This window comes from Lynx rufus, unplaced genomic scaffold (assembly GCF_022079265.1).
Source record: "Lynx rufus isolate CCGP_SWC_20201006 ecotype Redwood Valley unplaced genomic scaffold, mLynRuf1.p SCAF_7, whole genome shotgun sequence".
In the NCBI taxonomy this organism is placed as follows: domain Eukaryota; kingdom Metazoa; phylum Chordata; class Mammalia; order Carnivora; family Felidae; genus Lynx; species Lynx rufus.
In genome coordinates this window covers 122,436,085-122,580,263 of record NW_025814889.1, presented here as the reverse complement: position 1 = coordinate 122,580,263, position 144,179 = coordinate 122,436,085, and the positions used below count along the sequence as shown (strand labels likewise).

General features: G+C 35.6%; 3 protein-coding genes across 3 annotated transcripts; 2 read left to right on the top strand and 1 right to left on the bottom strand.

Annotated features, from left to right (window-relative positions):
• The first annotated feature begins 30,716 nt into the window (after positions 1 to 30,716).
• PMCH (pro-melanin concentrating hormone) lies at positions 30,717 to 31,952 on the top strand. The gene is made up of 3 exons (XM_047067294.1): positions 30,717 to 31,043; positions 31,377 to 31,575; positions 31,864 to 31,952. Exons 1-3 carry the CDS (start codon positions 30,795 to 30,797, stop codon positions 31,911 to 31,913), a joined length of 498 nt encoding a protein of 165 aa, XP_046923250.1. The 5' UTR covers positions 30,717 to 30,794; the 3' UTR covers positions 31,914 to 31,952.
• Positions 31,953 to 32,406: 454 nt separating this feature from the next.
• On the bottom strand, positions 32,407 to 98,288 carry PARPBP (PARP1 binding protein). The gene is made up of 11 exons (XM_047065852.1): positions 98,211 to 98,288; positions 93,946 to 94,101; positions 80,122 to 80,355; positions 73,950 to 74,054; positions 64,124 to 64,294; positions 62,884 to 63,038; positions 52,269 to 52,452; positions 48,793 to 48,971; positions 46,766 to 46,847; positions 33,334 to 33,469; positions 32,407 to 32,851 (listed from the first exon to the last, which is right to left on the bottom strand). The coding sequence occupies exons 1-11, from the start codon at positions 98,286 to 98,288 to the stop codon at positions 32,511 to 32,513; spliced, it is 1,821 nt and encodes a 606-aa protein (XP_046921808.1). The 3' UTR covers positions 32,407 to 32,510.
• Positions 98,289 to 98,355: 67 nt separating this feature from the next.
• Positions 98,356 to 140,387, top strand: NUP37 (nucleoporin 37). The gene is made up of 10 exons (XM_047066758.1): positions 98,356 to 98,424; positions 99,726 to 99,946; positions 108,711 to 108,835; positions 112,589 to 112,661; positions 114,392 to 114,486; positions 130,123 to 130,213; positions 136,946 to 137,127; positions 137,616 to 137,666; positions 139,516 to 139,609; positions 140,121 to 140,387. The coding sequence occupies exons 2-10, from the start codon at positions 99,791 to 99,793 to the stop codon at positions 140,232 to 140,234; spliced, it is 981 nt and encodes a 326-aa protein (XP_046922714.1). The 5' UTR covers positions 98,356 to 98,424; positions 99,726 to 99,790; the 3' UTR covers positions 140,235 to 140,387.
• The last annotated feature ends 3,792 nt before the right edge of the window (positions 140,388 to 144,179 follow it).

Here is a 144,179-nt window from a genome sequence, read left to right as displayed (position 1 = left end):
CTCTCTACTCTGTTCCATTGAGCTCTGGGTCTATTTTTGTGCCAGGACCATACTGTTTTGATTGCTACAGCTTTGTAGTATATCTTGACATCTGGGATTGATACCTCCAGGTTTTTTTCTTCTTTTTCAAGATTGTTTTGGCTACTTGGGGTCTTTTGTGGTTCCATACAAATTTTAAGATTATTTGTTTTAGTTCTGTGAAAAATACTGTTTTTATTTTGATAGATCTGTTCATCGCTTTGGGTAGTATGGACATTTTAACAATATTTGTTCTTCCAATCCATGAACATGGAATATATCTCCATATGTCTGTGTCATCTTCAATTTCTTTCATCAGTGTTTTTAGTTTTTATAGTACAGGTCTTTCACCTCCTTGGTTAAGTTTTATCCCAGGTGTTTTATTATTTTGGGTGGAGTTGCAAATAGGACTCTTTTCTTAATTTATTTCTGCTACTTATGACTGGATAGAAATGCAATAGATTTCTGTATATTGATTTTGTATCCTGTGAGCTTACTGAATTCATTTATTAGTTCTAGTAGTTTTTTGATGGAGTCTTTAGGGTTTTCTATATATACTATCATGTCATCTGCAAATAGTGAAAAGTTTTACTTCTTCCTTACCAATTTAGATGCCTTTTATTTTTTCTTGTCTGATTGCTGTGGCTAGGACTGCCAGTGCTATGTTAAATAAAAGTGGTGAGAGTGGACATCTTATCTTGTTCCTGACCTTAGGGGAAAAGCTCTCCGTTTTTTACCACTGACTTGGATATTAGCTGTGGTTTTGTCATATATGGCCTTTATTATGTTGAGGTGTGTTCCTAAACCTACTTTGTTGAGGAATTTTATCATGAATGGCTGCTATACTTTGTCAAATGCTTTATCTGCATACTTTGAAATTATCATATGGTTTTATCCTTTCTTTTGTTGAGGTGATGTATCACAGTGATTTATTTGAAAATACTGAACCACCCCTGCATTCTATGAATAAATGATTGCAGTGAATGATTTTTTTAAATATATTGTTGGATTCTGTTTGCTAATACTTTGTTGAGGATTTTTGCATCTATGATCATCAGACATACTGGTCTGAAGTTCCTTTTTTTTGTTGCAGCTTTGTCTGGTTTTGTTATCAAGGTAATAACCATTACCATTCTTAAAAGTCTTTCCTTTTTTTTTTTTTTTTGACTTGTCATTCTACCATATTCTGATTCTCTTCTCTGCCTTATGTCTCCTCCACTGTCTCCTCTCCAACTTTCATCACCTAAGTATGGATGTATCCTACAGCTCGTATATCAAGATAGTTGTTCTTCTATTCCTAAGCCCTTTGGTGATCTTTCAGGGATGAGAGAAGCAAAAAAACCTTCCATGCTGCTCCACCATCTTGGCCCCTCCCTAGCCCTTTGGTGATCTTATCTACTTCCCCAAGATCAATTCTTCAACCATTACTAACATAGATAATGCCCAAATCATTATTACTAGTCTTGCCTTTTACTTTCTCTAATAAAATTGAGTCCTGCATTTCCAACTGCTTTTAAAGGACATGTTATCACCTCAAGAGCAATTCACCTACAAGCAAACCTATATTCTCCCCTAATTCCAAGCTAATTAATTATATAGATTTTTCATTTATAATAATGCTCTGCAACCATTCTCCCTGATACATAGGTCCCAAATCATACATTAAACCAAAAGATGTCTCAAGTAGTTCCTCACTTCCCACATCTAACAACCTCAAATTATATTGATTCTCCATTCTCTTCCTACTTATTTTCTTTCCATTACTGTAGCCACTACTCTACACTAGACTTATTATCTTTTAGGTTAGTGAAAAAGTTTTCTAATTGGTTGTTCTGTTGTCAAACACTCCCCTTTCCATCTATCTATCCTACCAGTTACTACCAGTGTTATCATCCTAAACCATCACTTGACCACTTCATTCCCCATCTCAGAAACTTAGAACAGCTATTTATAACTATAGGATAAAGCTCAGACCCATTGGCTCAGTCTTCCAAAATGTGGTTTGATCCTACCTTTCAACTCTAATTCCCACTACTCTCCTACATTAACTCTCTATCCCCACACAATTTGTGCATTTACCAGTCTGATGCATTGATCTCTCACATCTCAAACAACTTGCTTATTCTTCTTCAAATCCATATACCCTTCAATGGTGAACACAAATATCACATCTCCCATGAATTCTCTGACCATCTCTATCTGGAAATTATTATTTTCCTGTTTGGAACTGACTGTTCCTGCCACTTAGTAGACATTTAACACTCAAGTTTATTTCATTTCCTCAACCATTAGTTCGCTCCCTAAATACAGGACTTTACAAAGATTATTAATTGGTTGTCCACTAATAGCTTTGATAAATATTCCACGAATCGAATTTTAAATTCCAAGTTATTGAAGAATGTTATACTCCTATATTTCGACTGTTAACTATAATCATTATGACATGAGTATTAGTTCAGAAAATAGTTCTAAGAGTCTCCAAATTTTGGAAAGTTAACTAGATATATTTACATTCTAAGAAACAAACTTGCTTCCTGTAGTTCTAAAGTACAAAGATAAAGAAGGAAAGGAGTTAGATATTGATGTCACTAAGACATAATATTAAACAATATTTTAATAGAAATGCAAAAAAAAATCTCAGGTTGCAACAAACATCATTAAACCGTTCACTGGCTTGTGATTCATTTGAGATTTCATGTGAATTCGTTCAGATTTCACAGCAACATGATTCCATGTAATAGCAGAAATAATCACTTAAAAGAATGGTGAACGTTTACTATAATCCAACTTAAATCACTAACTTCATATATTCTCAAGTAAGAAAAGCAGCCAGTTTGATAAAAATATGGATTCTCTGGGGGAATACTTATGCTTTTTGCTCACCAGAACCTTGTCAGTTAATCACTTCTATTATATCTCTACCTAAATAAGAAAATGCGTACTTTATTAAATTCTCAGTATCTCTGAGGCCCCAAATCTTTCCCAAATCCTTTGAGACTGTGTGTTTCAGAACTTCAGCAAGCCTCTATGACTCTTTGCCCCTTCAGGCTGTCTACCACATCTGCAGAGCCTGAGGCTTGACCTCATTTTGCTCTGCAGTATTTGATAAGTGAACAATTGTAAATTAGGTGAGATAATCTATTGGGTATGTTTAGAAATCAACTCAAGTTTTTTCTTAATTATTTCACAATGAATCCTTTTTGTATTTGTTTGGTTCTAATATGTTTCCATTGTTGATCACAGACTGGTCCGTAAGATCTTTGAGGAAAAAAATTTTTTTTTTCTATGTTGTATACCCCTGCCTGGAATATATTCTCCTGTGCCAGATATAATGAAGCCCATGAAGCCACTCAAGAAATAGTCATTAAATGGAATTCTTATCCCTGGAACAAATAAATAGTATCCAAGGAGGATAGGGTCTAAATTATTGGGCTCTCTTTGAAGTGGAAAAATTGTTTCAGAAGTCAACTAGGTAAAGAACTACAGTGGTTCTCCTGGGATGACTTTTGAAATGAAAGCTGACCATGAGGGAGATCACTATGACAGGCCTTAACCCTGTTGGATTTAATCACCTATGAAAGATCTTTCCCTGTTGTGCACATCAGGAGGCTTATAAATTGGATGCAGACAACTCAATTGCTTTCAAAAGTCAGCTCTCTCTGAAGGAATTGGAAAGAACGGTTTCATAATTCCTATAGTAAGAGGAGTTGCCACAGTAAAATAGCAGCAATTGGGGTTAGGTAGGCCCCCTTTCCCATGCAGATTCCCCAGTAAGTGTTTTTGTTTCTTGGTTTTGTTAAAATAAGATCCAAGTTATGGTTTCATAATTTCCCCGTCACTAGCCCTGAAATGAAGTTACTACAGCCCTTAAGCTGGAATGGCTCCACTAGCTGCATAGCAAACTTTTGTCCAAGATTCAAACCAAACTGAATGTTTGAGGGTTTGGGTTGTTTTGAGTTTTCTAAACTTCAAGCTTAAATTTTCATGAACCTTATTGCACTTCCTGATCTTTTCTGGGAGAGAGAGTGGAAAAACTGAACTCTTTGGTGCCAGTGTTAGAAGCAGCCCTCCAACTGTTGTAACTAACTGCATGGAGAAAAGATAGGCCTGGATAGGAATATTGTAAGATGGTCAACTCTGGAACTATTTTCTTCTTAATTCTCTCTGAAAACTTCTCTTAAATTCCATTCTCCTGATACCTACCACTTAATTAAAACGTTCAGTGGCAAAACTGGAGTGCAATGTCCCTAAAAACCATAGCACAATGATAAAAGCAAGCCAGCAATTTTAGTTCAGAAGTGAAATAAAATAGAAATTACATATTATAACAATAATAACTAAGTATTAAACAAACATACAACATACTACCTCAATGCCATCTTAGAAAAGGAACTGATTGGAAGAAAAAGGAATGTCCAGATATAAGTCTCTAGGCTTGGAAGATTCATTGAATCCTACAGACCCATGGGAACACAGTAGAATTGTAGGAGGAAAAGAATTTCAAGAAATAAAGGAACTAAGAGAAACAAAACTTCATAGCAGAGCTATTTGGTGCGGTAAGACAATGTAAGCCATGGATCAGACTTAAAATCAAGAACTGTGTCGTTCTCAATTAGTGTACTGCAGTCTATTCCTGGCTTAGGTGGATGCCAGTTCAGAAAACAACTCCATAAATGAGAGATTCAGAGTTCCATATTGATGGTCCATGTCAAAGAACCCTGATCTTCAAAATCAAAGATGAAAAGGGCAACTATAACCACTGCATCACCAGCACTGTCTCATTTTTTCATCACTGTGAGGGATAATTTGCTCATACAGAAATCCACAGTGGCTAAATATGAAGTGGCATCTGAAGTTGTTTGGCATGAACTTCTGCTTAATAAACAAACACCATATTGACCCAGCCGGAGCTTCTCTCTTAAGAAACATAAAGGGAATCATTTGTAAGCAAGCCAAATTCTGAATGGAATTCTTTACAAGCCCTGCTAAACATCCTTCTTGGAAGTACTAGGACATAGGCCTCCTCACTTCTGATAGAACCCCATAACCAAACATATCTGGACATTTCCCTAAAGAGCCTAACTAAAGCAAGGTTGGTATATACATTTCAGATTCTTAATCTCTCTCTCACCACCAATTTCTAGAGATAAAAAACACTTTTATTCAAATATTTATAAATATTATCCTCAGTATTCACAACTATCCATAAATAGTCTCTGAAAGAAAACATGTTCAAACAAAACTGACCACAGGGCAATCATCAGGTGTGGGGAGTTCTAGGGTCATGACAAAGGGAAACTGCTTGCTAGTCACAGACAAAACAGGAATGTTAAAAAATCAAGGATGTAGATCAAATTATGTATCGGTACGGGGTGGGGTGGGGGGATGGTCTCAATCTGGAGCTTTGAAATCAATAAGAATTAGTAACAGGATGGCCAGAAAAAAATTTAACTATGTGAGTTGCAAACCTTTTCTTTTAAAGCTACTCCTCCATCAAAATATATTCCCCATATGAATCCTGATATAATTAAAGCAGGTAGGGTGATTTGTTTTGTTTTTAGTTCACTATTTTTCCATAACAAAGTTTAATATGGAAAATTCAGAACACAGATAAACACAAAAGTGAATACGTGTATTTTAACTACCTATAATCCTCCTACCCAGAAATAACTATTGATACTTCACTGTATAATCTTTCACACACACACACACACACACACACACACACACACACACACACACAGTATTTTTAAAAGGTAACTAAAAATAGCTTTATAACCTTTCAAAAATAATATATTAATAACATCTTTGCATATACACAAACACATACCTACATCATCATTCTTAGTGACTACATAGTATAGCTGTATTGTAATTTGTTTAGCCAATTCCCTATTTACGGTCATTTAAACAGTTTCTAATTTTTTAAAAAATATTTTTGCATATACTTCTGGGCATTTCCTGATTATTCCCTTAAAAGGATTTCTAGATGTGGAATTGCTTGATAAAAGATACATATTCTGACATAGATTTCCAAATTACCACCCAGAAATATTGTATCAATATATTCTTTTACCAGCAGCATATGAGAGTCTTCATTTATGTACCTCTTCACCAATCCAAGCTTTTATCATTACTCTAAATCATTGCTAATCTAATAGGAAAACTGTAGGAACTTATTGGAGTTTAACTTGCATTTCTTTATTAGTGGAATGATTTGTGCTTGTTTTTGTTTTGTTTTTGTAGTTTTGCTGTTTTACCATACAGAAATCAGATTTAAATATTTACAAAGTTTAGATATATTCTGTAACAGTATACCTTTGGAATTACATACAGGCCTTTTCCTACCATAATATTATCTAACCATTTTCTTATGTTTTCTTCTAGTCCTTTTACAGTTCGGTTTTTCACAATTTAAATATATACTTACACCTGAAATGCGTTTTTCTTTAAGGACTATCAGAGTTCCAACTTTAGTTTTCTCCAAATGGTTAGCCCATTTTCTCAACATGACTCTTTGAGTAAACAACTTTTCCTCATTGATTTGAAGGCAGTCTTTATTCTAAATTCTAATAAATATTTGGATATATTTGTTTCCATTAAATTAATTTATCTATTCCTGGTTTTGTATATACCACACTATTTAGTTCTTATAACTTAAAAAAATTAATTTTATTTATTTTTTTATGTTTATTTAAAGAGAGAGAGCACTAGCGGCAGCGGGGGGGGGGGGTGGGGGAGGGGCAGAGAGGGCAGAGTGGGAGAGAGAATCCCAAGGAGGCTCCATGCTGTCAGCACAGAGCCAGTGCAGGGCTCAATCCCATGAACAGAGATCATGACCTGAGCCTAAATCAAGAGTTGGACACTTAACAATCAACCATCCAGGCGCCCTTTGAAAATAAATTTTATTATCTGAAGGTAAGGCCCTATTCAGAATTCTTTTCCTCAAAATGTACAGGCTATTTTCTTAGGTGATCATGTTTTTTAAAAACTTATGGTTTTAATTAGAACTATGTTAAAATTTTTAATAATCTAGGGAAAGTTGATATTTTTATAAGCCCTCTCTCTCCATTTGTTCAAGTCTTCCCTTGAATCTCAAAGTGAAATTTATCTTTTGTTTAAGTCTTTTCAAAATTGATTAGTCTTTACTTTTAAGCCTTCTTTTTTTTTTTTTTTTTTTCCAACGTTTATTTATTTTTGGGACAGAGAGAGACAGAGCATGAACGGGGGAGGGGCAGAGAGAGAGGGAGACACAGAAATTTTTGGGACAGAGAGAGACAGAGCATGAATGGGGGAGGGGCAGAGAGAGAGGGAGACACAGAATCGGAAACAGGCTCCAGGCTCCGAGCCATCAGCCCAGAGCCTGACGCGGGGCTCGAACTCACAGACCGCGAGATCGTGACCTGGCTGAAGTCGGACGCTTAACCGACTGCGCCACCCAGGCGCCCCTACTTTTAAGCCTTCTTAAAGTTTGAGTATTCTATAGGTAAAGTATATATTCTAAATATTCTATTTTATTACTCTGATAAATAGGGTCTTATTTTCTATAAAGATATTCACAGTATATAGATGTGTCAAGGGTCCCCAAGACCACCCTCAAGCCCCTTTATTTACTTTAGGACTCCTACATAGGACTGAGAAGTTGTTACACTCATGGTTATGGTTTATTACAGTAAAATAATAAAAAGGAGTAAAAGCAAAAACATAGAGGGCACGACCCAGAGGAAACCCAACTCAAGATTTCAATGTTCCCTCCCAGAGGAATCACATGGGACATACTTAACTCCTCTAGTGGCAATGTGTGACAACATATGCAAAGTGTTGCCAGCCTGGTAAGTTCTCCCAAGCTTGAATGCCCTGGGTTTTTTAATTTGGGGAGGGGGGGAAGGGGGGTCATTCATATAGATATATAGCACTTGCACGATAAACATCAGTTACCCAAGCTCCAGATCCAAGAAACAAACCTTAAATCACATTGTTAGCATAAACTATTTGGACAAACTGGTACAGCATGGCTCAAGGCCTCAGGCATAAAAAAAAAAAAAAAAAAAAAGAACACTCTTAATAGAAAGAACATTCCAAGAGCTCAGCTCCCAGGGGCCAGCCAAAGGCCGGCAGTCTTCAAAATGGGCATTTCTTGGGAATGTGCGGGGTTTGAACAACCCAAGCCTGCTGAGTTAATCCTTTCCTGCATAATAGGAGAGCTAATGATTTTGTTTATGGACATTGACTCTAGCTATCATAGTGAATATATTTGTTTCCAATTCTGTTTTGTTGATTTTTGTAGTCTTTCTAGCTAGACGCTCATATCATCTGTGAACAAAGGCAATTTTGTCTCCTCTACTCTGGTAAATACCAGAATATATTCTGTTTCTTGTTATTAATGCATTTGCTGGAATTTCCAGAACAATGATGAATAACAATGATAACAGTGAGCATTAGCTTTTGTTCCTGACAATAGTGGAAATGTTTTAAGGCTAATTATTTTATTGGTGTTAGTAAGTGACATATATTCTTTTTTATGTTATTTCTGATTTATTAAGAATTTTTTTTTTTCATGAACAGCTGTGGAATTGAATCAATGTTTTTGGGCATTAGTCAAAGCAACCATATCTAAGATACTCAAGAAAACAAATTGTGACCTAAAAATTTTATATCCAGCAAAATGTTCTTCACTGAGAAAGGGTACAAATGATTTTGCAACATGCAAAACCTCAGGAAATATTGTTCCTATGAGGCCTACTAAGGGGCATACCAGAGAATTAGCTTCATACAACCAAAATGACTATAGACATCAACCTAAGTCTAGTAATGAGCATTAAATATAAATGTATATTCATAAAATTAATACTAAAGGAGTGTTAAAAAAACAGAAAACAGTATGTAATGCTTATATGCTCATACAATGGTAAACTCTTGCACAACTTCAAAAATGGAGCAGACACATGCAAAAACCAAAAAAAAAAAAAAAACCCACCTTTTTAAAAACTTTCTTCATGATATTGGTAGTAGAAGTATTAACAGATTAATATTTTGAGATTATTTAATTTAGGACAAAATACATGAGTAATTATGAGATATTCTAATATCCTCTGTGTCCTTGAGAACTAGGATTTTCAGTGGGAGAGAAAAAGCAGATACAAATACAACACAAAGAGACTGAGTTACAAATTATTATAGTTGAATTTGAACTGGAAGCATTAATATGAGTTCATCAAACTATTTAACATAATGTGTTTATTTGCTCTATCCACTGGAGAGGCTTAGAAAAAAATGACGAACCCAATAGCAATGAGAGCTCTGTTACCCAGATTGTAGCATTGAAATTCCAACTCTCACTTCAAGACTTTTTGAAGAAATGACAAATTCAGGTCTAGCAAAAGAAATGTATAAGATGAACCGGGAACAATGGACCATACTAGATGGCAAGAAAGCTATCACAGACTCAGGAGCCCATGTAAAGAGGCTCCCCCTGGCCAAAGATGGCACAATTTGAGCTCTAAGTCGTGTAATAATTTCAGTGAATGAAACACAAAAAGTATGTTTAAATTCATGAGTTCATATTAATACTTAGAAAAACAAAAGTAAAAGATCACCTTTTAGGATGAGAGGGATGCCAATTCATTATCATCAACACTGAAAATAAAGGGGAAAACCAAGCATTTATCCTTCATTTCTTATATACAGTGTACCACCAAGAAACAAAATATTAGACAAGGGGAAACATCTCTTATAAAAGTATTTCAAATAATAAATGAAAAAAAATGATAAATTAGAATTTCACCACTTTTAAATCCCCAATTAATTGAGCATCAATACTTGATAATAACATGAATAATTATGTGCTTCTTGATTAAACAAAACAAAAACCTCACTTTTACTGAAGGGATCAAACGTGAGTTTTATTAAGTCTCTGGATCCTACTACCAATTTGCATGAAATAAGGAGGGCAAATAAGTAGGTTGAACTTCACCGTAAGTACATAATTAGTAAAATCCTGACTGTAGGAAATTCTACAGGTCAAATACCTTGGGCTAATCAACAGATAAATTGTGTAAAAAAGAAAAAGATGGAGGGGAAACCTATTTTCAAAAACAGACTTCTAAGACAAGTTTTGGGTTTTTTTTTAATGAGTAAGACTAAATTATGGTGTCTAGGTATGCACACTTGAGTATTCAAAGTACATAGAAATTCAAAGAATCCATTACTATAAAAAAATAATAATAATGGTTATTTTTGAGGTGTTAACTAGGAGGTTGAAAGAGAGATTGGGCACATAGAGGTTTGTGGAGTGTACAGAAAAGTTTCATTTCTTGAGTGGTTATTTTCTCTTGTAATAACCTATTAAGCTATACATTTGTGTAAAGTTTCCTTCTGTATTTTTGTGTGATTTTATAACAAAATGGCAAAAAAATCCACTAAATATTTGTTAAATGGTCAAATAGCCTTATTAAAATAAGTCCTTAGCAAATGTTGCTGCTGTATTTATTTAAGTTCTAGTTATTTATGTAAATTCTAGTGAGTTAACATATAGTGTAATATTGGTTTCAGGAGTAGAATTTAGTGATTCGTCATTTACATATAATACCCAGTGCTCACCACAAGTGCCCTCTATAATACCCAACACTTACTCCCCCACCCACCCCCCCTCCAGCAACCTTCTCTATAGTTGAGTCTCTTACAGTTTGCCTCCCTCTTTTTCTCCCCCTACTCCTATGTACATCTGTTTCGTTTCTTAAATTCCTACATGAGTGAAATAATATGGTATTTGTCTTTCTCTGACTTACTTCACTTAGCATAATACCCTCTAGCTCCATCCACATCATTGCAAGTGGCAAGATTTCATTCTTTTTCATGGCTGAATAATATTCCATTGTGTATATACACCACATCTTTATCCACTCATCAGTCAATGGACATTTGGGCTTTCTCCATAGTTGGGCTATTGTTGATAATGCCGCTATTAACATTCAGGGGCATGTGCCTCTTTGAATCTGTATTTTTGTATCCTTTAGGTAAATACCTAATAGTGCAATTGCTAACTTTTTGAGCAACTTCTGCACTGTTTTCCAGAGTGGCTGCACCAGTTTGTAAGAGGTTTCCCCTTTCTCCATATCCTCACCAACATCTGTTGTTTTCTGTGTTAATTTTAGCCATTCCGACAGGTGTGAGGTTGTATCTCATCGTGGTTTCTATTTTTATTTCCCTGATGATGAATGATGTTGATCATCTTTGCTAATGTCTGTTAGCCATCTGGATGTCATCTTTGGAAAAATGTCTATTCATGTCTTCTGCCCATTTCTTAACTGGATTATTTGTTTTTGGGTGTTGAGCTTGATAAGTTCTTTATAAATTTTGGATACTAACCCTTTATCAGATACATCATTTGCAAATATCTTCTCCCATTCCATAGGTTGCCTTTGATTTTTGTGGATTGTTTTCTTTGCTGTGCAGGTTTTTATCTTAATAAAATCCCAATAGTCATGTTTGCTTTTGTTTCCCTTGTCTCCAGCAACTTGTCTAGTAAGAAGTCGCTATGGCCGAGGTCAAAGAGGTTGCTGCCTATGTTCTTCTCTAGGATTTTGATGGTTTCCTGTATCACATTTAGGTCTTTCATCCATTTTGAATTTATTTTTGTGTTGGTGTAAGAAAGTGGCCCAGTTTCATTCTGCATGTCACTGCCCAGTTTTCCCAACACCATTTGTTGAAAAGGCTATTTTCCATTGGATATTCTTTCCCGCTTTGTTGAAGATTAGTTGACCATATAGGTGTGGGTCCATTTCTGGGTTTTCTATTCTGTTCCATTGATCTATGTGTCTGTTTTTGTGCCAGTAACATACTGTCTTGATGACTACAACTTTGTAATATATCTTTAAGTCCAGAATTGTGATGCCTCCAGCTTTGCTTTGCTTTTTCAAGATTGCTCTGGCTATTCAGAGTCTTTTGTGGTTCCATACAAATTTTAGGATTGTTTGTTCCAGCTCTGTGAAAAATGCTGGTAGAATTTTGATAGGGATTGCACTAAATCTGTAGATTGCTTTGAGTAGCATAAATATTTTAACAATATTTGTTCTTCCAATCCATGAGCATGGAATATTTTTCCATTTCTTTGTGTCATCTTCCATTTCTTTCATAAGTGTTCTTTAGTTTTCAGAGTACAGATCTTTTACCTCTTAGGTTAGCTTTATTCCTAGGCATCATGGTTTTTGGTATTGCTGTCATATTCTAAAATGAGAAAACTGAACAAATGAAGTAATTCGAGTTTTCATGATGTCATCCTTCATCAAGTGGCATTAATCATTCATGCTAGTGTAACATTACCCTGTATTAATAAGGAAACCACATAATGAACTTCTACCAAAGATAGGTAAATGTGATTAATTTCAGTAAGATTTATTGGGTGCCTACTACGTGCTTGATTTTTCTTTCCTGAGTGAACAATACTTCAGGTCATGGGAAATACTTGACTAGCCAGGGTCAAACAAAATGTACCAAAAATATTTCATTACCTCAACCAGTTTTTCCTTTATAAAAGTAGAAAGTGTATTTTTCTTGCTTTCCATATAGCTACATTTAAGTCATATTCATAAAGGTGGACTCATGAGCAATTTCACACTCTTAATGTAGTTTTTCCACCTGCCCACAGTTTACCAACAATAATATGTGCTAGACAGTGAGAAAGACTGTAAGCTATCAACATAATATCTATACTCCTAATTTTCTTTACTTTTAATACTATTTGGGGTGCCAACTAGATCTACCTAAAAATTACTTCCTGGCTTCCCTTGCAATAAGGAATGATTTTGTGAGAGGTAGATAGACATACCTTGTGTGACTTTAACTGATGTGTGCTATATTTTGCCTTCCCCCCCCCCACCTCTTTTCAGCCAGAAATACAGATATGATGACTAGAGTTGCAACAACTACCATAGTGATGTTGGAGATGGAAGCCGGTACTAGGTATGGCCAAGAACAAAGAGAGAACCTAGTTTCTGGTGACATCGTGGAGCCACCACACTGGCTGTGCTCTGATTATTCCCAAACTCCTCTTTGCATAGGAAAACTAATCTCCCAATTTATTTGCCTCTATTGTGAATCTGTTACTCCACTAATTATTAACCAATGCAATAATTCCTTTGATTATTATGGGTACCGGCAGTGTCAGTGTCTAACAATAAAAAGCACACACAGACATACCACCTAGAGAAGTCTAAAGGAGGTTACAAAAATCAACAACAAAAAGAAAATTCTCAGAGGTGTGAATTACACTTCATACCCCCTTCCATATTAAAGGAGAATTTCTAGGACTTAACAGCACAAGCAAGACTTGCTGATTTGAAGGGAAAAATGAAATTAAAATAATAAACAATGATAAAGTGCCAGTCTCCATGGCACTTCTAGAACTTTCTATGGAATGTTATTGGCAACAGCAGCGGCGGCAGCAGTACTGAAAACATTTATGAGGCATCTGTATAACTGCAAATTACACAGAGGTAAGCAGTGTTTGAATCAATTTGACTGCTTCCTAAGGAACAGTCATATATGTACATCACAATATATGAAGAGCTTCGAAGACACAATGATTGCCATCAACAAGAAAAATATACTTCTTGGCAACTACCAGGATACATCATTTCTTTCCATCATTGGCAAGATCTTGGCTGGAATTCTTTTGGATCAGCTACTGTTCAATGATGGCAACTGTGTACTCTCAGAATAACTGTGGCTTTAAACCACAGGGCAACTGACATAATCTTTGCTCTATGTCCGAAATAAAAAAAAATACAAAAGGCAGTCTGCATATTACTAAACTTATTAGCTGCACAGAAACTTTTGACACTACCTGTATACCTGAACTATACATTACTATGTAACTTTTTGTGCCTATTTTGTAAGGATCTAGGAAGTTGGTGAGACTGTACATATTCGTTAATTAACCAGTGGTTGTTTAAACAGCTACTTTATATCCAGCATTATGTAGATTATAGCTATTTGTATGATTGACTATTTAATGAGTATCTCTCCCATTAGAATATAAGCTTCATACAGAAGGGCCTGAGGCTATCCTGCCAACTACTGAATTCCTAATGGCTAGCACAGTGCCTGGCATGTATTATTAGATACACAGTAACCATCTGTTGAATGAATAAAAGCACAAGAGAACTACAAAACACAATCCTTATACTTTCCCTGGGGAGACAAAACATAAAATAACTGTTATCTTATTATCTAGATCAATCTTCACAGTTCCCACTGTCTAGGGCAGTGCTGTCCAGTAGAATTGTCTGCAATGATGAAACGTTCTATAATTGCACTGTTCAAAATGATAGTGACTAGCCATGTGTGACAACTAAGCACTTAAAATGTGGCTAGTGCAACTACACTATAGTACCCTTTATTCATCTTATGCTACATAGCCTCATTTGCTTTTTATCAAAATTTCAGTTAAGAATTTTCTTCGAGTTTTAGGGGCACCCGGGTGGCTCAGTTGGTTGAGCATCCGACTCTTGATTTCGGATCAGGTCACGATCTCAGGGTCATGGGATTGAGCTCCATATCAGGCTACATGCCGAGTGTGGAGCCTGCTTAAGATCCTCTCTCTCTCCTTCTGCTCCTCTCCCCCACTCACGTGCTGTCTCTAAAACTAAAAGTTAAAACATATATATTTTTTTAATTTGAAAAAAGAACTTATTGGAGTTTTAAGTAGAGAATGGGGAATCCTAACTTATGGTTTTCCATTAGTGTCTCTTTGCCACCACTACCACTGCCCCCAAAATATACACAACTAAAAGAAATCTAACAAGACGTTTAACAGGTTGTTTACCTGGGAATTTCACTCCACAAAGTTGTAAAGAAAGGGATTAGAGAGTTTAGCCATTTTTGACCACATGGAGAATTAACAGCATTTCAAGTACACAGTAGTAAATACTAAAATCAATCAGTCTAAACCAAGCATTTAGAATACAGAAAAATCCACAGAAATATTATCTCCACATAGTGTTAGATAGGCAGACCATATCTCAGCAATCTGGGTGGCTCACTGGACTGTCACATCGCAGAACATTCATTGAATTATTCAATATACATTTATTGAGTGCTTACTATGTGCCAAACACTATTTAAAGCCTTGGGGATATAGCAATGAACAAACTGATAATATCCCTGTCCTCATGGAATTTACATTTTGCTGGACAGAGAAAGCCAGTCAGCAAAGAAATAAGTAAAATAGCACGTCAGGTGATACTAAGTTCTAGGAGAAAATGAAAGTGAGGAAGAGGGGTAGGGCATAACAGGAAAGGGCTGTGTAGGGAAGACCTTACTAAAAAGATGACCTCTGAGACACAACTTAGAGGGTAAAGGGGCAAGCTGGCAGATACCTGAGGAAAGAGAGTTTCAGGCATGGAAACCACAAGTTTAAGAGACAGCAAATAGGCCAATGTGCCTGGAGCTGAGAGAGCAAGTTTAGAAGCGCAAAAGAAGACATCAGAAAATCAGAGAGACCATCAGATCAAGGAGAGGTTTGGACACCACTATGCAGCCTGAAGTTTTTCGACGTTTTTGAATTGACAAGTGAAGTCATTTGACTTGCATTTTCAAAGGTTTTGAAAAGACTGCTGGTGGGGGGCAGGGGGAAAAATGAAACAAAACAAATTCCCCTGTCCTCAGTTAGCTTACATTCTAATGACCAGAAGCAGGTATTTCTCAATCGCAGAAAATAACTTTTCTTAACTCAGTTATTTATATAACTGAATTTTGGAAGAAGAGGAAATAGCACAGTGAGCTTACATAACATGGTCACGTGTATGTAATACCTTATTTGGAAAAAAGGGTCTGTGCAGATGTGACTAAATTAAGGATCCTGAGATGAATAGATATTCCTATATTATCCATGTGGGCCCCAAATGCCATCACATGAACCCTTAGAGGTAAGGAGCAGAGGGATATTATGGACAGATACACAGAGGAAAGACACAGAGAAGACCTTATGAAGACAGAGACAGATGCAGCCAGCCACAATGCCAACAGCCACCAGAAGCTAGAAGAGGCAATGAAAGATCTTCCCTAGAGCCTCTGGAGGGACTATGGCCCTACATACAGCTTGATTTCAGATATCTGGCCTCCAGAACTGTGAGAAATAAATTTCTGTAGTTTCAAACCATCAAATTTATGGTAATTTGTTACAGCAGCCCGAGGAACCTATCATACTTTGTATTGTCTGTCATCTTGATTAACAAAAATGTATTCATACATTTACCTCTTATTTAATGAAAGTCTACTATATGCCAGATTCTGTTCCTAATACCAGGGTTAAGAAGGTAAATAAAACAAAGTCCTTACCCTCCTGGACACTGGGGAAAATGGGCAATAAACATATACACAAATAAGATAATTTTCGAAAATAAGAAGCACAGTAAAGAAAATGAAAAGATGAGATAGAATACAGAATGACTTAGAAGAGGGCTCCTTCAGGCAGTGGAATCAAGGAAGCATTCTCAGAAATCATGCCACGTGAGCTGAGCCTCAGGATGATGAGGGATAAGTGCCCATACAAATAATAGGAGGAAGATGCTCCTGACAGAGGGAACAGAGTAGGGCAAAGACCTAGAGCCAAAAATATTATCTTGGCATATCAGAGGAACAGAAAGAAGGCCAATATGGCTAGACAGTGATCAAAGACTGAGGGAGAGAATAGTAAAAAAACTTAGCAAGCAAGACAAAGGCCAGGCGACACAGAACATTTGTATCAATTATCTACTGCTATAATAATGCTGTGTAACAAACACACACAAAACTTTATGTTTATATAGCTTGTGCCTCTAGAATCAGCTGAAAGTCTGTTAGGCAGCTCTACTGACCTCAACTGGACTTGCTTTAACGTCTGATGTTTGAATGGGTATCTGCTGATCTAGGAAGGCCTCAGCTGTAGCAAGGGCTCTGTTCCATGTGGAACTCTCTCCAGTGGGCTAGCAGAGGAATGTTCTCCTGGTGATGGCAGAGGTTCAACAGAGAATCCTCAATGTGCAAGACTAGTTCAAGTCTCTTCTTGTGTAATATCTGCTAACTTCTCATTAGTTAAAGCAAGTCACCTGACTGAGGTCAAAGTCAAGGAGTGGGCAGGTCACCCTGCCCACAGTGGGAAGACAAAGTTACATGGTAGGGATACAGGGAATGATAAACAATTCAAGTCATCAAGACAAGTTTCTGCAGATACATAAGGCCTTGGTAAAGTAATGAATGTAAGAAACAATTATTTTCTAAATAATAATGTAATACAAATGTTGTAGGAGTTCAGAAAAAGGTATTTGACTATAATACTCAGAGAAAGCTACAAAAGAAGAGTCTTGAAAGGTATTTTAGTTTTAGATGGGCGAAGGGACAAGATGAGGGAATTTTAAGAGCAGAGAATAACATGAACAAAGTCATGATGGTAGAAAAGAGCACTGTATTTACACAGAATGAAGACTAGCATGCATACCAATATCAAGATGTTTCCATCTGATCCCATCTCTATCACAAACAGAAGAAAATGAAGTAGAACAAACGAATCTCATATGCATCCTACATAATAGAAACCAAAATGTTTTGAGAGTCTAGAGTTCTCAATGTGATAATCAAGAATGTCTGAGGGCTGAAGACAGCCATGAGAGTACAAACATAAGATTCCAAACATGTGCAACAATGAAGTCTCAATGCAGTATTTACCATAATGGTGAAGAAACCTGAAATTATGAATCAATGTATACAATACAACAATCCTTTTTGGTAACCCAATGTTGAAAGCTATCATCACATTGTTATTTTGGAAGCATGCTATCAGATGACTCCAAAATTGCCAAGAATCAAAACAATATCCAAGAATTTTCTTTGCAAGGCAACTGAAAAATTTGGCCACAAACATAATCTCAAGCATGTTCATGTAACTCTTGATGTTACTTATATCTTGATTCACGGCATTAAGGTTTTAAGGCAATTCTCAATAATTTTCTAAGCTCTAAAAACTGGTAATGTGTAATTCACTAGAACAGGCTCTTCATTTGACTCTTTAAACAATTTTATTAATTCTGCTTATATGACACTAATAGCAACATCATCATCCAGTAATGAGATCCTGGGAAACAGCCAGTCCACCAGTGTTCATAGACAGAGATGAATTAAAATCTTCATACATAAATAAAAAAGAGGAAACCTTATGCAAGGCAGCCCCATAATTCAAATACATATTATAGAGATATAAATATTTAAATCAATTAGCAGCCGTGACAGAACAAGGCTTGAGGATACCAATGTTTCTACTCACTTGGTCTCATATTCACTGGGCTAATTTCAGTAGAGCATCACCAACTCTCCCATCTTCCACCTACCATCCCACAAATCCATTACATTGAGCATGGTGACAAGATACCCTACCCACCCACACTGTATCTGCAAAACTGAAAAGCTTTATAGCCTCTACAACCCTCAGCTGGGCCCCATATCATGAAGAATCTCTAGGCCTGAGAATCTCTATGAGCCTGAGCCTGTGGGCTGGGAGCCTTGTATCTCTCCCAAGCCCTCAAATTACAGACAGACTCAAGCTGATTCTTGAAAAGCTTTATAGCCTTCACAGCCCTCAGCTGGGCCCCATATCATGAAGATCTCTAAGCCTAAGAATCTCTATGAGCCTGAGCCTGTGTGCTGGGAGCCTTGCATCTCTCCCAAGCCTTCAAATTACAGACTCAAGTTGATTCTTCACAGAAAAACTAGAATCAACTCATCAACTAAATTCAAACTCTTTGAGGTGTAACCTCTCAATTCCATTGCTGCATTCTGAGTGGCCTAAATGCCCACCCGGAGCTACCCTTTCCTGTCTACTACGTAAACACCACACACAGAAACACCATCCTCTTCTAAGAAGTGCTAGGACTAAATCTCTTGCCAGCCAAATCCACCTTGCCATATACCCTGCTGTCCTTGTTCTGCACCCAAATGTGAGCCCTTCAGTCATCCATCTTTCCCACACTGTCATCTCCAAACAGCTCTGTGCTTTCTCTTCTCTTCCTCTCCAATTTGTACTACACTTTCTGGGTAACAAACATACTTACACCCTCCTCCATTTCACTGATATTTTAACCACCATACATACTTAAGGGTTGGAAGGGGAATGAATGTCCTTTTTATTTCACACTGTCAATAACATGTGAAACCTTCTGTTATTTGAGTCCCACAGATTCAGCAATGACACTTCTTTCTCTTCATTATCGTCATGATATAATATCTTCCACCTTTAAATAGAAATATTCCCCTGGGCCACATCCTCTTCTATCCACAGCCCAATTTTTCTGCATTCCTCAGCATAAATTGTTGGCATTTTGTTTATATTTAACATCTCCACTTACTCTCTTCCAATTCTTTCTTAAATCTTCTCCTACCGGGGTTTGGTCTCTACCAGCATCATTGAAACTTCATGTAGGTCACCAAGGACTATCCACACGGCCAAATCAAAGATGAATTCTCAGTTCTTATCTTATCTCACCCAGTTGCATTTGGCACAGCTGATCACTGTGCTTTTCTGCATTTATTGAGATGATCATGTTTTTACTGCTTTATTAATTTAATGTGGTAAATCTGATTTTTTTTTTGAAAGTTAAACCAGTCTACTTTCCTGAAGTAAACCTCACCTGGTCAAGAATTATGATTCTTTCCACATAACTAGTTTCTACTAGATAATATTTTGTTTAGAATTTTTACATTTTTTTAAATTGTTTTTTTTTTACATTAATTTATTTTTGAGAAACAGAGTGAGACAAAGCATGAGTGGGGGGGGGGTGTGGCAGAGAGAGAAGAAGACATAGACTCCAAAGCAGGCTCCAGGTTCTGAGCGGTCAGCACAGAGCCTGACGTGGGGCTCGAACCCACGAACCGTGAGATCATGACCTGAGCTGAAATTGGACACTCAACTGACTGAGCCACCCAGGCACCCCTGGAATTTTTACATTTTTGTTTATGAGAAGGATTGGCTTACAATTTTTTCTTATTGTAATATCTTTGTCAGGTTTTAGTGCCAAGTTTATGCTAGACTCAAAGTAAGAGCTGGGGAAATAGCAGGATTCAGAGAAACAGAACCAAACATGTATACATACATACATACATACACACACACATATATAGGATTTGTTATAGGGACTTGGTCTCCTGCAATTGTGGAATCTAACTGGGCATTCTCCATAAGAGTGTAGCATCCAATACTGGAGTCCCCAGGGCAGACAGTTGGGAGGGAAGATAGATGTAAAGTAAGGAAGAACAGGAGAAGCTGGAACCCATATGCATAGTTGAAAACAGTGAAAACACACTGAAACTCATATCTGATCTTGCTGTATCTGATATGTCCTGTAGGAAAGCTAGTGCCCTTTATCACAGAACTACACACACACACACACACACACACACACACGCATGCACACGTCCCAGGAGTTAGAAAAACTGCTGCCTAAGCCAACCAGATGAGCCAGCAGGTAAGCAGCATAATGTGTAAGCTAAATGAATGCTGATTCACACTTCTGTCCTCTAAATCTCTTACAAAATGTCTCTTGTGGCCAACTCCAACTAGAAACATACAGATAAAGGGAAGGAAATTTTGGAAAATATAGTTCAGCCTAGGTAAGGTGATAGATTACAAAGCTACCACAGAAACTGTTTCCTCTTTTTCTATTGTCTGGTAGAATTTTTGTAAGATTGGTATTATTGCTTGGAAGAATATACCAATGAAGCCATTTGGGCCTGGAGTTTTCTTTGAGACAAAGGGTTTTAATTTATGGATTCAATTTATTTAGTAGATACAGAAATGTTTAGATTTCCTATTTCTTGTGGCAGTCTTAACGTCTTTTTTTCCTACAGCATTTGTCTGTCTCAGGAGTCAGCAAACTATGTCCCTCAGGCTATCTGTATTTGTACATAAAGTTTTATTGGGACACAGCCATACCCAGTTTTGAATCATTATGCACAGCTGCTTTCATGCTGCAAAGGCAGAGCTGAATAGATGTGACTATACAGTCCCCAAAGCCTAAACTATTTACTATCTGGCCTTTTGCAGAAGGAGTTTGCCAATCCCTCATTCATCTCATCTAAATTTATTGGCAAAAAGTTGTTTATAATATTCACTTATTATCTTTTGTAATATCTGTAAGATCTATAGCAATGTTCTCTTTTTACATTCCTGGTATTAGTAACTTGTGTTTTTTGTCTTTCTTAAATGGTCTTGCCAACAAGTCATTAGTTATTATTCTTTTAACTTTGTAAAATTTTTCTATTCTATGACTGCCTTCTATTTTATTGATCCCTATTCTTATATTTAGTAACCTCTCCCTTTTATTTTCATTGAGTCTACTTTGCTGTTCTTTTACTAATTCCTTAAGACATAAGCTTAGATAATTAATTTTTCAATTATTTTTATTTTCTAAAATACGCATTTAAAGCTATATATTTTCTATAAGCACTGCATAACTAAACCCCATCTTTTGCCATATTTTTGTTACCTTCAGTTCAAAGTATCTTCTAATTTCTATTGCATTTGCCTTCTTGAACCATACATTATTCAAAAGTGTGTTGCATAATATGTAAATATCTGTAGATAGCCTTAACTATTTTTCTATTAATAACTTCTGGTTTAATTCCAGAGCGATAAAAGAATGTACACTACAATTTTATAATTATAAACATGAAATAAAATATCCAAAGCAGTTTTGAAAGTGAACCAATTTGCGCCACTTATACTCTTGACTCCAATATTACTATAAAGCTATAGTAATCAACATAATATGGTACTGCAAAAAGAATAAACAATTGGATCAATGAACAAATTAGAGGATCCCAAAATAGGTATGTACTTTTGGTCACTTAGTTTTTAAAAACAGCACCAAAGCATCACAATGAGGGTAAGAAAATCTTTTCAACAAATGGTACCTAAACAGCGGTATATCCATATATAAAAAGGAAAATAAAACCCTACTTCATACTCACATCATACACAAAAACTAATTTGAGGTGGACCATAGACCTAAATGTAAAAGCTAAAACCATAAAGTTTTTAGAGGAAGTATAGGGGAATATCTTTGTGTCTTGAGGTAAGCAAAGGTTTCTTAGGACACAGAAAGTAATGATAAAGGAAAGAATTGATAAATTTTATCAAAATTAGAAACTTCTGTTCATCTAAACACCCAACTAAGAAAATGAATAGTCAAGAGAGAGAAAAAATACACACACACACACACACACAAAGCAAAAGATTCGAATTTAGGATATTTAAAAACTTGTTACAACTCAACAATTAAAAAAAAATCCCTCCCACAAAAAAGAGCAAAAGATTTAAACAGACACCTCACAAAACAAGTATGTGAATAGCTAATAAGCACATGAAAAGTGCTCAGCATCATTAACAGAGAAATGCACATTAAAACCACAATGAGATATCATGTTCATCTATTGAAATGACTAGAATTAAGAAGACTGACAACATCAAATGTTGGTGAGGATGTGGAGCAATTGAAGCTCTAATAAATTCTTGGTTGAAGTGTAATATGGTAGAATTACTTTAAAAAAACAATCTGATAATTTCTTATAATATCAAATATACATACCCTATGACCCAGCAATTCCATTCCTAGGTATTTACACAAGAAAATAAAAACATGTCCACAAATAGACTTGTATAAAAATGTTCATAGAAGCCTTATTTATAACAACAAAAACTAAAAACCAAACAACTCAAAAGTCTATCAAAAGGAGAATGGATAAACCAGCTGTGATTTATTCAAACAATGGTAATAAAATGGAAGGAACTATTAAATCACACATCATAGATGAATGTCAAACATGCTAAGTGAAAGAGGACTTACACAAAAGACTGCATACTGTGTGATTCCAGAAGAGGCAAAACTGATTCACAGTGCAAAAAATCAGAACAAAGATGGCCTCAGACACAGAATTGGGGTAAGGCATGGAGATGGGAGAGTGGTGGCAGTTAATGATGAAGAGGCAAGAGATAACTTTCCAGGGTGATGGCAATATCTTACCTTGAAAGGAGTTTGGGTTACATAGATATATAGATTTGTCAAAACTTACCAAATGCACAAATTGTACATTTTTTGTAAAATTTTAACTTAAAAATTTGTAAACAAATATTAAATTGTACTTAATGATATGCATACTGAAGTATTTAGTAGAAAATATATTGATACATGTATTTTGAAATGCATTAGAAGAATAAGATGATTAGGGTGCCTAGATGGCTCAGTCAGGTTAAGCATTTAACTCTTGATTTCCACTCAGGTCTTGATCTCAAGGTTTATGAGTTGAAGCCACACTAGCATCATGGAGCCTGCTTAGGATTCTCTCTGTCTCTCTCTCTCTGTCTCTCTGCCCCTCACCTGCTCATGCTCACTCGCTCACTCTCTCACTTTCTCTCAAAAATAAATAAATAAACCTAAAAAAAAAAGAATAAGATGATTAATGGAGAGATAGGAAGATAGGTAGATAATAAAACAGGTATAGTAAAATATTAATGGTAGAATCTAGGTAGAGGTATATGGGTTATTCACTGTATAAATTTGAGGAGGAATTTAAGTTTTCTTATATCTTTTGGTAATAACTGAGCAATCTTGGCTGTTAGACTCATAAAATTAGCCATTAAGAAATTCAGGGTTCTCAATAAAACAATAACCAATCCCTTCGGTTTGCACTGCACTTAACTGGCATCGTATGGGAAAGATCTGTTAACTGGAGAAAAGAAAAATTTGATAAAGCAACTTACAAATACATGGTGTTAGTAGTTCTTCAGAAAATGAAGACCACATTTGATATAAACCTTTTGCCTTTCCAAGGTTTTCTGAACCACCCAAGTCCATCTGGCAAGAGTTTTTCTTCTTCAAAGTTCCTTTCTACCACTTGGGGACACTTCATTTTCAGCATCAATGGAAAAGAAATCTACTATGCTCCACTGCACATCAGAGTAACCAATGTTTCAAAAAAAAGTTATCATTTAAGAAAATTGGAAACTATCTCCATAATTAAATGATTATGGGAAAACCTCATACTGTTCAGAGTCTAAGACAATTTAAACAAAATAAAGGAAAACATTAACTAACTTTTCTAAACTGTTAAAATGGTTTGAATTTGGTCCCAATTTTGGGTGAAGATCAGCCAAACCAATTCATGCAGTGAAAATTTAACACAAAATACATAATTATAAATATTTATTATACTTCTAGAATAGCAGCTAAAAAAAAATTACCATTAACAAGGACTTTTGTAGATTAAATAGCACCTCCAAAGCAGGTTCAAACCCTGGGGAAAATCAAGGCACAACTAACATTAAAAAGATAAAGAAAGCTCTAAGAACAAAGTCAGAGGAGTTCAGAGTCTTTTATTATAAATGCTCTCAGAAAACATATCCCTAATAAGATTTAAGTAGTCCCCAAAAGAATTAGCAGCTCTTTCCATCTCTAACAAAACATACTTACAGAAATCAGAATATTAAACAGTACCATTGAAGAACGTGAAATATAGCCCTATAACACAAAAGTTAAAAAGGATATAATTTAGCATGCATTATATATACATTTTGCACAAAGATTCCCTTGCAGAGAGAATTTTATACTAAAGTATGAAGTGATATATCCAACTCCAGTGATATGGCAGACTACTTATGTAGAGACCACCTCTCAGTAAAAAACACCTTGACAAAATGCTTGACAAAAACATCTTTTATAAAGTATGGCTGGACGGGTGGTAAAATAAGGGAAACCATACGAAGCTAGAAAAGAAAAAAAATTCCACAGGACTTAACAAGGGTTACAGACAACATTTGCTCTGAGAGATTCTGTGAATTCCTGGTGGCCTAGCACCTGGTTTTAATGACCCACATATGCTGGGACAGAAGACAAACCTTAGGACCCAAGTAAAATGAGAGCTCAGATCAGAAAATCCCACATAAAGCTGGGAACCCCATAAGGAAGTAAACGACCAAAAAAAAATCCAGCCTGTAGAAGGAAACAAGTCTATGTTGGGAATGGCTCTAAGAAAACAAGGGAGGGAGATGGGGCGGGTGGAGAAAAAATATATACTGTCCTGAGAATTCCTAATGACAAAGGCATACTGACTTAGTTTGGTATTTGTACTGATTCTGTGGCCTGAAAAGCCTCAAGCAGAAATTTTAAAGTGGCCCTGGGTTGCTAGTGCTCCAGGGGCCTGGCAGAAGCCAACACAAGAATTTCAAGAACTCCTTTGGATACAGTTCAATGAATATATACAAAAAATGAAAATTCACTAAACACATGAAGAAGACACCATGAACTAGGGATAAGCAGAAATAAGAAACTATAGAATCAAACAGACAAAGATAGCAGATACTAGAATAATTAAATACAAATATAAAATCAATGTTTAAGAATAGATTTAAAGCAATAAAAGATTTCAAATTTTTAAAAATGGAAAACCATTTTTAAACTGACCAGGCAGATATGAAAAGGAACCACAAAGAATTTTTAAAAATAAAAAATATAAGAAATTAAAAGTTCAACACAGATTAAACAGCAGATTAGATATAAGTGAAAATGCACTGGTAAGCTGGAATATAACTCTGAATAATTATTTAAAATGCACAGAGGCAGAAAGAAAAACTAGGAAAGAGAGGGTTACAAGAAATAGAGGACAGAGTAAGCACAGAGGACCAATATTATATTGGGAATTCCAGAAAAGGGAAAGGCAATATTCAAAGGAATAATAACTAATAATTTTCCAGAATTCATAAGAAACACTCAACCTCAGATTCAAGAATCTAAGCATAAATTAAAGGAAATCCAAACCCAGACACATCATGTGAAACTGCAGAACATCAAAGCCAAAGAGAAGATTTTAAAAGCAGACAGACAGAAAATAGAGATTACCTATAAAGACATCATGATTAAAACCGACAGCATTGATAGCTCACTAGTAACAATGAAAACCAGAAACTGAAATAATAACGTACTAAGAGAAAATAATAGTCAAATAAATGACTGTATAGACACTGACACCATTTTTTAAGAACAGCAAAATACATTTAACTAAAACAAAACAAAACTTAGTTCATAACTAACAGACCCTCACTAAGTTAGCATCTAACTCAGTATACTTCAGAAACTTGTATTTCAGAAGGAAGACAATTACCAAAGATCTCAGATGTAAAAAGGAATGGTGAGGAAAAAAAAGTAAGCTTGCAGGTAAATCTAAACAAGAGTTAACTGCATAAAACAACGGAATAGTCTCTATTTCATTAAAAAAATCAAGACAGAACTTAAATCTTAGAAAATAATAGCAATGGGGGGACTGGGTGGCTCAGATAGTTAAGCATCTGACTTCAGCCCAAGACATGACCTCACAGTTGGTGAGTTCGAGCCCCACATCAGACTCTCTGTGCTAACAGGTCAGAGCCTCAAGCCTACTTCGGATTCTGTGTGTCTCTCTCTGCCCCTCCTCCATGCGACTCTGTCTCTCCCTCAAAAATAAATAAACATTAACAAAAATAACATAATAGCATATAAATTAGGAATAATGGTAACTGGAGCTAAGGATTTGAAGGTGTTTACCTTATTTGGGAGAAACGCAGAAATACAGATTAACTAAAACATAAACAACTAAAGATGATATTAAAATGTCTAGGGTTGCCTCTAAAAGAACAAAAAATAGATTAAATTTAACCAGAAGGCAAGAAAGGGAGGGTGGGGTGAGGAAAACATATTAGAACAAATAAAAATCACAAAAGAAGACAGTGGTAATGAATCTCAGTAATTCAGTAAACAGAATAAATATAAATAGACTAAAGTCTCTAAGTAAAAGACAGAATTGTCAGACTAAAAATTCCAAACTTAGCTACATGGTATTTACAATAGGTATATCTAAAACATAAAGATACAGGAAAAATAACAGTAATAGACACATTATTAATGCTGCAGAGGGTCATGATACATGATTTGGCTTATAAGCAAGATGAAACAATTTCTAATTTGAGTGTCCTAATAACATAAGCTCAAAATAAATAAAGCAAAAATTGCAAACTACAAAAAGAATTAGATAAGTCCATTGCAGTGATTTGTGAATATCTCTTTCTATAATAGATAGTTCATGTGGACAAAAAATGAATAAAACATCTAAGATTTAAACAACATATTATCATGTTTCATCTTATGGAGACTTACAGAACCCTGATCTCAACAATAATGTATACATAGTCTTTTCAAGAATAGACAGAACTTTTATGTAAAGTGAAGATATTATAGGCCATAAGGCAAGTTTCTCTATGTTGAACTATATGAAATTTGTATTTGTATGTCAAAAACAGTTGAAAATCATTACATATTGTTGAATCTAGATTTCAAATACTCTAATAGACCAAGACTTCTGACACAACTTTGTGGAAAATTGGTAGCCCCTGCCCCCAAATTTCAATTCCCATATATTTGGAATGTTAAAAGTAGCTAAGTAACTGAGGGGTCAAAGAAGAAATAATGAAAATAATAAAAACTTAGAATTAAACACTGAATAGTCACTTATCAAAATTGTAGGAATTAGCAAAAATGATACATAAAAGGAAACATATAGCTTATTTTCTTAAAGTCAAAATATTAATGATTTATTCTTCTAATGTAAGAACTTATAAAAATTAAAAAATATCCCCCCAAAATAATAAACAGCAGAAATTAATAAAATAGAAAAATATAATAAAGAGCAACAAACCAAAAGTTTGTTTTTGAAAAGGCTAACAAAACTGATAAACTTCTAGGAAGTCTGATCAAAACAGAGGGATGAAAGAGAGACAGGCAGAGACTGTAAGACTACAAGTAAACATAATTAGAATAAAATATAACTACAGATGAAGCAAGAATTAAAATATTTAGAAGAAAATATTATTAATAACTTTATACTAGCAAATTTCAAAACTTTAGTGAAATGGACAAATTCTATAATAATACACATTCCTGAAACAAACTAAAAAAGAAACAGAGAAGCTGAATACTCCTACAGTCACTGAACAAAGTGAATTCATCGTTATAAAAAAAAAAATCCCAGCAAGAAAACACCATACTCAAATAGTTTTTACAGGAGAGAAAAGAAATGCAATAAACATATTCCCCAGTTCATTTTATGAGGCTAGCATAACCTTAAAGCCAGACAAAGGCAACATAAGAAAGAGAAAGTACATATCAATCTCACTCATGATAATAAACGTAAAATGTACTAAATCAAATACTACCATATTGACTCCAATTATATTTTTAAAAGGTTTGTTTCATGTACACATGGTTGATTTAACATGAGAAAAATCTGTTCATTTCATTTACTAAAGATCGAAGGAGAAAAATGATATGATCATCAGCAAAACATTAAAAGCATTCTCTCTAAAATCAGTCATACTGCAAAGATGTCTGTTCTCTCTATTCCCAACATTTACTGGAGGTTTTGGTCAGTATTAGTGTGCATGCTTACACAGACAGACACACAGAAGAAAGACACACACACACACACACACATACAAATATAGAAAGGCTTGGAAGGAGGTAATAAAATGCCATTATTTTATTTTTTATATCAATTGTCTTCATGGAGAACCCCAAAGAATTAATACATTTATAAACTATTTGGAATTAAAAAGAATTTAGAAAGTATTTTGTTTATAAGAGCACTACACAAAAGCCAACTGCATGTCTATAACCAACAATAACATTAGAAAAGGTAAATTTCTTAAAAATACCATTTATAATAACTAAAATAGTTTAAGTATAATTATAAAGAATTATAATCCTTTCGACAAAAACATGTAAGAACTTTATGAAGAAAATAGTAAATGTTATTAAAAGATTAAAGAAGATCTAAATAAATATGGAAAAGTACCATGTCCATGGATAGGAAAATGAATTATCCTGAAAGTGTCAATTACCCTCTAAAATTAATCCACAGAACTAATACTATTCCCTTCAAAATCCCACCAAAGTTTCTCACAGAACTTGAAAAGATGATGTTAAGATTTATATGAAAAAGAAATGGACAATAGCCAAGGAACTGCTGTAGAAGAAAAACTGGTGGGTGAGCAGGCAGCTAGGAAACTTGACCTACCAGATATCAAAAATTATTTTAGAATTATAATAATTAAGATTGTTGATTTGGCAGTGAAAGAAGAGTTCAGAAAGAGACACACATGTATACAGAAAGTTGATATACTGCAGAGACAGCAGTGCAGATTAGTAGACACAGAACAAATTATTCAAGAAATATGTAAAAACATTTGGAAAAAGTAAAATTTATCTCTATTCTAAATCATACACAAAATTTCAGATGAATTAAGAATCTAAATGTCAATGTCAAAACATTTCAGCTTTAGAATGTATAGAAATATGATAATGATCTCAGGGTTGGGAAAGATTTCTAAATAAAAACATGTTGAAAGTACTAATCATATTATGAGGGAAAAATTTTTAAACAATAAAATTTAGCAGTTTGGTGCACCAAAAGAACCATAAAGGGGTTGAGAAGACAAGTCACAAAATGAGAAAAAATATATAAAACACATGTAACTAACAATAACATCTAGGATATAAAGAACTCCCATAAATCACTATGAAAAAGACAACCCAAAGAAAAATGGACAAAGATTTTTTTTAAGGGGCATTTTACATAAGAGGAATGACAAATGGCTCATAAATATATGAAAAGACATTCAACTTCTTTGGTAATTAGAGAAATACAAGTTAAAAGGACAATAAGATACCCAAGTATTGGTTAGGACATGGAGCAATGGGAATTGTCAAACCCCTGCTGGTGGGCAGGTAATTGGCTACCACTATTCTGTAAACATTTTGGCATTAGTAAAGCTGAACACGTGTATTCCATGACTAATTCCATACCTAGGAATATACCCTAGAAAATTTTTGCACATATGTACCAAAAGACAAATACAAGAATGTATTCTCCTACTTGGAGGGGTCAAAATGAGAACTTAATTGCAAAATGTTTAATTAACCATTATACAACATATTCGCCCAAAATTAATATTTATAGAAGACATAAATACTCTTTTCATGGACTTCTTATTCATTGTTAAATTCATAATTAATATCCTCTTGTAAATGCAGAGATAAAACACAATGACAAGCCAATTTTTGATAGGGCATGAATGACTTTTTGTTCACAAAAAGGCAGGCATATATGACATATATATATATATGACAGGCATATATACTTTAATTACCAAAAACTAAACTGAGCATTTATGAAAGAAAATCCTTTTGGAAGACTACTTCAATTTAATCAGGATTAAAAGCAAATAAAACCTTTATCATCCTTAAATAAAATAACTTTAGCTTTAATACCATGCCTAATCAGAAAATATAGAGAAGAAAACAGTAAGAGTATGGAGAGCCTGGTGTCCCATGGTCTTCCTTAATAACAATCCACTTTCAAGAGACTGTAATCTATTCAACAGAAAGCATTCTACCAAGGATCTTAATCAGATTCTGAGAAAATACACACTCAAAATAAACAATATGACACTAAAACCAAAACAATGTAGGTATTAGCAGCTATACAAGAGGTTAGCCTCTATCTGATGAGTCATTTCTAGAATGATGAAAGTCTACGTCTTTGAAGTGCTTTCTATTCAAACTGGAAAATATATAAAGGTAGGAATCACTTTCAAAGCAGGTTGACTTGAGAAATTTTCCTTCACTTTACATACTTTTATTTGACTCTATGCAAACATCAAACTAAGAATGGCAAAAATGAGTCTCTCTTCCTACATATTAATACTAACTTTTTCTCTGTTTTCTCAAGGCATTTTACTTTCAGCATCCAAGTCCATAAGAAATTTAGAAGATGACATGGTATTTAATACATTCAGGCTGGGGAAAGCTTTTCAGAAGGATGATACTCCTCAAAAATCAGTCGTCGTTCCTTCTCTGGAACAATATAAAAATGATGAGAGCAGTTTCATGAACGATGAGGAAAACAAAAATTCAAAGGTAAGTGGCAATGGGACTTATCCTTTTTTCAGTGGAAATCTGAATGATGTTTACAATGCTTTTGAAAGTAAAATTTTATAAAAATATATGCAAGCAGTCACATTATGCTTTTGGACAACTGACGAAATTTCGTACATAGCAGGTGGTTTTTCCATTCTGGACAACACCTCTTATCCAAAAGGTTTTTCCCAAAAACCTGTATCTAATGTATTTTTAAAGAGTCAAAACAGTACAGAACCATCTTTGAAATGATCAGTGAGAATACTATACAACTATATTATAGTTCTATTCCCAATAAGACAGCTAAAACACAAATCAACCTTTTCTTTACAGAACACAGGCTCCAAACATAATTTCTTAAATCATGGTCTGCCACTGAATCTGGCTATAAAACCTTATCTGGCACTAAAAGGATCTGTAGCTTTTCCAGCTGAGAATGGAGTTCAGAATACTGAATCAACACAAGAAAAGAGAGAAATTGGGGATGAAGAAAACTCAGCTAAATTTCCTATAGGAAGGAGAGATTTTGACAGTGAGTAGTCTTTTTAAAATTCAATTCTTACATCTTAATACTATAAAAGAGAATTCTGACTTTAAGTGGATCTGGATCCAATCTTAACAAAATCAAGTAAGACCATGGTTCAATTACACTTGACATTAAGTGCCCCCTGCCACAGATGTGGGATTAAAAAGAATTTAAGAGTTATTGTAATACTGACTTACTCAGAATTAGCTGTATAAGATCCATTCTCTTATTTCTAATAAATTTTGTGTGATAATAATAGTCCTTTAGACAATTTAAACTTTTTTATTCCTTCAGTGCTCAGGTGCATGCTGGGAAGAGTCTATCGACCTTGTTGGCAAGTCTGAAACCTGCTGGACCACATCTTTCCTGAAGAAAACAAAATCATTTAATTGTCTGTCCAGGAAAAAGCCCTTAATGTTACTATGACTTGTATTATTTAAAATGTCTGTTTTAAAATAAAGTAAATAAATCTGTAACTTAAATGATATGCTTTATCTGTGCATTAAACTTTGTGAATATTCTGCATAATTATGATTTATGAGTATTTTTTAAATGCTTAACATACTAACCTTATATACACTCCAGACCAATATAATAAAGAATCATAACTTATACCTTGATCTCTTTTTTAATTTTTTTTAATGTTTATTTTTGAGAGAGAGAGAGACAGAGACAGAGCATGAGCGGTGGAGGATAGAAAGAAAGGGAGACACAGAATCCGAAGCAGGCTCCAGGCTCTGAGCTGTCAGCACAGAGCCCGTTGTGGGGCTCGAACCCATGGACCACGAGATCATGACCTGATCCATGAACCCATGGACCACGGACACTTAACCGACTGTGCCACCCACGCACCCCTATACCTTGATCTCTTAAAAATTAAGTAGATGCCTTTGGTGAATGGTTTAATATATACAGAAATCTAAAGCAAATAAAAAACAAATTCATAGTCTAAAATATTGAGTTAACTTTGTCTGGCCAGTAATCAATTTGTCCTTGCCTGTACAGTTTTTGCTTTTTGCTACTCTAGCTATTTTGCCACACAATTTATTCTGGAAATTGTTTGATGTCTTAGGTATTTTAACATTTTTATGTTGAGATGGTTCATTTCCACTATCACAAAGATTATTTTCATCATCTAAATCCACCTGTTTCCTCTTTGAGCTTTTATTTCCTGTCTGACTACTTGATTTCCTTGCAACTTTTTCACTTTTACTTCTGTCCAGATGAACATTTCCAGAACTCGTTCCAACTGTTGGTCTTCTAACAGATGAATTTACACCTTCTGTTATGCAAGATGAAAAGAGGAAAAAGATTACATAATATTTAGTATTATTACCTATGAAAATTTTACAATAAAGTTTAAAATTCACTAAAGAATATTCAAAAATTTGATTTGCAATCACATAACACCATAAATTACATGATTAGCAAATACAGCCATATTACTATCACATTAATTTTCATTTTCCCCATATCACTTTTTACCCATACAAACAAATATTTGCTTTGTTTGAATGCATGACACTTAACCCTTAAATACTACAAGTGATTTCTTAAATACATTTAGTTGAATCAAACTGTGTCCTATTCCTCCTAGATTTGTACATAGATATAACTTTTTAAATAAACTCAGGTCTTAAAAATATAAACCTTTACATTTCACATTTCATACTTTTCAAAACAAAATCTAGTTTTATTTAAGTTAAAACTAATTAATACACTAGAATTAAATTGTTATTTAATTACTCAAATAAGGTCAATTACCAGAAAGGTCATTTTCCATGCGAAGTACAAACAAAGGCTCCGATGCTGAATTAACATCATTCCATTTATCCTTGCTTATTATGCAGTCCTCTTTATAAGTACAAGCAAACTGGGATCTAATTAAGGTTTGCTTCATCTAGTAACAGAAAGAAGAAAGTATACAATTTATTTTGATTTATTTTGATTTATTTTTTCATCTAAATAGAAATATACTCTATATTAATCAAGAGATCATAAAAATTTCCCTTGGGGCACCTGAGTGGCTCAGTCAGTTGAGTGTCCTACTCCTGATTTTGGATCAGGTCATGATCCCAGAGTTGTGAGTTCGAGCCCCATGTCAGGCTCCGTGTTGAGTGCGGAGACTGCTTAAGATTCACTCTCTCCCTCTGCCCCTCTCCCCTGCTCACTCTCTTGCTAAAATATTTTTTTAGTTGCCCTTAAAAATTCCATTATTCACTGGGAACTTTTAACGCTTGATGTTTCATAATCTGCAAACTCATTCTTTGCTACAACTGGCATTTTTGTTCTTTTCAGTAATACCACCTTTATGCACATTTAAAAAATTTTTGTAACAGTTTAGAAAAATCAATTTGAGACTCCAGAATATGTGAATACTTAAATATTTAGGAAAATAAGAAAGATGATTCAAATATATCATTCTAGGAAGATGTGACCAAGAGATTTAATGGTCCAATATTCAAAATAAACGCTCACATTTATCTTCAAAGATCATAAGTAGGAGAAAATCAGAAAGCGAAATTTAATTCTCAACCACTAAAAAGGACGTCAAGGAAGTAGTTTTGGAAATGTACTCTGCAAACATAAAACCAGTGGCTGATTTAGGGAAAGAAATTAATTTCAGAACAAAGTAATCTATATGGACAATGCAAATTTCAGTAATTACAGTTGATATATAATGACATTTAGTTATAACTTGCAGATATCTCCAAATTGAGATGTCAAATCCCTTTCAGAAAAAGATGTTTAAATTTAAGATAAATGAGGGGCACTTGGGTGGCTCAGTCAGTTAAGCAGCCAACTTTAGCACAGGTCATGATCTCACAGTTTGTGGGTTCGAGCCCCACATCAGGCTCTGTTTTGACAGCTCAGAGCCTGGAGCCTGCTTCGGATTCTATGTCTCACTTTTTTTCTGTCCCTCCCTTCCTTGTGCGCGCGCTCTCTCTCTCTCTCTCTCTCTCTCTCTCTCTCAAAAATAAACATTAAAAAAAAATTTTAAGAAATTTCAGATGAGTAAATATTAAAGAGGACTTCAACAATTCAAAAATTTAATACTTCAAAAACTACATTATGTGGAACATTACTTACAAAATATTGATTGACACAGTTCATAGTCTAAAACAGCACAACTTTTTATTTCATATTCAGCAATTAAGTATTATACATTCAGAGAGATCACTGCATTAACTCAGTTAGATGTTTGCAAAGATAATGGCAGTGAAATACAGACTATGATTTAAAAGGAATTAGATTAATCCAGTTGCTTCATAAAAGCAAGTGTTCCTTTCGTAGACTCTAAGTCTAAAGTTCTTTCTTGGCCAGCAAGAAAGCGGGACGCAGGATTAAAAGCGAGAGATGGCTAATGTCCGGGAAAAGACAAGAGCCCCGAATAAGGGTCCTTGCTCCGTATTTATTAAAATCAGACGGCTTACAAATGTGATGGGCATGCACAAAGAGACAATGAATCTGTGAACATTAACTCACGGGCATGAGAGAAAAGGGGGTTTTGAAGATATATGGTATTTGGGGTTTGGGTCAATATAAAACAAAATCCTGGCGCCTGATAGATGGGCAGATGGTTAGATGGTTAGATGGTTGTTAACGGCAGGACAGGAGGCATCATGTCTGTTTATCTTAGCTAGCTTAAGAGATAAGACAGATGGGGCAAATAACTTCAGGGTTAACAAGACACCTTTTCTTTTGCTAATCAGCTCTGCTCTGGGTAGCTTCAGCCCTGGAATCTATAGCCCTATATACTATTTACCTAATTTGGTCCTTTTCTTCCTGTGAAAGCAGCTCTCTGCTATACTACTAAGTTGGGGGATGTTTTCGCCCTGAATGCTTAATCTTGATGACCTCATATACCTTTATATTGGGGGCCTTTGCCCCCCTCTCTATTCTGGGGCCTTTGCCCCTCCCTCTCTATCCTGGGGGACTTGGCCTCTCCCAACTTTAATCTGGGGTCCTTTGCCCCTCCCTACTCTATTCTAGGGTTCTTATTCAGTTTACCCAAGCTTGGGTGAGAGCAACCTAAGGCTTTGTAATTGGTGTAAGCCCAGGGAATTTCTAAGCTTATTCCCCACGTGTTCCCAGAGTGACATGTTTATGTCCTTCTAATGGTGTCTATGAGAGCTCCAGTTCCCATACCACTAAAAATTATGTTTAATTTGTTTAAAAAATTAAACAACTGGAGTTTGATATCTTCCATTTTAAGCATAAAAATTCACAAAATTGGAAAAGAAATGTGAAAATGTAAAAGATCAAACACTATTTGAAATAGTGTAAGAAAGTGGCTCTTGATTATGGATGATGGAACTATAATCCAATATCCTCCTGAATCCACATGAATACAACTACTATTATACATTTTCCATCATGAGATCCACTAAAATATAACTAGCCCTTTCTGGACTTTATTAATTCTATACATATAGAATTAAAGCAAATGATAAAGCCATTAACATACATTTTGTTAATAAAATGAACTTTGTAAAGTTTATATTGCACCACATCATTACTCTAGTAACATTATCAAAAACTTTTATTTCTATCTGCAAAACCAGTACTAACAATTGACATTATCTCTTTATACATTTTTCATTTCACCAGAACTATTGCTTATAAAGAATTATAAACTAATTGCCCATAATGAGTTGTAAAGAGTACAGCAAGACCATGAAGGCAAATGAATGCTAAGTGGCTGGCTAGGATCATTTCCATGGTACCCAGATAGTGATAGCCCCTGTGGGTGGCTTAGACCACTTTAGCGTCCCACACTCTGAAAAAATATACAATAATTATTTACTACAGACAACTGATGTTTTCTCAGTCTCACATTTAGCAAAAATAAACATTTCTTTAGAAAGCAGTGTCATTTTTTAAAATATTTATTTATTTTTGAGAGATAGAGACAGAGTTTGAGCAGGAGAGGGGAAGAGAGAGAGGGAGACACAGAATCTGAAGCAGGCTCTAGGCTCCGAGCTGTCAGCACAGAGCCCAACACAGGGCTCAAACTCACAAACTGCAAGATCATGACCTGAGCCAAAGTTGGACGCTTAACCAACTGAGCCACCCAGGGGCCCCAGAAAGCAGTGTCATTTTTATTGTTGACATACAACTAAGTAAAAACCTTTCCTTGTTATGTAAATACAGTTACAGAATAAGTGTCATAGCCCTTGTCACAACTACATTTCCTTTCTTTAGGCCCCCTATAGAGAAATTCTTGAAGCTTAGTGACAGTAGGATAATTTCAGAAGCCAGAATTATAAAGCAATGGATTCCTAAAATACTGAGAATAGATTCAGATGTGAAAGGAAATAGTTAACCACTTTATTCACCATAAAAAATATTATTTATAAAAATATCAAAACATGAGAACCACAACTGTTCTACAGTAATCTTGGAATACTTATGTCCAAAAGAAATAACTGAGTACTTACAATGAAGGTATTTTTTTTTCTTTCTGTAAAAGATTACACGTGGGTTTTCTTTCCCCACCCTGTACAAAAATCTCTTTTTTTTAAATCAATTATGACTTATTAAGTTCCAACTATGTAATAAACAGGCACACAGAATACTAAAGGGATTACTTAGATGGCTTCTATAATCACAAAGGTATTCTACTTATAAAACCTGCTGTTGACACACAGCTGGAAGAAATAATAAATAAATTGGATATCAGACTCAAGATTGAAAAGATGTCAGAACACTAGAACCATAAGTAGAAAATAATAAGATGAAAATGAATGAGGATAAACAAAGTCCTGTATTTAAGTTCAAAATATCAGTTACAGATGAGGATGACGAAAACCTGACTTAAATGCAATATATGAAAAAGACCTAGAGATTTTCATTGATCGTGAACTTGACTGGAGCCAACAATGTGATGTCCAGCTAAAAAAAAAAAAAAAGAAAGAAAAAAGCAAAACCAGCACAAAAAGACAGTGATGTGATTGGAAAGGCTCCAGATTTGCAGTTAAAAGACGTGCCTTCTAAAACTGGCCCTATCACTTATAAACTGGATATTTTGGGTAAACCTCTGAACCCCTCACTTATCCACACATAAATGGGAATAATATTAATCTTACAGAACTGTCAGAATTAAGTAAAGTTAAAAATAGGAAAGGACCATATAAGCTCTAGAGATCCATGTAGATGCCATGCAATTAATTAACGTAGTAACATATATGAAGACAGTTTCCTATACAGTAAGAAATCTGTTAAATTAGAGTTCTCACGACCAGGACAACTCTAAAATTATTCTAGGAATGCAACTCAAAAACTGAACTTACAATCAACATCTTCATTTCAGTTATCAAAACAATACAAGCTGCATTGGCTTGTATTTGTAACTTAAAAGAGATTGCTTTTGTTCATAAAAGTTGAATTTTTCTGCACAAGATTAGTGGCTACATAGAATTGAGATTACTTCCTGTTGCAAATCTTCCAAATCTCTCTGTGTATTTGATTTGGAATCACAAACAAGCAAAACAATTCCCTCTTGAAACTGCTTTTGAAATACTAAACAACTAAGAATAATGTCCAGATTCATACATGGCTGTTAAAATCATTTTATGTTCAAGTCACATGAGAGAAAAGGATTGAACATTTTCCTTTGTAGAGTGATTTCCCCCCTTTGGAAAGATTTCTATCCACAGTAAAATTGCAATGAACTTCAAACTTGCCAAGAATTGGAAAAGTCCTTTTGCCACAAGCTCTTTTTAAATTGGAATTATTAGTAAGTTCCCAGTTTGAGGAAAATAGTACTTCACATAGGAAAGCCTGACTCTAGCTAAATTAAGACAAATGAGTCAAAATACTGTAAAGTTGCAGTCACTCTCTGAGTTAGGTGTATTAAGATAATGAAAGCGCTAAGCCCCATTATGTTGATAAATAAATCAACAAGTTTGAAAGAGGAATTTATTCTCAACATACTCATTAAATATGCAACTGAAAATAAATATCCTGAAACTGAAAAATTATCTAAACTAAATAAACTGAAAAATTTGTCTTTTCATTCTTACATTACTGCCTTTTCAAAAAGACCACTTTTGTTATCGTTAATGGCATATGAATGTAAAATACATCAAATAATTCATTGCTTCATCAGTGAAATTCAATTTATTTCATTAAATAGCAGAAAGATATTTTTGACCTAAGTAGTAGCATTACTTTTTTATGGCTCTTGACTATAATTACTATGCCTTTATCTACTCTTTGGAAAGAGCATAAAGTCTTTGAAGTCTTATACCTGACTACAAACCCTTACTCTATTACTTACTAACTGTAAGGTCTAGAAAATGATGTCTTCTAGAATTGAACAAGGATTAACTGGGATGAAAGATATAAAATGTCTCATATAACACTTGACACTTAGTAGGTATGCAATAAATCCCAACCTCATTACTTCAGCCCAACGAATTCAACTTTAGTTCAGTCTAATACAAACATCCCATTTTCATTCTAATGAAAAATGCTGCTCTCTCTCTTAAATAAAGTCTTTGCTTAATGTCACCTTCTCAAAGAGATCTCTACTGGTCATCCTATTTAAAATCAAAACACACACAAAGGAACACACTCTCCTTATTCCCCTCCCTAGCTTTATTTCACTCCAGAGCACGAATAAACTTCTAATGTTCCACATAATTCACTTGTTTTGTTGTTTGCCTCTTCCAACTAAAATGTAAGCTCTGTGAACAAAACCCTTAATTTGGCAACTGGTGGCCAAACCCTTAGTTTGGCTCTGGCCTTCCTGTGGCCTCCCCAACCCCACAGGGTGAGGAGTCTATAGGGCCCACTTGGAGACTATGACTCCCTTTTTTATCCTATTCCAAGTACCTGGGACCCCAGAATTCCCTGCTCAAACTATCTTAGGTACTAGGCTGGTGCTGGCCTCTTTCTCTAGGTTCAAGGGCAGACTGTTTATGGCAAGGGTGATGGGGAGGAGAGTGCGTACACCTCTTGAAGGAATGTCCCTAAGAGTACAGAACAGAACAAAGATTGAAAGGGGCTCTGGAGGTGGGCCATGTATGGGCTTCCATTTATATTCTTGTACTCCAGCCCCACAAATATTTGGGGAAGACCTGTCCATGAGGGCAGGGGCTTTTGTCTGTTTTGTTCACTGATGTATCTCCAGTGCCTAGGACATAGCCTGGTACCCAGGAGGCATATAAAACATGTTTGTTGAACGAATCAAGTAAGTAAAATTATAAGACTATAATAACAGATATATGCAAGAGGAAGGTATGAGGGAACAGAAACATGAGTAAGCAAAGGCTTGGAGGTAGAAAAAAGATTTACAGAATGGATTCTACTCTTTAATACAGACAAAGGAAACCATGTGATACAGAAATGAGAGAAGTAGACTGGCAAAGAACAGCTAAATCACCCTAAGAACACAAGCTTTGAGATAGAAAAACACGTAAGACAAAGTAAGCCCCACTCTGTTCGGCAGAGTAATGAAACCGTTCGATAAAGAAACAAGAGAAAGGTATACATGCAGAGAAAACCTAAATCACATTTAAATACTGAAAACCATGCAGCTGAGTCCTTAAGCCCCATTATATCCACTGTTCCTTTAAAGTTCTTAAATAGTCCACCTTTTTCAGGCTCTCATGCACATATCCTCACAACAAGCCCTACAAAAAATAACCGTTCCTTAAAACCACAAAAGCCACACACACTTTCCTTAACCTTGCCCTACACTATTTACTCACTTATTTTGTACAGCTACCCAGTACACAGTCTATACTAGTGAGATAATCTAATACTTTCATCAGGTTATTTGCTCAGCTTAGAAGTCTCTCTTGCATTCTCTCTGCCTTTTTAAATCTTATTCTCATTTCTCAAGGTCAGGGCACCATTTTCTCTACTTATTGGTCTCTAGTTCTTCCTTTTGTGGGTATCTCTAATCCTTCAGAACTACAACTCCTCTAATATGCTAGCCACATGTAGCTAATTAATGAAAATTAAATAAAACTAAAAATCCAGTGCCTCAGTTGCAGTGGCCACATTCCAAGCGCTTGACAGCAACATGTGTTAGCATAGTTACAGAACATTTCCACAGAAAGTTCCACTGGAGAGCACTGTTCCAGAGCAACGCATTATCATCTACACCCTGTAGCACTTTCATGTGCTGCAAATGGATTCTCAAAGGAGTCTGGGACATGTTTTGTTTGCTGGGTCCATAATATTGAAACCCATATGCAACTTTATATTACTAAAGGAGAACTCGCATCTGTTCCCCACGTCTTCTAACTACTACCTGATGTAAAAGGATCAATTAAGCTTTGGAAAAAAATTATAATCATTTTGTCTTCTAAAAATACTATTTCTTTCCTATTTTCTCCACTCATTCTGGGACTCTAATTAGGCACATGTTAGACTTTTTCTCTGTGTCCTGCACTTTTCTATAGATTTTTAAATTCTTTACTCTCTCTTTGTTTTAGTTTGGATATTTTTCTAATGACCTATCTCCAAGTCTACTTTTGCCACCTAATGCTATGTCTGGTCTACTATTAAACTCATCTAATGAGTTCTTAATTTCAGATGATGTTTTTACAGTCCTGGAATGCCTCTTTGGTTCTGTTTTATAGATTTTAATTCTCTGCTGGAATTCCCCAATCATCATCCATTTTGCCCATCTTTTCCTATAATTACTTTTACATGTTGAAAAATTTTTAATTCCTTGTCAGTTAATTCTAGTATCTGGATTATTGGTAAATCTGCCACTATTGTTAGTTTTCTCTCTTAATTAAAGGAAAAATCTGCCTACCTCTTTTCTTTTTTTTTAATACGAAATTTATTGTCAAATTGGTTTCCATACAACACCCAGTGCTCATCCCAAAAGATGCCCTCCTCAATACCCATCACCACCCTTCCCCCCCCCACCCCCCTTCAACCCTCAGTTTGTTCTCAGTTTTTAAGAGTCTCTTATGCTTTTTTTTTTTAATTTTTTTTTCAACGTTTTTATTTATTTTTGGGACAGAGAGAGACAGAGCATGAATGGGGGAGGGGCAGAGAGAGAGGGAGACACAGAATCGGAAACAGGCTCCAGGCTCTGAGCCATCAGCCCAGAGCCTGATGCGGGGCTCGAACTCACAGACCGCGAGATCGTGACCTGGCTGAAGTCGGACGCTTAACCGAATGCGACACCCAGGCGCCCCTCTTATGCTTTTGCCTACCTCTTTTCATGTCCAGAATTATTTTATTTCATGTTGGATATTGTGTATAAAGACTGTAGACACTCCAGATGAAGTTTCCTCTATCTAGAAGGGTTTCCCTTGTCTCTGTTGAGCAGACACAGCAAAGGGCTGATAACCTACATGCAGTCAGGGACTAAGCTGATTAAGAGCTAGAGCTAGGTTCTACTTATCATAACTTACATTCGTCTTCTGGTTCTCATCTCTTCCTCAGGAATGTCCCTCTTAGGCTTTCAATCGAGAGCCTTGTGGATCTCTATTGTCTCTGACCTAAAAGTCTGGGGGATTCAATCTGTCTTTCAGAGGTTTTTCCACTGTGCTCTTTGGCCTCCTATCTTACTTACTCCATTTCAAATATGACAAATAAGTTGAAAAGGAGACAGCCATGTGTTGAAGGCAGTTCCCACTCCTCAAGCAGGGCCTTGTCTTCTAGCTACCTCAAGAGCATAGGTGATTTTAGTCTACTGAATTTTTTTTAATTTTTTTTAATGTTTATTTATTTTTGAGACAGAGAGAGACAGAGCATGAACGGGGGAGGGTCAGAGAGAGAGGGAGACACAGAATCTGAAGCAGGCTCCAGGCTCTGAGCTGTCAGCACAGAGCCTGACCAGGGCTCGAACTCACAGACCGTGAGATCATGAGCCAAAGTCAGACGCTTAACCAACTGAGCCACCCAGGCGCCCCTGGTCTACTGAATTTTAGCCACCCACTTGGCTTCAAAATTGAGCATATGTTGGCATGCCCGGGTGGCTTGGATGGTTGAGCATCCAACTCTTGATTTCAGCTCACATCATGATCCCAGGGTTGTGGGATTGAGCCCCACGGCAGGCTCCACACTGAGAACAGGGACTGCTTGGGATTCTCTCTCTCCCTCTGCCCTTCTCCCCTGCTGGCACTCTTTTCATCTCTCTCCCTTTCTCTAAAAACAAACAAACAAACAAACAAAAAATCTAGCATATGTGCACTAGGTAAAAATAACCAGGCATTCAGGGCTCCTAAAGTTTTCAAATTTTTGCCAACCACCCAAGACACCCAGTCTTTGTTAGTTACTCCTTCCCTCAGAAGAGTTCCTTTATGTGGGCTAACGTCAATCCTTGGCTCATACCTAAAACTGGCAAATAATCTCAGGGAACAAAACAGCTGATAATAAGCTGCTCACCTCACAAGGACTTTACTCTCCCCAGACTTTTAGTTTACTTAAATAGCTTTGCTTACATACCTTTCCTATGTCTTTAAAATATATCCTTCCCCATTTATCTGCTTTTTATTTTGTTATTGTAGCAGAAATGGTATTCTGTCATGGCCTACTATATCCTAGTTTGAAACAGAAGCAACCAAGTATGTGAGTGATTTCTTGATTCTGTTCGCTCCTTTTTTGAGAGCCTTTTATTTTCTCCTCAGTGACATTTTGAAGGCTGCATATTTTCTGTTTTTCCTCATTTTTCACTAGCCTAAGGAATGATAGAGGCAGAAGTAGTGTTCAGCCGAGGAGACAGTTTGAAAACATTTCTGGGTTCTACACTCTCTCCTAAGAGTTTATTATACATTGTATGTATTATAAGAAGATTCACTGCCTCTACTTAGACTATATCTCATTCAAATGGAGAGGGATCATTTAGATAATTTCCCCAGTTCACTATGTAGCACTAGAGGCTTCATTTGTGTGTGTATAAGTTCCAGGGTTATTTTTTACATTTTAACCAGATTACTATCTACTTGCCACTTCTACTATTCCTCTGAAAAGGAGGGAAAAAAATATTTTTCAGTTTGAGAAATATTAGTGATAATTCTCAGGATCTATCAACTGACTAGTATAATATCTGGGGACTGGGGCTATATTAAGTTGCTAAGTCATGCTGTGCATCTTCACTCTGAAATCTTCAGTTTCTTTCCTTGGCCATCGTTTTTTAAGTTATTATATCTAATTGCATTATTCTTTGTTGTTTGCTCTCGGTGAAGGTTTTTGCTAGTTGGTACTATTTTACAGTCATTTTGGGGGGAGAGAAATTCTATGAGTTAAACTCTACCATTTTAATTTGGATATACTCAGAGGTTTGTTAACACTCTAAAGTTTAAAGAGCCCTAATTTTCACTGCCCTGGCTACTCTATGTTTTAAAGATCCAACATTTTCCTGATCAGCTCACATAAGTTATGAAATCAGTTAATGCTAATGATTATGTATGCATTATTTTACATCTGTGTGACATACATTCAATATGGACACAAACATTAGACTCAGAATAAGGAAAAGACATGTACATGTGACTTTTCAGTTGTGCCTGACGTGCAAAATACTGCTAAACCACACTGAAAGGAATAAAATTAATTAATATACAAGGATAGAAGGAGGAAAATCTTTTAAGAAAGAGGTATGAGAATATGTGTATAAACTGCTTGGAATTGGGGAGTTGGAATTCCAATTGGAATTGGAATGAGAAGTGAACATTCTCAATAGCTTCCTATCAAAACCATCTAGGTTCAGAAGAAGATTCTGATTTCTACTGCAGGGGAACTTATTTGACCATCATGGACAAGTTTCCTAATAAGCAGTAGTAGGAAAAACAACTCGAGGACTTAAAATGAATATGGTTTCACAAGATTTTGTGATCAGAGGGGTGTCTATTTTTATTTATAAATGAGGAAACTAAAATCTAAGAAAAGTTCATTTGCCCCATATAATAATGACATAGATATTTCAATTAATTATCATCTATGACATCAAAATTCTAAGTTCCCTAATATTTTCTACTTTTGAAGTGCTCTTCCCAAGACACTGTTTCAAATGTAGATCATATATTCTTTCCATGACTAAAAAAAGAACTTTACGCCAAAAGAGCAAAAGTAACAGGATAGTAGGTAATAGGCTGTTAAACTACTTTTCCGTAGTTACTTGGTAGTAAATATTTGTAACATTTTTTGCTATTCCAACAAAATACTGTACCTGGCTATGGTACAGCTGTGTATACCTGGCTAAACCAATTATTTTCACACTTTGCTTTTTTACAGTATATTTATCACAAACAATTCCTTCTCCTCTCCACTGTCATCTGGTTTCAGAGCTATGTAGACTAAGCCAGCTCCACTATTAAGTAACAGAAACAATGTGATTCTAATCTCAATAGCATTTAACCATGGCTTTGCGCACTGGTATAAAAGATTTCATAGTAGTTATGAGATCTTAGATAAGTTATTTTCTCAGGATTTTGGTCTCCACATTTATAAATGAGACTGGATTAGACAATCTCTCCTCTACTTCCCAAAACTTTCTAAATTTGTTTATAAATTTTATAGTAATTAGCTGACTCTTACCAATTTCTAAACAAAATAAAATAAAACACAACAAAAAAAAGACCTCTCATTCTTCAGATAGACTTCCTCATTTTGATTTACTTAGTTCTAACAAAATATCCCAATGACCTTTAAATGAAAATATTAGTTTGTCAGTATCCATAACAGGTAAAAAATTAAAGAATTTATACAGTACATTTCTGTTTCTAATCAAGTCCAAAGAATGGATTTTTTTGTTTGTTTAAAATCTTCTGCCTTGACTACAAGTACTTATGTAATATAACAAGAGGTTGACAAGTTTTATTCACAGAGAAATCATATAAAACTCTCTGATGTATCCTACAGGTATTAAGTACTAACAACTAATAACAACCAAAAGAAAGACAAGACTTATTAATATAAACTAAATGGGTTTTGAATATGTAGATGAAACTGATGATAACTAAAAGTTTTGTGAACTGGGACTAACTTTCCAAATGGGAATATAAACAGCACACAAATCACAGTTCCTAAAATTGTATCAAGATGAATAACTGATAATTTAAGGGTAAATGTAAATTTGACATGAAAATTTTGTTGAACAAATGAATGAATTCCCAGCCACAGAAGAGTGTCTAGCACATAGTAGATACTCAACAAATGTATGCTAAATGAGTTAAGACCGGTTTCTTTTTGAAAAATAAGACCTGGGTGCCTGGGTGGCTCAGTCGGTTAAGCGTCTGACTTCGGCTCAGGTCATAATCTCATGGTTCATGGGTTCAAGCCCCGCATCGGGCTCTGTGCTGACAGCTCACAGCCTGGAGCCTGCTTCAGAATCTGTGTCTCCCTCTCTCTCTGCCCCTGCCCTGCTCACACTCTGTCTCTGTCTCTCAAAAAGTGAATAAACGTGAAAAAAAATGTATTAAGGAAAAAAGAAAAAGAAGACCAATAAAATTTTAAACACTTAAAAAACACATTATTGGCTACTTACTGGCACAAACATTTGAAATGAGGACAGGAAAACTTATTTCAAACCAAATAAAGATATAAAGAATAGCTCTAGTCAAGAAACAATGTGAAATATTCTCCATGTCTTAATCTACAATTAATTATAGTCTGCCATAATATCTTCAGAGAGGAACAAAATGGAATTTATATAGTCTCTCAAGATTTAGTTTAAAATGTGAGTAATGAAGGGTGCCTGGGTGGCTCAGTTGGTTGAGCATCTGACTCTTGATTTTGGCTCAGGTTGTGATCTCACAGTTCATGAGATTGAGCCCCATGTTGGGCTCTACACAGAGCCTGCTTAGGATTCTCTTTTTCCCTCTCTCTCTGCCCTCTCCTGCCTTGTTCTCTCTCTCAAAATAAATAAATAAACATTAAGAAAAATAAAAAATACAATGTAAGTAATGTAGATGAGAAAACCATGTCTTCTTCATTTTCCCCTTCGTTCACTGAAAAGACACTTATTGAACACTTACAAAAGCAAGTGCTTATTCCCTCCCTTCTTTTAGGTCCAGCATATAGACTAAGCCAAAGAACAATGAGCCTAGGTTGTATAAAAGGAAAGTTTCAGTATGTCAATGTCATAACTCATTTTCCATTCAATTCCTATTGTTCCATGTATGATATATATTTATAACATCCAGATCAACTTTCTATATTTATATCTTCTACAAATAAAAAAACATTTTTATCATTTTTATGACAGTACATTAAACTGTACCTTAGTTTTTTTCTCATGCATTGACTTGTGGATGCGTTCTCTTAGGGGTTTCATTGATGAATTATTCACTTGTGTGGGAGATCTATGTCCAAAGAAAAGCAAAAATCTATAAACAAAAGTAGGTTTTTAACTTGTTTTTGCCCCTCCGCTACCCCAAAGCAGTAATGAAATAAAAAGACAACTAAATCTTGTTGTTTATAATACTATATAAAAGTGTCAGTATTACTATTGAAAGTTCTAAATATTAATAATTTGCTATGTTAATTAATACAGTCACTACATATCTGAATTTCTGATATATGTAAGGTACTGTGTAAGATATTATGAAGGACAGAAAGTAGATTCATTCATTGCCCTGAATTCAGGCATCCTGAAGCCTAAAGTACAGGAAATAAGATACCCACACAACTAAAATTTAAAATAAAAAAGGACAAGAGCCATAGCAGGGGAATTCAAGAGAAAAATATAGTTTAGAAATAGGACGGTCAAAGAAGGCACAATGGAGAAAGAAACACTGGAGCTTTGGAGCCAGACAAACCTGGATTCCTCAATAAATTCCTTTCTGGCTTAATAGAGCCAGAGTCATAACCTCTTTAACTCAAAAGACTGTTATATAAGAATAAAGAATAGTCTATTCTAAGAAACACTCGTTTATAACCTTACATTGACTTATATTCATACACCACATTGTCCTTAATTTTATCATTTCAATGCAGACCACTAAAAATTCACTTTACCATGAATTGGTACTTGTCTGCACAATGACAACTGTAAATACTAAGGTAGCTATAAACAATTGAAATATGTTTGGCCACATGATTGAGAAAAATACTTCTTTAAAATGGATGTAGGGATTAATTTTGTTTAAAAAAAAATTCCATAAACACAAAATAACTTTCTCTACAAAAATGGTAGAATTGAATCTGAGAAAAAATTAATCATTTATGATGTTACCTAAAAAACAAACTGTGCTGAACAGAAGTAAGGTAAAAGAACACAAAATAAAGGTTCAGTTCCTTTATACTTTTTTCATAAACCAGTGATAAATTTTCATTGCTAGGAAAATATTTGGACAATTTTGAGGTAGAATATGGAAGAATTATATCATGCCCAGATATAAAAGAATAATCACTGAAAGCTGGTGAAAAGGGTTTAAATAAATTGGAGGACAACACTGAATGACAGACCATTGCAAAGTTTCTCTTTAAAGGGAAGAGAAAAATAGAAAAGATCAAACAAGTAGGATGACTTTGTAAAGTTTCTCCACAATGTACTAAATACAATTTGAAATCGTTGTTCTAAAGTTTTACACGTTTCTATAAATGAATGCTCATTAATGAAAAATATCACCAACCTACACAATGTCTGACCTAGTTGCTGTTAAAAGTGGAGCGTATCAATGTCTTGCATAGAATACTAACACTAATTTAGTAAGTGTTTGTCTTCATAATGTGAGGAAGAACCAAGAGATACCAATTCCAATTTAAGTTTGGTGTATATGCTCTCTCTGGTTCTCACGCAGAACAGCACAATCCTTGGAGGAGAGACCTTAGGTTTTGGAGCAAGACACTTTTGCTACTTGCTTAACTGTGCTCTCTTAGGCAAATTACTTCATCTTTCTCTTTCTCAAGTGTCTAATTCTTCACTTATAAAGTGGGGATATTATTGAAAGAGGTTGCTATGAGAGCTAATATAAGTGAAAGCAGTTAGCTAAGTTCTTGACATACACGACAAAGAAAATGAATATTTCCAAAGCAAAAAACAAGCACAAAAAAAATAAATAAATAAAAACAAAACCAAAAATACCTGTCATACTCTCAGAAGATACTATGCTTTTATATACAACTTTCTCACATCCAAATGTTCAATCTCCCTTTAACTTTTGTCTTCTCTCTTCACACTTTTCTGTAGTCTCCAAGTTTCTTACCATAGCATGTATTTCCTTTTACTTAATGAGGTATATTTTCAACATTCCCTTTATAGACTAGAGTTAACATTCACATACATATAACTTCCACAATACTTACCTAAAAAGTGTAAGAATAGAAATCCCATTATGATGAATTGTGTTTTCATCATCATATAAAAGCTCTGCTTTGTTTTTGGTAGGCAAACTGGCTGCTTCCTCATCCAAAAGAACTAGTAAAATTTTCACAGTATCTCTGCCACAGTATGCAGTACCATGGTTTATAGCATAAGATTTTGGCTAGAACAAAAAATAATATTAAGTAAATGTAATAATCACCTAAGTTGGGTCAATCAGTCATTCTTTTCCATTTCTTGTGCCACCATTCTCCTCCTCTTATAGTTTAAGTAATAAAAAAAATCAGCCATGGGAAATGGCTTTAAGGCATGTAATATTTCTCCCTCAAGTCATACCAAAGTCAATCTTATCACCTTCCAAAAGCACAAAAGAATATAGAAAATAGTATCATCAGGGAAGACATTGGTTCTGATCAAAATAACATCCCAGGCTTGAAGTCAGAAAATTTAGTAACTATCTAGCTATGTGACCCCAGCCTCATGACTTAATCTCCTTGTGTATTTTTTTCTTTTTTATACCAAAGAGAGATGGTCTGAATACCAACCCCACAGATGGCCATAAAGATCTATTCAAATGCAAAAATTAAAAATGAGTTCACATTCATTCACTCAGTAATCCATTCATAAGTACACATCAAGTCCCAAGCACAGTGTTTGAAGCTAAGGCTACAAAGGTAAAAACCGTTGCCTCAAGGAACCCATAGTCTCCTAAATAAAATAAGAAAGTAACTAACAAGTGCATTACAAAGTACTAAGGGCTATTTATTTTTTAATATTTATCTATTTTTGAAAGAGAAGGAGAGAGAGGAGAGAAAGAAGGAGAAAGAGAGATAAAGTGCATACATGCAAGCAGGTGAAGGGCAGAGAGGGAGACAGAGAAACCCAAGCAGGCTCTGCAGCTGTCAGCACAGAACCCACCACAGGGCTCACGGGAGCTTGATCTCAGGAACCGTGAGATCATGACCTGAGCTGAAATCAAGAGTCAGATGATGTTTAACCAACTGAGCCACCCATGCACTCCCTTAAGTGCTATTTCTAACAGAAGATATACATGGCATAATAGGAGCACACAAAAGGTAGTGAACAATTTACTCAGGAATCAACGATGTCTTCATAGAGGAGGAGACACATAGGGGTAGGAGAGACCGTGGTACTTTGAAGGATGAGGTAACATGATATAACTAAAGAACAAAGTAACAGAGAGAGTTATGCAGGATGAACCTGGGAAAGCTTTGTATATCTGGCAAAGAAATTATAAGTCAGTCTGTTACAGAGTTAAAATCTTTTGCTTTATTAAGCAAGGACATTAATGATTCTATTTAGATTTTTAGAAAAATGATGGCAATGTGTAAAATATATTCTAGGGTAAGAATGTTACTAAGTCTGGAGACAGGAACACAAATTAAGAGACTGTAATAGTCCAGCTTGGAAAAGGAGAAGGTAGTAGCAGTGAACTAAGATAGTAGCAGTGGAGATAAAGAAAAAAGCAGATTAGGGGCGCCTGGGTGGCTCAGGTTGGTTGAGCATCCGACTTCGGCTCAGGTCATGATCTCGCGGTTTGTGGGTTCGAGACCCGCATCGGGCTCTGTGCTGACAGCTCAGAGCCTGGAGCCTGTTTCGGATTCTGTCTCTCTCTCTCTCTCTCTCTCTCTCTCTCTCTCTCTCTCTCTCTCTCCCCCTCTTCCACTCACACTCTGTCTCTCTCTCCTTCGGAAATAAATAAGCATTAAAAAAAATTTTTTTTAAAGAAAAAAAGCAGATTAAAAGAGGAGAGCTAGAAAAACTTAGTGACTACACAGAATAAGGGAAAATATATGATAATATTATACACAGACACATGTAAGCACAAACCCTGAAGATATCTCTAGCTGGGTTTGATACAACTTACTAGTAGCAGGTGCTTTATAACTCTGGGAAAGTTCCTTAACCTCACTGTGCTTCAGTTAAATCGCTGGTAAAATAGGGGTAGGTAAAATAGGGGTAAAATAGGTAAAATGCCTAACCCATACAGCATGGTGGACATTGTGCCTAAATATCAGAGTCACCCTTTCTGAGACATCTGTTGTAGCTGCACCACTTCCCTCAGCTTCCATCAACTTGGTCTTGGCCTCCTTTCTCTACTTGACTTGACCAAACTAACCTGTATAGCTGCACTGGAATTTAAACAAACTGCTTAGCACAATAATGATTACTAATCACATTGTATGTACTTATCACAATAATAATGACTTATCACAATATATGTGCTTAACATAGATTTTTCATTAGTACCAGAGAGAGAAGTCCACATTGTTTAACATTAACTTATTGAGAATTATTGGATAATATTTTTCAAAGATTTCTGATTTGACTGAACACATAAAATTAAGAACCAGGTTGGATCTTTACTTGTTGTGACAGGAAATGGGAGAGACTGGTGCTCTTAATTACCTGAGTTGTGACAATTCCTGACTTAGACTAATAGTAATAACGTGGTTCTCATTTGAGCCAAGCTAGTCACAGGAAGTGTTAACACACATGAGACAACCACATGGGGCACACAAGGGGCAACAACCCAGAATCTCCCCTATCTCCCCTATGTCCCACCTTCAAGTTAATGTAAAAACATGCATTGTTACAGAAAAATAGCTAAAAATGGTTCTGTGAATAAACAGATGAATAATAAAAAATAAGCAAAAGTCTTTCTTCATCCTCTGATTATTACAATCATACCTAATGAAAAAGAGCTTTTGTTGCTTGAGTAACTAAACTGCAATAAATGGATTATAACACATTCCCCAAAATTCTTTTCTAGAGCTGAAAACATGGTAGACAATTTCTCCTATAATACTAGTTTATTGTACCATACAGTGTTTGATTCCCTATGTTAAAAACAAACAAACAAACAAACAAGAAACAGGTAAATATTCTGGGAATATATAGTTAAAAGATTTCTAAGTATAAGAGAAATTCCTAATGTTTCCAGTAGGCTGGTAAGAGAGGTAGAAAAGAACACATCATAAAGATTTTAAAAATTCTTTTGAAGAAAAATAAACTGAATAGAAACCATTTCTCTTGCTGTTCCAGAGTACCTAGTACAGGGATCAGAACCAGAGAAACCTGGTTCTTATTTTATATTTGAGTAAACGGGAAAATAATGGTTTCATAAGAGTAATTATTGAAAAACATTACAAAACACCTTAATACCCATTAAGAATTATAAACTTCTAGTGCTACAAGGGATAGTGAAGATTATCCAATGCCTTCTTTAACAAATACACACAATTGGCCCAAAGATGTTATGATTTACTCAAGTCGAACATAATCCTATATAATCCTATTGAGAAACTTAAATTTTCAACATCTTAAACGCAGGAAACACATGCTTATGACTTAAGTAGCAATAGTAAACCATTTCTATAACAAGTAGAAGCGATAATGTTTTGTATGGAACAATAATGAAAAATAAAAAGCTCATTACCCTTGCAGGACTGATATCAGTGGTACCAAGAATTACATCTCCTTGTTGAGAACTGATAATATTTTTAATCCTCAAATCCAAATCCTGAGCTACTTCCTCTACTGCTTTACAAAAAGGATCCCTGCTGTTCTGGCCTTTAATCAGCTGCATCTTTATCACTGAGAGTATCCGACCCCCTGCAATGCTGAAAATAGAAGTAAGATCACCCTTACAATAGTATTAGAAATAACAATATGCTTATAAGCTTGCAAATATACTTCTCAGAGTGAATCAACACTTTTCAAAAAATAGGACATTGGTCTTATAAATCAAACTAACACATTTGAGAAAAGGATGAGAACCATGAGAAACAAAATTTAAAAGTTTTTCTGAAAGCAAGTCATTTCAATAAAGGTAAGTTATTTCTTCCTTGATTTGAAAGCTGAAGGGAAATATTTTAGTTATATATGATACATAATAACAGTTTCAGGTGCAGTTATACACACATAATATACTTAAAAATATGTATCTTTAAATAAAAGGTAATAGAAACACTACCTCCCAATTTATACCTAGAATCTTGCATTACTTTAATCTTAAAATCCATTCACTATTATTATCCTTAAATCACAGATGAGAAAATTGAGTCTCAAAAAGGTTAAATAGCTTGTCCAAGAACACAGAGTGCCTGAGCTAGGAAAGAGGTAGTGAGGACTGACCTGAAGCATGATATTACATTCTAATATGAGAATTGTTATTACGTGGAAGCAGAAATTAAGCTAGTTAATACTGATCTAAAGCAAACCAGAGACTGGACCAACTAACTATGTCCAAAAGACAAGTGTTTTAAAAAACCTGAAATCAATTACTTCTTTATACTAAGCCTGAGCCTGAATGAATTTAGGTTGCAGTTCCTGCTCTAGAAGGCTGACCTAAAAAAATGTGAGAAATATATAGGAAAAAGGAGTTTGATCTATTACAAGGAAGAAATTAGAGGTGTCCAACAATAGAAGAGGGCTCTTTTTTAAAGTCGGGAGATCTCCATTCCTAGAGCTATCCCTGGAAAGGTTGTGCAGTGCTGATTGAGAAGGTGGTATGGCCTGGCTATAAAGTCAGATTACCTGAGCACAAAATAACACCTGTCCCACCCCCTTCTACCTTGGGTATGCTGTTTAACTTTTCTGTGACTTTTTTTTTTAATTTTCATTTATTTATTTTGAGAGAGAAGGAGAGAGTGTGTGCCCATGCACATGCAAGGGCAGAGAGAGAAAAAGAGAGAGGGAAAGAGAGAGAAACCTAAGCAGGCTCCATACTGTCAGTGCAGAGCCCAACACAGGGCTTGATCCCAAGAATTGTAAGATCATGACCTGAGCTGAAATCAAGAGTTGGAAGCTTAACCCACTGAGCCACCCAGGTGCCTCAAACTTTTCTGTGACTTTTATAGTGGCATAAAGGAAATTATGAATTAAAGTTTTAATCCATGCTGTCTTATTGCCAGGTTTTATGTTTTAGGGAAGAAGCCAGGTTTCCTAAGAAACACTGGAAATATGATTATTTACAATCAAATAGCTGGTCCAAATAGAGATGGAAAGTTAGAAGAAAATTGCAGAGACACTTAATGTATGATTAGACCAGTGTCTCCCAAATTTGCCTAATTATCAGAATCATATTCAGCATTTGTTTAAAACATCAACTCCAGGGGCGCCTGGGTGGCGCAGTCGGTTAAGCGTCCGACTTCAGCCAGGTCACGATCTCGCGGTCTGGGAGTTCGAGCCCCGCGTCGGGCTCTGGGCTGATGGCTCAGAGCCTGGAGCCTGTTTCCGATTCTGTGTCTCCCTCTCTCTCTGCCCCTCGCCCGTTCGTGCTCTGTCTCTCTCTGTCCCAAAAATAAATAAACGTTGAAAAAAAAAAATTTAAAAAAAAAAAACAAAAACAAAAAAAAAACATCAACTCCAGATCCCACCTTGTTGAATCACAAACTGCAGAAAAGAGTACTGAATAGCTGCATTGTTTTAAAAGTACCACAGGTGATTCTAACAACCACATAAGCTTGGGAAACATTTCATTTAAAAGAAAAAAAAGGAAGAAAAAGCTTCTTGAGAAAGGAAGAATGCTAATTTTTACACTACCAGTTTATACTTGGCACACAGAAGAAATGATTGATATGACCACTATCACATGCGACAATCTAAAATTTTTTACAATAAGACAAAAGATACATATTTTATGATTATTCATATCGTTTGCAATAGAAAAGTGCTTAGGAGCTTTCCACCTTCCACTTACACTATGGTGGACTAAATACCCTGGGGGAATATCTCACTGAGTTTGGCAGGAATAGGGGGAAATCTCTAAATACCACTTAATTTCTCCCCCAAAAAAGGAACAGACAAGACCTGGAGCAGAAAGTTGGGAGTTACAAATGGGATGCAAGCAGAATGAATGGGTTTTCCTGAAGGCAAAAATCTCTAGCAGTACTTTGATCAGGACACAAAGCCCGGTGGGAGAAGGCAACCAGAGAATTTCACATTGAGTCTGAACCTTCTGAGGGAGAAGGAACTAGTAAGGGTTGTATTAGATTTATTTTATGTATTTTATCTTTTTGAGCTCTTTTTTAAAAATTGTTTTCCTATTTGGTGATGACAGAGAAAAACAATTGCTTATTGTTTACTGACCTTGTGTCCAGCAACATTGTTAAACACTACTATTAATATGAATAATTTGCCTTTAGATTTCTGGAGTTTTCTACATATACAATCATATTATCATCAAACAGAATTTTATTTCTTCCTTTTCAATTGTTACATCTATTTCTTTATCTTGCCTTACTACACTGAATTGAACATACAATATTGTGCTACAAAGAAATGATAAGAGTAGGAACTCTTACCTTATCTTAAACCTTAAATAGAATGCTAAAACATTTTACCAGTAAGGAGGTCTGTATAGAAACCCTTTATCAGGTTAAAGCCTTTATTCTCAGTTCATTTGACACAGAGTGGGTAGCCCTGTGAGTGTGGATGTCCCAACAGACTCCTCATCTTAGACAGTCCCCAGGCTTTGTCTCTGCTCCCTCAGAGTTTACCAGCATAAGAACAGACTTTCCAAATCACCAAATACTCTCAAAATAAAAGCTGGCTTCCCTTCTTGACTTCCCTCTTTGACTTTCTTCCTTCCCCTAGTTTTTGGCCAGTATTTTCATTATAAATGCCTATTCATCAACGCATTCAAAAAGTATTTAAAAGATATGTATCCAGCATTATTAACTATTTTCAAGGGAAGGTTCAATCAGGAGACCTAACCTGCCATATACCTGTCATCAGAAGTCTGAGTAAACTCTAAGAATTCTTTTATATATACAGTCACTATCTTTTTCAGTGGTTTTTCCTTGATTTTCAATCAAAAGCACAGAAAGTAATTGGATGAAATGAAGCCGAAATGAAAGCACAACACTATGTGCCTCTTCTGGCAAATAATCTAAAGGAAGAGTTTTGTAAGATTCAAAAGGATAATAAAACATGAAAGAGTGTTGTAATGTCAACTACAATAACAAAAAAATGCTTTTAATGATATTAGGTAAAAGTCACCTTTGCCTCCTTTTCTCAATTCCTTCCTTCTAAAGATGATATAATTCCCTGACTGAATTAAATCAGGAAAAAGTGTGTAAGATTTGTGTTTCAGATCCTTGCCAAGCTCAACATTTTGACCTTGGTAAAAAATACCTCAAACACTAGTGCTGTGACTAGTCTATTGCTTGCTATACATTCTCTATTAGAGCCCAATATTAGCTCTTCAAAAATCTGCTCAGCAACATGGTAGTATAATCCAGACTCTTGCTTCTAGAGCCTGGAATCTCTGAAGTTTTAACTCAAATGACACCAGGATATTTGTGCTAGGCAATGGGGATACAATGAATAAAATATTTCTCTTTAAGAGGTCACAATTAACCACATGAGAAAGTGAGATACTAAAGGTATAAAGGGAGTTCAAGTGGGGAGGTAAGGGAAGAAGAGTATTTCACGAAGGCATCCCAGAAGATACATTATGAGTACTCTGGAAAAACATCAATAGAAGAATTTAGGGGTACCTGGGGAGCTCGGTTGGTTAAGCATCCAACTTCAGCCCACATCATGATCTCACGGTTCGTGAGTTCAAATCCCACATTGGACTCTGGATTGATGATGTGGAGCCTGTTTGGGATTCTCTCTCTCTCTCCCTGTTTGTCCCACCTCATTCACACTTTCTGTCTCTCTCTCTCTCTCTCTCTCTCTCTCTAAGGTAAATAAATAAACTTAAAAAAAAAAAAAAGGAAGAATTTAGGTGAAAAAGAGGTAAACTGTACCTACTGACTACCAAATGTATCAAATTAAAGCCCTGGGGCAGAAAGAGAAAAATAAAACTAGTGAGGGAAAACAATTAAATCGCCAAGCTTGTAACAAAATATTGTGAATGAAGGAGAACAATAAGCAGTAAAACACAAATGGATGGTTATACTTCAGTGTATTTATTGAATATTCTTACTTTACTGTATGGATTGGCTTTCCTCTACTATCTCCAAGAATTAGAAAGCTATTTGCTAAAACACATTTTTAAAATTTAAATATGATTAAAAGTGCTACATAAGATATATCAAAAGTGCTTCTAGAATATTTTTAAATGATAAAAAATGTAACATTAGAATTTTGGACCAGAAAATTTCAACTAGATTTAACATTCTATAAATGAATAATAGTTAGTCCAATAAGTATAACTCAAATATACATTTAAAAGTTGTGTCATAAATTTGAAATACATACTGGAATTTGCTTCCATTAAACAAATTGGAATTTGTTTCCATTAAATATTGGAACAAGAGAAAACTAATTTATGTAACCTGAAACCCCTAATTTAAGATATTTTTCAGGAAAGTATATGCATTTTATGGTGGCACCTACTGGCAAAATGTAGAAATACAACCAAATTATAGCTAAGATGGCCTGATGAAAAGTTGGCAATGGGGAGGGAAGTGTAGGAATTGATTCTTTCATTTCTTCCCTGTCTGTTTGCCATCCTCCCTTTGATTCAAAGATTACTGTGTTTTCCTACTACCTCCACCCTATTCTACTCAGTTACAAGAGTTAAGTATATTTTTATCTCTAAGTTTTAAGGTTGAGAGACAGGCTAGAGAAAGATGCAGGCAGGAGTTAGAGCATTTAGAATTTGTATATCATACTGAGGTTTCTGGAGTCTTATCCTGTACCTAATATGAATCATTGAAGAATTTTAATCATGGGAGTAACATTCGTTGTTTCAGAAAGACCACTGGCAGTAGTGAGGGCAGCAGAATGGGGCAACTCAAAATGGAGGAAAAAGAACAACTCAGAGAGAAGTGAAGAAGTTCAGGCAAGAAAGGATAAAAGTCTGAAAACAGACTTTCCATACAAAATGGAAATATAACATAGTAGCTACAGGAATAGAGATGAGAAGAAAGAATATCAAAAATGTTAAGTAAGAAAAATTGATGGATCTTGGTGGCAGAAGGGATAGAGAAAGGAGAAAAAAGGAGTTTAAGATATGTTCCAGATTTCTGCTTAGGTAGCTTGAGAAAGAGAGGCTTCAAAAAGCTGGGGCACTTTAGAAAGAGAAAAAGGTTTGCAGGAAAGATGAAGACTTAGTTTGGGACATGTTAAGTTTTAGTTGCCTTTGAGGTCACAACCTATAGACAAAGATGTATTTTTGAAACTCAGGAAAGAGGTTTGGATCCCACTGAAATATAGATTTAGAATTTATAGATATAGAATTTATAGGAGTAGATGGAAAATAAGAGAGAGAATGAAATCTCAGAAGTATGGGGAAAAGGGTTCTAACAGAGAAAATGATCAAATTTAAGGACATTTGGAGTCCAAAAAAGACCATACCAACCTGATCACAAGTGATCTTTGGCAGAATAGCTTCAATAGAGTGGAACAGTGAATGATTGTGAGTCAGTTAAGTACAGACAAGTAAATAGATATTGAGTGTCTACTCTGTGCCAGAAACCATGTTAACTCTAAGGGATATTAGTGAAGAAAATCAACAAAACCCTCACAGAGTCTGGTGAGGAATACATATTAAATAATTAGAATTGGGAAATGGAATAAAGGACAGCATTTTTTTTTTCAAGAATCTCAGTTATAGGGGCGCCTGGGTGGCTCAGTCGGTTGAGCGTCTGACTTCGGCTCAGGTCACGATCTCGCGGTTTGTGAGTTCGAGCCCCGCGTCAGGCCCTGGGCTGATGGCTCGGAGCTTGGAGCCTGCTTCCGATTCTGTGTCTCCCTCTCTCTCTGCCCCTCCCTCGTTCATGCTCTGTCTCTCTCTGTCCCAAAAATAAATAAATGTTAAAAAAAAAAATTAAAAAAAAAAAAAAGAATCTCAGTTATAAAAGGAAGGAGTGGGGCGTCTGGGTGGCTCAGTCAGTTAAGCATCCGACTTCGGTGCAGGTCATGATCTTGCAGTTTGTGAGTTCAAGCCCTGCATCGGGCTCTGTGGTGATAGCTAGGAGCCTGGAGCCTGTTTCAGATTCTGTTTCTCCCTCTCTCTCTCTGCCCCTCCCCCACTTGCACTCTGTCTCCCTCTGTCTCAAAAATAAACATTAGAAAAAATTGATTTAAAAAAAATCAAAAAATAAAAGGAAGGAGAAGGAATTGACAAAAACAGAGAAGATCGTTTGTTGTTTTTTCTTATAATCTTTATGGACTGTGGCAAAAGTACTAGTAGAAGTTGAAATTATAAGACAAAATGAATAACCAATGAAACAATGTCCCAATAGGCTACTCATATTATCCCCACTGAAGAAAATATCCTCCCTTCTCCCCATCTGGGCTTCATATCACACCCATTCTCCATGTCCGTCTAACTCCTTCAAGTCCATACTTTAAGATTAAGCTGAACTGTAACAGCCACCCAGGTAAGTATTCCTGACCCTTTATCCCTGCCTCCCACAAATAAGGCAATTGTCCTTTCCTCTGTACATCCTCCTATTGCATAAATAGGATATATGGTTTTAGCTTTTAATAATTCTTTATGATTATGAGATGAATATATACTTAGTATACACAAATGTCACCATAAAGAAGAAATAAAGATCGCTTAGGGCACTATTTAGACACCCACATGAATATACCCACTACTTGGACACCTACTTCTTCAGTGTCTTCACAAGAACACAGACTGAATTACTCACTGTGACAAGACAGGATATCCACAATAACTCACTGATAAGTTAAAGAATTTAAGATGCCTCATCCTAGATGCCTCTAAAATGTACTTCTATCCTGTAGATAATTTATCCAAACCAGACATTCCTCCAAAGGGAATGCAATTATAACAAACTACAGTGGACTGAATGTACACATTTATATCTGCTCCCTCCTAAAGCTGCAGAGAAATGACAGAAATGCAAGTGTTTTAAATCCACGAAGAAAAAGAATGGAAGAGGAGACAATAGCGGATGACAGCAGAGACATACAATGAAAGGATGGAAAGATGAAAAGCAGACGGACATGTGGTAGCTGACTACTCAGAACAAAGAAAGCTAAAACATATGTAACTGCTAAAAGAGATTCTAATAAGAAGCAACTCCAGAAATTCTCAGATATTGAATTCAATACTGAAGGCTATGATAAAGGGGCTGCAAATAAGAACTGGCTGACAGTCTTCATCAGAACACTTGACGCCTCAATCTCTTCTCCTATTCTGAGCAGTCAGGCCAGTGCACTTCCCTCCCCTCAGCATGGAAAGCAAGATCACTCTGAAGAAAGTAAGCCAGATGAGCTCTAGACCTCAAGGCAATGGGAACTGAAAACAGAGAGACTGAGTAAAAGTCAACAGACTGAACTGGGAGACTGAGCATCAGCTCCTATGCGACTTCAAATCCCAGAATATTACTAGACTAGCTAGACTTACAGCTTTCTGAAGGAGACTAAAGGATACCACTGTGTAAATTCTGGGGTAAGTTCCAAAGAAAAGACCTATAGTTACCGACATTGGGAGAATCCCCAACAAAGGAACTAACTGGATGCCAGGCTATAATGAAATCCACTGTACAGAACTACTAATCAGCTTTATAGAGTCTCATTCTGAAATATGATGGAAGGGCTGTTCAGAATCACCATACATTTTAGGAATACCTCTAACATGAAAGATTGCAAAACAAACAAAAAAGAAAACATTCAACTTAGATAACAACAAAGACAATCCAGGAAGCAGATAAAAATAATCTTAAAAATATAATACTTTTAGATAAATAAAACATGATATAAGATCACATTCAATCAAATGAGAGAATACAATAAAAATATTTGTCTCCTGTTTTTCTCAGAAAGCCATATACACCAATAAGGGGTCTACCAATTAAAAATAAAGTCATGGGGCGCTTGGGTGGCTCAATCGGTTGAGCTTACGACTTCGTCTCAGGTAGTGATCTCGCGGTTTGTGAGTTCGCCCCGTGTAGGGCTCTGCGCTGACAGCTCGGAGCCTGAAGCCTACTTCGGATTCTGTGTCTCCTTCTCTCTCTGCCCCTCCCCTACTTGTGCTCTGTCTCTATCAAAAATAAAAAAATGTAAAAAAAATTTTTTTAAATAAATAAATAAAGTCATGAGATTCAGAAAACAAGGCAGAGGCAAAGAAAATTCATAAGGTAATGAAACTTCACAGTTACCACTGTGAAACAGGCCTAACAAGCAAAAGTACAAACTGAATGAAGAAGATAGTGCATTCTCCAAAAGGAATGTCTTCAAGGGCAAACCCAGAACTTATAGATAACCTTATTATTAGGTCTAATAAAAAGAAATTGTATAGTTTTATTGGGAAGCTTGATAAAGAATCTATAATAAAATAGGAAGTCAAGCAATAGAAAAAAGTAGATAATTATTAACTGAAGAAAAAAAAACAGGGGCGCCTGGGTGGCTCAGTCGGTTGAGCGGCAGACTTCGGCTCAGGTCATGATCCCGCGGTCCATGAGTTCGAGCCCCGCGTCGGGCTCTGTGCTGACAGCTCAGAGCCTGGAACCTGTTTCAGATTCTGTGTCTCCCTCTCTCTCTCTGACCCTCCCCCGTTCATGCTCTGTCTCTTTGTCTCAAAAATAAACGTTAAAAAAAAAAAAATCTATACAAGAAAGGAAGTATAATCACAGCATATCACATAGCTTAGGTGTAGGCAGTATTTACAGAGTCATAATAAAAAAATTCTAAAACATAACTTAAGCTGAAATTGTAGTATAACTAGATATGAAGGATGAACAAAGTCTGTGTGTATCTGTGTGCCTAACAGAAGGGAGAAGACAGAAAAGGGGGGCTGGGAGGTTGGCATAGGAAGTTAATACTGTCTAAAACTGAAAAAATCAACAAATAGCTGAATAAAAATTTCATTTAAATGAGGTAAATCTAAAAACAAAAAAACATAAGTCAATTCATCTGTAGAGGACTATTTTACTGTAAGTCCATAATGCCACTTGATTTTAACAAAATATACCTATATTTGCTTTGCTAAAAATATTTTTTTAAATTATCTGTGATCTCAGAAGAAACAGCCAGCCAATATATTTGAAAGTTCAGAAGACGTCACTATTATTGACTATAAGTCATATTCAAAAAACCTCTTCCAAATTTACTTCCTTGGAATGGATATCCACAAAGAAGACAGAAGGATGTAATTCAGAATAAAATCCTAAGAAAAAAATTCTTCTTGGAATCTTACAGTGAAAAGAAGTTTCATGAAATAAGATATAGTGATTAAAAGAATGGGTTCCAGGTTCAAAACTGAGTTCAGATCCCAGCTCTGCTAGTTAAATAACAATGTGACTGAGTTAAATTACTTAGTCCCAGTGCTTCAGTTTCTTCCTCTCTAAACTGGGTGTGTATACAGTACCCATAATGTAAGGCTGCTGTAATGATCAAATGATAACCCCCACAAAGAGCTTAATACAATGCCTGACACATAAAAAGTGTTGAATAAATACCAGCTCTTTTTATTAGTACAATGCTAAAGCATACCAACCAAATTGACAGTGATCTACCATGATTGCTAACATATACAATACACTTCTGTTCCCCACCAAATTACTCTCAAAATTACTTATCATCCAAGATGCATATATTATAAATAGGAGTCTATCAGATACGAAGATCTTACTTCCAATATAATATAAAAACAAATTCCAGATAAACTAAAGATTTACACCCAAGAAAAGGAAAAAATAGTAGCAGGAAGTAGAATATAGATTTCATCATATCTCTATCAATTTCCTTACTCATCCCGGGCATAAGTTTCCCTTATTGCTAAATAAAAACTTTAAAGAAATGATCTATTCAGTCATGTCCAGTCCTCAAAAATCTATTTATTCCAGAAAAAGACAAACAGAAATCCCTCTTCTATAGTCAAATTTAATTGAACATGCCATTTGACTTTGGCAAAAATTTTAGAATCAAAGATAGGCAGAAACTAGAGGGATAGGTCATGAGGTTATAATTTATTCATCTAGATATTTTGTTTCTTCTCCCTACTGTTTGGTTTGATCTTTGGTCATTTCAATAGCTCCTATATTCAAATCTACCTCTGATTCTATAAGTTTTAAAGCTATATTAGTAACAAACATTTGTAATTTATGAAAAGTCGTTACCTTGGATTTGGTATTTCTCCAAGAATCTCATCTAATTTGTCAATGAAGTTAATAAAATTAGACAATCCTTTTACATGTGCCCTTAAAGGATCAGATGGTGATGGTGCATATCCTTTCCCTCCAAGCTCTAGTGTCCTAATAAATGATGTGGCCACCTATGAATTAAAACAAATGATTTAGTTATGTTTAATGATTTAGTAAGTTAAAAATAAAACTTTATGAAGCTGGGTGCATTTATATTATTTCTGGGTATAGAGGTAAAGTAAGCACTTTTTACAATTCATGCCACTTTGATTCAGAAGCAAATAATTAAAGAAACAGATGCCATGCAAAATTCATGCCAGCAGGGGTGATGGCAATGCAAGTGGAGACTGGGGAGCCAAGTTAGAAAACTAAGAGAGTAAGAATATATTCATAAGAGAATATCACTGACTATAAAATATTAGTGTAGAAATATATTCTTGTATAGATTAAACTGGAGTTTTTATATGGATCAAAGGGTTTTTAAGTATCAACTGTGTTGATTTATTCAAGGGTGGGCAATTAATTCAACTCTTCCAAGCCTTATCTTACTTCAAACACTTAGACTAAATAATCACTACGTCCTATCTAGCTTTCACATTTTAGGATTATTTCATCATGTGTAGTTCAAAAGGCCTTACCTCTACAATGATAAAATTATGTATATGATGGCTATACTTAAGAGCATCTCCATCAAAGATGAAATGTTCTAAAGCTGTATTTTCCACAGTGTATACTAAGACAAATTCTATGAAATTTCAGTAATTTGGAAGAAAGTTCCAAGATTAAATAACTTAGAAAACAACAGATTAAATAACATGGTTAGTTTAAGCATATTTCTTAATGGTAGGACCTCTCAGAGCTTTTGATATATAAACATCCAATAAAGGTATATACTATTTCCAAACTTTTTGCCCTTGGACACATTTATTCAAGGAGCATTTAACAGGGACTTCTTCCTTTGGACATATTTACTCAAGGAGAATTTAACAGGGCTATCACTCTATAGAACACACGTAGGAAAACACTGTTTTAGAGATATTCTCCCTTGTCAAATTTGAAGAATATGGTAATAATACCACAGATTTTCAAATACCAAGGAAGAACATATATTCACAGTTTAAATCCTGTTTTATCATAAGAAGTCTATGTTATGGTACAGGTATCCACTGTTCATAACAGCCTTTTAAAACATCTTGAAAATGTAGTATGTCCATACCAAAAAGATAGACATCTTTTTCTCTTGAGCAGCATGTTTCAAATCAGTGAAGGCTTCTCGTCCAAGTCCTCTATCAGGAATATTAAGAATATGAGCCAGAGCCAGGTCATTCTTTGAATTCACTAGCAGGCTTAAATATGAGTAGATAACTTTCCTTGCTAGTAACTGCACCTGTACAATAAAATATTATTTTCTTTACTGAGGTTGTTCTAAATCAATAATCTTTTCTTATATGCAGTAAAAATACTTATGACCATTCAATAACAATCTCACTCAACTCTTTGGGAAAAAAAGAGAACTACCATAAAACAAAAATTTGAATTGGACAATTAACATATTCTTGATCGTGAAACCAACTTGCCACCAGTGAGCATCTATGAGCAAATAACAACTATCATAATTGTTGAAAATGTCTCTTAAAAAATGATATAAAAAGATAAAGTCCAAAGTCTGCATTTCTGATAAGGCTGGATCTCTTTCCCCTGCACACATTTGTCACTAAATAACAAGGAGTAATGATGCCCCCCAAGCTTAGGGAATGAGCCAACTGGCACTATTTGGTCCTTTACCCATACAGGACTAGATATAGGCTGAAGTTAAAAGGTTAAATTTTGGAGGAAATTATTAGATATTGGTTTTGACAATACCAAATAACCAAGTAAGTATTACAATGAAGAGATAGAAGCAAATGTAAAAAAAAATAACAAGTAGTTGATGTTGACATTAACTGGCCTAAAACAGAGCTATGACTGTTTAAGCACAAGATAAATAATATCTGCTATAATTTCATATGGATATTGGTTCTTTCATATATACTGTATTTGTCTTTTATAGTCAAACAACAAACCAGAGTATTCAATGATCTTATTCTTTTTTTTTTTTTTAAAGATATTTTTTCAACGTTTATTTATTTTTGGGACAGAGAGAGACAGAGCATGAACGGGGGAGGGGCAGAGAGAGAGGGAGACACAGAATCGGAAACAGGCTCCAGGCTCCGAGCCATCAGCCCAGAGCCTGACGCGGGGCTCGAACTCCCAGACCGCGAGATCGTGACCTGGCTGAAGTCGGACGCTTAACCGACTGCGCCACCCAGGCGCCCCTCAATGATCTTATTCTTAAAATTAGCTATTTATAGCTATTTAAGGCCTTGCAACTTCTATCTAGTATGGGGGAAGTGATAGTGTGAACTCCCACAAATAAGTATAACTTATTAGGTAAATTTTTAAAAACATAACTACATAAAGACACTGGAGGGACGCCTGGGTGGCTCAGTCGGTTAAGTGTCCAACTTCAGCTCAGGTCATGATCTCATGGTTTGTGAGTTCAAGCCCCGCGTCAGACTCTGTGCGGACAGCTCAGAGCCTGCAGCCAGCTTCACATTCTGTCTCCCTCTCTCTCTCTCTCTCCCTCTCTCTCTCTGCCCTCCCCCGCTCTTGCTCTGTCTCTCTCAAGAATAAACATTAAAAAAAAATTTTTAATAAAAATAAATAAATAAAAGACACTGGAAAGGATCCAAAAAGCAGACACAAGCTGGAGGAGAACTTGATTTTAAAAGAACTGCAACAAGAAGGGTAAGAATAGCAAGCCTGTGGTTGTTCAAGGCCCTAAACTTCCTGTAGTACTGGAAGTGAGTGATCATGTGAACCTCACAGATAACAAACATAAAATGGTAAGAAATTTTAAATACTATTTAAAGACACTGAGAAGTGTCCAGAGGGTAGACAGAAGCTGGAAGAATATTTAATTTTAATGGAACTGCAATAAGAAGGGTATGAATTAAGTTCGTGGATTACTGGCCCAAATTTCATGACTATGGCGGCTGCAGAAGGTAGAAGTGACTATAAAGGTGTCCTTAGAATCCCGGGCTGGGAAAGCAGCTAGATATTTAAAGGTGAAAATCTTGGAAAAATTGAGAGCATAAAGAGTCAAAATCCCTAGCTGACTGGGAAACCATACAAGCATGGGGGAGACTCCAGGAGGCCCATCAAAAATGCAAGTCGAAATGAGAAAGAAACATATTCAAAAAATATATTCAAGAAAGACTGAGCTATGAGGAACCAGAGCTATGAGTTGGAAGGTTTGCTAAACTGAGTGCATTCCTCAACTGTGTATAGCTTAAGTGGCAGAAAGCTGAAGGTGTACAGGCTTGAAGTGTTAAATGTACACAGCCAAAGCTTATCAGAACTGGAAAATTCAGGAAAAACCCTAGGAAAAGGAATCTATGGAGAGAATAAGCTCCATACTTCCCCAAAACTGTGCCTGACTGCCAAATTTGGCAGGCAGAAGAAAGATCTACAAAAGCCAACCCAAAAAAACAGCAAAGGGAAGCCATAATAATAGATATCCAAAAAGGTGCATACTGAGGAAACAAAATATGAAGTTGAAATCCAGGCAAGTAAATTGCCTACTAGAACAAAAACTCAACTGTCCTCAGAAGAACATGATATAACCCAGAATCACTATAGAATATTATCTGTAATGTCCAGTTTTCATTCACAAATTACTAGACAGTTTAAAAAAAAGGGGGGGGGCGCCTGGGTGGCTCAGTTGGTTAAGCATCCGACTTGGGCTCAGATCATGATCTCACGGTTTTTGAGTTTAAGTGCCCCATCGGGCTCTGTGGTGACAGCTTGGAGCCTGGAGCCTGACTTCGAATTCTGTGTCTCCCTCTCTCTCTGCTCTTCCCCTGCTCATGCTCTGTTTCTCTCTGTCTCTCAAAAATAAATAAATACATTTTTAAAAATTAATTAAACTAAAAAATTTTAAAAAAGAAAAAGAGAAAGTGTTACCCCTTCTTAGTATAAAAAGCAATCAATAGAAATTATCACCAAGTAGACCTAGATGTTAGATTTAGCAGACAAAACATCAAGGTGTTTGCTATAAATACATTCAAAGAATTCAAATGAAATATGCTCAATGAATTTAAAAAATGTTTTCAATGAATTAACAGAGGAAATGACAACAGAAAAGTGGACACTATAAAAAAAGTAAATTCTAGAAATGAAAAGTACAATAACAAAAACAAAATTTGCCAAGTGGGCTCAATAACAACTTGGAAAAAGTGGAAGAAAGTATCAGTGAACTTACAAATATATAAATAGAAATTACCAAATCTGAAAAACAAAGGAAGAAAAAAAAAGAGAAAAGAACCAACGAACACTGTGGGATAATTTAATTAAATCAATATATAAATACTTAGAATCCCTACAGAAGAGTGAAAGAAGCAGGAAAAAAAATACTTGAAATTATGGCCAAAAGCACCCCAAATTTGGTACAAAACATTAATTTATAGATGTAAGTGGCTACTCAAGTAGGAAAAAAAAAAAAATCACTCCCATATTATAATCAAACTTTGACAGCCAAAGATGAGAAAAAAATCTCAAAAGTAACCAGGGCAAAATGACAATTACGTACTAGGGAATGATGACAAGATTAATAGACCATCAAAAAATAAGCCAAAAACACTGGAACAACATATTAAATATGTTGAGAAATTATCTTAAATATTACTATACAATTACAATAAGCAAGATAACATAGTACTTATGAATGAAACAGAACCACATCCACAAATAGACCAAACATACATATGGCCATTTGATTTTTGACATAGGTGCAAAAGAAATCATAGAGAAAGGACAGTCTTTTCAATAACTGGTGTAGAAGCAATTGATCATTCATATGCAAAACAAATGAACCCCACCCAAACCTCACACCTTTTGTAAAAATTAACTCAAAGCAGATCACAGGTATAAATGTACAATATAAAACTGTAAAAGTTTTAGAATAAAACATAAAAGAAAATCTTTGTAACTTGGATTAGGCAGTTATTAGACATGACACCAAAAGCATAATCTATAATAGAAAAAAACCGATAAATTGGATTTCATCAAAATTAAATTAGTTTTATGGAATTCTTATCACCCTCTCAACTGCTTCCACCCCATCTTCTTGCTCTGGAATCTTGTTTGTAACTAATTCTTAAATGTTGCTCCCACACTATTTACCTGAAATCTTCTCCTTGCCTATACCTTTAGAAAAATGGACTCCACGAATTCTAAACTCAATTCCCTCTCAAAACATGAAATTCATTAAACCCTTCAGAGACTGACAACATAGCTAAAGATCCCATAATTTATCATCTGTAACTAAGAAAATACTTTCTGAATTAAATCTTTTTGTTTTTAATGTTTGTTTATTTTTGAGAGAGACAGACAGACAGACACATAGACAGACAGCATGAGTGGGGGAGGGGCAGAGAGAGAGGGAGACACAGAATCCGAAGCAGGCTCCAGGCTCTGAGCTGTCAGCACACAGCCCAACACGGGACTTGAACTCACGAACCGTGAAATCATGACCTGAGCCAAAGTCGGATCCCTAACCAACTGAGCCACCCAGATGCCCCAATACTTTCTGAATTAAAATTAAAATTTCTCCATATTCTGTTTAATCATATTTTAAATTAGGAAGCATAAAAGAAAGCTTTAAAAGGTAGGAATAAAAATTACAAATCAATAAGAAGTGTCATAGACAATTACTAAGAGAGTCTCTCAAGTTCATATACATATTAAAAGCACTTTTAAAGGTAACATGCTTTTGGATTATTTAAATATCATATGAAAAACAATTTTTGAAACATTGTAGGCAGTCAATTTAAAGAAACTTTATTGAGGGTGCCTGACTGGTTCAGTCAGTTAAGCATCTGACTCTTCATTTCAGCTCAGGTCATGATCTCACAGTGGGTCAGCACAGAGCCTGCTTGGGATTCTCTCTCTCCCTCTCTTTCTGCCCCTCCCCTGCTCACTCTCTTTCTCTCAAATTAAATAAATAAACTTTAAAAAATACTTTAAAAAAACTTTTTGGACAGGAAAAAATTACCTTAAATATGGACTCAAAATTTAAGCAAAATTGATTTTTTAAATAAAGTTTGAATATTAACACTATGAAACTCTTTTCTTACATATTAAAAATATTAGACAAATGTTACCTTTGCAGGTAACATTTCCCTGATTTCCCATATAAAACAGCAATTCATGTACTCCCTTTCTTACCACCCTGTAATATTTCTGCATATCAGCCAATTATAATTCCCTGATAGACCTTAACGTTTTCTGACACTGTGTGTTTTCTTAATCTTTCTACTACTTCATGAGTTCCAGGAGAGCAAATGATATATCCTTAGGGCCTTAAAGAATGACTGGCATTATAGCAGGTAATCAGTCCATTTTGTTAATAGGTTCTCAATTAGTTTTTGTTCAATGATAAATGGAAAAAAAAAAACTTAATACATGTATGTGGCCCTTTTAGATATTACAAAATGAAAACTACTGATAAAATCTTACTTGAGATCGAATAAGCACTCATGTATTTTTATTACATTGCCTTAAAAAGAAAATCACTCTAAGGTACAACTCTAAGGTAAAATCATCTTTGAGATCCATCCTAAAATTTTATAACATAAAGCACAACATGGTTTTCTGCTTATATTTCAAGTGTCCTTTTATTTTTATTTTCAGTGTAAATCATAATACTTCATGTGAATCTGTAATACAAAAGTTTCCATTTTAATTTCACAGTGTAATAGTCTGTCGAAAACATATGAATCTCCTCTATCTTATCTCTTCACATTTCAAAAGACTAACACATTTGTCAAAAATTAAAGCAGAGAGGGTCGCCTGGGTGGCACAGTCAGTTAAGCGTCCGACTTTAGCCAGGTCATGATCTCGCGGTCCGTGAGTTCGAGCCCCGCGTCGGGCTCTGGGCTGATGGCTCGGAGCCTGGAGCCTGTTTCTGATTCTGTGTCTCCCTCTCTCTCTGCCCCTCCCCCGTTCATGCTCTGTCTCTCTCTGTCCCAAAAATAAATAAACGTTGAAAAAAAAATTAAAAAATTAAAGCAGAGAAAAAGTGACATTCACACTGTAATCAGAAACTGTTTTACTCTTTCTAGATTTAATTTCATTCAATCCCTGTCTCACTGTGCCTCTACTGTTCAAAAATAATGAGGATATAACAATATATAGATTTGATCCTTATTGGGTACAAACCACATCTACAACTTGCTCTTTAAGGCTAGCAAATTCTGCCCTGCTGATCTGTGATGCTAGGCAAACATCAGGGAAAAACATTTTGGAGTCCTCACAGTTAGAGTGTTTCTTTTAACTCATGGCTACAATTGGAAATCTATCCCTATCATTATGGTCATATAACATGGCAGTTATGGTTTCCCTGCTCTTGTATTTGCAAGTGTGTTTTAAAGAGGCTCTCTGGAAAAGCATTCCACATAAATACAGTTATGATGTCCAGAAGCAAGGGCCTAAATTGAAAAAATCCACAAGATTGAAGCTTTTACCAAGATACCAAAAATAAAGATAATGTTCTGTTTATTTGTTTAATAAACCGATTCAATCCATACCACAAAGTATTTGCAATGTTTGTTTAGAAGTTGAACAATCTTACTTAAGCTTTCTGGCAAGTCCAAGCTTCTTTTCCTATCCCTTAATTATTACTGAAATGCAGATATTCAACCTCAATTTGAAAGTTACTTTTGCTAGATTGAGATTAACAATTTATACAGGTATTTTTTACTTTCTTTGCCAATACATAAATTCTTACATATAACAACGACAACAAAAAGTTGAACTGGAACTAATATACTGGTAGAATTTTTTATTTAACTGAGGGTTTTCTTTTTGGGCCTTTATTCCATTTTTCCCTTCCTTGCTTCAGAATTTCTAGTGCAGTTTAGTACCTTAGGAAAAATGAAATAAAATAAAATAAGGAAACAAAAATATTTTTTCTCAAATTCATGCCATTCATCTACTTAATGACTCTGGCGTGGCATTAGTTAAGGTACATTTTGTGATCAAAATATATCTTTGCAAGACTTCAGCCCAAAAAAGTCACATTAGAATTTTAATAGAAATATATTGCCTTCCAAAAATACTTTGCAAAAAGAAAAATTAGAAGTCTGCAAGTAAAATGCAAAATGGCTAAGAGGATGGCTGTGACTTTAATAGTCCTCATAAAATCTAATCTATCAGCTAACTACTAGATAGAATACTCTCGGAAAACAATCCAAGGAGGCAAAAGATAAAAGTAGAGGATTAACCCAGTGAAACTATCGTTGTATTTTTAAAATTTTTTTTAATGTTTATTTATTTTTGAGAGACAGAGAGAGACAGAGTGCACGTAAGGAAGGGGCAGAGAGAGAGGGAGACACAGAATCCGAAGCAGGCTCCAGGCTCTGAGCTATCAGCACAGAGCCTGAGGCAGGGCTTGAATTCACGGACTGCGAGATCATGACATGAACTGAAGTCGGATGCTCAACTGACTGAGCCACCCAGGCGCCACTATCATGGTATTTTTAAATGAGAAAACTATATGCTTGCAATGAAGACTCATCAGTTTCTATATACTATGATCTTTTTTCATGAATATCCCTTTAAGATGTAACATTTTATATATGTAAGCCAAAATTATAAACACGTAGGTGTTTTACACAAACTAGTTCATTTCTATTCATTAAAAGGCACAATAACAATTACTATTTTTTCCCTGTAGAGCCTGTAACATAAATTAAAGAGATCTGTAAGTGATCTAGTCTCTTGATATATATGAATGTACTCTTTAAGAACCAATGAGAAAAGACCAGGTATTTGGTAAACATTTTATCAATATTTGGGACAGGAGGGAAAAACAACGTAAGTGAAAAATTAATTTCAAGCAAGAGAAAATAGTTACAAATCACTAAATAGAATCATGTCTGGGAAGAAAACATTCAAAGATGGGCTTGGAATATTTTCTTGTACCAGAAAAAAAAAAAGTAAGTGCTCAGAAGTCTAATAGGGCATGTAAAAAAAAAAAAAAAAAAAAAAAAAAAAAGACACAGAAGCCAGCATGAAGGGAATCCACCATTTTAGAATCAAGGATTAATGACTGTGATTGATTTTAAAACTCTGAATAAATAAAAAGTCATGAGTACATAGTAATAAATACATAAAAAAGGAGAAAGATAAATAGAAAAAAAATCTAATTTGCATCTTAAATAACTATTATCCCAATTCCTAAGCTGGTAATGAAATAGAAAGAATTAAGTAGTGACCCTGCCTTTTTTAGGGAACTATATACTTCATCTCAATTGAGAAGATAAAGTTCTTCTTTACTGAAAAATGGCAGCTAATCAATGTAAAGACATGACAGGGTTAGAAATTCACCGTTCTGCAAACACTAAAGAAATAACGGAGTCAGCCAAGGATCATCAATGCATGTGCAAAAGATTGTTGGGAAACAGGTTATTTACATAGTGTTACCCCATAGATCTTTGCTGATAGCAAAGGAAAAACTACATCTTTTTTCTAGACAGATCTGGCAATTTGGGACAACTTGAAACTGTGTCTCCTGATGTGATACTTACCATCAGTTAAGAAGCATGTACTATGAAATGTTAAACCTCAATCTAAGCAAGCTTTTAGCTGAAACCTCCAGTTTACTGGCAATAGAAGAACAAGATAAGTAATACCAGGAGAAATTTATCAGATAAACAAAAAAACAAAAACAAAAACAAAACAAAACATAAAAACAGAGGGGAATTCTAGATTAAAAGAGCTATAAAACCATTTGGGGGACAAATGGAGAAATCGGAATTGGGAAGACAGTAAGTGATAACAGGGAATACTTAAGTTTTCTTACAGATGATAATGATATTATGGTTATGCCTTTATTTTCAGGAAATAATATGCTAAAGAATTTTAGGTATTAAGGGTAATGATGCCAGAAACAACTTTCAAATAAGCCAGAAAAAATATTAAATGCAAATATAAAGAGCCTTAGTAAATCTAGGAAGTAGGTATACAGGTATTTAATTGAGGGCAATGATAAACATATTTCTTTTTTTTTTTTAATGTTTTATTATTTATTTATTTTTTTGGCAGGGCGGTCAGAGAGAGAGGGAGACAGAGGGTCTGAAGCAATCTCTGCACTGACAGCAGAGAGCCTGATGCGGGGCTCGAACTTACCACAAGATCATGACCTAAGTCGAAGTTGGACACTCAATTGACTGAGCCACCCAGATGCCCCAGTCAATATATTTCTTAAAGGCTACCTGTATCGCATGGGACTTATAGGAGAATCTGCTTTAGCAATGTTTCCTAAAAAATGGAGAAGGTGATTCATCAAATATATTAACTTGAAGAAGATGGATTTAGATATGTTGAATGTAATTTTACTGCTTTTTCCAATACTTCTAAATTTTTATCTTGTCAATGGTGATTTTATTTACCATAGGTACTTTCATAAACATAACTCCCATGGTTAGTAAGGGGATACTATATTCAATTAGGTACCTAGCATAGTATTTAGCTAAAGGTAAATTATATTAGACCAAACATGTGGTTTCTTCACTGTGGTTTGTTTGTTCAACAAACTCTATTATCACGATTTGTGATGCATCAGTTATTCTGCAAAAGGGACAAAACAGATTTTTCCATTGTACATCCTCCCAAGAATCACTCATTTAAAACCATAATTGTGAAATTTACCAAATACAAAGATTCAAAGAACTCCGGCAACCTAGATCTTCCAACTACTTTTCAGATACTTAGAATGATAACCTATTTTTGCACAGTGCCTGTGATCCTGGCCGGAAACCAGGAAGAAACTGACTGCTATGCTCTTGCCAGTCTCTAACGTATTACTCTTTGCAAATACAGCTTTATTTAAGCAAATTAAAGAACATTTTTGATTAAAAAAAAATAACATACAATCACATTCATAGTGATTTGAAGAGGATCATGTCCTGCTTTTTAATTCACTCACAATTTATCAGTACCTTTTCATTATCCTGGTTGTGTTTACTCATTGGTGATGTCGGTACATAAAGATCAGTTTCATCTACTGCATACTGTCTTCCAAGCAGAAAATCCCGTAGTTGACTCTGTAGAAAACACAGGAGGTTGCTAATAATAAACTGCTTTTCCAACTATAAAAAATACTTCACATTGAGCTCTACATAGTTCACTAATATCCCATCATACAGTATTATTACCTGATCTTTGTTGGCAGTAAGTATACATGGAATTAAACTAACAAAATGCTTGTTTCCAACGGCTGTACTCATAGAGTTCATAAGTTTAGAGTTAAAAGATAACCTTGGAAATTTAATCTGAGCCTTTAATTTTTATAGAAGAAAATTAAAGACAAAATGCTTACCTAAGGCACACAATAAATGCTTCATTTTGGGATTATACAAAAGTAAACCTAGTGTCCTAACAGCATATTTCAAAGTAAGAATTTCAATGAAAAAAAAATGATTATTTGCTTTCACTGTGCCATGGTACTCAACATCTCCCTAATATTTGTTCTAAGCGATCCAAGATTATGTAGGTATTCACACACCTCATTCCTGATGAGTAAACTTGGAGGGAAGGTATAAACTGAATTAACAAAGCCTAAAGAGATTGCAAACCACTTTCCTCTTAGCCGTTGCAAAATTATAACTAAAATAACTCCCCAATACATACTTCTTAAAAGGCAAAGTGGGATTTTGTTGTTCATAACTTGAATTTCAAAATTTAAGCTCACTAAAAAAAAATTTATTTATTTTTTCTTTTTTTTTAAGTTTTGACTTTTACTCCTTTGCTACAAAGGGCAACTTAGATACCTATTTTTTCTTTTTTTTTTTTTTTTTTTTTTGAGACAGAACACCAGCTGGGGAGTGGCAGAGAGAGAGGGAGACACAGAATCTGAAGCAGGCTCCAGGCTCCAAGCCATCAGCACAGAGCCCGACATGGGGCTCCAACTCAGACTGGGAGAAAATGACCTGAGCTGAGGTTGGACACTCAACCGACTGAGCCACCCAGGTAGCCCTGGATACCCATTTTCTAAATATTAGCTAGCCAGAAACTTTTAATGACCAGTGACAACATACAGTGCAACTTTTCAATATTTAAAAAATTAATCTTATGAAATAATTCAGGTTCATTGTCTTTAAACAGAAAAATTGTTTTGGGAGAATTTGTGTTTGACGATTACTTTTTTTTTCATTTTTATTGTAATTCCAGTATAGTTAACATACAGTGTTATATTAGTTTCAGGTGTACAATATAGTGATTCAACACTTCCATTCATCACCCGATGTGCATCTCACCTGCACTCCTTATTCCCTATCACTTATTTCACCCATCTCCCACCCACCTCCCCTCTGGTAAGCATCAGTTTGTCTCCCACAGTTAAGTTTGTTTCTTGGTTTGTCTTTTTAAGAAGAATTTACTATTTAAAAAATCTTGAATAGAGGTAGTCCTCACACTTGTGGTTCTTATGTTTTCAGGAGAGATGTTAAAAGCAAAGATTTATTCTTCCATAAATACAATGTTATTTTTTTGAATCGGATATTACCCTCTGGTTTAAACTATGTTCATGTTGGGGTGCCTAGGTGGCTCAGTCGGTTAAGTGTCTGACTCTTGATTTCAGCACAAGTCATGATCTCACAGGTTCATGAGTTCAAGCCCCACATTGGGGTCCTCGCACTGACAGTGCAGAGACTGCTTGGAATTCTCTCTCTCTCTCTCTCTCTCTCTCTCTCTCTCTCTCTGCCCTTCTGCACATGCTCTCTCTCTCAAAAGAAATAAACTTTAAAAAATAAAGCCATATTCATGTTTAATGACATGTAAAGGACAATATTCTAGATCAGTTCAGTGAGGAGGGTCCATGGACTCCTGAGGTCCTTAAGACCCACTCAGGAGACCCAGGAAGTTCCCCCTTTTTCAACTATGTATCAATGTGAATCCAAATTTTCTTGATATACTTCAATCAAAACAACATACCAGACAGTAGACATGAGAAACAGCTATTTTCTATCATACATGACATTAAGGATATTTATTAAAAATGTAAAAAATAATAAATACAAAATATGTAAAACATTCTCACAATTTTCTATTCCTAAAAAATTTATTAATACTATTCACAAACAGGTAATAGGTTTATTATCAATATCTTAATAACTGATACTTTGAACATATCTCAATTTTAATCTTTGATAAATATTAACAGATAAAACTCATATAAACAAAATCTTGTAGTCCTAATTATTTTTTAATTTTATTATTATTTTTTTTAATGTTTATTCATTTTTGAGAGACAGACAGGCAGAGGACGAGCAGGGAACAGGCAGAGAGAGAGGAAGACCCAGAATCTGAAGCAGACTCCAGGCTCTGAGCCATCAGCACAGAGATCAAACCAACTGGGCCACCCAGGCACCCCCTAATTAATTTTTAAGAGTGCAAAAGGGTTCCTAAACTTAAAACTTGGACAAGGACTCTAGATAATATGGCATAAAGCTTTCTGAAGTAAGCAGAAAAATCACAATGTATTTTCTGTGATACACTATTAATTTTATTGATTTATACCTTTACTTTGTAGGTAAGTTGTTATTCATTCTACTTTTATCCTCTTATTAACCATATTTTTCCATTCCATTAATGGTTACCTTCACTTTCTGGTACTCAAATCAGACCCGTTTCTCTACTGTTATTTAAAAGTGGTAATGCCTGCTTATTCCCAACAAACTACAATATTTTGCCATTTTAATTCTAAACTAATATCGGAATCTCCCTTAGTGTAAGCCTTCCATTTCAGCACACATATCCCCAGTCCACCCTTATCATATACACACCAAGTTTTGTTGCTCACTACCATCTTCCTCTAGATACGTATCTGCTCCAATTCATCTGTTTAATTATTACGGTCTTTGAAAAGGCAAAGTCTTCACTTGAAGTATGAAGATGACATTCTTTAAATTTTTCCATAGCCTCACAAGTCCTTCCTTTATCTTAGCTAGTAAGTGATACCTTGTTGAGGATCAAGACATGCTATTTAATTTTTGTTCTTTTTAAATAACTTGTTCTCTCTACTAGGAAACTTATAAAATTTATCTTTACCCTTAAAGAGTCCAGGAATTTTACCAGGACATGTGTAAGTATGTGTCTTTTCTCTTGATTACAGGCTGGAACCTCATAAACACTCTTAACTAGCAGAATCAAAGAAATATTTATTATAATAGATGTAGTTTCAAGAAATATTTAATCATGGCCTCTTCTGCATCTGTTCTTTTATCTCCTTCTGGAACTCCTATCATTTGTATGTTAAATCCTCTAGATCTAACCTCCAAGTTTCTTAACTTTTCCTTCACAATTTCTTGAACTTCAGATTTTTCTCTCTGCACTTTAAATATTTATTTCAGGACAATAATTTGACTTTCAGGACAATAATTTGTGTCTGAGTTTATCTGTTGCATTGGGAAAACTTTTTTCTTCTTTTTTTTCATCTACAAAGTCTCATGTTTAGGTTTATCCTTGAATTTCCTTGAGTACTTACTATTTTTATGGATTTAAGTTGTCACTCTCCGCTAGCAGTTCTATTCTGTCGAGCATGTGTGTTCTCAGATAACTCATCTTTCTGTAACTGCTAGGACTCCTTAGGTGGCTATTGCTTTTCTCATTGGCTTTTTGGGGCTCAGCCTTGAATGCTGAGGTACTTCAAGTGTTGATAATTTTACAAGTAACGGAAGTTGAAATAGTCTCTACTCTTCATGAAGCAGCAGTGGAAAAATAAACAGGATACCAGTCACCTGCTGAGGCCAAGGGAGAGTCTTCTTGTGGTCTCTCAAGGATCACCAACAGTACACCCATCCATTCATCTACGTTTTGGCTTCCTCAGAGACAGAGAATCCTGGCACACTCACAGAGAGCGTTTGTTAACCTTCCCCAGAAGGTCCCCAGATTTCTGAGGGCTGCTAAGCTCTTCTCGAGAGCTACCATTTCTTCTCTTCAGCCCAGGGCTCTGATTTCCCCCAGATAATTGCTTAATTCATGAGAAAGCAAACTCTGTACCAATTGTCTCTTCTTAAACTCTAGTTAGAATCCAAGGCCTTGTATGCTCCAGATATCCACAGGCCCTGCATCCATGTTCCCTAGGAGAGGAATTAATAATGTACGAAATACAGAGGAAAGGGGCATTGTTCAAGTTATAAGGTTCCCAGAACTTCCCTGTCTTACCTTTATCTAAGTTCCTCATAATTACTGCCTTATTTAGGTTACAATAAACAAAAAACAAAGAAGACACATAAGCATATGTATCTTTAAAGGCACTTTTAGCATAAATTAGGGTTATATTTAGTGCATTTTTGAGGAATCAATCTAGGGATATGTTTGCCTGCTCACTTTTTCCTCTTTGGAAATTTTCCTAAACAAGTATCAGAGATCAAATCTTTCATTTTAAATGCAGAAAATTTTCAACTTCACATACTATCATCTTAGCAGCTTGCACTCTACTCCTGATGTCCTGCAGAAGAACATGTTGATATCTGGAGACACAGAACTCCCTCCAATGTAGACTTATATATCTCAAACTATAGGTGATTCACTTAAATGAAGAGGCTTATTAGAAGATTTAAACAGGGGCAAAGGATAAGATGAAAACAAAACAATGTGCCCAAAAACCTCAGGCAGATTATATTCTCATTGGCTTATCAGAAGATTTTCTTTGTTGTTCCAATACTATGTTTGATCAGCCTCTAAATTAACTATGTGAAAAGTAGTCAAAAATCATCTCTACAAGCAAATAAAATATAGGTAAGGAGGGAAAAAAAAAAAAAAACAAACTATCTTCCCTCACAATATCTTCACCATAGTAAGGGTGTGTATGTGTGGGTATGCATGTACACATATGCATGTGCATCTTAGAAAGTTACAACAGGACAAAGGGTTCCATTATAGCCCAGGGAGGCCAAGACAGCAAACTGCCTGCCAATGTCCACTCTCCCCTTCTTTCTCAGTAACAAACAGAGAGTTTGTTTTTATTCTGGCATGTTATGAAGGAAAAAAAGACTACATTTTCCCTAACATCTTGGTGTGGCCATGTGACTAGGCTCTGGACAAGGACACGGAAGCAAAAGAGCTATGTCTCTTTAAAAGGAAAGGAGAATACTGTGCTCCCTTACCACTTCTTGATGCAAGGAATGCTAGTACGGGATCTGGAGCTCTAACAGCTGTCACAAAGGACCTTGAAGGCAGAGGGTAGGCACTAAGATGGAAGAGCAGAATGACAGAAAAGTCCTAGGCATCTGAGAATCACAGAGCTATCACATCAGTCCCAGATTCTTACCTTTAGATACCTTTTATAAAAGAGTGAAATACACTTCCATTTCGTTAAACCACTGCTATTGCAGAGGTTTCTATTACAAGCAGCCAAAACACCATTCCCAAGTATCGACAGATATTTATAAAATATTTTAACAGCTTAGAAAATATACTAAATCTACAATTATTTAGTTATTACCACTATTTAATTACTACCTTATTGGTACCCAGTAAATGTTAAGATAAAGAAATGTATTTCAACATTTTAAAACAAACTAGATACCAATTCTAATGTAGATAAAACCAAACTGCAAAGGATAACATTTCATTAATTTTAAAATTTATATTCAATAAAAAAATAAAGCAATGAACATGTGTATATGTTTAAAAAAAAGGAATAGTGTATTACTTCATGTTTATTGCATTATACTATCCTCACAAAATGATATCCCATCTAATTGAAATAATATTATTAATCCATAGAAAGAGTCATAGCATTTATACAACATATGCCAAAATGAACAGATGCACATTAAACCAAGTAAGTAAATAGAAAAGCAATCCTTGAAATGAATTCAAAAAGAAATCACACATTTGGGACTGATAACTTTGTTAAAATTTTTTGATCTAGTAAAAAGCTGTTCTTATATTTCAACCAAATAACAACAGAATTTCAGCAAAATTTACCACCAAAATATTTCTTTCCAGTAATAACTAGCTTTCAGGTAGCTAAATTTTCCATTTTCTAACATGATCTGAAAAGCAAAAGCATTATCAAGTTACCATAAATGCTGATAACATAATTTAAAATAAAAATAAATCTAGCCAAATTTTCATTTAAGACAGATTTTAAAAAATACTTACAGGGGATATGTTGGCTTTATTTTCACAATTAGAAATCAAAACACTACATTTTTTATAAACATCAATCAGATCTAACATATTACTATTCTTTAAGAAATCATCGTAAGTCCTCCTAATGTCCTCATAATGGTCAATCACTTCCATATTTTCAACTGGTAAGTTCAACTTCTCATGTAGGAAGAATTTCCAGGTCAATAAGACATCACTGAGAGGAACTGTAAATTCTCCATTGTGCTGAAAGAGACAAGGCCAAAAATAAAAAAATAAAGTTGGGTGCCAGAATATTCATTAAGTTATAATTGAGATAGGAAGTACAAATTGAATTTTGTTATATAAGTCTACATTGAATTGTTGTGGATTTGAAGAGAATATCCAAATGGATATAACTATGGAATAATTTTAAAACCAGATATGAAAGAGAAAGATTTTGATGGTTTATAAAAATATAAACTACTATGGCAAGTTTGTGCATGACACAATTGGCAAATATACAGTTATTCTTCACTGAATTTTTCCTACCCAAAGTCGGGGGATGGGTGGGCAGAGATCTGTACTTAAGTACTACCGACTGGGAAACATTTCATTCCATTAATACTTAGTTTCTTTCAGCTCTTTCAGCTAATGTATTTTTAATCTCTTATTCAAAACTGTCAATGCCATGGTGAATTACCACATACCGCACTATTCCAACTGTTAGTCTTAAAACATGATCATAAAAACTAAATTTTTAAAAATTATGGTTTGGTTTGGTTTTTTCATTACTATTCCAGGGAAGACAAAATATCAGTGCTAAAAAACCTTGGGTCAGAGAATTTTGATTCTTCCCTGCTCATGGACACACTAAACTATAAACAAACAAGTTCTAAAAAGCCAAGGTTTCTTTCTATAAGTTGTTGGATGCTCCTAATCAGGCAAAATTGTCCTTTTTCTCTTCTTCAATATCAACATGATATATTATGCCAGTAGCTGAAGGTTTGTTTTTTTTTAATTGATTGCATTCTGCTCCCACTTAATATTAATCTCAGATATTAGTAATGGTGCCCTCCAAAATATGCCAGCCCTAATTCAGTAAAAAATTCTAACTACTCCTTTCCAAAGCAACATGAATAACAAATATTTTTAAATATCCATACGTGATTTTGTGAAATGTATTGTGTTGCTCCTTTCACAGTTAAGTACCCTTAATATGTTAGTAGTTTCTGATAACACCAAGATCTTTCCATTAATTGTACTGAAAGATGGGTGGATATATAAATAAAACTGTAATTCACTGGAACTAAAATTGTAACATCATCTTTAGCCTAAGAAGAAGACTAATGAGAATCAAATAGACCCAAATAATACAGTACTTTCTATTAAATCTATATTTCTTTCAAATCTATATTTCTTTTATAAAAATGAGCCACATTGTCTAGTTACTATCCAAATTGAAGACAATATGTCCAAACTGCCTTAAAATAATTAACTTTTTACTCATCTGTATAGAAACAACTAAGAAAATTACCCTTACTATCCTTGGAGGGACCTGTTATACCAAAATTATAAAAATTAATTATATTTCATGAAATTAATTTAATGAAAAAAAAAAAGTAACTCTCAAACCTTGAATCCATAACCCAAATGTAAGTCAGATTTGTAATTTCTCAGCATTGAATCTAAAATTGTACACCTCACTTCCCAATCCCGTAAAAATTACACAATTAAATTTCCAAATGTATCTAAGTTAAATAAATCCAGTTATTTAGAGTTTCAAAACTAAATTGTTTTATCTCAAAAATTCCAAAACTATTTTGGTATGGCATTCCTCACATTAAAAATAAGTTAAACGTATGCCTAATGTAAATGTCCAATTTACTCTCATTCTGTGGACTATGACTAGTTCAAATATGCAAACTCTTGATCTTGTGAGAAAAGGTTTTGACTAGATTAACAGTGTTTATACTGGGATTGTAAAAACATTTTAAATCCAAATAAAAATGTACTCCAGATATCAGTTTTCGTGATCAGGTGCCCACCATGACAGCATATTCTATTATTCAAACCAGTAACAACTGATTCAGAGAGCTTGTGGTCAAATCAGAAAATGTTTTGCTAGGAAAACATGCCAGCTGGCTAATATCTGAAGGAAGTTCAAGATGGTCAATGCTTTAATTCTCTAATGGACATAAGAAAGATTGTATTTCCTAAGAATAAAATGAGAAAAAAATGAGTTACATTTTTCCAGAGCACTGCACTTTATATATTTTACTGAACTTATTTTTATAATTATTCAAAAATTTAAATAAACTTTACAATTTGTAACTACCTGGAATTTTTGTTGTTATCAAAAGAGAAAAGATAGTAGGCCTACTTAACAGCTATTAATTGGCTGTGTGACCTTGGGTAAAATACTGAAATCCCTGTGAATACATTTCCTTGGCTATAAAATGAGATTATACAGATTAAATAACACCTGATAAATGGTAGGGGATAAAAAATGTCAGTCTGCTTTCTCTTTTCTTACTCAAAGTAAAATAATTATCTGTTGGGGGGAGTATTAGATAAATGTAATACAATTGTAAAAACTGTCACCTCTTATTTGTTATGTCAATGTTAGGTCATTTTCAAATCTGACAGTTAACCACAGGCTGTGAGTCTCCATGAAGTTATAAAATTAATATCTTTGTTTCATCCACTGGAACATTTGTAACACTCTTAAGGCTATTTAATGTGAAAAATAGCATGTATAATACAATTGCCAGACAGATTCAAATAATGAAGCCAATTCTAAAGAAAGGAAAAGCTAAAACACTATTTGCAATCTAAAAAGTCACATATATTTGCCATATAGTCCTCAATGAATCTATAATAAATTAAAACTTTAGCAGTATAAAACTCCTAGAGGTCAGATGATTTAAGCTAAAAAAGACTTCCCCTCAGAAAACATTCCCAAAACCTAAAACTCAAAGATTATTTTAATGTACCTTTTCTTTATCCCAATTAAAGCAACTAAGAAAACAAACATGCCGGTAAACAAGCAACTCTACTAGGTATTCGCAAGTTTTACTATAGTCAAATTCAATTCAAAGGATCACATACTTTTAGAGACTCATGTTCTCAAACTTCAGATAATTGAAAACCTAAACAGAGCTCAAACAGAGAGTGAAAAATACAGGTGAAGCATATATACAATCAATTCTACCTTTTTATTACTATTACCTATGAATGCACCTGCAGGCATATGTGTGTTTTTCATATTGCTGAGTGACTTGGAAGTCTCAGCACAGTTGGGGATGCCTGAGCTAACGCTACATGGGGAGTGAGAGTCGAACGGAATTGCAACCCACCATCTCCACTGCACATGTGCACACACATACACAAACTGTGAAAAGCTCAGTTGCAATTCACCTCTCCTCTTCTTTCCCACCCAGAGTCTGAACTTTCACTGTGAATTAAGTGAATTAGCAAGTAGAAAATTAATAAATAGAAAGAGATCCTGAGTGAGTGCTACACAGACAAGTCCTGAAGAAAAAATGACTTGACCTGAGTATTTCAATATATCAAAATTTTTACAATGAAAACTAAATTTTCTTCACAGTCATTTAGCATTTTCACATATTTATGTTTCAAAAATTATTCATAAACAAACAAAAGGTGAGTTGAACGTAGTCTGTTTAATTCCAAAACAATAGTACTCAATTACTGTACAATAATGATTCTTTTTTTTTTTTTTTAAATTTTTTTTTTCAACGTTTATTTATTTTTGGGACAGAGAGAGACAGAGCATGAACGGGGGAGGGGCAGAGAGAGAGGGAGACACAGAATCGGAAGCAAGCTCCAGGCTCTGAGCCATCAGCCCAGAGCCTGACGCGGGGCTCGAACTCACGGACCGCGAGATCGTGACCTGGCTGAAGTCGGACGCTTAACCGACTGTGCCACCCAGGCGCCCCTACAATAATGATTCTTAATAATTGCCTCAATTTCTCTCTCTCCTTATTTTCCAGTGTATGGTTACCAAAGTTTAACCTTTGGCTAGCTTATTCCATTTTTACAATATCCTCAGAATCTATTACTTACCTTAGTACCATTTCTTCAGGTTATTAAGGGAGAGGTTTTTTTTTTTTTTTTTTTAACATTCAGGCAGTAAATTGGAAAGACTTGAACATGGATTGCAATGGAGAACAAAGGAAAGAGACTTTAAAATGACCCTTGGGTGTCTAGTTTCAGAGACTGAGTGAAAAATGGTATGCATAATTGAGACTCAGAATATGAACAAGAAGGTAAATTGACAGAGGAAACAATATGGTCTACTTTTAAAAAAACTGATGCAGAGACAGTACTAGACATCAAGGTAAAATGTCCAATAAGTACCTGATCATACCAAGTAAGACTCAGTAGAGAAGTCTAGCATATAAATTCTGGTGAAACAATGTAAGGCAAGTACATCTAGTGAATAGTAAAATGGAGCATATTGGAAGATGTTAACAATGTGTATTACAAAGAGAGTATCTAAAGAACATGTAGAACTCTTTTAAAGAGTAAAAGAGATAAAAACAACTCAACAGTAAAATAAGCAAAAGAATATGCATGAACTGACAATAAAAAGAGGATACCTAAATAGTCAAATAAGCATTTAAAAGATGTTTGAATGCTTTAGTTAATAGAAAAATTAAAGTGAAATACCACTTTTTCTCTTTTCCAAGAGGCTCCATGCTGGCAGTGTGGAGCCTGCTTAGGATTTCCTCTCTCTCTCTCTCTCTCTCTCTCTCTCTCTCTCTCTCTCCTTCTCCCTCTCCCCCATCTCTCTACCCCTCCCCAGATCTCTCTCAAAGTAAATAAACTTTAAAAATATAAAATAAAATAAATGTAAATTCTAATAACCAAGTGGAAGAGCAATGTGGTAGCATCAAATCAAAGATGTATCTATCATATGACCTGCTGTGTAGGGAGCCTAGAGAAACTATTGTTCCATGCACAGACATCTCATTTCAATGCAGAATTGTTTATGATACCAAAAAAACTTCAAACAACCCAAAAGTCCATCAATGAGTAAAATGTATCAGTCACACAAAGGATGATTGTTACAATGAATAAATTAGATCAACTTTTCTATCATACCTAAAGAGGTCTTGAAAACAATACTGGATGATCAAAACAAGAGGCAGAAAGAATGTATACCATCTGTTATAACTTTAAAATAGACACATTAACAGGGAAATCTGCCTGGCTGGATATGTAGAAAAACCCCTCCTGGTATAAAACACCTAAAACTAAAAGAGAAAATAGAGATCACTGGAAGATGGCGGCGTAGGAGGATGCTGGGCTCACCGAGCGTCCTGCTGATCACTTAGATTCCACCTACACCTGCCTAAATAACCCAGAAAACTGCCAGAAGACTAGCAGAACGGGGTCTCTGGAGCCAAGCGCAGACGAGAGGCCCACGGAAGAGGGTAGGAAGGGAGGAGAGGCGGTGCGCGCTCCACGGACTGGCGGGAGGAAGCCGGGGCGGAGGGGCAGCCTGCCGGCCAAGCAGAGCCCCCGAGTCTGGCTGGCAAAAGCGGAGGGGCCGGACGGAGTGTGTTTCGATAGCAAGCGCGACTTAGCATCTGGGAGGTCATAAGTTAACAGCTCTGCTCGGAAAGCGGGAAGGCTGGAGGACAAAGGGAGGGAGAGTTGTTGAGCCCTGGACCACAGAGCTCAGCTTGGCAGGGAACAAAGGTGCTCACCAGCGCCATCTCCCTCGCCCATCCCCCAGCCAAAATCCCAAAGGGAACCAGTTCCTGCCAGGGAACTTGCTTGCACCGCGCAAACACCCAAAGCTGTGCTTCTGCGGATCCATCCCTCCGGCGGGTCTGACTCCCTCCAGGTGCCGCAGGGCCCCTCCTGAAGTAGATCTCCGAAGGAAAAGCTAGCTGAGCCTGCCCCTCCCGCCCCTGTGCACCTTGCCGATCCACCCCAGCTAATATGCCAGATCCCCAGCACCACAAGCCTGGCAGTGTGCAAGTAGCCCAGACGGGCCACGCCACCCCACAGTGAATCCCGCCCCTAGGAGAGGGGAAGAGAAGGCACACACCAGTCTGACTGTGGCCCCAGCAGTGGGCTGGGGGCAGACATCAGGTCTGACTGTGGCTCCGCCCACCAACTCCAGTTATACACCACAGCACAGGGGAAGTGCCCTGCAGGTCCCCACCACTCCAGGGACTATCTAAAATGACCAAACGGAAGAATTCCCCTCAAAAGAATCTCCAGGAAATGACAACAGCTAATGAACTGATCAAAAAGGATTTAAATAATATAACAGAAAGTGAATTTAGAATAATAGTCATAAAATTAATCGCTGGGCTTGAAAACAGTATAGAGGACAGCAGAGAATCTCTTGCTACAGAGATCAAGGGACTAAGGAACAGGCAGGAGGAGCTTAAAAAACGCTTTAAACGAAATGCAAAACAAAATGGAAACGACGACAGCTTGGATTGAAGAGGCAGAAGAGAGAATAGGTGAACTAGAAGATAAAATTATGGAAAAAGAGGAAGCTGAGAGAAAGAGAGATAAAAAAATCCAGGAGTATGAGGGGAAAATTAGAGAACTAAGTGATGCACTAAAGAGAAATAATCTACGCATAATTGGTATTCCAGAGGAGGAAGAGAGAGGGAAAGGTGCTGAAGGGGTACTTGAAGAAATTGAAGAAATAATAGCTGAGAACTTCCCGGATCTGGGGAAGGAAAAAGGCATTGAAATCCAAGAGGCACAGAGAACTCCCTTCAGACGTAACTTAAATCGATCTTCTGCACGACATATCATAGTGAAACTGGCAAAATACAAGGATAAAGAGAAAATTCTGAAAGCAGCTAGAGATAAACGTGCTCTAACATATAAAGGGAGACCTATAAGACTCGTGACGGATCTCTCTACTGAAACTTGGCAGGCCAGAAAGGAATGGCAAGAGATCTTCAATGTGATGAACAGAATAAATATGCAGCCAAAAATCCTTTATCCAGCAAGTCTGTCATTTAGAATAGAAGGAGAGATAAAGGTCTTCCCAAACAAACAAAAAACTGAAGAAATTCATCACCACTAAACCAGCCCTACAAGAGATCCTAAGGGGGATCCTGTGAGACAAAGTACCAATCATTTTATCACTGTACATGAGAAAAAATTTAAATAATCACAAGGACTTCTGGGAAATTTCAAAATTAAGATATTATCAAAAATGAAAAAGTAAATAAAGTTAATCAGTTTTTAGAGTGGCTTATTTTTACTGCCTCCTTACCAGGAACTAATAAAGAGGAATCAAATGGAAAAAAACTAAATAAATAAATAAATAAATAAATAAATAAATAAATAAATAAGAAAATAGAAAATACTTTTTCATGACTGAATTGTCCATAAAAGAAATTACAAAAGGTCAAAAATAATCAACTGTTGGGACTTCATTAAGATAAAAAGCTTCTGTACAGCAAAGGAAATAATAACATTAAAAGGCAGCCTATTAAATGGGAGAAGATATTTGCAAATGACATATCTGATAAAGAGTATCCAAAATCTATAAAGAAGTTATCAAACTCAACACCCAAAAATCAAATAACCCAATTAAGAAATGGGGAGACGACATGAATAGACACTTTTCCAAAGACATCCAGATGGCTAACAGACACATGAAAAGATGCTCAACTGGGCCACCTGGGTGGCTCAGTTGGTTAAGCATCTGACTCTAGATGTCAGCTCAGGTCATGATCTCAGGTTGGGGAGATGGAGCCTCACATCGGACTCTATGCTGACAATGAGGAGCCTGCCTGAGGTTCTCTGACCTCTCTCTGCCCTTCCCCCAGTCACCTCAAAAATAAATAAATACATAAACATTAAAAAAAAAAGATGCTCAATATCACTCAGCATCAGGGAAATGCAAATCAAAACCAGATGAGATACCACCTCACACCTGTCAGAATGGCTAAAATTAACAACACAAGAAACAACAGGTTCCCAAGAATACGGAGAGAGGGGAACCCACTTGCACTGTTGGTGGGAATGCAAACTGGTAGACACTCTGGAAAACAAAACAACTAAAATAGAACTACCCTACAATCCAGCAATTGCACTATTAGGTATTTACCCAAAGGATACAAAAATACAGATTCAAAGAGGTACATGCATCTTGATGTTTACAGCAGCATTATCAACAATAGCCAAACTATGGAAAGAGCCCAAATGTCCATCAACTGATGAATGGATAAAGAAGATGTGGTATATATATACAATGGAATATTACTCAGTCAACAAAAGAATGACATCTTGGGGCACGTAGGTGGCTCAGTCAGTTAAGCATCCGACCTCAGCTCAGGTAATGATCTGGCAGTTCACGAGTTTGAGACCTGTGTCTGGCTCTGTTGCCGACAGCTCTGAGCCTGGAGCCTGCCTTCGGATTCTATGTGTCCCTCTCTCTCTGCCCCTTCCCTGCTCACACTCTGCACGCACTCTCTCTCTCAAAAATAAATAAATATTAAAAAAAAAATGAAATCTTGCCATTTGCAATGACATGGATAGAGCTAGAGTGTATTAAGTCAATCAGAGAAAGACAAACACCATATGATTTCACTCATGTGGAATTTAAGAATCAAAACAAATAAACATATGGGAAGGGGCGGGGGGGGGGGACGAGAGACGGAAAGAAACCACAGTAGACTCTTAATGATGCAGAATAAACTGAGGGTTGATGGTGGGAGATGGGCTAGATGGGTGAGAGGTATTAAGGAGGGCACTTGTTGTGATGAGCACTGGGTGTTGTATGTAAGGGATGAATCACTGAATTCTACTCCTAAAACAAATATTGGACTGTACATTAACTAAAATTTAATTTAAAAAAAATGAAAATAAAAACCCAAAAGCTCAAAAACAATGAAAAAGTGCCAATACAGATGGGTAAGCAAATGATGGAGCCTATATTTCCCTGGTAACTACCATTCCCTGACACTAAAGAAGCTGGTTTTTATGAACGCTGAGCACAAGTTTTAGGAGACAAAGCTAAGCATAAGAAAGGTGGAAAGTTGCATCAGAGACCCTCCCTGCCCACCCTGCCAGATAAAGTCAAAGCCTCTAAACGTCAACACTCTTTATGGGGCAGGGCACCTGGGCGGCTTATTCAGCCAATCTTCAGACTCTTGATTTTGGCTCAGGTCATGATGTCTAGTCGTGACATGATAGAGTCATGAGAGATCGAGCCCTGCGTTTGGTTGGGCTCAGCGATGGGCACGGAGCTTGCTCAAGATTCTCTCTCCCTCTCCCTGATCCTGCACTCCTCACACATGCTCTTTCTCTTTCTCTCACTCTCTTTCTCAGAAACAAATAAATAAATATATAAATTAATACATAAATACATAAATGTTCTAAAGGTCAGCACTCTTACTATGTCCACTAGAAGAAAATCTGCCCAGCAAAAGGTGATAATGAAGATACTTGCCAGGGAAGAGATTTCTTTTTTTAAACGTTTATTTATTTTTAAGAAAGAGAAAGAGAAAGAGACAGAGAAGAGAGGGGGTTAAGGGGAGAGAAAGGGAGAATCCCAAGCAGGTTTCACGCTGTCAGCACAAAGCCCAGCGTGGGACTCAATCTCACAAACTGTGAGATCATGACCTGAGCCAAAACCAAGAGTTCGATGCCACCAAGGCACCCCCAGTGAAGTGATTTCTGAAGTAGCCTCAGTACTGTGCTTACCTCTCTGGATAATCTTCTTTTAGACTTTGTCTAATAATTAATTTCTGCTGAGAAAGGGGAGAACGGTCATCTACTTTGGCAGAAAATTGGCGGTTTATTCCCTGGAGAGCGTAAAACAGTCTCTGGACTGAAGGGTTCAATTGAAAACAAGAGTACCCAAATGGAAACAATAAGAATCACATGACCATTTATATTCTAAATGTTGATACTTCTTTCAAGCACCCAACACTTGGCAGCTCAACTTTACACTATTCGTGCAGGGGCAAAGAGGACTCTTTTCTGAGAAAACTGTTCTAAAAGGGATATCCTAAAGAGATAGGCATCAAATGTTCCCCAGCCAAATAGCCCAGTTAGGTCGGATTGACAAACTCTAATACTCCATGAAGAGTTTCCAGTAAGCATTTTAGTGCTCCACTTAAATGTAAGTGGATGGTCAAGGATCATCATGAAGAAAGTCTCTAGTAGGAAGAAAGGAAACTCTTCCCAAACAAGACTAATAAAACAAGGAACTTAGAGGAAATATTACACAAGAAGAAAACCTCAAAAAAAAAAAAATTTATCAATAGTCTTAAAAGAGAAATACTATATGCTTGCAGGAAGAACAGAACAATATTTCAAAAAGAGAGAAAAAAAAGAGCTCTTGGAAATTAAGAGGATGATAACAGAGGCTGACTCAGCTGGTAGAGCACGCGACTCTTGATCTCAGGGTTGTTTGAGCCCCACGTTGGGTGTAGAGAGTACTCAAAAATAAAATATTAAAAAAAAAAGAGGGTAACAGCAAACCCAATAATTATTAAACTAAAGAACCTATTAAATATTGAATATCTTATTGAATATTGGTTGGAAGGAAAGTAAAAGATGAATGGATAAACTGATAGATTCATATAGTGGAATACTATTCACTGCTAAAAAGAAATGAGCTATTAAGCCATGAAAAGACATGGAGGGACCATAAATGCATCTGAAAGAAAGTAAAAGAAGCCAATCTGAAAAGGCTATATATACTTCACAATTCCAAGTACATGACATTCTGAAAAAGGCAAATCTATGCTGACAATTAAAAGATCAGTGGTTGCCAGGGGTTGGGGAGAGAGAAGGATAAATAGGTGGAGCAGAGAGGAATTTTAGGGCAGGGAGACAATTCTGTACAATACTATAAAGGTGGATACATGCCTTATATATTTGTCAAACTCCACAGAATGTACAACACCAAGAGTGTCTAGGGATAAAAATTCAGGGTGTCTGCTACTTACCATCAAATGGTTCATATAGAATAATATGAATAATATGTATGTATGTGTGCAATATATATCTGTGTGTATTTATCTATTTCTATGATATACACGTACAAAAATATTAAAAGAATGATGCAAAGGTAGCAAAATATTAACTGGTGAATCTAAGTGAAGGGCATAAAGGAGTTCAGTGTACTATTCTTGTGACTTTTCTGAAAGTTTAACTTTTTTTTAAACACAAACTCCAAAAAGTACTACTTCCATTTTTTTCCCCAAATACCTAGATAGAGTTGATTTTTAACAATGACTATGATTAAAAATAAAAAAGCAGACAAATGGGTCATGTAACCACCACCACTTCAGCTACCCTGGTTCTTTTGCATTTTCACAAACTCTACCTACTGTCTCCTGCCCAAGACCTCTGCATATGCTGTTCCTTCATCCTCATCATCTTGCCCCAACTCTTTGCCTAGTTAACTGCTCTCCTTGCTTTACAGTTCAACTTGATCTCTCCAACCAGGTCAACTCCCTGGTCTCACAGCCTCATACACCTCTTCTCACAGCCATAGTTTTACATTTATTTGTATTTTTCTCTACTAAATGTCTACCTCACCCACTAGGTAATAAGCTAGGCAGGAGCAATGTCTGGTTTTGTTCATCATTTTAACCTCAACACTTATCACAATGCTTGGCACACAGAAGCTAAAAAATAAATAAATAGAAAAGAAAAGAAAAAAAATCGGGGGAAGGGAAAATGAAAGGTTAGAAATTAACAATTAACATTTATATAAACAGCTGTGTTGGCCTCTTTGCTGTTCCTTGAACATGCCAGGCACATTCCCACTTCAGAGCCCTTCCATTTTGCCTGGTAGTCCCTTCCCACAAAAATTTCCATGCCTAGTTCCTTCTTTTCCTTTTCGAATCTTTGCTTAAATGGCAACTTGCAGATGAGGCCTTCCTTGACCATCCTTTTTCAAATTGCAAGAAATCTTTTACCCCAAACTCAATACATTCCTTAAGCGCAAATCTGCGTTTTTTTCTCTACAGTACTTGACCTAAAATACTAAATATCTTATTTATTATCTCTGTCTCTCCCCACTAGAAGATTAATGTCATAAGAGCAATAGTTTCCTTCAGAATGTTTAAAGTTTCTTTATTTATTTTTGAGAGAGAGAGCATGCACACATGCAAATGGGGGAGGGGCAAGGGGGGAGAGGGAGGGGGAGAGAGGGAGAGAGGGGGAGAGGGGGGAGAGAGAGAGAGAGAGAGAGAGAGAGAGAGAGAGAGAGAGAATCTCAAGCAGGCTCCACACCACCAGCACAGAGCCCAATATGGGGCTCGATCTCACAAAATGTGAAATCATGACCTGAGCCGAAGTCAGATGCTTAACCAACTGAGCTACCCAGGTGCCCCACTCAGAATGTTTAGAATAAGGTCTAGTACAGGGGCGCCTGGGTGGCTCAGTCCGTTAAGCATCCGACTTCGGCTCAGGTCATGATCTCATGGTCCGTGAGTTCGAGCCCCACGTCGGGCTCTGTGCTGACAGCTCAGAGCCTGGAGCCTGTTTTGGATTCTGTGTCTCCCTCTTTCTCTCTCCTCCCCTGCTCATGCTCTGTCTCTCTCTTCTCAAAAATAAATAAACATTAAAAAAAAAATTTAGAAAAAGGTCTAACACATAGTAAAAACTCAAATATTTGTTAAAAGAATGACTATATCAGAATTTTGTCAAAATCTTTCTATGTTCAAAGTTTATCTTAATATATATGCAAAAATATACACACATGTTGTAAACACACAAAACTTCCAACTATCATGTATAACAAAGACTATCTCTTGTTTTAAGATTATACAATTCCTAATTTTTAGGTGTTAAAATATTCTTCCTTTTCCAAAATTATGGTTCCAAGTAACTAGTTTTTCTCAATGGTCTTATTTGCCATGTGACAAATGTTCAAATCTGTCAATGTATAATACTTCTTTGGAACTTTTATTGGTATATGAAATCTAAAAATCTGGAACCTACTGACATAACAGATTAAAATAACTCATCAGAATGTCATTTCACTCACTATCTTGCCCAACTATTCCACTCTTCATATTAGGAGACATTCTTCTTGTTATATTCAAACCATCAAGACTTTGATCCCTCTGGATGCTTCTTAACTGACTTTTCCCTTCCTTCATCCCTTCTTTAAAACCTTGCCATCCAAAGACTTCCCCTTCCTTTAAGTACATCACCTAAAATCTAAAATTTTTAAATCATTTTCTTACCACTCCAGCTTATATTCATCCTTCTCTCATCTGAACACCTTGAGGTACAGCTCATTCCAAACACTGGTTTGGTCCAAGCCAACTACATAAGAATCAGATTAAGAAAAGATTTTAAAAAGACAATTTCCAGAGTCTCAGTGCAGATTACAAGAATCAGAATTTCCAAGACTGGAAATTCCAAGATTTGTTTAAAAACCTTCCCAAGTGATTCTGATTCATAACATGGCTTAGAATAATCAATCTATAGCACTGAGTCTGAAGTTAGTCATAAAAGACTTCAATTATATTAAAATAAACATAATTTATGTATGCCTTCTAGAACTTTTTAAAGAAGTCATAAATAAAAACATTTTTAACCATACTAGTTGCATATTTATCTCAAGATCTCAAATTAAACATTGAATATGCATGTCCTACGTTAAATTATACATATGAAGGCCTTAATTTTGAAGCAAATCATTTCAAATCCAATTGTAATATTTTGATGTAGATATACAGAGGCATTTTTGAAAATACTATATTGATATTATCATAGGAGGACATATACTGCAAAGAAATTGATATAATTAAAATGAGCAGCTACCAAAATTCACTTTAAAAAAATAAGTAAACCCAAATATAGTCTACTAACCTGTTTGTTGTTGTCTGCCATGGAAAGCTGCAATGCCAAGAGCATGGAGTCTGCACCACATACAGTAGTTCTCTCAGAGTCACAAAGAATGTGCCAATTCCTTCTGAACTCTTTAATCATATCCAAGATAGACTTTTGATTAAGCACAGCCATTCTCTGAAAGTAGAACAAAATGCAATGTTAAAAAGCTTTATTTTAATTGGAAACTAATATTTAACATGTGTAAGAAAGCAGAGTTAGGGAAAAATAAGTAGTGAATGAAAGGTCATTTCATATTTACTAAGATTGCTTTTAATTAAATTTAGGAAAACAGAACAACACAATTTCTGCACAATCATATTTTCCTCTCCTTTAGTTTTCTTAAGCCAAATCTTTTGAAATAACAAAATCCAACCTTCAGTCTGAAAATTCATATAAAACAGATATGTAAATTCTATAAACTTAGTAATTATAGACACAGACATAGCTAAGTAAAGGAGTTTCAAAATATTTGTTATATTTGTTTTGAGATAGATGGTAATATGTGTGGTAAATTAAAAAAAGAAAAAGAAAAAGACCAATTTCCTCCCATCCCTACATTATCCCAAAATAACTGGTCTACTTTTTTACCCTTTTAAATATGGGTCAGTCTAGTGACTTGATTTACCAAGTGAATATGGCAAGAATGACGTCATGGGAGTTCCAAGCCTGGCTCGCAAAAGGCCCTTGTTGAAAAGACTTACTACTACAGGGGCGCCTGGGTGGCTTAGTCGGTTAAGCGTCCAACTTCGGCTCAGGTCATGATCTCATGATCTGTGAGTTCGGACCCAGCGTCAGGCTCTGTGCTGACAGCTCGGAGCTTGGAGCCTGTTTCGGATTCTGTGTCTCCCTCTCTCTCTGACCCTCCCCCGTTCATGCTCTGTCTCAAAAAAATAAATGCTAAAAAAAAAATTTTTTTTAATAATAAAAAAAAAAAAAGAGTTACTACAGCATGCCTGATATCTATCTTTTGAAAGTCCTGCCTACAAGGTTGGCCCTTGGCTGCACCTGGGAACTCAGAATTCAGGAGGGTTCCCAGTAAGAGTGACTCACTGTGGCTAAACTGTTTATACAAATAATATAGTTTATGCTGAACACAATGCTTTCTTTCTGAGTCTGGAATTTTAGAACACAGACAGAGGATACCTACATCAGTACCCTGGGCACTGCGTCTCTAAAGAGTTTTCCTGATAGACACTATTTCATATGGGTTGTCAAGACATTTTGCTGGAGGACTTAAGCATGTCCTATGTGACTCCACTAAGAACAGACTTCTGTAAGCTTATGCCTGATCACCCCAGGACTTTGCTTCCTGCACCATCTCCCCATGTAGCTTCGCTCTTTGTTGATTTTGTTTAGCATCTTGTTGCTGTAATAAATTAGAGGTATGGGCACAACTAGACGCTGAGTCCTCTGAGCCTTAGCAGACATCCAACCTGTTGGTGGTCTTAGGGGCCTCCTGATACAAGGCTTTGCAGCTTTAGTTCTTACTCTCTTTCTTACTCTAGACTGCCATATGAAAAAGTCCAAGCTCACCTGCTCAAGAGGCCATAGAAAAGAGAACCACTGCACTCCAGTTGACAACCAACACCAACTCAAAGACATGTGAGGCTATATTAGGCTTTCCAGCCCCCATCAACCTGCCAGAGGAACTGCAGCCACATTAGTGATCCCAGGCAAGACCAGCAGAACCACTTAGCTGAGTCCAGCCATTGCTGGTCCACAGAATCTTAAGCAAATAAAGTGGTTGCTGTTTTAAATCCACTAAGTTTTGGATGGTTTGTTACACAGCAATAGATAACCAATACAATATCTAATATTCAGCAGTTTCTTGGTGCCAGAAATTTTTCAAAAGCTTAATATTTATTACCTTATTCAATCTTTGCAAGAGTCCTATGAGGAAGGTCTATTATTATCTTCATTTTACCTTTGAAGAATGTGATGCCCCATGTCACTCAGCTAGCAAATGGCAAAACAGACTTAAACCCAAGATGCTTAACTCCATAAGTTGTGCTCTTAAATCACTGTATTACATAACTTCTCTTGACAGACAAAAGTCTTTCAAAACAACTGGATGTAGTTCCAATGTCTTATAAGCCCAAGTGTAAACAAGGAAGTAATTCCTTTCTCTGAGTTTACAGTTATGCCTGCTAAAAGTTGTTTTTTCCTACCTCCTCTTAAGTATGCTCATTTCTAACATATTCATATGCCATTATCTTATTTTGGGTATATTCTACTGTACATATCCCATTTATTAGCTTCCTGTTATCTTTTTCTTTCTTTATGTGGCATAAATAGAATTCCAGATATTTACTAGGTATTTTGGGTTTATATGATCAAGAAAATGGGTACATAACATTTACAGCAATAATTCATAGTCGCATCAGTGATGCAATTTAAAGATACAAATAAAAAACTTTACAATATCTACATCTATACAAATACTAGTAAGTTGCTAAAAGTTATATTTCTCTTCAAAATATCACCTTCATTTCTTTTTTTTAAAGGCTTATTTGAGAGAGAGGGAGAGAGAGCGAGCGCACATGCCAGAGAGGGGCAGAAAGAGAGGGGACAGAGGATCCAAAGCAGACTCTGCCCTGATGGCAGAGAGCCCAATGCAGGGCTCAAACTCACAAACCATGAGATCATGACCTGAGCTGAAGTCAGATGCTCAACTGAGTCACCCAGGTGCCCATCACCCTCACTTCTTAAAAGAAAAAAAAAAAAAAAAAACGAAAGTGAAAAAGTAAATTTTCAGTGATATGATCAGTTTACCTGACAAATCTTTAGCACTAAATAATTTAGGGTATTATTTAAAAGTAATATGAGTTCAGATTGCTAAGAATGAAAACTAGTCAAGAATTAACTTAATAGCTATGAGATCTATGCCATGTCACCACCCCTGCTTCAGCCTCCTTGTACTGAAAATGAAAATAATAGTTCCTATCTCACAGGATTTTGTGAAAAGTAAATGACATAAATACAAGTTTAGCTTTTAGCAGTGTCTGGCACATATAAAAGCCAACAGTCTCATCCAGGGGTCAGAACACTTTTTGGAAAGGACCAAAATAGTAAATATTTAAGGAGTGCAAGGCATATGGTCTAGATGTCACAACTATTCTACTTGATCTTACTGTACGAAAATAGCCACAGACAATACATAAACAAATGAGCATAGCTGTGCTTCAACAAAACTTTATGGAAATTAAAATTAAGTTTCACAAAATATTATTCTCTTGTTTTTGTTTCAACTATTCAAACATGTAAAATCTATTCTTAGCTCAGGAACTGACTGCAAAAAAACAAAAGCAAGTAGTGCCCTAGTTTGCCAACACTGGTGTAGTCTCAGCTTGTCAGCAGCTAGCTGTCTGTATAAGCCTAGGCAGTCAGTTTTACAACTGACTGCCTAGGTAAAGTATCATCACATAGAAAACAGGAATAATACCTTCCAGCCAGTTATGAGAAGTCAATGAGACAATGAATATGCAAGCACTCTGAATGTTAGGCTGCACTATACAAAAACAGTAGAAGGTGGCATCGATAATAAATACTTGTTTTAAAAAACTGGATTCCAAACTGCACTGTAGCAAAAATTATGAGACAGGAAATTATCACTGTAGAGACAGTGTGAGATGGTAAAAGAATTTTTGAGTCAGACATTCCAGGGCCCACATCAGGTTCCCCAATTTAAGAGATGTATGGTCTTCAGTATTTAAAATCTCTGATGAATATTAATTTCCTTAAATGTAAAACCAGTTAAGAGATCTCCTACCTCATAAAACTATGAGACACAAGTAAATAACCCACCTAGTGCCTGCACACTTATTAGGTGCTCAATTGAAAAAAAAAAAAAAATGGCAGTCGTTGGTGCTATTATCGTCAGAATGCTGATCCTAAATACTCCTTAGAAGAATGTAATAGGGAGAGGGCGAAGTCTCAGAATTGGAGCCTGCACACGTCTTGGGACTAGGACCTGGTTTCCTGCCAACCTAATGAACCTAAATAGGCCTCTACGGGGCTCAGTCTTCCAGTCTGCAGATGATCCCTCAGGACCTTTTAGCTCTATTCATCACTAGGTACCGTGAACTCCGTTCAACACCCCGGGATCCAACCAGGCTCGAGAGCAAAGCCACTGAAAAAATAATACCCTAGACGGTTACTTAGCTGTCACCGAAAACCCCTCCCCAGCCGCAGCCTGAGTCAAAAATTAAAGTACGACAGCAAGGTAAGGAAGACATGAGACTCACCTGGCTCAAAGTAGAGCCGCTAGGTGCAGACCGAACAGAAGCAAACTCCGGCCGAGCTGCAGTCTCCAAGTTGTCCATTTTAATTTTAAATCTCGCGGGAAGGCTCGGGAGCCAATCGCTGCTTCCGCCCTCTGACCCGGAAACAAACTCTGAGCGCGCCGCAGCAGCCCCCAGCGGAGACCAGATTCCTTCTGACCACTTCCCGACGCCCCTGGTGCGTATCACACGGGAACCCAGGGGGCCGCGCCGCTCTGCTCCTGGCCGCCCGCGCTCGCATCCTTTTCGTGCGAGTTCCTTCTCTCCCCGGGCCGTGCTCCACCCCTGTTCCTTCTGACCTGGGGCTTCGGGAGGTGGTAGCGGGGTCTCGCGGGACTTGCCTGCCTGGGGAGAGGTGTTGGGGTTCTTTGAGAGGACTTAAGTTTTCCTTCCGTCTTTTCCCCTCCAGTTTTAGAGGACAAGTCCAGCCCGCCTTGTACAGTAAAACCCTGAGAATGTAGTGAGATTGGGCACTAGTTTAACGAGCAATAGGGGACCAAGTCTCCTGACCTCGAATCTTTTCCACTTCTGACACCGCGCTGCCTCTGAGGGCATCCACCTGCTGGTCACCTTTAACTATTGCCCAGTCCCGGATCCCCTCCAGGGATTACTATTTTATAGGCTCTATAGGGTTACTATTTTATAGGCTCCCTGAGGTGGGATTCCTCTGATTCTCAATAAATACTTATCAGGTTCTTGATGTGTTTGTTACTGAGCCCAACTGTTCTCAGAACAACTCCTGCATCCAGTTAAGAGAAAAAAGACCTCTTTAGATCCCTAAATCTCTGGGAATGCTGCTTCGTCTGGGAATGCTGCTTCCACAGTGCACACCAGGCCATGACAGGCTGGTTGAAATTTTGTGCCTAGTTTTATGAATATTATCTTTATGTCACCCATTCCGGCACTCCTTCCTCCAGATCCTCTATTTTGGATCTGCTTATTTTATTGCTCTTTTCACACTGAATCATGACCATTACCGGATATTGTAATCTTCAAGGTGGAGGGCTGTGTTTTACTTCTCTAGCACTGGTGTCCAACATATAGTAAAGTATTTTAAATGCTGTCTCGCCTTAGGAGCTTGGCAGCTAACCTATTAAAGTCTCCATTTCTTTCTCTGTAAAATGGGAACTGTAAGTAGTACCTTCCTCTTAAGTTTGCAAATATAGGTGTCCTGATGTCAGTTAAATCCTCAACATGGAACTTACAAGCGGTGCTTCGTAAATGTTAAGTATCATTAATTTTTATGAATATATTTATTACAGTGGTTACATCTTCCAAGTACTTACTATATCTTTTAGGTCATCTAAACAGGATATTATGATACATTCTGCAGGTATCACTCATAAAGTATTTAAAGAAGTACTTGAAATTGTTTAGCTGTCTCTGGCATCTGAAACACCATGTCCTTATTTTATTTGCTGAAAGTGACTAACACTTTGATGGTTTCTGTCTTAACCGTGTCTGTGCTATCATCCACAGTTTCGTGACCTTGTCCAGTAGAAGGCTATTTTATTTTTACAACTGTTCAAGTATTGACATACAAGATGAAGCAAGATGCCACAAGAAATGCTGCCTACACTGTGGATTGTGAAGATTATGTGCATGTGGTAGAATTTAATCCCTTTGAGAGTGGGGATTCAGGAAACCTAATTGCATATGGTGGCAGTAATTATGTGGTCATTGGCACGTGTACATTTCAGGTTAGTGTACAAACTCAGTGAATGACAGTGCAGCTATTTCAGAGCTTAAAAATTTTTTTTGGTAAACTTTGGCTAAATTTGGAAAGCATATTGAGTTTGAATGTAAGAAAAAAAATGATATGAAGAACTACAGAGGAAGATATTCCAGTAATATATGCCTGAGACTTGTGGAAACATTAAGTAGTGAAAAAAAAAGGCTGTAAGGCTTCTCTTTTGCCTCATGTTTAGAAATGCAATATCCTAGTAATTGAAGGTTGTGATTAACTGAACATTTGGTATGTACAGGGAAACAAATGAATTCTAAGTAATTAATCTAGTTTTTCTACATTCCACTTTGACTTAGGAAACAAGCCTTAAAAATGGTCCTCCAGGAGATTTTACAGCTGTCAGGATATTCAGCTTTTCTATTCATATGCTCTCTTCTCATACATTTAAAGCATACATCCAGAGTGTACAAAGTATGAGACCATATTAATTGAACAGACAATTTAGCACAGTCATTAAGACAATGAGCTCTGGCACCAAAATACTTAGATTTTTACTCCTACCTGGCTTTACCTCTTAATAGCTGTATGACCTTGAGCAGGTATAGCTGTATGACCTTGAGCAGGTACTTAACCTCTCTTCTATAAAAATGATGAAAATAATACTTAATGGGGTGTTATGAGAATGTAGTGAGTTAGTACATGAGAAGTTCCTGGAAGGCATCTGGCACATTTAATGCATATATATGCACACACACACACACACACATATGTTTTAACTGTCATTGATTTGGTCAGCATTGCCCCCTAGCACAGGCCCATATTTAATCACCAAAGCAAGATTGTTTCTGATGAGCACACACCATGTTTTTTCACAGGAAAGAGTTCCACATGTGGAAGAGTCTAAACAATGAGAGTTCAACTCTCAGAAATCTTGGCTAATCCTTAATTTACCAGAATATTATTCATAGAACAGTATTTCTCAAGATTAATCAATGAGGTAATTTGACAGTGATCAGTTTTCAAAGATTTAAAGTAACTTTACCTCTCCCATACTGTTTATAAACATTATTTTCTCTTTTACTTGGGAAGCAGTTCAGTATCTTACAATGGTTTGGCATCATAAGTGCAGTTTAGCATTTTGCAATGCAATAAATATATAAAGTTATACAAAGTTAGACTGCATGAGTATTTATCCTAAGGAGAAAGTATGAATTAAAGGCTTCAGTTTTTTGGTGTCTGAGTAGAATACAGGAGGTCTTACGTTGTCCCACTGTGTCTCTTAAGGTTGGGATAGGAAGTGCTCGCTTTCACACTAAGTGACCCTCGGTCTGACTAGCTGGACTACTTGGTTAGGATCAAAAAAAGTCCACATTATTAAGAGAAATAACACACTCTTGAAAAAGACTGAGGGAAAAACCATCCTTCCAGTGTAGGCTACTAACCTATGAAAGAATAGAGCAACTCCTTACAGGTGAAACTTTTACTTCATTACTTTTAAAATTAATAGCTGTAAACATAGAATTGTGTTTAAAAAAATACTGAAAAAGTATACCTTAATCTCTTGTTTATGTCCAGCTAGGAAATGAGAAAGTCAAGAAGGGGGAAAAAAATTAAGAAAGGCAGAGGTGATGAGTGGCAGAGAGAAAATGAAAGCAAAAGACAAAACGAGAAGAGAACTAACAAAAACATTTGCATTGCTCTGTCATGTCTTGCACATTGTCCTTGTTCATCTTCAGACCTGTCAGATTGGCAATCTGGGTCTTACAGCCAAGTTACCTAAAGAAAGAATTGGATTTTATTAATTTGGCAAGTAATGAACACAAATATTCTGTGCCAAGTATCGGAGATACAATTAAACAACTGTCCCTGACCTCATAGAGTTTCCATTTTACTTCAAAGAAGTTCAGGGATTTGTAAATGACTGGTAAATAAAAAAACAAGATCTAGACCTTGGTTCTAAACCCCTGTTCTTTTCCCTCTGTGTTATTCAGACAGGTTGCAGCCATATTTCAAATAGTTCTGCAAGAGAATTGAATCCCAATAATCTGTGTTTGAGGATTCAGAATAAATTATTGCTTCCCTTTAAAGTTTTTTTTATCTAATTAAACACTATTAAACATTGTATTTTCTCATGTTAGAATCTTCAAGTTTCATAGCATCCAATTTCTGCCTCCCTCTTGTCTGAGACAACATGAAGTAAAGGTAAATTGAATTAAAAGCTTTCCACTTTCCTGTTGGAAAGGCAATCCTCATTCTAAGACTCTTAGGAAACAGTGCACTAGGTTTAAATTTCAACAAAGCATTTTTCAGAATCTTATGGTGTTCTTTTGAATATGGAAATTTGAGCTGAATGATGGTACTGTTAATTGATGTCATGTATTTGTCAAGTATTAAGTGCAAATCAGGTGCTGGGAACCGGTAACACATGTTAACAAAGCAAGGACTCTGACCTCAAGATGTTTAAACGTAAAACAGTGCAGTAAGAAAACTGCTCTAAAAAGTCCTATGTGCAAAGGGTGGAGGAAACATGAAAGTTTCTAGTCTATTCAAAGGGTCACCAGTAATGCATCGGGGCCCTTACTGGGATTTGAATGAAAACATTTGATTTAAGCAAGCTCATTGAATTTATATAGAACAGGAAGCTGACAAGGATACCTAATGCTTTGATGATAAACTGCATTTAACAAGTATTTATTAAGCACCTATTGTTTGCCAGACACTGTACTTAGAATTGAGCTATTCTTTAATAGATCGGATTAATGGACCAAGTTGAACAAGCTAAAAATTAATAAAGTCTTGAAATGATAGACTGCTAAAGCTAGAAGAGACAATTGTGACTTATAGTTTTTAGTCACCTGGATGTTCACCATGAGTCAGTGCAATGATTAACTGCCAAATTCAATGCTGTTCTGTAGAAATACAATGTGAGCCACAGGTATATAAATTTAAGTGTTATAGCAAACACATTAAAAGTAAAAACCAGGTGAAATTAATTTTAATGTTTTTTTTTAACCCATTGTATCCAAAATATTTCATGTGTGACCAATATGAGAAATTAATGAGGGGCTCCTGGGTGGCTCAGTCAGCTAAGCATCTGGTTTTAGCTCAGGGCATGATCTCGCAGTTTGTGAGTTCAAGCCCTTCATCAGGCTCTGTGCTGACAGCTCAGAACCTGGAGCCTGCTTCACACTCTGTGTCTCCCTCTCTGCCCTCCCTGGCTCACGCTCTGCCTCTCTCTCTCAAAAGTAAACATTAAAAAAAATTTTTTTAATTTATGAGATATCTTGTATTGGTGTGGATTTTGCACTTTATAAAATATACACAGTTTTGAACTCGCTGTATTTCAGGTGCTTAATCACCCCATGTGACTGGTGGCTACCATGCTGGACAGTATAGCTCTATATTCTCCTGTATAAATTCACAGGTTGTTTAATGTTTACTTCAGTTCTCAGCAGTGTATATTATGATGCAAAGCAGATGATGTATTCAAAGACAGATTTCAGAATGCTATTAAAATGTTTGAAACCATCATGTGAAAGAGGGATTAGACTCAGAATGGTAGATGTATTTTGTGTTACTTGTCAATTCTGAGTTGAGTTGTGGCTTAATAGCGCTTTAAGACCGATGCTGAATCTGCTCTTTGAGTGCATTCACCTAAGGAGAGATCAGCTGTGGCCAGACACTTGCCATCACTGAAGTAGACTTAATCCATATGGTTCCAGAAGGCAGGAGCACTGAATAGAATTTACATGGGAACAGAATTAGGTTTAACGTTAAAGAGAACTCTTCTAATCAGAACTACCCCTGAGTTGAATAAGCTCCCCCCAAGAAGTAGCTAATTTCCTGTCACCGAATGTGCAGAGAAGGGTTGTACAGACTCTCTTCAGATGTTCTATAAATTCAAGTGTGAGATGAAAGAAGTGGACTAGGTAAACTTTTACAGTCTCATCTGACTAAAATTCTGTGTTTGGCCTTAAATGGGTGTGGTGGGAAGGCCTACCAATTTCAAACCCTTAGAATAGCCCTTTCAATCAACCTGGCTTTGTCCCAACCTCAAATACGCCAGAGCCTTATATAATGATTTGTACTGTAGCAAGTTTTCCAAAGTGTCTTAATTTCCTTCCTATACAATACTGCCTACACCCCAAACTAAACCTAAAATAACATTCGTCTCTGCCTATACCACACACACACCCTAGCCTTTTAGTTGGCTCCATGGCAGACATTGCTGCCAGGAAAAAAGGTTTCACTGGTAATACATAAAGCTCAGGGTATACAGTCCCTGGGTTTCTTTATCTCCACCGGCCACCCAATAACTCCATATATACTATGGGTAACAATTTATAGAACCCAATTGTCAACACTGTTGTTACAGTCGCAAAGTAAAGTGTGTTTTGATGGTGAAACTTCATTTTTAGAAGATGGATTTGTCCAGTGTGGAAAAATAGATGTAACCCAAACTATGAAGTCAGCTATGATTAGGCTCTTAACCTTATTTTAAAATTGCTTAGTGGTTGCTGCCTTGGCATATCTGGCTGTTAGCTATACAGTTATACACACAGATTATGAAGTAATAAAAGTTGACAGTGTTTTTCTTTCCTTGATAAGTACATTTCTATCTCCTTTTTTTCATTTATGGAAAAACTTTTTGTTGTTAACTCTAAGTTCATGTGAAATTTAAAGTTATTTTCAAGGGGCATCTGAATTATTTAGAGAAAACCCTGTGTAATGTATCTGTGAAATGGCTTTGCTAAGGATCCCAAAGGCTATCCTGGAAAAAACCTACACATCCAATAGGATTCACTTTAAGTACACACTCTAAAACTTTGCATTTATTTATTTTTTTATGTTTATTTATTTTTGAGACAGAGAGCATGAATGGGGGAGGGTCAGAGAGAGGGAGACACAGAATCTGAAGCAGGCTCCAGGCTCTGAGCTGTCAGCACAGAGCCTGATGCGGGGCTTGAACTCATGGACTGTGAGATCATGACCTGGGCCGAAGTCGGATGCTTAACTGACTGAGCCACCCAGGCATCCCTGAAACTTTGCATTTAGATTCAGGATGAATGGAGTTCTTAGAACAGGCCTTTAGGTAATATTCCTATCTACGTCGACATATGTATTCATTAAATAACAAGTTTCACCTGCTCTGGATTTTTTTTTCCTTGATGATGTTAGAATTTTATAAAATTATAAAAGAATTATAAAGGATAACTTACAAAAGGTAACTACAGCCACTTAATACAGAGGATTCCTTGGGCAAATTTGTCATGAAAAATTTTGCTGAAGTCTCTAGACCAGTTAGGGTATTGATTTAAATAACAAGACAAGGATTTACTTATTTTTAAATTACAATATTTTAAGCCTATAAAAAGTATTTTAAAATATGTATTATCTATAAAAAGTATAAAGAATAATAAAATAGGGGCACCTGGATGACTCAGTCACTTGAGCATCCAGCACTTGATTTCAGCTCAGGTCATGATCTCATGGTGAGGCTGGGCCCCGCATAGGGGCTATCAGTGCAAAGCCTGCATGGGATTCTCTCTCTCTCTCTCTATCTGCCCCTCACCCCTTCTCAAAATAAACAAATATTTTAAAAAAGAAGAAGAAAATATGTTCCTGTATACCCACAACCTGGCTTAAGCAATGGAGCATTAGCAATTCCCTCGAAGCCCTCTGGGTGTTCTCCCCTTACGGCCTTTCCTTCTCACCCCCAAGAGTCTGAAATTTTATGTTGGGGATTCTTTGTTTTTCTTTATAGAATTACCATATATGTAGGTGTTACAAATCAGTATATTGTATTTCATGTTTTAACCTTTGTTTTAATGAAATTATTCTGTATTCTGTTCTTCTACAGTATGTTGCTCTTACCATTGTGTTTGTTAGATTCCTCCATGTCAAAGTTCATTTATTTCCATTGTTATATGATACACAAATATACCATGATTAATCTATTCTCCTGTTGGCTATTTGGGTTACTTTTTGTTTTTTACTCTTGAAAACCTTGCCAATACGCATATTCTTATGTCTTCTGCTTGTGTTTTGTTACCTCCTTTCATTGTTTTCTTCCCTGTTAATTTGGAGGTTGTACATGCTGTTTCTTTTAATGGTTACCAAAGACACTTTAACATACACACTTAATTAGACAAAGTCAAAATTAATATCTTTAACTTCTTCATGAACAAAATAAGGATCTTTGACTCTTTGAACTATTACCACACCCTCCAGACTTATATTACTGTCATATTTTAGTTCTGTCATTTTTCTTTTCACTTTAACACACGAATTTAAGTGTTTTATGTGGCTAATATTTGTTTAGATCAACCCACCTGCTTGCCTTTGATTTTTTTACTCACTTTTTCTTACATCTCAGGCCTTCCTTCTGGGATCATTTTTCTTCACCTGAAAGCACATTCTTTACTATAAGAAAAACTTTACTACTAAATTTTTACTGCTAAGTTATTTACTACTAAATAATTTCTAATATTTTACATTTTTCCAGCCACTTCATGTGTCTGTTGCAAATTACTCATAGTTATTTACAACTCCTTAAAAATCTAAAAATGATTTTCATCTCATGGGCCTTACAAAAACAAGCCAGAGGTCAGATTTTGCACAACCTTCGTTGCCACCATCTGCTTTAGATCTTTGAGAGTTTATTGATGCTAAGTCTCGGTTTTTGTTTTTCTGAAAATATCTTTAGTACAGCTTCATTCTTGAAGTGTTTAGTTCTAGAGTTTTTTTTCAGTCATCATTTTGGAGCTCTTATTCTACTATCTTCATGCATTTGTTGTTTCTGCTGAGAAGTCCATGGTTGTCCTTTTCTAGGAAATCTCTTGTGTAGGGAACCTGTCTTTTCTTCTGGCTGCTGTTGCTGACACCTCCCCCTACCCACCCCCCCACCCCCCCACACACACACACCTGGCCTTCTCCCTCCCCACCACTCTCTCCCTCAATGTGTATATACATATACACACAAATATATATCATGAGAGTTTGTGTGTATATTCTGAAGCTTCACTATGTTGTATCTGCCTGCAGATTTTTTATTTAAGCCAACTGGGATGTATTTTTCTTTCTAAATGTGCATATTGGTGCCTGTCATCAAGTATGGAGAGGATCCTTTGTCATTATCTCTTCGAATATTGCCTCTTCCCTCATTCCCTCTATTCACTCCTCTATAGCCCCAATTAGATACGTGGTAGACCTTTTCATTGAATCCCTTCTCTCTTGTTGTCTTCACTTTGCTCCATTCTGAGTAATTTTTTTCAAATCTGTCTTCCAGCTGCTCTAAGCATTGATTTTTTTTTCCATTATGGTATTTTCATCTAAATTTTTTGTTTGGTTCTTTTTAAAATCTGCCTAATCATTTTTGGTAATCTCTTGTTGCTTACTCATACTTGTGTTTGTGATACTTTTTTTCCACGTATATGAGTGCATGCATGTAAGATCATATTTGATTGAACTATATCTGTGGGAACTTTTTGAGACCTGGGTAGAGGTAGTTCATCCAAAGAGAATTTGCTTTTGTCTGTCAAGTGCTTGGGGCCACTACCAACATATGGCCATTTTAAAATGTTATTTTCTGAAGCACATAGTTAGTGTGAATTCAGGCCCCAAACTTATGTGAGGACCAGTTTATGGTTGAGATTTTCTTCTAAGTGGCATTTCTCTTTCTTAGCCTTCACCCATGGTAGACATTTTGCATAGTAGTTTCGGTTTTTTGGTTTTATTCCTACTTCCCCTTTAGAAGTCCTGGATCTATGCAGAAGTTTCTAATCATCCCTCTTTGTGCAGGCACTAAGCTTTGTCTTTTTGCCTCGCAAACAAGCAGTTAGTTATTGGATGTGGGCAGAAGTACTTAAGATAGCTGCATGCCTAAGTGCTCAGTTGCTTCCCTGGACTTGGATTTTTGCATTATTTTTATAATGGGAAAGCTTTTCAGGTGAACATCCATATTGCCAGACCTAGATGACTTGGCTTTTCAAAATTCATTTTTTCTTCCTCCTCTTCCCATGAAGATAAACAGAAATCATTTTACTAGTACTGAGCAGGTAAATAAGCTGACTTTAATTAAACATCTAACCTAGAATCCAAAAGACTAACCAGATTGTATCAACATATTCACTATTCATAGACTGTAATAGTATTAGATGAACAATTTGTAACATCTTATACATGTATAGTGCCATATATAATACTATGTGAAAATTATTGATATTCATTGTAATGACTGAGGCATTATCTTGTACATAACCAAAACTTTATGTTCGGTATGTATTTTTTTAATATTGTCAGTTCGATTATGTATGGTAATTCATTTACCATTGATATTCATTGTAATGACTGAGGCATTATCTTGTACATAACCAAAACTTTATGTTCGGTATGTATTTTTTTAATATTGTCAGTTCGATTATGTATGGTAATTCATTTACCTAGAATATTTTGATTTTTAGAGGATTCAATTTTCATTGCATTTGGTGTGAAATATGTTCACTATCAGGAATAAAATGTCTTCTAAGTAAGATAAAGTATAACATGTTCACTGTTTATTTTTAGTAGCCCTAGAGAGTTATTCTTTGAGGCTTAGAAAGTTTTTACCGATTTTTGTCATCGTTGTTCAGTAAACCACTTAAATCTCAGTATCTAATTTGTTTTTGAACTTACAAAAGAATATACATGGCCTCCTGATAAATTCTTCATTATAACGAAATGGGGTGTTATAGTGTTTGTTCTTATAACTTATTAAAACATTTACTATGTATGTTTAGGAAGAAGAAGCAGACGTGGACGGAATTCAGTATAAAACACTACGAACATTTCAGCATGGAGTCAGGGTTGATGGCATAGCTTGGAGCCCAGAAACTAGACTTGATTCATTGCCTCCAATAATCAAGTAAGTTTAAAACTATTAAATGCAGTATTTATTAATGTCCTTTGTTGTAAGTGATCTGAAGCCTTTGATCATAAGGACATTTCTCCTCCATTTCCTTTTTCCCCACTTTTAGATATTAGCTTTTTTTTTTTAATGTTTTATTTCTTTTAGAGACAGAGCATGAGCAGGGGAGGGGCAGAGAGAGAAAGAGACAGAGAATCCAAAGCAGGCTCCAGGCCCTGAGCTGTCAGCACAGAGCCCCATGCAGAGCTCAAACCCACAAACCACGAGATCATGACCTGAGCCAAAGTCAGACGCTCGACTGACTGAGCCACCCAGGCGCCCCTAGACATTAGCAATTTTAACATTGGCCATTATTTTGTAATTTAGGCTTATTATCTGAATATGTGATTTAAATATGCAACATGGTAGTGGTACTTTGAGAATATGTTTGGGCCTGACTACATAAATTTTTACTTGAGTTTCACCTAAATCATTTGAGGTCTTCACAGATTCTTCACTGAGTCCACTACTTACTGAAAGTACAACTCTGTTGAAATAAGTAAATGTGGTTGAGTCATTAATCAAACTTACTGCTGCACACATAGGCCAATGTCACATGTACATGTTTAACAGTATATAAAGCGGCAGTTCTAATACTTGAGCTTCAGTTTTTATGAAAACATTAGAAAAGAACAATTGCTTTTTGAGAAACATCTTGACACTACCTGCTGAGGCCTTCTCCACAAAGGCAATAATAATATGTCAGGTTATTTAGTGCTTGTTGCAGAACACTAACCTTGCTTCCACAGATGTCAAATCTAAAAGATATGTCTTCTTTTAGTAAACAGCTTAGCAGCCATAAGTTAGCTCTTACTGAGCTAACCTAATTTTTTTAAATTAAGGGATAATTTGAAAACAGTGAAATTCTCAGTTTCTGGGAGTACCATTTGATCAGTGTTGACATGCATATACTTGTATAACCCATATGCTGGCAATACATAGCATTTCCATCACTTCTAAAGGTTCTTTATGCTCCTTCCCAGTCAATCCATGTACCCCATCCTCTGCCAAAGCAACCATTGATCTAATTTTCAGAAATGAGTGTTGCCTATTCTAGAACTTCATGTAAATAGAATCATATAGAATGTATTTTTTGTGTCTAGTATGATGTTTTTGAGATATATCCGTGTTAAGAGTACCAGTGGTTCTTTTTCTTTTCATTTATTTTGTTACTTTGTAATGCATTCCATTACATTGTATAAATACCACTATTTGTTTGTAACATTCTCCTGTAAATAAACACTAGGGCAGTATCCAGTTTTTAGCTATTATGACTAAAGTTGTTTGAGCCTCCCTATATACAGCTTTTAGTAGATACATGGTTTTATTTCTCTTAGGAGTAGAATTGCTCCTACTCTTAAGAGAATCAGAGTAGAATCAGAGGATAGATGTATGTTAACATTTTTTAAAAAGTACTAGTCTCCATAGTGCTTCTACCATTTCATGTGCCCACCAATAATCTAAAGATGTTCCACTTCCTCTACCAACTCTAAAATGTTTAATTGTTGTCAGTCTTTAATTTGGTTAGTACCAGAATGACATTTCCCTGATGACTCATGATGTTGAGCACTGTTTCATATGCATTCTATTTCCTAACTACAGAATGGTTGCCTGCAACAAAGATTGTGAAGATGTGGTGTTTTCTTCTAGAAGCTTTACAGGTTTTAGCTAACTGAATTTTAAATAATCCACACGACAGTGCTTGTTAACATACATAAGTCATTGTCAGCAGCCAGTTTGCTGTTCATTTCCTTTTATATTAAAAGGAAGTGTTCACAGAATCTGAAGCTAAACAAGAGTCAGGCAGTCTCTTTGCATTCGCTAGCAGATTTTTAAAGCTGTAGAAACTGTTCTTCCCATGGTTCTGCTTGGTGCCTGTTTTCCTGCCCTCCTTTTAATGGATATGCTATACTGTTTCATCTTTTTTGTCGTTGTTGCCTTTTGATAAGCAGCCTCAAATTTTGGGGAGAACTCTACAAATATGTATAATAAACTTGGCACGTTAACCAGCCATTAATTTTAAAGACAGTATTTTTATAGCAAGCTGGCAGCACAATTTTGTTTTTAAATAAATTATTTATTTTTATTATAAAAATAATACACATTTACTGTATCAAATTTGGAATATACAGAAACATTTTTAAAGGCCATCTACACACCCAGTACTCTATTTTTTTCATAAATAGTTTTACACAGTTGTGATTAAACTGTACTTTTTATATTTCTTTCTTACTTTACTTTTTTTATATTTATAATCCAAAGTAGATACTATTTTTTTCATGACTGAAGAGTGGTCTATCAAGATGACTGAGGTATATAACTTTGTGTCTGTCTTACCATCGTTAACTTATAGTTAGAAAGAACCCATTCCTAGTGTTTTATCTTTAGCATTTAGTTACCGTCAGTTCTTTCTCTCTCTCCATCTCTCTCTCTGTTCATCCCCACTGCTTTTCTTTCACATTTGCTGGAGAGTAACTCTTCACCTTACCTCTGTTCTCTGAGTCTTTATGGTTTATTAAAGGATGATGTAAATATACTTACCATGTATAAAGTTAAGCAGCAAAGTTTGGAGAAAAGTAGAACACCACAAGATTTTCCATAAAGTTTTGTATGTGTGTTTTATCTTTTAATTTTATTTATTAATTTTTAAAAATTGGGTTTTTTTAGAGAGCACGCACACAAGGAGAGGGGCAGAGGGAGAGGGAGAAGGGGAGAGAGAGAGAAAGAGAGAGAGAGAATGAGAGTCTCAAGCAGGCTCCATACTCTGCATGGAGCCTGCTGCCAGGCTCACTTCCACAGCCCTGGGGTCATGACCTGAACTGAAATCAGGAGTCAGATGCTCAACTGACCAAGCCACCCAGGCACCCCTCTTTTAATCTTAATGAGATTCTTTCATTAATTCTTTTTTAAGTAAATAATCTTTGTCCCTGTAAGGCCTGTATTCTTCGATGTTTTTACTGAACTTGGCCTTATTCTTTTACTAATACCTTCTTTATAAACCCTTTTGCTTGAGATATTTATTTTAAAAGCCTTCTAAAATAGCCTTTTTCTATTTTAGAAATGATATTTTGGTGAGAGATTTTTAAATGATTTCTTATGACATCACTATGGGGAAATCTACTTTAGAAGACCCTCACATTAGTAATGTTGTAACAAGTCTGTTCTAGAGTTTCCTCTGAGTGGGAAAGTATGAATACCCAAAACAATAATGGGACAAATTCAAAGAAGAATTAGGTACTATAAGCCTTGGGTTTTTTTTTATTTTTTTCTTATCTTTAATTTGTATGTTACGAAATATAGCATATGTGCCCAAAAGTACAAAAGAAAAAAAAAAGTACATGTGCAGTTTAACATGATTATTGTAAAACAAACACCCATGTAATGATCACCCATGGAAGGCAATAGAAAACATTGCCAGTACCTAAGGTCTCCCCCTGCCCCTTCCTAATTAACCTCCCTTCTCCTTAAAGGTAATTATTCTCATGATTATTGTGGCAATCATTTATCTTCTTGAGTTTTTTTCTGTAGTTTTATCAGCTATTTTATCAACTATTTTTTCCTACCTAAGAACTTTCATACAAATGGAATAATAATATCCTTTTTTTTTTGCCCTGCTTTGTTCACTTGACATTATATATGTGAGATCCGTCCTTGTTTCTACTTATAGCTCTAATTACTGATTTGTGTTGGGTCTTGTTTTTTTACTTCTAGATTTTGTACTTCAGCTGCTGATATGAAAATAAGGTTGTTTACTTCAGACCTTCAAGATAAAAATGAATACAAGGTATGTTGACAAGTATACTTATAACTCTCTATTTTAAAACATGTATTACTTTTGCTTTTTTAATTGAATTTGTCTCAATTTAAAATGACATGTAATGTCATTTTACTTTATTTGACTCTGTTTTAGGCTATAGTAAGGACTATAGGTTATAGATCTGGTAGCATTTATTAAAATATTACATAGGCACAGCAAATGAATGAAAATTAGAAATTCACATTTCAGTATAGTAGTAGAGTAATAGACATGAACACACATAGAGTTGAGTCAGACTTGAAGAGAACCAACAATTAGCACAGCATAGGGCAAGGTGGGATTACAAAGTGCTTAAGATCACAGACACAGGAGCCAGACTACCAGGGTTTGAAGCCCAATTCTACCGCTTTAGTAACAGTGTGACTGGTCAAGTTCCCAATTTCCTTGTGCTCAGTTTCTTATCTGTAAAACGGGGATAATCATAGTATCTGCCTCAAGGACCATAAGCATTGACAGAGCTAATTCATGTAAAACATTTAGAACAAATCTTTGTGTATAGTAAGCCCTATAGATATGTTTTCTATTAGTATAATAAATAACCCTGTAAAATAAGACAGACAAATACCGTATGATCTCAATTATACGTGAAATTTTAAAAAGGCAAATTCATAGAAACAGAGTATAATGGTGGTTGCTGGGGGATGGGGGAAATGGGGAGATGTTGGTCAAAGGGCATAAACTTCCAGTTATAAGATGAATAAGTTCTCAAAAAAACAAAAAAACAAAACAAAAAAAGATGAATAAGTTCTGGGAATCTAATGTACAGCATAATGAGTATAATGAACAGTATGTGTTACATACCTGTAAGTTGCTAAGAGTAGATCTTAGGGGCACCTGGGTGGCTCAGTCAGTTAAGCATCAGACTTCGGCTCAGGTCATGATCTTCTCATGGCTCATGAGTTCAAGCCCCACGTGAGGCTCTGTGCGGACAGCTCAGAGCCTAGAGACTACTTCAGATTCTGTGTCTCCCACTCTCTTTGCCCTCCCCTGCTCATGCTCCATTTCTCTCTCTCTCTCTCTCTCTCTCTCTCTCAAAAAATAGACAAACATTTAAAAAAAAATTTTTTTTAAAAACAAGCTTTGAAAAAAAAAATAAATAAAAAAAATAAAAACAAGCTTTGAGCTTAAATGTTCTTGCCACAAAACAAAACTGGATTTTTGAGTTGTTGTGATTATGGGCTTCTAATACTAACTGTCCCCGGTGATGGCAGTCACATTGAGGAAGTGAATAAAGACCTTAGAAGGTGAAATCCATATGTGTTTATTAGATAAAGAGTGTGCAGAGTAGTAGATGTGAGTTAAAAAGTTGAGGGGGACTCTATCTCAGTACCCCTAGAAAGTTCTTCTAGCTTTAATATTTGCTTAAGCTTTATGTAATAAGAGGAGGTGATATGAGGACAGGTACAGTAAAAAAAGCGTGTGTGTGTATGCGTGTGTGTGTGTGTTTGTAAGAAATGCATACTAGAAAAGAAAGATCAAGCTAATAGCTGTGTTGAATGATCAGCTTCTTTCCAAGATAAACCTTCCAGAAAAGTGGGTGTATAAATCATGCTTTAAAAATAGCAAATTGCTTAAGAAATATTTATAGAAAAGGGAAGCATGCAGTGAAAGCTTTTAAGTCAGTGAAGTAAAAATATTAGGTAGGAATATTGTAGGTTATTTTCCGGTGTACTTATTAACTTCTCTCCTTTTATCAGATTTTAGAGGGCCATTCAGATTTCATTAATGGTTTGGTGTTTGAGCCCAAAGAGGGCCAAGAACTTGCAAGTGTGAGTGATGATCATACCTGCAGGTATGTTGCTTATGTTAAAGCCACATTTTTCAATTTTCATCTTATTTTAATGAGAATTACATTAGAAAAATTAGAGAAAATTTAATTTGTATATTTACTCCATAAAATGTTATAAAAGAAGTATACTTGGTTTAAATTGTAAGCATGACACAAACATGAGTTTCACAACTGGTAAGTTGAGTTCTCATCCCAGTTAATGGAAACGTCCCTTGCTGACTCATAGGTGCCTCTCTGCCTCTTATTTTAGATGTGTACATTTATGAAATTTAAATATATAATGGGTCAAATTCTCCAATATCGGGTAAGATCAGTAGGATACTAAAAGGCAATTGCCATACTGTGAAGTTATTTCACAGATCCTGTCTGAAAGTTGTTTAATAATGAATTGCAAATCTCATTTCCTAAACTAAGACTCATGGGAAATTTCCTATTCTGACAAATTTGGAAGTCTCTATATTAAAGGTTTTCTGTAGGGGCGCCCGGGTGGCTCAGTCAGTTAAGCAACCGACTTCAGCTCAGGTCATGATCTCGCAGTTCGTGAATTCAAGCCCTGAGTCAGACTCTGCTGACAGCTCAAAGCCTGGAGCCTGCTTCAGATTCTGTGTCTCTCTCTCTCTCTCTGCCCCTCCCCTCCTTGTGTGCACTCGCTCGCGCTCTCTCTCTCTCTCTCTCTCTCAAAAATAAACATTAAAAAAATTTTTTTGAGATAAAAAATAAAGGTTTCCTGTAGATGTAGTGCATTTAAATATCACATTCTTCCACCTCACCCCAAGTTTGGAATGGATGAGGTAGCTATAACATTTTTTAATAGTGCCTAAAGCTGGAGAATATCACAAGTAAAGAATAAGACGAAGAGTAGGAGGTGGAAATAAGCTGAGGAGTCAGGAGTGAAATGAGGGAATTCTATAGGAGTGCCAATCACTTCATTTGCTTTAACAGTACTGTGAGGAAAAATACCCCACAGCTCTGTTATTTTACATAGTTTTAATGTTTGATGAGGCGATGACAAAATCATTAGTGTTCATAAACACTTGTATATATATAAAACCATTAAATATGTGTCTTTTCACATTGGAAGTAAAGCCACGAGGAACTTGTTAAATTTTAATCATAACAGCTCATCCTTTTAAAGTTATAGAGTCATAGGCCATTATTCTTTATGTACTGCCTGTTAAAATTTTCATGTCAAGGACATGAAAGATTTACATGCCATTAAGATTTTAGGGCCTCACATGTTACAAAACCAAGTTTGTATAGAGAGCTGAAGAGTAAATGGGACCATTTTTAAGGTAAAAGTTAGAATAGATCACTAGATATAAATAATGACATTTTAGTTCTGTAACACATGGACTTTCCTAATCACAAGCATTTGGAATAATGAAACCTGAGAAGGGGGAAAATGAGCGTCTTTGCAAGCCAAGGAACAGCCTCTGAATAGTGAACAATAGCCAAAGACCTGGGATTACATTCAGTGGTCTATTATTACTTTTTTTCTTGTTGTAGAATTGGGGATTTTTGTAGACTAGTAAAATGGTCCTGAAATTTTGGGGACTGAAAAAGGGTTGCCAACTTTTTATTTTGTCAAGTAGTAAGAATTTTAAAAGGTCTACTGCCTTTTATTATTACCATCATTTTCTGAAAGTAAGAACATTATTCTAAAAAGGAGAAAGACTTAACTTCAAAGTAAGTCCTTTAAATAAATTTAACTTTTTAAAAAAAAACTTTGTTGCACCTAATTGCCTTATTTTGCTACACTGCGATGGATGATGTTATTGTTCAGCAAATGAATACTCTCCCTCCCCTCTTCCCATGGAAGGAGATTTTCCCACTCCATTGGGCTTAGCTATGTGGCTTGTTTAGGCCAACAAAATGTTAGCTGGTATGATACAAGCAGACACTTTATCTGATTTACGTGGTTTGTCTTGACCTATTGTCCTCTGTCTTCTGTAAGATGAGAGTGGCCTAGATAGCTACTGGTCCCAGAATGACAAACACATAGAACAAATATGGACCCATGTGGCATTATGAAATAGAGCTTCCTACAGATTCATGAGCAAGAAATGTATGCTTATTTTTCTTAGCCACTGAGATTGGGGGTTGATAACATCATTTTAGCAGTAGCTAAGGAGCTAAATTTAGAATTTGTCAGCTTAGTTCACCAATCAAAAGTAAAGGATAATTCCAATTGGCTATTAAAGTCAAATGTCTTGGTCCAAAAGCTTAGCAATATAGATTAAAACTTTTAAAAGAAACAGCATAAATCAAGAAGTTTAAAGTAAGGAAGAGTAGTAGGTATCCTACACTTTCATAGTAACAAAGGAAAGAAGGAATTCTGAGAAGACTACAATAGAAAAACATTTCAGGGGTGCCTGGGTGGCTCAGGTGTTTAAGCATCTGACTCTTGATCTTGGCTCAGGTCATGATCTCATGGTTCACAAGTTCAAGTCCCACATCCAGTTCTGTACTGACAGCTCAGAGCCTGGAGCCTACTTCAGATTCTGTGTCCCCCTGTCTCTCTGCCCCTCCCCTGCTCATATTCTGTCTCTCTCTCAAAAATAAAGAAATATTAAAAAAAAAAAAAAAAAAGAAATCAGTAACCAAAGTTTATATCTTAAAGGAACTAGAAAAAGAACAAAGGAAATGCAAAGATAGCAGAAGGAAGAAAGTAAAGATTATAGCAGAGATAAGCAGAGAATAGAAAACCACAGAGAATCAAAGACATTGTAAGTTGGTTCTTGGAAAAGATTTAGCAAAATTGACAAACCTTCGTCTAGACCAAGAGAATACTCCAATTAGAAAAATCAGAAAAAGTGGGACATTACTACCAACATTACAGAAATAAAAAGGATTTTAAGAGAATGCTATGAACAGTTACAAACCAACAAATTAACCTAGATAAAATTCTGGTAAATTCCCAGAAACACAAAATTCGCAAAACTCAAGAAAAGAGAGAAAATCTGAATAGACCTATAACAAACAAAGAGATTGAATCAGTAATTAAAAGCATCCCAACAAAGAAAGCCCAGGACAGGATGCTTTACTGGTGAATTCTGTTAAACATTTAATGAAGAATCAACACCAGTGTCTCAAATGCTTATAGATAATAGAAGAGAAGGGAACATTTTATAACTATTCTATGATGCCCATATTATCCTGATACCAAAGGCATTATAAGAGAACTGCAAACCAATATCCCTTACAAATATTGATGCAAAAGTCTTCAACAATATCTAGCTAAAACTAGAAAATGCTTAGAAGATAACATTTTGTACTATAAAAGGTAGAATGAATATTTCTCTCTGACTCCATGCCAACTTAAATAATTTTTAAAATAAATATTTTGATCTATGCATATTTTCTGATGTTTGACTTTGTCATTTCCAAGAGAGACACAGTATTATAATTAGCTAGATTTATGGCCTTAGGGACATCATTTCAAAACGGTATATCCCCTGAACAGATTCATAAAGTTTATGTATTTTATTGAAAATTGCCAAATTCTGAATCAGACAAAATGAAGATAGTTCTTACTTGTACTAGCATGTCACTCTGTTAACAAATTGTCACTTGTATAAAGGACAAACAAATGTATTGAGACTCAATTAATATATAGACTAGTCCATTCAGTTGACAAGTATCAAGTGTCTAGTATGTGCCAGGCACCATGCTAGCTAGGTACTTGATAAGCACTGACTTTTTTTTTCCCCCCTTTGGGGGTTGACAGGGAGGTAGAAAGGCAGTGAACAGTAATCATTGACTTATTTTTAAACCTGTGAATAATCATTGCAGAGGAAGGCATTTCAGGCTTCTCCAAGAATCACGAAGATATTTTGTTTTCTATAAGTGAATTGCAATATTAATGAGCAAAAACATTACTAAATATTTTATTGAGTGCTTTACTGTATATTAACCACCACTTACCTATGTAAATTTAATTAATTTTTACAACAACTCTGAGATAAGTACTATTTTTATGCTCATTTACATGATGGGGATATAAGATAAAGAGAGGCCAAGTAATTTGTGGAAAGGGGCAGAGCTGTTAAGTAGAGGAACAGGAGTATCAGGCAGTCTGACCCTAGTACCTGCACTCTTACTCACCTGGCATGAGAAGACATATTTGTATCTAAACTATTTCAGCTCTTTCTTACTTCTCTACATTCTGTGATATAACTTCATTAATTTAAACAATGAACCACAGGGCTACTCATAATCTGAAATGTTATTATAGAAGATGAGAGATTAAATTGTAATCTAAAATTTCATCTAGTTTTATATTCTGTGATCTATGTAGGTTTATAAGAAAATTGAATTCTCATTTAAGTCAGCAGTTCTTATCAGTCCCAATATCCCCTTTTTAAAATAAATATTTTATAATGCCCATATACAGTCATAAATGAAACTCATAGAAAATATAAGCTATCAAAATATCTATTCACAAAAAATTATTTTAGTGCCTTAATTGTACTATACATTTCTGTAAAAAAGAAAACTAATTGTTACAGAATAAAAGTGTGGTGTGTATATACTCAGGTAGTCTTTGTCTCTCTTTATAATGAATAAAGTTGAATATCAGAAAAACAAGATGATAGGAAAATATAAGGCAGCAACAAGGCTGCCAAATTTCAGGATTCCAGGGATATGGTTTGTATCAAGTACAATGTAAATAGTGCCATCTGGAGTTCTGCAGTGTCATAACTCAGTGTGTCTGAGTGAAACTACGGTTATTAGACTAAAACTCATGTCCATCTTAATAGAAAAAAGTGAAAGAGGGAAATAATGTTTTCAAAGTAAAAATAACACAGTCTTATTATAGGATGTCAAGTTGAAAAACTAAGGAAGGATAGTATTCTTGGAAATCAATCAGTTTTTATATCGATAGTATCAAAATAAATCACTGTTATTCCATGGGATGGAATACTAACAAAGATTGCAAAAACTTTATCTTGTATCTTGAAATGCTCCCGCCTTTAGTGGGATTTCTAAGTTTCATTCTCATTTGATGGATTAATTCATTTAATCCTCAAAACCCTTATGTGGTAGGTTTTCCCCCTGTTACAGAGGGGAATCCCAGGCAGTCTTGCTCACTACATTATGCTGTTTCCAGTTTAACACTTTTTAAGTTTTCATCTTTTTATATTACTGAAAAAGTAAGTATTCAGATAACCTGTGTGTTCTGTTCAAAATTAAGCATTCTGTAGGGCTTAATAAAATTGACACAATTGTGGTTAGAGTCATGTCTGCAGAAGTGTTATCTTCCGCTTATGTAGAGTTTATAATGTTTGAAAGATACCTTTGCTAAAACATTCTATACCAGTTCTTGAAAAGATGTCATGTTCCTTCTTCCTACTTCATTAGTGCAGTTTACAGATGAGGAAGAAGAGTAAAGAGAAACAGACTTTTCTAGAGGATGAGGAAAATTATTCTAGAGGAGATTGCTATGGCCTTTGCACTAATAAGGTATTTTTCAGGGTCAGCTTTACTTTACTACCTTAGAGTCAGTCATCATAGCATCTGAGTGCCCTTGTGGCAGTACTCAGTGAGTGAGTAGGAGAAGGAATGAATGCAACTCTGTACTTGTCACGTCTTGCCACCACCAAACAAAGCATCTGACAGGAGATGTGTTTAAGAAAAGAAATTCCCAAGTTAACAATGGCATTGCTAGCCATTCAGCCTCATGTTCGGTACCATCTCCTTTATAGCCCTCATCATGTCCACCATATGTAAATACTTACACATATATATATATACACACATACATGCGTATATGTATGTATATGCATATGCACAGGAAAATGTCACTACTGGTGTTCAGACTTATGACCCAGCATTATCAAAAGAAGGTTAAAGTTATTATTATATTTGAGAAGTAAATAAATACATATCATTTAGAAAGACTTATTATCCCATACCTCCAAAGGAAGGTAAAAATGGTATTTAAGTATTTAATGGGTTAAGCTTATTATTTTAAAAACTCACTAATACAGAACATCTCATTCCCAGTCAGTGCCAAATAACAGATGTTCTTGTATATTAAAAACAGTACCGTTCTGTAAGAACAAGTCAGATCAACAAGTATTTATTAAACACGTTTAGTATAGCCAACATTTAGTACTTTGGGGGATACAAAAGAAATAGAAGACCCAGTACTCACTGTAACTACAAAGGATGTCAGAAGTAAATCTCTTTCCTCCTCCACCCCCCCAACAATCTTTTTAAATATTAGATAAAATTTATGGTGAAGGAAAATTGGCTTCTAGAAACCAAGGGATTCTTAGTTTAAGACTAAAATAATAGAAGCATGTAATGTGCCATTCTTTGTCTATAAAACATGGGATATTAGTAGTTGTCATGTTCTAGCTGTCATCATTTTTAAAAAGAATGGGAAAAGGGGTAGCATATAAAAAATAAAAAATAAGATTTTTTTAGGAATGTAACCAAATCATTGGATAAAGGAATACTAAATTACCTAAGATATTCACTAAGCCAATTGTATTGTTTTTTGAAAAGTTATACAAGAGGAAAAAAAATGTTTATCAAATGTCTTCTGTGAACCCCATGCCAGCCAAGTTCTTTCCATATTACCTCTGTTTATGTACGTTCGAGAGTCTTCAGAATCCATAGTTAAGATGGTGTTCTGACCCACCCCACCCTACCCCTCCCTGACCCCAACTGGGATCACAGAATATGCAGTCTATTTAAAAATAGTCCTTGCAGGGGCGCCTGGGTGGCGCAGTCGGTTAAGCGTCCGACTTCAGCCAGGTCACGATCTCGCGGTCCGTGAGTTCGAGCCCCGCGTCAGGCTCTGGGCTGATGGCTCGGAGCCTGGAGCCTGTTTCCGATTCTGTGTCTCCCTCTCTCTCTGCCCCTCCCCCGTTCATGCTCTGTCTCTCTCTGTCCCAAAAATAAATAAAAACGTTGAAAAAAAATTTAAAAAAAATAAAAATAAAAATAGTCCTTGCAGGAAACAAAAAGAAGGGGACTGAGAGCCTTCAGTGAATTCCTATTCAGGAGCAAATAAACTTTGCCTAAGTAATTCCAGGTACAAAGTGAAATCGGGAGAATTTATATTATTTATTATAATGTTATGGTTAAATAAATCCAGAAATAAAGTTCTCTGCTTGCCTTCCAAAATTCCATGTAATTTTTTGTAACATTTTAAATCAAGATCAATTATTGCACAGTTATAACAAGAGCTTTAAGAATAGGATAAATAAACAGTTTGTGTTAGGTTTGGTAATAGTTTACCTCCCTTGTGTGGAACATAAGGATCTGTTTCTTTATAAGAACTATCCAAAAGTTATACTAAAACCTGTTGATCACATTTGCAGACCTTTTTCAATTCAGTGCAGTTAAATAGTATGCAAGATTATAGTAGAGTAAAAGTTAGAAAGTGATACAAGACTTTTCTAAACTTTTATATGATCAGGTACTGGTCACACCTCTCTCTAATATTCAACTCTTTGTTCTCTCTTATGTGCTCCTGTAAATGAAATCCAAAACCATTACCACGTAAATTGTATTACCATATCTGTGATTGCAGTGATTTAAGCTGGTTTTATGTGGCCCTCGTGTGGTTGCAGGAAGTGAATTGTATAAATGAGAATCAGATCCATAAACATTTTTCAGGTTTGTTTTGAAAGTCCATTTATGTCACTAACAAGGAGTCCTTTCCCTCATTTATAACATATAGTCAAATTTTAGGTTCTAAAGTTTATCAAAATTTTTCTTGGAAATAATAAAATGCTAATATTTCCTGGATAGTATTACTGGTGTTTATGTTAGTTAAAGGAAAAGTTCTTTTACTTTGAATTCCTTGAAGATGAAATCATTCTGTATGATCTGTTTGAAAGCTACCATATGGTATTTCTTTGCAGTTGAGAGTTTAATTTTGAATTTATTTTTAAATGTGACAAAATTTCTCAGAATTCCTGTCCTTCAAAAATCTGTCTATGTAAGTTAAGTAAGATGTTAATTCTCCCCTGGGGCAGCCTCACCTAGTTTCTCACCTCTGTGATGATAAACTTGTAGTTTCTGCTGAATTTGTTTGGAATTTCAAGAAAACAAAATGAAGCAAAAACATATGAGCTTGTAATATTTTTTTTAACTCTTCCAAAGCTTTGTAAAGATTTACAAAGGTAGATTATTTTATGTATGGTATAGTTGGTTTATTAGTGTTATGTTTGAAACAGGCTACCTTTGTCTCCCCTCCAAAACACACATAGTCTTTGATTATTGATTCTTTTTTTGACTCATTGTTTTTTTGTTATTGGAGGATAAAATAATAAGCATATGCAATTATCTCTCATTTTCACCCTTACTATTCTTCTTACCCTCAAGTCAATAAAATTTGTGGTGGTCCATTTCTTTTATCATTAATACTTACTAGTACATTAATACTACTTGCACAGTAGTCTCTAACATTAAAAAAAAAAGCTGAATTAGTCTAATCTTATTTCTGAATATATTTGAAACACAGACACATACTGAAAGTGCCCTGTACAAAATTCTTATTTTATACTCTCATGCCTTTTTGTTGCCTCCACTGTTAAAGGCTTTTGCCCAGATGACAAAGTTTATTTATTCACCACTCTAAGCTACCATACTCACTATGGAGATTGGCCCATCTTAACCCTAGATTTGTGCTTGTAGTTAATACGGTTTTCCACCTCTGAATTCCTTTTGCACCTAAAACCAGACATTTTAGCAGTAAGTTACTTTGTAATTTGTTTCACTTCTTCCTAATTCTGCATTCACTTACTAAGGAAATATACTATGTCTTTCCCTTTTTTGAATTATCCATAGTGTGATGTGTAACTTAGTGATTATTTGGAAATGGTAGGGGAAAATCTTCATTTTGTTATCACAAAACTCAATGAAAGAAGTGTTTGTTGTCTAAGAGTATTGGAAATCCCTTTCTTGCACCCAGTAACATTGTAAAGTACCTTCTCCTCCTTATAACTACATCTCAGCATTACTTTTTTTTGCTTGCTTTCATATTTAATTAATCAGTACAGCAATTCATGTGATCCAGTCAAGTCTTTTAGAAAGATTGCGGTTAGTATTTTTTGCTTTACTAGTTAGAGAAGGCCAGATGGATACAGATGTGTCATTTAATGTCATCCATTCCTTCTTTTGTGTTGTCAGAAACATTTGGTAGCAGAAATTTCCTTCTACAATGAACTCCTTACCAGACAATGAGCTGCCAATTAAAAATGGAGAACAAACAAATAAAAGAACAGAGTATTACCCAGGAAATTTCCTTTCAAAATCTCAGAGGGAACATCTCCCTCTATTAATTGTAATTTAAAAGACCCTTGAGAATATCTAGGATAGCTGCAATATGCCAACACCCAATTTATGGGATCTTTTTATTAACTAAATAAGGATACTTAATGTTCGGCCAAAAAGCACTCAACCTGAAATAAGGCAATAATTTTAAGATTAAACTACCAAAAGTAAAGTAAGTATAATTCATAACCTTAGATCTGGACAGCTGTCCATCTGTACATGTTACAGCTAAAATCTAAGAGTTCCACTGAGGACCACAGAGTTGGGATGGGTAGAGGTATTTGTTATAATTATAGTCACGTTGGTTCAAAACTGTCATTTATTTTATTTTACTTGAAGAGTGATGCTATCTGTACTCCAGTGCCCTTTGATTTAATCCATAGTATTGGCTTCTCAATATGTCAGTAAATTAATTATACTTTAAAAGCTTTTTCTTTGAAATTTCCCATGCAGACATTTAAATAGGTATACAATATATTTCATATAGCTCCTGATTTTTGCTCGTTAGTTTAACTTGATAATGTTATATTTTTATGCTTTTATAAATAGTCCATTACCTTTCCATATGCTTGGTTATGTGTATTAAGAACTCTATGAGGGGCACCTAGGTGGCTCAGTCAGTTAAGCATCTGACTTGATTTCAGCTCAGGTCATGATCTCACAGTCATGACATTGGGCTCCATACGGAGCGTGCAGCCTGCTTACGGTTCTCTCTCTCCCTCTTCCTCTCCCCCTGTTTGCACCTTCTCCCTCTCAAAAACAATTAATTAATTAATTAATTAATTAATTAATTAAAAAACTGAAAAGCCTATGAACCCTTACAGCTTTTATTGTGATGCCCCACTTTCCTGAAAAGTATGTATCTGTGGTTATAATTAACTTTAAGTAACTTTATTCATTATAAACAGATTTATTAGCAATAAATTTGGAAATATTAATATGAACTTTCAGTTCTATGAATTTTTCCCTGTTACAATAGAAACTCCCTTATCTGACATGGTCTAAACCTGCAATTCGTTAAACAATAAAAAAGTCAGTAAACTAATCCAACAAAATTAAAAGACAACCTACTGAGTGGGAAAAGATATTTGCAAGTTATATATCTGATGAAGGGTTACTATCCAAAATATATAAAGAACTTTTACAACTCAACACTCCCCCGTCAAAAAAAATCCAATTAAAAAATGGGCAGAAGATATGAAGAGACATTTCTCCAAAGAAGACATACAGGTGACCAACAGACACATGAAAAGATGTTCAGTGTCACTCATCATCAAGGAAATGCAAATCAGAACCACAATGAGATATCACCTTACACCTATCAGAATGGCTAAAATCAAAAACTTAAGAAACAACAAGTGTTGGTGAGGATGTGGGGAAAAAGGAACCCTCATGCACTGTGGGTAGCAATGCAAACTGGTGCAGCCACTGTGGAAGACAGTATGGAGGCTCCTCAAAAAATGAAAAATAGAACTACCTTACAATTCAGGAATCACATTACTGGATATTTATCCAAAAAATACAAAAACACTAGTTTGGAAAGATATATGCACCCCTGTGTTTATCACAGCATTATTTACGATAGCCAAACTACAGAAGCAGCCCAAGTGTTCATCAACAGATGAATGGATAAAGAAAATTAATATTACTTAGCCATAGAAAGAATGAATTCTTGCCATTTGCAACAACATGGATGGAGCTAGAGAATATAATGCTAAACAAAATAAGTCAGTCAAAGAAAAATACCATATGATTTCACTCATATGTGGAATTTTAGAGACAAATGAACAAGGGGAAAAAAGTGAGAGAAAGGAGAGAGAGAAACCAAGAAATCAACTCTTAAATATAGAGAACAAACTGATAGTTACCAGAGGCGAGGTGGGTGGAGGGTGGGTGAAATAGGTGATAGGGATTAAAAGTATACTTCTTGTAATGAGCACTGAGTAATATATGGAAGTGTTGAATCACTGTATTATACTAATGTAATAGTGTATGTTAACTACATTGGAATTTAAATTTAATTAATTGATTAAGCTAGTCTCAAAAAGTGAGTAAACTCGGGAAATCATTTTAAGAGACTATCTACTTACCTTGTTTTATGAAATTTATGAAAATTTGCCACTTTGCTAATTGCCAATTTTTTTTATATTAGGCCAAGACCTTTTATTCCCCCCTTAATTTATGAGTCTGTTGATTAGCACTGGACCTCTTTTTTGCATGAACCATACCCATAATACAGAGTCTACAATGAAAACATTTGCTAGGCATTCTTAGTTCAAAATTATCTAGGCTTTTTACTTTTATGGCTTAATCTTTTGTTACTTACACACCTGCCTAATTTAAGAGCATTTTTTTAAGTTAGAAATTTACCTTTAGTTGGTGGCCTTCAACTTCGTTTCATTGAAACAGCTCTTTCAGATGCTCAACATTGCTCCTCATCAGGGAAATACAAATCAAAACCACACTCAGATATCACCTCACGCCAGTCAGAGTGGCCAAAATGAACAAATCAGGAGACTATAGATGCTGGAGAGGATGTGGAGAAACGGGAACCCTCTTGCACTGTTGGTGGGAATGCAAATTGGTGCAGCCACTCTGGAAAACAGTGTGGAGGTTCCTCAAAAAATTAAAAATAGACCTACCCTATGACCCAGCAATAGCACTGCTAGGAATTTACCCAAGGGATACAGGAGTGCTGATGCATAGGGGCACTTGCACTCCAATGTTTATAGCAGCACTCTCAACAATAGCCAAATTATGGAAAGAGCCCAAATGGCCATCACTGATGAATGGATAAAGAAATTGTGGTTTATATACACAATGGAGTACTACGTGGCAATGAGAAAGAATGAAATATGGCCCTTTTGTAGCAACATGGATGGAACTGGAGAGTGTGATGCTAAGTGAAATAAGCCATACAGAGAAAGACAGATACCATATGGTTTCACTCTTATGTGGATCCTGAGAAACTTAACAGAAACCCATGGGGGAGGGGAAGGGAAAAAAAAAAAAAAAAGAGGTTAGAGTGGAAGAGAGCCAAAGCATAAGAGACTCTTAAAAACTGAGAACAAACTGAGGGTTGATGGGGGGTGGGAGGGCAGGGAGGGTGGGTGATGGGTATTGAGGAGGGCATCTTTTGGGATGAGCACTGGGTGTTGTATGGAAACCAATTTCACAATAAACTTCATATATTGAAAAAAAAAAAGAAACAGCTCTTTCATATTCATATTTTATCAGCTTACATAATACTAATTATGTAATTATACTAATAATTAAGCATGGGTTTACACCACTTACAAACAGTGGTTTGCTAAGGAAAAAATCCATATTCCCTCTTGGTAAGTCTATAACAAATGCATGTATAAGCTTATTAGAAAATAGCCTTCTTGTTCCTGTCAGTTGTAGAGGAGTCTGTCAAAGGAGGTCAGTTAAGACCTTTTCCTATCCACTGTATTCATTACATTTTAAAACTGATGTAAGTTTTTCCATACATAGGTACATGAAAATAACATGCAAGAAAAAAGGATGATTTGAAAAATCTGTCTTACAAATAAGACCAACTGCAAACTACCTTTTGCCAGTCAAATGATTGTTGTTAAGATTGTTTTCGTCAGAAAATTTGTCAGAGACAGCATAGGTTTTTTTCAGTTGGTAATTTAAAAAGATGTGGGAAGAAAAAAGAAAAGGTACAAGCAATCTGGAAAGCCATTTGACAAAAACTGCTAGAGTTCAACTATTTATAAGCTATAATCTGTCAATTCCATACCCAGGTATATACTCGCGGGGGGGCAGGGTGGGGGTGCATGTGGATGTCTGTATTCACTAAAAAATATGCAAGAAGATTTATAGCAACATTATTACTAATGACTAAAACTGGAAACAGCCTAAGTGTCAGCAGTACAATGAGTAAATACATTATAGCGTACTTAATTCATGGAATACTATCTACAACAATGAGAGTGGACAAAGTACAACATGCAATAATGTTGGTAGATCTCACAAAATCTAACCATAAGTGAAAAGTCCCAGACCAAGAAAATACATAATATATGATTGCATTTGTATGATGTTCAGACCTGGCAAAAGTAGGCTATGGTGTGCTTTTTGTGAGAGAGCAAGGAAGTGTAACTAGAAGGAAGCACAAGATGACTTTTGGAGCTGTGGAAATACTCTGTCTTAACTTGGGTGCTATTCTCTTTGAGCTGTATGCTTAAGATATATGTGTTTTTATTATGTATGGTGAACTGCAAAAAAAGAAAATGTGATTTTATCTGATGGAACTAATATTAACTATATGAAGTAATAACAGAAAAATAAGTTGAATTCTACAAAGGGATTTGTGAAGAGCTTAATTATGGAATCTATCAAAAAGGGAAATAAGAGTTAACAACTTAAAGTGTACCATATGTAGCTTATTTAGTTATAACTCATTTCAAGCCAATTTGTTGTATTTTGCATACTTAATGCTTGGATTATGCAACCACTGAGAATTATTTAATAAGCATACAAATATAAGTGATAAATTACTTTATCCTAGTCCTGTAAAGTAATCTGGATTGCCCTCCTCATTTTTTTTAAGTGTTAGGTTTCTGTTCAGGATAAAACACTATTTAAAAATTAGACTGAAATTTGGTTCATTGGCCAAAAATACACTTCATTAACTGACCTCTTTTTGTAGAATATCTTTATTGATAATTTTTATCTCTGGTTTTCCTCATTTCAAAGGAAAAAAATCATGAAAATATTCTGGTACGCATTTATTCAATTTATATAATGACAAACAAAAATCAAATACATATTAGAATAAGATCAAAAGAAGCCTTAAACCATTCTCTCTCTCATGAGACTCACTGAATTTGCAAGACATTCATATTATTTCAGTAGTGGTACAAATATATGCTAGCCCAGCACTTTATTATGCAAGAGGCAATAGAGAAGAAAGAAATATTCAGTTGCCATAATGAATAATCTTATTCATTGTGGGGAGTGAAACACAATTGCATAAGCCATTAATAAATGTGATTCCCCTCTTCAATTAAATTGTAGTTGTTTCCCTTGTGTAGTAAATACAGATGAAAAGTGTTGATTTGGCAAGAGAAAAGAGTATGCTTCTAAAGTATTTAATCAAGTAGATAATCATTTTGAAAAACATTTATGTTAGTTTATATGTTAACTATAACATTCCATGATTGGAGACCCTATAATTTCTACAAAGAAGAAAAAATATTTGAAATAATGTGATTTGACACAGAATAGCAGCATTGTCCAATAACTATGTCTATTTTTTTTGGAAGTAAATCTTTGCCTAGACTTTAAACATATATTCCTTAAGTTTGTTAAAATTATTTTATGGTCCTCAATGAGATATGAACCATACCCCTAGAAGAAAAGGTCTAAGGCATTCTAATAAGTGAGTTCAATTCTTAAAGACCAGAATTCTGTGAATACTTTGCCAACCACTCACCACTTTTGCCTTCTGTCATGCTAACTTCCCCCACATTCTGTACCAGTGAGATACAGCCTTGGTTGAGTGTGAGGGATGAGCTGGGCAACTAACAGTGTGGGTGGGGGACTAGCACCTCTCACAACAGAGTGCCGTTACTGAGATTTCTAAGGCTTGATCTCTACTATGGGGAAAGTAAAGAAATTGAGGTAGAAAGCCATCTCACAGAGTAGCTTTGTTACTATAGATTTCTAAGTACTAAAAAGAGAAAGAGTGGAAGGAGCCAGGTATCTGTTCCTTCAACCAACCTTTAATCTTTCAATCAAAGCCACCTTTGACACCAAGAATTGGGGAAGTGAGCCAGATCAGAAAAGATATAAGATAGGAAGTAGCCCCTGGCATGGAAGGCCAAAAGCAGAAGGAATAAGCAACTATGGAAAATTACTATCTCCCTAAATTCACATCACCTCATATTAGCTTCTTTATATGTTATTTTGAAAAATGGGAGTATTGGGTGTGTTGGGGTATGTGTTAAGCACCCCTGGTTGAAATTATTGTTATTGAAATGACTACTGAACTAAGAATGCAACCTGTTTAGTGAACTGGAAACTTGAAGATTCTAGCCACAAAATAAAGAGTGTATGAATAATTTGGTTACTGTGTTACAGTGTTGCTGTGTTAAATTTTTCTGTGATTGAGTATGGTAAAACTCAAATCCTTCATACTATTTTCACATTTTTCTAAAACAATTACAATTATGTTATGGCTTAAAAAAAACATACTTTAGGTGTAAATGTTAACCTTGCAATCTGTAGTTAATAGCTTTGAATTCATGGAGGTTTCATTTTTTTAGTAGTGATATAGCAAAAATATTTAACATTGTACTCCTATTCTTTTATTAGGATTTGGAACTTGGAAGGAATGCAGACAGCTCATTTTGTTCTTCATTCCCCGGGAATGAGTGTGTGCTGGCATCCTGAGGAAACTTTTAAGGTTGTTATTTACAACTTAGCTTTCTTTTATCAAGCTGAAAAGACATATACATGTGTAATACATGCATACATAGAGGAGAAAAAGCCATTATTTTTTCCACCTCAGGGACTCTAATTGTCATAAGTGCATTTAGACTAGTCCAGAATTCTGTAACTTAAAAACTCTATAATTAAGTTTTTATTTTACAGCCATCATCCATAAATGGAATTTTTTCAGAGTACATTTTTCCTACCCTCTGGTAGATTTCAATTAAAAAAAAAAAACCTGATGCCTAGACTATCTAGTAGCAGTATTCATTAGGGGAAAAAAAAAATGTTAAAATCCACTTTTGCAAGCCATAACATGTAAACAGAAAGCATCAGTGGCATAAGGCAAATTTGACCTAGCTGCAGTGGTATTCAATTCCTATTATTCAAAGTAGAGCTTTCTAAAATTCTAAAAATATATTGCAAGTTTTTATCAATTGACCTTAATTCTTATTTCATTGAGAAGATCAGCTATAGTCAATAGGAATTCTCTTATTTGCCAGTATCTTCTCTTGGGCATCACTCTATTTTATCTTTCCCTAGAACCTAAGAAGTTCCCATGTTCATCTTCTTAAACTTAATTCTTTAGCTGTATAGAGTTCATGCCAGTTCCTTGGGCATCTTGATTTTATAGCTCTCTAATGTCTTTCATGCTTCTCCATTGACTCTCTTCTGTCCTCATACTTGCAGAGAAATATAAGCCTGTTTAATTATAACAAACACTTACATAGTACTTATATGTACTTGGCCCATTATCAGCATTTCATGTTAGCTCACTTAATCCTCATGGCATCCTTATGAGATAGCAAGCAACTATGATGATCCTCACTTTACAGACAAGGAGACCACTTCTATCTTGAAACCCTGCTCACTTAATCTTTAAAGCTGCATTATTCTAGTCCTCTTGAGCATCTCTGCGTGTTATCTTCCCTTTTTCTTTCTCCTCTGTCAGCTTCTTTCACCATGTATTTGTGAATTGTTGCAAGAGGTAATTCTCACCTACTCTGTGCCCTTTAAGAGAGGATAGAAGAATGAATAAAGCCCTTGCCCTTAAGTTACACATGACTGACATGTAAGGAAGAAAAACATGTAACTAAATACAATAACACAGATTTTAAGTGTTGGAATAAAGAAATCTAATAAGTAGAATGATGACAATACAAAAAGGATTAAACAGATCTGCTCATAGCCTTCACAAAAGAGGTAATCCTCAGCTGAAATGTCCCAGACCATATAACTGTATTCTCTGAACCTTGGGATGCCATGAAAACTTGTTTCAGGCCTGTTGGATCTTTCTTCAGTAGAACTATATACCCTGTATATGTGCATGAGTAAAATTTTCTCATTTATTCATATTGCATATGTAGGGATTGTTCCATGTAGAAGTATTATGAAGCCAGGCCCTGTATTTTATCTTATGCCAGATTTCTCCCCTGTAGTAGTGAGTCTACTTGAAGTATAACTAGGGATCCTACCTAAATGTTAATATCACCATGTATAAATACAATAGGTTACTTTTTAAAATCTGTGACCTGGGGCACCTGGGTAGCTCAGGCATTTGAGCATCCAACTTCCGCTCAGGTCATGATCTCACGGTTTGAGTTCGAGCGCCACATTGGGCTCACTGCTATCAGCCTGTCAGCACAGAGTCTGCTTCAGATCCTCTGTCCCCCTTTCTCTGCCTCTCCCCCACTTGCACTCTCCCAAAAACAAAAATTTTAAAAATTAAATCTGTGACCTAGGTGAGAAATGAGAACTTTTCTTACAACCTCTCTCCCAAAACTTGTATCTTAATGCTTATGATTCAGATCGCTTTCTTCCATGTGCTTTAAGTTAATTTCTGTTTTTCTTCTGTATATCATTAAAACTCCGCCCCACCTCCTCTCCTTTTTTTTTATTGCTTCCATGACTTCAGAATGTTTAGAAATCCCTGCTGTAAATTACATAAACTCAAAATCTGAAATCACCTTTGATGTCTTCCTTCCCTGTATGCAGAATTTTTGAGGTTTTTAATTTTTCCTTCCCTGTTACTAGAACACATTCCTCCATCATTAAAGGTATATTCTTCACCTTTCTGTTCTCATAAGTAACTCTTGCCAAGGCTTAGCTTTTGGCTCTCCACTCTTTGATTTTCTTACCTACTTTAAGTCAGACTAATCTTAAAATATCAATTTCATCGTATCACCCCTAAATTCAAAATACATAAAGGCAACACAGAAGTGATCAAGGGTATGGACTTTCGAGATAACTGCCCAGAGTCAAACCCCAGTTCTACCACTTACTGGCTGTGTGATCTCTGGTAAGTTACAAAAGCTCTCTCAACTGCCTTTACTTCCTCTTCTTGTTAAATGGAAGCTCATAAAGACTAAATGAGTGAATCCTTATAAGGTCCTTAAAAGAGAACCTGGCACATAATAAGCACTCAGTCAATTTTAGCTGCTTGTCATGATTGACACTTACCATTACTACTAAAGCTAGTGGTTCTCTGTGGTCCACCATATCCATTCAAGCCCAGAATTTTTGTTCGGATATGCTTAGCCTGGGTGAAAAGGAGGCAGCCAGACAAGAGAAAGAGATGGGTCCATGATTACCTGTCTCATAGAATTCTTAGGAAAATCATATGAGGTGTGAACTTTGCAAAAAGAGCCATTCTAGGGCACCTGGGCGGCTCAGTGGGTTAAGTGTCCGACTTCAGCTCAGGTCATGATCTCACGGTTCGTGGGTTCTAGCCCCACGTTGGGCTCTGTGCTGACAGCTCAGAGCCTGGAGCGTGCTTTGGATTCTGTGTCTCCCTCTGTCTGCTTCTTCCCCCACTCACACTCTGTCTCTGTCTCTCCAAGATGAATAAACGTTAAAAAAAAAAAAAATTTTTTTTTAAAGAGCCATGTAATCTGGAAGGCACAAAGCAAGTGCTAGCGTTTAATAGTTAGTAAAAGATACAAACGTCAAAAGATCTTGAGAAATTAAGGTCTTAAATCCAATTAACCACAATTGGAACTAGATTTTATTAGGTAGTAATAACAGAACCAAGAGTTTAGGATGTCAGACGATCAGAGAATTGGGACCAAGGACATCTCAGTCTCTGAGAGAATAGACAACTGCTAAATGAAATGAGGTGTAACAACTGACATTTGTTGAATGCTGAGTACCAGGAATTGTGCTGATTATTTTACATGTGTTTTCATGTAATTCTCACAGAACACTCTGAAGTTGGTAACATTATTCTATCCATTTTGTAGATAAGAAAACTGAAGCACCAAAAGGTTAATAACTAATTTTTCCAAGGCCACACAGGCACAGATTTGACCTCGGTCTGGTTCAAGTACTAATGTTCTGTGCTGCAAAAGATATTTCCCCTGTGAAAATTCAGTGCATATTCTGTTTATGGTTCTGAGAAATGGTAAAGGAAAAATTCCCCTGTAAACTTTTCAGCTCCAGCAGTTCCAAACTTATTTAGCTTTTTTACTCTATCTGCTTTCAAACAAAAAAAACCCCAAAAACTATCATCACAATTGAGCACAGTTTAAAAAGGATAAATAAGGGGTGCCTGGGTGGCTCTCAGTTGGTTAAGCATCCTACTTTGGTTCAGGTCATGATCTCACCGTTCCTGAGTTCAAGCCCCACATTGGGCTCTATGCTGACAGCTCAGAGCCTGGAGCCTGCTTTGGATTCTGTGTCTCCCTTTCTCTCTGCCCTTCCCCTGCTCTTGTTCTGTCTCTCTCTCAAAAATAAGTAAGCATTTTTAAAAAAAATTTAAAGGATAAATAACTGAGAACTGAGTTTTCAATCTGACTTCAACCTATAATAATACCTAATGTTTTCTGAGTGCCTTTTCTGTGCTAAGACAGTTCTGAGTGCTTTACATGTGTTAACTCATACCATCCTTCTATTATAAGTAAGTACTGTTATTGTCTCCACTTTTACTGATAAGGACCTGATGTATAGAGAGGTCTTTTGCTTAAGATCATAGAGCAGAGCTAGGACCCACCCAGGTAGGCCCCATTTTAAACCCAACTGCTTTATTGCCCCTCCTAATTTAGGACCTAGACTCAGATAGACTTTGCCCTTCCACAGTCCATAATTTATACCTGAAATCCTTAAGATTTTTAGAGTCAGACTCAAAATTCCAAATATTTTTATTAGGTCCTGTTAAGGCTTCCTTGGTCTCCTCTCATTTCCACTGCTTCTTCCCAACCCTCAACTATATATAGCACACCATGCCATTCACCAGTCTTCAGTCTAGCTCATAGTAAGAAATACATGTGCTCTGTAGTCAGATGGACCTGGGTTCAAGACCAGGGTTCAAATGCAGGCTTTGCCACAGGCAAGCAGTGAGACTTCAACAAGTTACTTTTGTCACTCTGCGCCTCGGTCTCCTTTCTGAAAAATGGGATTGATGATAGTAATTTCTTCATACAGGGGTTAACAGAATTCAATAAGCAGGGCATATAAAGCTCAATGTTGCATTTGGTTTTGTTGTATATGTCATTGACCTCATGTTATTGTTAGTAATATTAATATTATTTAAACATTCTAGCTATTAAAGAATAGTTTTAAATTCCACCTTTTCTATTAAGAATCCAATAGTTGCAAAGACTACCAATATTCTACCTATATTCTATGTTCTGTTTTTTTCATAATTCTCTTCTTTAGATGGAAAGTTTCTTGATATCAAGGATCATGTCTTTTACCTTTGATCTCTTTAGAAATTAGCATAGTATTTTGCACACATGTGTATATAGTTAATCTTCATTATTCACAGGTTCCATATTTGCAAGTTTGTCTACTCATCAAAATGTATTTATAACCCCAAAGTCAATACTCAGTGGCATTTCAGTCACAGACCTGCTCAGGGCAGCAAGAAATTTGAGTCAGCTAATGTGCGTATTTCCACCTAAGGCTGAATGAGGCCAGTGATCTGCCTTCTTGTTTTAGCTCTCATGCTCTAAACAAGTGTCCTATTTGTGGTCTGTTTAGTGCCACATTTTTGTGCTTTTTGTTCATGATTTCACCATGTAAAATGGCCCCCCAAGCATAAGTGCTAAAGTGCTGTCTAGGGTTCCTAAGTGTCAGAAGACTGTGATGTGCTTTATGGAAAAAATACATGTCTTAGGTAAGCTTCGTAGACATGTTATAGTGCTGTTGGCTGAGTTCTATGTTAGTGAAGCATATATATGAAATAAGGTATCTCTAAATATACCTAAGGCAAGATTATGTATTGATCAGTTGACACAAATGTTATGCCCAGAGACTCACAAGAACCCAACGCTTTATTTTCTCTAGAATCAATGTTCAGAATTTACTAATTCTTTGTTCACAGCAACTTTATAGACTCTAAGTACCATGAATAATGAAACTCAACTATGTGTCAGCAGTGGGTGGGCTGGGGTAGATGCTTGGTAAAGGTCTCGTAGATGAATAATAGAATGACTGCCAATAGTCCTGAGCATGTGTGTCTTATTAGACATGATGTTCTTATTAGAAATAGTAACAATACTTTTATAGTGTTTTATGAGTTTAAGGAAGTACTTGTATATACAATATCACATTTTAGCTATATGGTAACCTTTGGAGTCTGATGTAATTTTCCCACATTTCACAGACAAGAAAAGAGCAAACTCCAGGTCACTCACCAGTTTAGTAGAACCCAGGATTATTGACACTAAGTCTCCCATTCTTCCCAGGCTACCACTGCTACTCCACATCTTCAGGAATGTTTTCATCTTAACATAATTAGAATTATAAGAACATTTTATAAAAGTAAGAACTTTACAGAAAATATAGAGAGTTTTTAAACCATTTTGTTTGGGCAACAACTACTCATGCACTTATATGTTCATAGCAGTCTCTTTACCTTAATTCCCACAAATGGGTATCCAAATGCCCTTACTTCTTTGAGTCTAAGAAACAAATTTTTTTCACATTTTAATATTTTGTAAAATTGAAATTTGTCTTATAACTATGTTTACATTGCTAAAGTATTTCTTAGGAAGGAGGGATAGGGGAAGCAAGCAAGCAAGCACCTCATTAGCCAACATCTTTAAATCAGTACTATTTTAGAATTAAAGGAAATATTGAAGTTAGAGTAACTGCAATTTATTGAGTGAGTGGCTACAAGGTGTCAAGCACTGTACTGGGTGCTCTAGAGCTATTACTCATTTAATCAACACGCACATGATTCTTATCCTCACATGATGCATTCTGGAAACGAGAAAAGTGCCAATCAAAGACTTGTAACTTGGCCAGTCATTCAGCTTTTAGGTGGAGGAAGCAGTCTTGTCCCCAGGCCTATCTGTGCTCTTTACACCATGCTGCCTTCCATTCTGGAAACAAACTCACATCACATAAGGATATGTAACACACACTATGTATCTCTATTGAGAAATACACACTTAGCTACCCTTTCTAGACAATATAACTTAAAGGTGTAACTTTTCCCAGAATGATTCTTTGGGCTTATTTTTTCCTGATAACCATACCTCATCATTTAAAATTGTACCCAATGTTCCTCAGTCTTTCTTTTGCCAATATTCTGTAAGCTTTTTTATTTTTGATAGAAATTCTTACATAAGGCTTCTCCTGTTTCATTTGCATTTGATGTCCCATTTGTAATATGTGCAAATATTTGCATATTACTATATAATATTGAATTTCTGCCTCAGATTTGACTAGTGAATTAGGTGAATTTTTTTTTTCTATCTTACAGCTGATGGTTGCAGAGAAGAATGGAACAATCCGGTTTTATGATCTTTTGGCTCAACAGGCTATTTTATCTCTTGAATCAGAACAGATGCCATTAATGTCAGCTCACTGGTGCTTAAAAAACACCTTCAAAGTTGGAGCTGTTGCAGGAAATGATTGGTTAATTTGGGATATTACTCGATCCAGGTACTTCCTTAGTATATTCATCTGTTGCTTACTCAAAAAGTCACTATTGCTAAATGATCCATTGAGCCATTCTTGTATACCTGAGCCTCACTGTAGAGCAAAAATAAGTCTCTCTTGTGGAGGGACCAGAGCTACAGCTTTTCACATAACAGAGATAGATGCCCATGCTTTGCAGATTTACTTTGAGAGTAACCCAGAAAGAACAATGCAAAGGAAGAAATCTTAGACCTGAGCAGTATTTACTTATGTTTAAAAAAGAAGAAAAAAAAACTGATCCTGTTGAATTATGGTGTTCTGTAACAGTTCTAAATTATGTCTATGTTTCTATCATATTTCGTTTATGTTAATCCAGTGCTTATTTAGAATTTTATCACAGTTTAAGTACATTGGGTATTGTATCCTCTAAAGAGAAAATATCTTTTAAATCTTAAGTTCCTCTACTTGAGACCAGCATATAAATCCATAAAATGCAAAATGTTACCTTTTAGTTATCCTCAAGATAAGAGACCTGTCCACATGGATCAAGCCTGCTTATTCAGGTAATGTATGATTTCTGTTGGAGCTGTATTTGGTTTTTTTGAGTTCGGTTACTTTGTTGCATGCTGTGCCCCCAACCTGGAATACTTTGCCAGTCCTCTCCTTTGTACTGAGTTGTTTGGGGGTGTTTTGGGTTTTATTTGCTGACTATTTTATAAATGGTTATTTTGCTTTCATAACTAAGTCTTTGCTTTTGTCTTTTTGTCTGGGTGAGGGAGTGATTTGTTTTCCAATATTTCCTTTGAAAATTTTTATAAAATACAAAACACATTACCACTCCACTAATACCATTACAATGATTTGGAGTATATACATCCTTATTGTTTGTTCTGATAAAGATATAAATTTCATTGTTGTGCTTCAGGTGAGAACACTATATTATATATCTGCGACTTTTTCTCTACTTATATTAATATACATGTCTCCCTTGTTCTTACTGATTTTTGCATAATATTCCATTGTATATTTATTATGTTTATGTATATTTATGTGTTTTATGTATATTACCATAATATTTAATATTAATAAAATGAATAAATTAACAAATTAATGTATTTATTAAATAATATTAATATGCTAGTATTACTATAAGATACCATTGTATATTATATTATTGTTATTGTTTATTATGTATATATATTCCGTTGCATAATTCCATTAGGGTGATTTTAGCTTCTAGTAACATGAATACTAACAGAATAAAACCAGTGGAACATCTATTATATGCTATATTTCATAAAATCTAAATTACCCCCAATAAAATTCTAGAACTTAGGGACACCATCATTTTTTGTACACCTTAGAAAAAACTACATTCGATTAAGTGTAAGAATGCTGTAGATTGTAAGGTACATTCTGATTTCAGAAATGTGAGCATATCACAAGAGATGGGATGCTTCGGACAGAGGCGGTCTCGAGATTGGCTTAGGAGCTCATCAGCGCCAACAAGTTCGGACCTTTCCCTCTGCCATCTGCAGTGGCAGGGCTTTGGGCTTGTTGCTTCAACATCACAAGACGACTGCCAGGGTTCCATGCATCAGGGCCTCATACAAGCTTGTCCAAAGAGGAGAGGAAGGAACACTGAGGAATTGCTGCCATTGCCTTCACTCGGTTGTGTCTCATCCCTTGGGATCAAACACACTGCCAGACGTAGTTGGGGTTCAATTAGCATGGAAAGGGGCAGAAAGGCTGTTGGGCAAGCAACTAATAATGTCTGCCCATATAAAAATACTAACTAGACAGGCTTTTGGATTTTTTGCTGTCGTTGTTTATCAATGAATTCTTTCTTTTTTCTTATATCTTCCCCACTGCCCTTATGGTAGTGCTGAGCATGTTGCCGGAACAATTAATGTTGATTCATTAATTCATTATATTTCAGTGTCTAGGATATCTTGAAACTTAAGCTTAAATATCTAACTATTCTAGGTGTTTGTATCATCCCAAGGAGTTTAAATGCATGAATTTATTGCTAATTGTACAACAAATGTCAGTAAGAACAATAAGTGGTTTTTGTTTTTTTTTTAATGTATTGCACTGTGAAATATTTTCTGTCTGTCTGATACCTTGTTTGTATCTCCTACCTCACTGTCGGCCCTTTAGTTATAAGAAAGGAACTGCTAACTTTGTGTAACTTTAGAACTTAACCAACTAGCACATGGTAAGCATTTAATAAATATTCATAAAATGAGAAAATATTTATAGCTAACTTCCCTGGAATTTCCAGTCTAACTGTGAAGCTGTATTAACAAATTTAGACTTCAAAATTACTGGTTTTATGCAAAAAGAAATAACTTGTTTTAGAAAAGCTGTAGTTATCTGTAGAATACTATACTTATTTTTTTCTTTTCTTAGGTGGTCTACAGTTAATGAGAACTTGTTTGCAACGACTGGTTATCCTGGCAAAATGGCAAGCCAGTTTCAAATTCATCATTTAGGACACCCTCAGGTAATGTAGAGTTGTTTTGTGGCATATATGTTTCTACATTTGTGTTTTTTACTTTTCTACTTATAGCCCCCAAATTTGTAATATGTAACTAAAGACATTTGTGAATGTCTTATCTGCTCAAATTGGTTGGAAAGAGAAAGCATTTTTTAATGTTTAAACCACCAGTGGTAACAGACACTTTGCCAGTATTCACGTAAGAAGAAATTTATTTCTTCTGTTTTATTTCCCTCTTCATTTAAATATAATAATTTTGCTTGTTTGCTTGGTTTAAGCTACAAAAATGTTTGAATCTAAGCTACTCCAGTTACTCGTAGATTATTTGTATCCTTCATTCTAGCCAGCTGCAAAAAATAATGTGTATTTCACCTATGAGGGAGCGTATTTTTAATTCTGTTTCTGCTACATTAAACAAAGACAAGTTAGCAATGCATTTCTTATTTTTGAAGGGTAGTTTTTACTTCTTAACTTTGGTGATCTATTGAGTTTCTCTAATTCTTTACGTATATTGTAGCCTGTCCTCATTGGTTCTGTAGCCGTCGGATCTGGCCTTTCCTGGCATAGAACTCTTCCACTGTGTGCAATTGGAGGAGACCACAAGCTGTTGTTTTGGGTAACTGAAATGTAAAACAAATTTTCTTTGTACCTTAGATGCATAAACTTTGTATTTTTAATACATATTTTGGAGAACTCCCTATTTTTATATCAAATATACTGTAAGCTCTAGTGATGTCCCAGTTGTTGCTTTTGTTAAATAAAATGTTAATGGTTTGAAAAATCATTTTCTTGCTCTGTGCTGTATATGTGCATGTATGTGTTTAAAAACATACATTTTTTAAAATCATCTTTCAAGACTATAATTGACTGAGCAGCTCCAGAAAAGAGATGATTTTATCACAGATTATCCAAAGTGTATCCTGTCCTCTATACTTTGAATATATGCTGTTTTCCTAATTCTCAGAGATGCAAACATTTACAAAAGGAAGAAAATGTCTTTCCCTTCAGTGTTACTCTGGAAGTGATCGAATGTATATGTGTGGGTATATGCATCTTTGTTAGCAGTTTATATGTGTAAGGGTCTTACAACTTCCTCAGTAATTATAAAAGATTATCATTTAATTTAATACAAAGAATGATTTTCACTTTCTTAAAAATGTGACTGATTGACTCAGTCCTGTTGACTATATACAAATTTCTTTTGACTAGACATCTCAACATTCTTAGAACATCTGGTGTATGGGATAAAGCTTACCTTGAAAAATGAATTATAATTAATATCTTTAACAGCCTCTGCCTTTTATGAATCTTCACCATTTTTATCAAGAAACTGAGATGTTTCTGAGATGGCACCTAGTGGCAGTAAAACAGCGCTGATAGCACAGGGCCTGCTTGGGATTCTCTCTCTCTCTCTGACGCTCCCCTATGCTCGCTTGCTCTCTCTCTCTCAGAATAGATAAACTTAAAAAAAAAAAGAAAAGAAAATTAGCTTTACGAGACAAGGAAATGTTGCAAGTAATTTTTTTAATGCAATGAAATGTTTTAATCATGTAGATATTTAAACTATTATGTGCTTTACTGATGAAAAAATGCACAGTATACCAAATTCTAAGTCACTTATTTGATATAATAAATTGTTACTAAATAATAGCAGTGGTTTCCTTTACCCCTTCATAAGCGGATTGTAACTTAAAAAGGCAAAGGTCAGGGAATTTGGACATGTTTCCTTTTAACAATCTCTGTGATGGGACAGAGAACCCTAAAAGTATTAGGGTAGATCAAAGAATTTGTAAGAATTTTTCATTTCAGGATGTGTCCCAGATATAAGGAATACATATTGAGATGTCAGATTGAGCCAGTGCCTTTGAAAATTGTCTAAGGACGTTGACTTAGGAATTGAGTGGGTTGCTATTAAGGGTGGGGATTGAGGGGAGCCTGGGTGGCACAGTCAGTTAAGCGACTCTTGGTTTTGGCTCAGGTCATGATCTCACAGTTTTGTGAGTTAGAGTTCCACATCAGGCTCTGCGGTGGCAGCACAGAGACTGCTTGGGATTCTCTCTTCTCTCTCTCCGTCTCTCTCTCTGCTCCTCCCACACTCACACTGTCTCTGTCTCTCTCTCAAAATAAATAAACTTAAAAAAAAAAAAAAGGATGCATATTGAAAAGTATGTTGGCCTTGGATTTTTGGGTGTCTAAGAAATGGGTTCTTTGGAATAAGGGCTTACCCAAATATAAGTTATCTGATGAAATTACCCAGTAGCACTACTGCCTGTTAGGGGAACCTGTCTTGGGAAAAGATAACCCATGGTGGTCACATAAATACTAAATTTATGCAATTTATGCCGAGAAGCAGGAAGTGTTACCCTTAAAGAAAGCAAATGGTTGTTTCATTTATAAATTAATATAGTGACTATAAGACTCAAGTCTCAAGAAATGAGAGGGATTTCTTTATCCCTTAGCTTCAGGAGTGGTATTCATGTTATCCTGAGTAAGCATTGTTAAACTTTACTATGTTCAATTACTTTAAGTGGCATAATGATATTCTTTTTCCATAGTAAATTTTGTTCTTAGTAAACTGTGTTTAAATTAGACTAACAGGAGGCAGTGTTCAATGGAGAATTAGTTATTGGTCATCACTTCTAATTTGATAAATAACATGAGTTCTGATTTTGTGTGTGTGTATGTGTCCCAGTTAGTTTTAGTTTTTCCATGTTTGTTTATTCTAAGAGGGTTTTTCTTCTGCTGAAAATAAGTTTTCCTGAGGATTGCTTCACTTACAAATATTGTGGAAAGGAAAAAAAAGTTGTACTTGTGTTCTAAAATTCTTATTATTTAGAGATGTTGAAGCAAAAGTCAGGATATCACAAATCTGCAAGATGTCAGAATTAAATCCTACTCTTTCAAAATGATGGAATCATAAGTCCCATTTTATTTTTATGATTTGGCTTGTACGTTGTGAGTATTTCAATGTCTCTCCCATGCCAAAACACAAAATCGTACACCCATGCACTCCAATTTGTTTCTCTGGTAATTTGTGACTACATATTGACACTGACCTAGAAATGTTCCTGTTGCTGTTTTAAATCTCATGTCAGTGGAGAAGAAATTGAAATCTGGTTTGCACATTTGTGTCTGGTTTTTTGTAATTGTCCAAAATCTGACATTGTCCCAGAAATGCTGATTGCGAAGTTATGAGACAGTATTATACCCAAGACTGATTTCTTAGGAGAGAACATGTATTTGTTCTAGATTATTCCTCATGTTTCTGTAGCTCGAAAAGTTAAACTCAACCCAACTTTATGTGATACCAGCAATAGCCTTAGATTTGAGCCCAAATAAAATGTGCAAAGTAAAAATCACCATTATGATGGTCCATTTCCACATATTCCTCATGAGAGCATGGTCCAGCCTCAGAAGCAGCATTCTGTTCCAATATATCTTTATCAAGCTGTCGGTGTGCTTAGTAACAAGGACAGGAGAGAACACTCTGTTTCTTTAATCTAACACCTTGCTGATTCAAAAACATTTATTTTAACAGGCATTGAAAAGGAATTTCAAAACAGCTAACATTCGTTTCTAATTATACATTTAAAGAAATACGCCTTTTAAAACATAGGTAGAAGTTTTCTTTTGTTGTTATTAACATGACTTTAATTTATAGCAACCATCTGTTAACTAAGCACAGTAACACAACAAAATAATTAGGATATCAGCTTTGAAGATCTCCTTTCAGAAAAGGAAAAACAAATACACATTTGATGACATATCCATTACTCAAATTCGACATAACCAATTTCTTTTGCATGCATGGACACAGACTTCATGAGAAATTGAAAGCACTGAATCTCCTTTCTGACCTTTTCAGCTGTTCTTTGAACTACCTTAGTAAAAACAATTGTTGCCCGTATGTTGGATCAAGTTACATTTGCCTGGAAATTTCTTTGGATCAGCTTATTTCTGTTTAACTGATGTGTTTGTTATATTGCTATTTGCCTTCTCAACTAATTTTTAACAGAATACTCTACCTTGGGACTTGTACACTTACATAAGTTTTTAAAATCCATAAGAACAAGGGTAAGTAAAAGGAGAGGCCACCAAGTTTCTCCGCCTTTGCAAAAACAATTTGAGTAACCCAATAGATTTAAAGATTTATGAAATAAAGCATTTCTACCAACTGCATGTTTAGTGCTATATTGAGTTGAGTGCCTGTGTCTTTATAGTAAAAGACAATAAATGCGCTGGTATGTTTGCTTCTTAAACACGAAACTTTGGTCTTTCTTATAAGCACAGCTGTTGTTCTATTATTGAGCCAAATCCAGACAAGATTAGACTCTGGCCAAAATTAAGGTTAATCTCTGCAACCATCTCAAGTAAGAGCTTTCCAGTGCTGTTTTAGGAAATCTTTATTTTTGGGACAGTGTATAAAGGAAATAAGCCCCAGACAACTAACCTCTCAAGAAAGCCAGAGGCAACTAGTCATAAATTATGCCACAGTGATAAAGAAGTTGGAGGCTGTCTAAACAAATTAGTTCATTTTGGTTCATTTTTACTTAGACTATAGCTATAAGAAATGATT

What these genes read in the sequence shown, in the direction of transcription:
- PMCH (XM_047067294.1), top strand. Translation starts at nt 30,795, where the DNA reads ATGGCAAAAATGAGTCTCTCTTCCTACATATTAATACTAACTTTTTCT. An exon ending in AGGAAAACAAAAATTCAAAG is followed by an intron (nt 31,044 to 31,376) that starts GTAAGTGGCAAT and finishes TTTTCTTTACAG; the next exon opens with AACACAGGCTCCAAACATAA. An exon ending in AGGAAGGAGAGATTTTGACA is followed by an intron (nt 31,576 to 31,863) that starts GTGAGTAGTCTT and finishes TTATTCCTTCAG; the next exon opens with TGCTCAGGTGCATGCTGGGA.
- PARPBP (XM_047065852.1), bottom strand. Translation starts at nt 98,288, where the DNA reads ATGGACAACTTGGAGACTGCAGCTCGGCCGGAGTTTGCTTCTGTTCGG. An exon ending in ACAACCAGGATAATGAAAAG is followed by an intron (nt 64,295 to 73,949) that starts GTACTGATAAAT and finishes TTTATTGTACAG; the next exon opens with GTGCAGTTACTAGCAAGGAA. An exon ending in GGAGAAATACCAAATCCAAG is followed by an intron (nt 52,453 to 62,883) that starts GTAACGACTTTT and finishes TTCTATTTTCAG; the next exon opens with CATTGCAGGGGGTCGGATAC.
- NUP37 (XM_047066758.1), top strand. Translation starts at nt 99,791, where the DNA reads ATGAAGCAAGATGCCACAAGAAATGCTGCCTACACTGTGGATTGTGAA. An exon ending in TTGGCACGTGTACATTTCAG is followed by an intron (nt 99,947 to 108,710) that starts GTTAGTGTACAA and finishes ATGTATGTTTAG; the next exon opens with GAAGAAGAAGCAGACGTGGA. An exon ending in TGGGATATTACTCGATCCAG is followed by an intron (nt 137,128 to 137,615) that starts GTACTTCCTTAG and finishes GTTACCTTTTAG; the next exon opens with TTATCCTCAAGATAAGAGAC.